At 36.7% G+C, this 134,759-nt stretch overlaps 3 protein-coding genes and 3 long non-coding RNA genes across 8 annotated transcripts; 3 read left to right on the plus strand and 3 right to left on the minus strand.

Moving 5' to 3' along the window:
• Positions 1-36,558: 36,558 nt before the first annotated feature.
• Positions 36,559-62,737, minus strand: LOC105383293 (zwei Ig domain protein zig-8). Its single transcript, XM_038119520.2, has 7 exons — positions 62,412-62,737; positions 47,964-48,051; positions 45,898-46,097; positions 42,605-42,815; positions 41,575-41,702; positions 37,758-37,926; positions 36,559-36,867 (listed from the first exon to the last, which is right to left on the minus strand). The coding sequence occupies exons 2-7, from the start codon at positions 48,034-48,036 to the stop codon at positions 36,740-36,742; spliced, it is 909 nt and encodes a 302-aa protein (XP_037975448.2). The 5' UTR covers positions 48,037-48,051; positions 62,412-62,737; the 3' UTR covers positions 36,559-36,739.
• An 8,641-nt stretch (positions 62,738-71,378) lies between these two features.
• On the minus strand, positions 71,379-76,810 carry LOC119691456 (uncharacterized protein K02A2.6-like). Its single transcript, XM_038108952.2, has 3 exons — positions 76,625-76,810; positions 74,140-75,518; positions 71,379-73,917 (listed from the first exon to the last, which is right to left on the minus strand). Exons 2-3 carry the CDS (start codon positions 75,492-75,494, stop codon positions 71,379-71,381), a joined length of 3,894 nt encoding a protein of 1,297 aa, XP_037964880.2. The 5' UTR covers positions 75,495-75,518; positions 76,625-76,810.
• Positions 76,811-83,234: 6,424 nt separating this feature from the next.
• LOC125489279 lies at positions 83,235-83,916 on the plus strand. Its single transcript, XR_007266855.1, has 2 exons — positions 83,235-83,367; positions 83,590-83,916. It is a non-coding gene; the product is annotated as an uncharacterized LOC125489279 (long non-coding RNA).
• Positions 83,917-87,201: 3,285 nt separating this feature from the next.
• LOC125489242 lies at positions 87,202-98,688 on the minus strand. 3 transcript variants are annotated; one of them, XR_007266833.1, is made up of 3 exons: positions 98,405-98,688; positions 88,122-88,221; positions 87,202-87,781 (listed from the first exon to the last, which is right to left on the minus strand). It is a non-coding gene; the product is annotated as an uncharacterized LOC125489242 (long non-coding RNA). The 3 variants fall into 3 exon arrangements; XR_007266834.1 differs by lacking the exon at positions 98,405-98,688 and adding an exon at positions 88,839-89,881; XR_007266832.1 differs by lacking the exon at positions 98,405-98,688 and adding an exon at positions 88,482-88,523.
• Positions 97,266-99,186, plus strand: LOC125489241. Its single transcript, XR_007266831.1, has 4 exons — positions 97,266-97,578; positions 97,915-98,048; positions 98,480-98,539; positions 98,879-99,186. It is a non-coding gene; the product is annotated as an uncharacterized LOC125489241 (long non-coding RNA).
• Positions 99,187-125,543: 26,357 nt separating this feature from the next.
• On the plus strand, positions 125,544-131,945 carry LOC105383271. Its single transcript, XM_011553302.3, has 3 exons — positions 125,544-125,684; positions 126,968-127,122; positions 131,697-131,945. The coding sequence occupies exons 2-3, from the start codon at positions 126,971-126,973 to the stop codon at positions 131,836-131,838; spliced, it is 294 nt and encodes a 97-aa protein (XP_011551604.2). The 5' UTR covers positions 125,544-125,684; positions 126,968-126,970; the 3' UTR covers positions 131,839-131,945.
• Positions 131,946-134,759: the final 2,814 nt, after the last annotated feature.

The raw sequence follows: 134,759 nt of genomic DNA on the forward strand, positions 1-134,759 counted from the left end.
TATATTTTTATGGAAAAACTGAATAAAATATTTTTTTTACCTTTTTGTAATCAGCAATACTTCTGCCTACCCCAAAGGGAGCACCAACATTGTAGGGGCAAGTGTTAGTTATGTTTAGGTATAATCATTACGGGTATAATATCCTCGTTTGAACTAAGTGTTGGTTTGCATGTGCAGCTAATATTTTTCTAATGTAAATGAACTATTGTTGATGATGCTCACTGTCAGTGTGTACCCGGGCTTGTCGGTTTTTCCATTATCAGCAAAATTTATGTAAGTGGTATTGTTTCATTATTTACAACTTTTGATAAAAACAAAACCTTTTTTTAGAGGTTTTAAAAATAGTTGCTATAAAAAAATGTATGCGCGCAGTGAATTATAATTTCAATAAGTTTTTACACCTAAAATTCCTGAAATTCAACGTATGTTTCCATAAAATCACCATCTTTTGCTAAAAGCATTATGTGCTGTAGATATTTGAAAATGTTTGAACATAATGAAAATAATCATGTAATGTAATGGAAAACTTCTGACGGGCTTTTTGCTGTATTAAAATATGATATTATGCACTCAGTTTCAACAATGTTACGTTGCCGTTGTTATGTATTTTTACGCTAAGTGTAAATAATGTTTTACCCTCGGAATTCTACAGAAAACCATTGACCCATAAAAGTGGAGAAAATACCTGTTACTCTTCTATAGTAGTTTGTGTGAAACAAGTAATCGTTCGTCTCCGGAAATTCCTTATAAATATGTTGCCACTGTTAGATTTTTATGACTGAAAATTAATTATTTATTTTAGCCTACCTGAACCTACCGCAGGGACTGTAGTGGCTGAGAAGAGTTTACACGGTCTAAGTTAGCTAATACTTGGCTTGTGTTAAGTAAAAATATACTGGGTTTCTATATTCTATCTATATTCTATATTCTATATAGCGTTTTGAAGTGATCATAACCGGTAATGTATGTTTTACGAGTATGAAATTATGTTATTGCATTGGTTGTATGTACTTTTATGGTTGGCTTTCATGGGGCAGTTGCTTCCAGCTAAGGAAGTTTTCTTTACTGATTCTGAAAGATTCCAATTATATTTTTAGTTTTATAAGGTCGACCTTGGAGCCTCTTTTAGCGCCGGTATTCAGGGGCCGCGCGAAGCCCCACCTTTGTAAAATTTAATATAAGCTCGTCTTTCACATTCCCATTTAATTATCTCAGCATTATGCCGGCATTAGCCAGCAATTTACATACATGCTACAGTATGCCCTTCTATTCCCTATCTCGTACGCTTTAGAGGTCAAAGTACAACAAAAAGACAAAATATAACCCTGTGGAGATAACATTAAACAAAGATTAAGCGGTAGGATTTAATGTCGTTTAATAAAATGTTTTATGATGCTTGTAATAAGGTCTGATGAGCGTTCATTTTCATCACACAACTATTTTATATTATTATCATAAACGGAAGCTTATTTTCTTGCACTCGTACATAAACTTTAATAATGTACAGTTTAGCTTAGAGTTCTTGAAGTCAGGAAGCCAGAATTAGAACTAAACCAGTTTAGTAAGTTGGAAACACCCGACTAAATCATTGTTAATTTATAGTTTCGGCGAGACTTGAAATTAGTCGGAGGACCGGAATGACAAGAGCGGAACTAAGTAAATTCGATCATAATTTACAAAGACAAGCCGTGCATTCGCCAGATTGTTATTTGTGCAATGAGTTTGTCGTATATTTAGGGAGCTGCGGTACGCCCCGCACACAACGAGCTCATCTGCTCGCAACACAAACAAAACTAATGTTTGGTGTACTCTATGTTCGGGACACGTAATTCCTTGCTGTGTATAAACGACTGTATTTTATACAAAATACGTAGGCACAAGTTTCCGTGTAGAGTAAATAATAATACAAGCGTCTGTAAGCATTAAATATATTTCTTCCCTATTTGAAGTTGGCAGGTAGGTACATAGTAAACTGTGTTATTTTTGGCACTTGGCTACGGGTACGCGGAACCTTAGAAGGCAGTGAATTAAAGCGCTGAATAGAACCACTCCGCTGGGTGCCTTTTTCACACACAAAGCCAGTCGGTTTCTGATTTGACCTAGAAAGCGGGCGGGCGGTGGGGAACTTACAAAAATACGGAACCAAAATAAATAAATTAGTAATCATTCAAGGTTAGGAAAACTTAGCGTTCTCTATTTGAAAATGAAATTAACTGTTTAATTTTATGGTCACTAATGTGTTCAGGTGTGTTTGTTTAGTATAATTATGTATGTTTGTTCCACTGAGATGAGTGGCTGTATAATTTCACAGCAGATAGAGTAAGCAATATTGGAGAGAAGAAGTATATGGATAGCCCATCCAGTGTTGTTTGTTGCCCGTTCTTCATGGTGCTCTATCTTAATACATAGATAATTTAGTAAAAAAACAAAGAAGCTTTCCTCCGGTATTCCTACTTTACTTTGATTGATTTACACCCTTCAGTAAAGTGCACGTAGGCATGTTAACATTCCTCCGGGTTTTACTGTCGATCTGAATCCAAAATACAGGGTTTTTCCTTCTTGGCCTGACCATATTTGATGAGAGCACGTCCAAACCTTTAGTGCTCCCAGTACACTAATTACACTATGTACCTGCGTTTTTGCCAGGAAAATTAAAGTTTTTTTCTTGTATTCTGTTTGGCTCCGTGTCCTTTATTGTTGGCTGTGTCCGTGATTGTGATAAGAATGGTAAAATAAAATAAGGACAGGGACTGAATATGAGCAAGTGTTTTTGTTTTGTGTGCTGCTTTCACTTTTATTTTACCTGATTGCCAAGAACAGCGGTACTTATATCAGTTGAAAATATGCTTCTGCATAAATATCTGTAAATAATTTCGGTAAATACGTTTCTATTGTTGCATACGTGTATCAAATACTAATTGTAATAACGTATCATTATATATTTTCAATAGCCATTTTATTCGTGTATGTGGTCACTTTAGCGTACGAAGTTTCGGAGCTTTCCTGCACTGACCACAACTCTATATCGTTGCATTTAACGTACCGAATGCACGACCGTAGTCATTCTTTCATTTTTTACACAGCTAGAGTGACCCTCGTGGAGTCACGATGATCGTCCTGAGATACGGCACACAATCCCACGTGTCACGCAGAACAAAGCGACCGCTGCCGCGCTCATGAAACTTTCAGAGAGTAAAGTCTGGCCTGCAACAACCCGTAGTACTTACCTTCTAGTACACAGCATAAACGATGTTTACACAGGGTGGATCTCTATCATTCCTCGCCGTTTTTAATCTTAGAACCAATAGAATAGAGGGTACAAGTTTGAAGCCACGACGTGTGTTTTTCATTGCTAGTGACTGCTGGGAGTGTAAAAACGAATAAAATTAAAATTCTTTCAGTTTAATGAAAAGTGAGGCACTACTACTTTTAGGTCTTTTTACGTAAGCTTTACGAAATATTAATCTATTACCTACGCTGATTACACATATAGATAGGAATAAGCTACACATTTGGAATTTTTACTAACTGTTATTTATCAGTTGCATTGTCCAAACACGCAATACGTAACGCAAGCGATTACGAACTATAGAATTATGTCAAAACGTCTGTTGTGAAGTTATTTTTGTGTCATTAGGATAAGAGTAAATAATGTAAGTAATGACTAATTAGCATATTATTTTATAATTTAGGGATTTTAATTTTATGATTAAGTGCCGCTCACATAACAGGATTTTATTTGAGTAATTTTATTAATAACTAGTGTCTTGCAAAGATGTAGGTATAGTATTTGTATTGTAAACCGAAAGAGTTATTCTAAACAACTTTTGTTCTACAACTTTAACTTAGTTCATATGGTATTTAAAAAAAAAACACTAAAATATGGTGGCTGTAACTTGGACCATGGCTGCGGACCCCGGCCCCACACCGCTCGCTAGGTAACGACGCGACGTAAACAGTGCTATTTCATGGAACAGCACTAATAAATCGCATGACACATGCGGCGATTGCGAATTGAAATGAAAATTTGTTTGTGGAAAGCTTTCGAACGCGCTCCCGTCGTGATTAATGCGATTATTAAATATGAACACAGAGGTTTTATATTTGTGCAATCTGTGAAAGTTATTATTGAGTTGGTAGCTCTGCTTACTTTGGATAAGCATAACGCCTGTGTCGACGCAAACGTTGGTAGTTGTGGTCGGAAGCCTAAATGATTATCACTGAGAACAATTTGATGGTAACTACTGTATAAAAATATCCAAGATACAAGTTAAATTACATTCTAGCCACAATTTAACCTAACGAATATTGATGTTTTTCTACAATAGGTGCATCTACTTATTGTTTATTACTATATCTATTGACGTCTGCATATAATTATTTATGAAATTATAGTCTTAAACGAAATCAACGATGTATGCAGTTACGATAGTATAGTTGTATGTGTATCCGTTTGTCAGGGAATACTTTACTTGGCTGGAAATCACGCACTTAAAGTCACGAAGCAATATTGAGTAACAACTACTCAACCAAAACTTAAATGATTGAAGGCAAACTTATGTAAATGTTATAGGAGATAAAACAAACATGTTATGGTTTTATATCATATAGTTACTTATACTACTTAACCTATTCATTATCAATTAATCAAACATAGTAATCTAAATTAATTATGAGTATGTTAATAAACTGCACGACCTTTACAACACGCATAAATTAAATGAATCGATGCCCTTTTAGTACCTACTGTTGAGTGGAAAATATCACATACTAGCTTTTGCCTGCGACTTAACATAGAATTATTTTCTCTATGCTCTCAATTTAGTAATAAATAACAATTACCTAATAGATAAATTGGATAATCATATTTTAGATTTATCCTGTATAAATTCTGCATATTGTTATTTCTTGGGTCTAATCCATAAGCGATGGTTGTTAATTCAATTGAATACTGTGCTTCACTTGCTCATAAGCAACTTCGAAGCAACCCATTTGTATGATAAATGATAATGCACCTGAAGAGATCATATTTAGCCAATGTTAAAAGTGGGTGCAGCAATGCACCTCTACCTACCCCGCAAGGGAGTTCATTAGTACAAGGCGTGAGTGCGTGTTTTTTTTTTTTTTAATTAAAATCTGCGTTTCTTTACAAATTTACAAACATACATAATTTATAGGTACTTACAAATGCTTCCTTTATTAATATCAGTGTGCTCTTAGATATTATTGTAGTAAATGTAATTAGGCCTTGACATTGTTTTGTGTTTGCTATAAACATAAACAATATTGTTTATATGGAAGTTTTCTAATCGGTGTCCGTTTGCATCAAGTACATCTTCTTTGTAAATTATATATTATTATCATAAGGCTAGTCATTACTATTGGATAAGTCAAACAATAATATGTTCTTTAAAATCGTAGGTACCTAAATATGAACACTAGTTTGAATTCCAGCTGACAACAGGAGGCCAAAAAAGTCTAATAAAAGTGGCAAAATTGGGCCTACTGATAGTCTACTTTACATCCGGTCGTAACAAACTTCCACTTAGTTCATTAATAGGAAACAACATGTCTAGTAACAGTTGTCTCCGAGTACCTACAGTTAAGAATTGAAAAACCTCCTTTTTTCGAAGTCGGTTAATACGCCTCACCCGACGCACGCTTTCCCACTTTGCCTCCGGTCTTTATCATCCAGTCGCTACCGAGGTAGTATTTAATTGTTATATTTTAATTAGTCTAAGGGAAGAAGAATTAAATTTAAGGGGGTGTAGTGAAATTTAAGGAGGGCATTAAAAGACCGTTGAACAGCAAAACCGCTTTCTCGTCGGCGCGGGAAATTTGAATGAAATTACAAAATGAAAATCTTATTACCAAGATAATTTATTTTAAAGTCCACTGCCAGTAAAAGGCAAGAATGGTAGGGATGGAGTGATCTAGATTTAACCAGGCAGAATAACGTTTTAATTTTAAGATATTTAATTTAATTTTAATACATCTACGTGGATAAGTATTATACATTGGTCGGCTCGGTTGTCTTGTTTAAATATTATAAATCCGATGTGTTTAAATAATAGTAGGTAGGTAGGTAGATGATTATTATAATATTTATAAGGTTAAACGTTATAGAAGAGAGAACTGTATAGCAACCAATAAACTTTTTGTTTCCATTAGGTAGGTACCATGAGGTTATTCATAGTCTATAATTAAATAGGGATACACATTTATCAAAAATGGGTTACAAAACTCGAACCAAATAAATGAAATAATAATATCTCCCTTCTTATAGGTAATCTAAATAAAACATTTTCGACAAGATGAAAACTGTAGTTGTTATGGAAACTCAGAAACAATAGAAGGTTAAGTATGAGCTGCATGAGGGTCGGCCAATGATCTTATGATGCATGCCACACGGCTAATATGATGTGCGTCACTCACGTTATTGCTTGGTGCTATTTTTAAAACTGAAGAATTCTTCTTAGCTTGTCACTTGTCAGCAACAGTTTGTTACCGTGGTGAGAGCATTACCTAACCAGTCAGTTTGGTTTTCAGTCGCTGACTGGAGGTGTACCGCTCGTTTATATAGCAAATATAGCTGATACCACGACGTCAGTAGATGTTGATGTTGTTGTACCCTTCGGGCGCCCTAAACTGAAGAAGACTCTGTTGAATTTCTTCAGGCGCGTCCAGCGTAAGAATGCTGACTATAGAAATGGGCTTATGACGGCGTTTGGTAGCTTTTTTTATTTATTTATTTTATTGTTTCCCAAAAATACACAATCAATTTTTAAATAGTAAATCTCCCAAACTACAATATAATTTAGCGGGAGAGGACTCGCTAGGTATACATTAAGCAAAATCTTAAGTAGGTATTTAACTTACACTAAATTACTTATTTCTAATGTAGGTATAACATGTCACTAGGTTAGTATTTTTCAAAGTTTACATATTTAAGGTTATTGACAAAAAAAAAAAAATAATTTTTCTTTTACAACTTACGACTGGCTTAGCTCAACTCTAAACTTTCGAAGCCTTCGGAAGTACAAGCAAAACTGAACGAACGTGCTGTGTATTTTTTTCTCAACGACTTCATTCCGCAATGAATGCGGTTTCATATTTGCACGCGCGCACGCGTTACATGTGTTACTCTTTGTTTGACCCACTTCTTTTTTTATTAGTTGGTTTGTAAAAAAAAGTTAGCTGCACAAAGTAACAAACGCTTTCCCAAGCCTGTGAGGTATACCCAAGGTATACCTAAGTGTTCTGTGTGTAAGGAACAGAGTAACCGAAGCCACTGAAGCGTGAAACTTCTATTACAATGTTTTGCTAGAGTTGTGGTGTTGCTTCAGAAATAGTTAGATCCAACTCTTTGAACTGATCAATAATTGTAAAGTGTGCCTAATCATTTCCTCCAATCACAAACCCTAGTCTAGGTTAGTTCAAGTCTAGGTTAATCATATAACGGCAAACAACAGAGTAAAATACATTTTTTTACGTATATAATACTTTTTTACATCAGATACTTTTAATAAATAACAAACAAACGACCTAGTTGTCAGCTTAAATAATAATTATTATAAGTTCGGGAAAATTCACTTCAATTTTCTATTTTAAATGTCAGCAGCAAACTTTCAGTTCTAAAATTCATAATCGTCACAAGTATGAAATGGACTGGAATACTGGTATTATGTTTACAATCAAAACAATCTGGAGCGCATTGAAGGCATTCGAGGCCATATTACAAGGAGAAACGGCTCTAATTGCTTTCTGTATTTTTCATACAATCCTCCTTTCGGAACAATAAGCAGAGTTTGGTAGCGTCTTAATTAAATTACGTAAAAGCATTCCCACTCGTTTACGGCACCCATTATGAAGTTAATTGTTGTCTAAACCTCTATAAGGAGATATAGATAAAATGGTGTTAATTACAGCAATTTGTGAAGATAGCCCTTTTTTGTACGTTTCGTTCTTATTTTCGTCGCTCGGTCACCTTTTAGACGGGTTTTTAGCGCATTTTTTGTTTTATACTGGGTCATTTCTGGGTCACTCGCAAAGACCAGAAGGCTCTTAATACTCTTTAAAAACATTACCCTCCTCCTTCGGCAGTCGGGTAAAAATCATAAATACCTATAATACCTACCTAATCTTTCAAATCATAACTGTCTCATAACCGCGGTAAACAAAAAGTATTGTCGTAGTTTTATAATAATCTTCACTTATTATACATATTGACCCTCATTTGGAGCTAACATCTGCTCTCTAGTAACCCAAACTCTATTATACAGGATGTTGCAAAAAGGGTATACTAAGCCGAAACCTACGCGTGCAGCCAAAAAACAACATTCTCCATGTTAAAAAGTCATATGACCAACAAAGTTTCTATGGAAAATAAATATATTTTTTTTACATTCTGATTTTATTTCCGGGGTAGATATAACATACTGCACACGTAGGTTTCGGCTTAGTATTCCCCACAGAGTACATTATTTATACCTTTTTGCAACACCCTATAAATGGAGATAGGTACTCATCTGGGATTTTCAACACCGGAATTCACGAAAAGAGATGCAGTCTGAAACAATAACCATTCCACTAAACGTACGAATTGGGAACTCGACAAAGTGAGAAGGAAAAGAAGAAGTGCAAAGTATAATTATCTACATACTAATGACAAATTCAGGAGGTGGCAAAGCTCTACAGCAGGTCAGAGTCTAAACATCGCAATAAAAATTATAGGATTCTTTAAAAAAACATTGTTTCTATACAAATGTAACTGAAATAAAAATACCGAACGCGTAATTCAGCATTAAAATAACAACGCAACAATTCATTTTTTAACAAACACGTCTTTATGTAGGTAGCGAGGCGTACGTACGTCAACTGGGTCGAATTGTATTTGTGTCCCGGGGGTGCGGGGGACACAAATAAGGCAGCATTCAGTGCGGATATTAAAAACTGTCAAGCCGACACCGACCACCGGGATCCCTCATGGCTTGTCGCGTTGTAAAATATGTGAAATTTATAATAGGAAATGGTTATTGCATAGGGTTTCTGATTTCTCGACCTGTTTTCGTTCTCGAGCTTCGAGAATTCTCGAGCCCAAATTCTCGAGTCTTCTCGAGTCTCGAGCCTTTCTAAGAAGACCGTTAGAAAAATGCCTGAATTAAAAAAAACACAAAATCTATTTTTTTTACTTTGTTAACTGAATCACAAAGAAAATACTTTACTAATACTCATAATTAGCTGTCTATAATGTGGCAAGTTACTTGGCGACCTTCCTTGCGGGGTGAAAGAAGTGGCGGGGGCGAGGTAGCACGACATGCTACACACGTAGAAAAGTGTGCCCGGATTAATCTCGCGATAGCTTGTAACTATTTCTGACGTAAGTAAAATTTTATTCTATGAGTGTTCCCGTAAATGTCATATTTAGCTTAAAATGTATAGTTTGACAGCATTAAAATTTGGATGTTTACCTTCAGAATATCTACCAATTTGAATTTATTTATGTAAAAGTGTTTTATTTTATAAATCAATTTCCATGTCACTTTCATGTTCACTCTCTGTTTGAACTTGTTCATCGTCGTCGTCATCCTCATCTTCATCATCGTTTTCATTAACTTCAATTATAAATCTAAGACAAAAACCAAAAAACATTATACCTACTTTGAAGTATAATGTACTAGAGTACGCCAGTCATATTAGTTCAGTGTACCTATAATATTTTATGTTTAATTTACATTAAATTATAAATAAACAATAACATACCTGTCCAATACATCGTCAAATACTCTATCAGATTTATAATATTCGTCTTAATTTTTTATGACATGGTCGTCACAATTTCTCCACTTTTCAGGCGAATAATTAGAGAAAAGCAACTCTAAGTCTTTTATCTCTTTATCTAAGTTAGAGTCAATCGACGTTCTTGCGAGCTCGCCTTTCACGTACAGCCACACAAGTTCAATAGGATTTAATTCCAGGTGGTATGGGGGTAGGCGAAGCACGATATGACCATTTTCTTTCAAAATTTCATCAATTTTGTAATTTTTCCCTGTGTTTTGCTCATTAATTACTTTCATTAAACCACATAAATTTTGGTTGCTTTCCTAGTTACAAGAACTGACAACTGACGCAATGTCATATGGACTCTTCGTCTTTGTTGTTTACTTTTTCGTATCTGACTGCGCAGTACCAACCTTTAGCCGCGTATCATGACTGATCCGGTACGCTGTTCTACAAGAAGCCCCTATATTGAGACATTATACGATTTGTTGTTTTTAACGTTATTTTGTTGACGAATTATAGATACCTAATAATAATATTAAAAAGGCCTCACCACTCATCCTAAGACTAATGGTCTCAGGATCAATGATCTCATGTGGGTCGCACTCAAATTATGACAGACTATATAAGACATGTGGCCGCCTCGGCTGCGCGGCCGAGACTGCCGTAACAATGACATGCAGTGCACGCGTTGCCCTTCACCGCTTCCCCTCCCGCTACCCGCTGTCGTCTTGGGTACCTCGTCCCCTCCGCGTCTTTCACCCCGCAAGGAGGGTCGCCAAGCAACTACAAGGTGGGCCAAAAGTAATCACCCTATTGGAAGTTTCTCTCATTTGTGCAAATTGCCGCCAATTTCAAATCAGTTTTGATATTGGTGGACTAGACAAATGCAGAATACAAGTTCAGAAGCCGTGGAGTGATATACTCCCCAAGAACGGGAAATAATTGTGTTTATTCAGTTTCCGGGTCGCCTTTTTTCGTTTTATCTGTCATTTTCCCCTGCAATATCGCCCGATTTAACCGTTTTTTCTGCGGTTTTTTGAAGTCCCGTGTTTATGTGAATAAGCCCGTGTCTCTGGAATCCCTTAAGGACAACATTCGACACGAGTGCGAGAATTTCTTGCCCGAAGTTTTCGTAGAAGTGATGAGAAATGCCATAAAACGAGCCCGGCAATCAATTGGGAAGGCACCCATTTGGCAGATATCATCTTCTCAACTTTACCAATAAAATTGTAAAGGTTCAAATAAACATACCTAATCAAAAAACAGAATCGAAGTTTTTCATTTAGGAAAAAAATGAGAGCCAAACAACATCAAATGACTTCTTTTGGTCCACCTGAACCACCCTGAACTAAGAAACAGTACGTAACTATTACTACGTTATCTGTTAATCATTCATTGGTATTATCAGTACAGTACTTAGTAGCTTAAATGGAGATGAAACATATAGTAAATCATAATACACGCGCATGGTATGCGTGTGTGTTGTTAAGCGGCGCAGGAAAATTCGAATTGAATATTATAAATTTTTATCTCAAAGCTCGAGAAATTCTCGAGTCTTCAGAATTTTTTCTCGTCTCGAACCAAGCCGAATTTCTCGAATCTTCTCGAGCTCGAGAATTCTCGAACAGAAACCCTATTATTGCAGTACCTTGCTTGATAGGTAAGTCAAAAATTACTTCCGGATGGTAAACTACCTATATGTAGGATTATTAGGAGGAAATCCAAAAAGTTCTAGCTTTAAAATAAATATTTCAAAACTAATCGGAAGTGAAATAAAAACTTGATATTTTTTCGATTGGATCTTACACCTGATTATAAACAAACCTAAACTGTACATTGTCGCCTAATATCTCCTTTTGATATTATAATATAATAATGTGTTACCGAAAAATAACAAGATACCTAAGTTTATAAGATTACTTGGAAAATATAAACTACGAACCTCTAAACGGGATTAGGTATATCAATGTCAATCAACCAGAAATTCAAGCATCAAACAGACGTAAAGGTACCTACATGCCCGAGATCAGTCTCCAGGAAATGAAAACGGCACTCGTCTAAATCGTAAACATCCGTATTTGTAACTCCTCTCTCCTGATGTAGTCACAAATGGAATGTTTCCCGTGGAAGTGTGCTTTTTGCATAAATTTGAATGTATGACCCGAGTCGAGCTCCGGGTAACTAACCGTTAAACAGCTGCCCGGCTGCCCGTGATTTGTTATTTTATGTTTTTTTAAGTAGGTACGAAAATACGTAACCTCAGAGTTCAACGTACAAGGACTTACCTGTGGAGATTTCTCCACACTACAGTCCTACAGTTTATGTACCTAGTAAATAAAAGAACACAAAAGAGTTTATGAACTTTGCGTCTCTCCTCAGAATTCTACAATATATACCAACTTTAAACATCGAAGCTTATTATAACAATTCACGAATCGGACCCAAAAACTACTGGGAATATTCTATTTAATGAGGATAATGCGCTTAGGAAGTATCAATCCGAACATCTAAGTATAGGTTCGGTATTCGGTTGCTATTCCACATTCCACCGGCTGTAATGCGATCAAAGCCGGTAATACCAGCCAGCAGGTTGATTCCTGTATTTTTTGTGATTTCTTCGTTCTATTTGATACATACGAATAGAAACGAAATTCTTATGATCCGTTGTTATTGGAAAGGAATGAAAGCCTATGTGTTTTTAACTTATTTGCTAAGAAATAGCATTGTGATACGTATTTAATCTAACCACATAAGAAGTTCCTGATGAGCGTTACGCCCATTTTCAAATTTTTCTAAGTATGCTCTATTCTATTATAGAATAATATAAATTTTAAATATAGGGCCCTAGCTATCGTGAATCATATAATATTCTGCTAAACGCTGTCGTGTCGTTGTAAAACAACTTTTAAATACATAGGTATGTGTCAATATTTATTATACCTTTCTTAACGCCCGTTAAACTTTCATGTGGTTTCACATAAGTATTATGTAAATAAAAAACCTCCGTGATTTCCAAAACCCGGGTATATGATCAACATACAGCCAACGTTTCCCCTTTTTACTGCTGAGCGAGTAAACCAATTTGACGATGCACTTTTGGTCGAAAACACGATTGGGTTTTCAATAAAGCTGACATGCATAGACTTATAGTGTCATGAATCTGAACTTTACAGCTCTGAATCGTCTCAGTAAATCGAGAATAGATACGGAATTGGTCTGTTGGTGTTATCTACGACTTTGCGAATAGGTATTTGTGTCCACGTGGGAAAGGAAATATGAAAGTCAAGGGATTTGGAAAGGGTGAGCCAATCAGATTTGCTATGCTACTTCCATAATCAAGTCTGGGTTTCACGAGAAAGGCCGGCCATATGGAAATGTTAGATAAAGGCAATATTGAGTTTCTTTAAATTAATTGTTGTTGATGCTATACTGAACTAAATAAGTTAGGCGGATAGGATCAGTAGGAAATATATTATATTATACCTACTTTTGTTTACACATTTTAAGTACAATAGGCAAATTATGTTTTCTTTGTCTAGTCAACTATATACGAGTATATTATATAAAGAAAAATTCATGAAAAAACGGAAATTTCTTCTGAGTTCAAAAATAAACACATATTCTTATTTCTTTGCTTCTGGTGTAATTTGGTAAACATAGTAAAAATAAAGTGGCTAACAATGTTTTCAAAATCCCCAGTGGTGAGGGTTATGCGACTGCTCTTTATCTACGAGTATCTATGGAATTGTCTATTGTTGGTTCGTGTACTCCACTCTATAGGATAGGCTAAGGCGTCCGTAGATTGGGGATTACCCGCTGATTTCTCTGACCCTGATAGCATTGTCTTGTTAAGTTTAGGCGCTATCTGTTCCTTGCCATTGTGTGTGCTATGTGTAACATGCTTAGTTTCAAAACAATACAAAACATATTAGGTAGAAATGCGATCAAGTTGTTAGACATATTATTTTCTAGTAATATATAATTATATTTACTTGCTTATTATTATTAATTTATCTTTGTGGATAGGTATTATGTGTAGTGCAACAGTAGAGATAGTAGTAAATATTAAATCCTAACTAATATTATAAATGCGAAAGTAACTGTGTCTGTCTGTCTGTCTGTCTGTCTGTCTGTCTGTCTGTCTGTTACTCTTTCACGCCAAAACTAATGAACGGATTTGAATGAAATTTGGTATACATATGGTCTAGACCCTGGGAAAGAACATAGGCTACTTTTTATCCCGGAATTCCCACGGGAAAACTTTTTATGGCGAAGCGAAGCGCGCGGGAACAGCTAGTATAATATATAGTTAAGCTACGGACTGATATAAATTTTACGACAGACGTTTATAATTCAAACTGGGATCTATAATTAGCATCTACTTTTAGATAATTGATTGGAGATTTCAAAGAAACATCTAAACGTCCTTGGTTCTGTATCAGAATAATACCTAATCGATATTCAGTTACAATGTTAAGTGACTACTTCGGGCATCTATTATTAGTACCTTCTTAGTATGAAGACACTAGATAGTCAAGGGGATTTATAAAGTTTGCATTAACAACATTTAATTTTATTCATCGCCTTGGTCAGAATATTTTATTGCAACCATTTATTTAGCTTGAGGAGTCTCGTTTGTTCTCGGAAACATTTAGAGCAAATATTCAAGTCAAGACTAGGTCATTAGTCGTTTTAATTAACGTTAAAACAAAACACTTGTCAGGTTCCCTAATAAATTTTGTCGAAACATAAAGGGCCCTACACCTTTAAATTAGGTGCATACCAGCAGCAGCTTTCCACTGAAATTTAATGAAATTAGAGATTGAACGGTGATATTACAGTGGTACACAGGTATTAAGTAATTTAACTAGGTAAATTAAGCTCACTACCAAGGCAGGTGCCCTAATTACCTAGTATTAATCATCATGTAATGTAATCAATTTGCTTCGCAGAGGTTGTCGATAATAATAAGAAAATGTTATGGCGAGTCCTTATTCTTATTTGCAGTTATAAGTAAAAAAAATACCATACCTAGTTGTAATTTTTTCCCTTATAACTGCAAATAAGGAGGACTCAGAAGGATATGAAATGATTAGGCATAGTTATAGAATGTGTTATACACGAGCTAATTATAACAAGCTTTGTAGATTCCCTAGCATTCTTTACATTTTTAATTAACATTTCTTAGAATCCATAAGAACTTACAGATCAGTTAAACTGTGAAGGCACAACAAAAATGGCTGAAAAATTAGAATGCTAATTAATTAGGAGCTGGCGCCGCAACATAGAAGTCAAAAGAAACACATTTCGTTCAGTGGCTTCGTTTGATTAATGAGCACCTATTAGTCTTCCGACCACCATGAAAAGAACTGAGATAAAAACGGCAGAGAGCGCGCCATGTCCTCAGGATCTGTGAATTAATTGTTGTTTTGGCGGTCGCGGTGCGATCTCCTGTAGGAAGTATAATAATCAGAAACAAATTAACAATTATTTAAAAAATACATTTAAACAGCAGCGCTTAGAAACCCTAATATTTTTTTAGAACTTACCTAATTATTTTGAGTAATTAGAGGATTTGTTTACATTTGTGTACAGATGGGTCAAAGGTATATAAAGTAGTCGTAAACATTGTCTTAATACATGAAAATGAACATAATTTTTAACTGAAAAATTAATATGGACAAAGCGTAGTCTTGAAAGTCATAAAAATATCAATAATTTATTTTAATTTTATGTGCATTATTATTCATAACGAGATTGTAGAAAGTTTTAGTTATTTACCGTTAAACTTTATCAATTTCTCTCTTTTATGATTTGAACTTTAACTTATAGCAAATGGGATTCCAAATCTATGTTCGGTACATTGCATAACGATTAATCGTGCTAATTTAATAAGTTCGGAGTTGAAGAGTTTTGTTCAGTATACTTTAGTCGTACCCACAGGTTGTTGTAAAATTTAACTGCATGTACCACTTAAATCGCATGCTCTATTCAATGTTTCTACCACAAAATAATATTGTTTCGAAATTTTATTAAGATTGCTGCAATTCTCTCGGGACCCTATATGCGCAGTTCGTGAGAAACCCCTAATTTGATTACAGGAATGATTTCTGTGGGATTGTGCCTTATTTCTTCGCATGTCACGTCTCCGTCGGCAGTGAGCTTTTGTAATTTTTCGTGACGATAGCACAAATTAATTCATGCAAATCAGCCACCGAATTGTCTGAAATGGGCCTAATCTTGTAGCTGGTATGCAAAGATAAGGCCGACCTTTAAGTGAAGAAAATAATTAACTTTGCGCTTGAAAATATGGCCCCAGTTGTACGAACACCGTGCTCGATCCCGAAGCTTTCATTGGCGCCCTATTTCAGCGCGAACGTGAAAATAAATTAATTTCAATTCCCCAAATCAATTTAGATATTATGTCGCTGTGTAAATACCTATATAGACTGATGGCTTGTTTCTTTAAGTTTATCTACTTTATTATGTTATATTAACAAATGCTATAAAATTTTCTTGTTATGATTTTCCACACGGAAAACTTTAAATGAGCCAGTTTGTATAATCACAGTATTACTGGCACCCGCACACTTTTATTTAAACAATTTTATACTATTATTTACCAGACGAAACGATGGATGGCTCACTCTGCGCTCAAAACTCAGCGACGGCTGCAGCAGAAACAAACAATATCAGATGTCGCTAGTATTTTCCTTCCTAGGGGAAGTACAAAGTGTCAGTATCATTTACCGAGCACAGAGTTGGGCTGCAACAAGGAAGTAAATAAAAGACGTTTAACTCGGAGACGACGACACAAAACACGCAGACTATAGAAGGAAAACTCATGTGCATTATATGCACATACAGTATATGTACTATAGTATACTGTAGTACACATTTTTTCCTGTACCGACGGGTGACCGGTATAGTGGCTGCGTGAGGAAAGCCGAGGCGTGTTGTGACGCTCCTTGGGAGAGGCCTATGTCCAGCAGTGGACGATTGCGGGCTGATTATGATATATAATTAATTTTTATGCTGTAGATTCTTGGAGTCCCGCTGCTTAATTTGAACAATAAAACTCATAACAATATACTTATAGTTTAAAAATAAAAGTAGTTATTACTTATAGTACATTTTGGCGTAAATATGTCAAGAAATATGAAGCGGTCTGTACGTTACGACAGTGATACAGTACCTAAACACTGCACCGAATTGCTTCCTTCCGGAATGAAGCTTTAGGTCACGTCCCTCTCAGCGTTATTGTACAAATTATTAGTCTCCGGAACTTTAAAAAGGTTTCCGAACGTTTGCATTTTCGCTACTGAAGTATTCGCGAGTTTCAGACTTTCTTGACATGACCAATTGATTACAGTAGTATTCCGCTAGGCACGGAACTATCCGGAATAACACGATAAATTATTCCAACGACACTGGCGGCTAATTGAAGCGTCACGTCTCAGGAGCCAGTCCAATTTCAACTCCACTAATTTCCAGACCAATCGGAAATGGAAAATTTATGAAAGAAAGAAAATATTTTTAGTTTTGTATACCTAACTAGTTATTTCCGTGTTACCTACATGTTCAAGTTAAATTTAAACTTAAGTTAACCTTAACATAATCAGTTTTCCTTGTCGATTGTATTTTAATCTTAAGTATTGCGATTTTAATTGCCAAAACAAGTTTTCAAGGTGCCTAAGTTAGGTGCCTTTAACGCTTAGGCTTAATTCATTTAATTGCCTTAGAACAAGTCTTACTTTTGTTTACAAAGTTGATTTGATTCAATTTGTAACGAAACAAGTAGGCAGCTCTTATATCTTAAAGACATAATTCAATTTTGATGACAGATTTCATTAGAAAATGTTGTAGCTAAATCCCATTAAGGGAAATCCTTTAAACGGCTAAGAGTGTTTTAGGTTTATGCGTAGGCCCTCAAGCTACTAATTTATTTTGAAGGTTAGGACAGTACGTTGTGCTATATCACCATCAACACAGTATGCAAGTCCGCCCGCTACAGACACAGCTGAAACTTTATAACAAGGCATTCAGCGCGCGGACTCTCAAACTGACCTGAATAATACAATCATGAACTCCTACTCAGATTAGAGTTTAGAATATTCCAGTTCACTTAAACGGTTGACCTGACCAAGTTGCCTAAACGTATTCCTATTGCCGTAACCAATTAGTTGCAAAAGAAACTTGGTTTGCGGCGCTGACATTTTAATCTGAAGGAAATGTAAATCAGGGAAGAAAACAGCGGCTGTATGCATTTGAAATGTTCCATCGGCATGAGTTATTCATGTCCCCCAGGAGTCAGTCAGCATCGAAGTGCGGGGAGGGGGCGCGGGGGCGCGGGCCGCGGGGGGGGGACCAGGTCGCGAACACACGCACGGCCGCATGATTTAGTCAGGAAAAGTGTCGGACTTTGTGAAATGTGGCCCGAGTTGTGGACACTGGCGGAATACTAACGGCCATGTAAATACTGTTTACGCGTTATTTATATCTTCAACTTCACCAGTTAGGTTCCTTGGACGGCAGTTTGCAGGGCTCGGCCCTCGGCAAGTAAGGTACTAAATTATATTTTCGGCAAGTCATTCTTCTAGTTCTTTCGAAGAAACTCCTTAAAAGGTGTTGTCCCTTTTCACGGGCTGTTCTAAAGGAATAACATGTTTTTATAATGTGCTAGTTAACATGGCTAAAAGCGTGCGAGCCGCTTTGGATAAACTTTTACGTGTGGAACAAAAGCGGGACTCCATATTATTAAAAATTATAAAGCGTATTCGAGCCGCCCTCTAGGTGCTGCGAAACTCAATTTTGAAGCTAACAGGTCCGCTCCATGTGCTGATTATGTTACAAAGTTGGTCTTTTGGTGTGAGTTGTAACTTGTTTTACGACTGAATAATGTGTAAAGTAAATTGAAATTTATTCAGAGTCAAACCCTGAGCCGGTGTGTAAGTTTTGACAAGACACGTGAGACGGGGCAGGTATAGTTTCGGAGTAAATTTAGACATACCTATACCTAGCCTCGGTGAGCCTTTCCGAGTTTGGAGATCGGGAGCTGGCTTGATTAACTAAATTTCAAGTTTAATTTAATCCCTATATGTATGGACATAAATACAATAATAATATATAAAATGTACTGTAGACTCCCAAAAAAAAACGTGGATGTAACAGGAGAGTTCTAAAAGATATTTGCTAGGATCGAATGAAAAGTAATTTCAGAAACTGTTTTTTTTCTGAACAAAATGGTTTATTTTATTTTTTAAATTAACAATGCTACGACTATATTATGGTACTATATGAAATAAGTACTTATTTTTGCACTATTGTGTTTCACAGTCGTTTTAACATGAAAATGTGACAATGGCATGGGTACCTAATACAGACACATAATACTTAGCTTTTAAAAAAGCTGTAATTTTAGTTCCATGCTAAGTAGGAAAGGTATAACAATCTCAAAAACCCAGCTTCCGTTTCCGCTTTGAAGCGAAATTATCAAAGCTTTGCCTTTGAGGCTGGCGCGGGTATTGTTTCCAAGTTTCATTTCTCGTTCAAGCGTAATAGCTTTTCGCTTTTTTATGTTCAATGATAGCTACCTCCTGTTTTAAATTTAATTTTTACTGATAAAGTTTAGTGTTTCGTCTGCGTTTTGTTACCAATTACTGATCAGCGTCAAGCAGTTCACTGATGAAATCCTACTCTGTAGAAGTTTTTCCACCTTGTGTTCTATTCTATTCTATTCTCTGTGGGGGTGTAAGTACATGCCACTGGCTCTCTCGAGTGGAAGCTTTGTGCATGTCCCCAAGGTCTAAACTGCCTTCCTAAGCTTGGACCATTTCCCACCCTTGTGTTATAAAGGATGCAATAATAAGAGCCGATTATAAACAGGACTGAACCCAGGCTAATTGCCTTGAAGATGTTTCTGGAAACGACCAAGTTTGTTTACAGAGTAAATCATCATTCATTGATGTCCAATAGTCCCAGGCTTGAAAAAAACTGAACTGATACACTAAACTTGATTCATCTTGAAACCAAATATCTTTCCGATTATTAAAAAAAAGTTTTTTACTTTTATACCTAGGTGTGTAGGTAGTATATGACTATATGCTTATAACAACACAGATAGATCGTATAACACTATTAATTTCTGTAGAGGTTAAAAGTAATAATAGCATCTCCAACTCAATAGAACACATTTTCAGATTGAACTTGCGGAAGCGACAATTTACCCCTTCGGGCATCAATAGGTACTACGAGTGATAAGAGATTATTTGTGCTAAGTGCTTGAGTTAATTTGTCTTCGGGGCTTTTGAGTTCAGGCGCGAAAATGACGAAATACTTTCGCTTTCCGAGAAGAAAAGTATTCCCAAAAGACCTTTTTCTTTTTGTAAAGTTTTAGCAATGTCCAGTAAAGCAAGGTCTGAAGTCTAAAAAACTTGGAATAGTCTCTCTCAATCCATTAAAGCTACTTGTACCGTGCGCGATGCTTACGGTCGCTGATCTTATTTCGCTACATTCCTAGTTAAATTTTAAAAAGTATGTAATATTTGTACAATCATAAAACGTACAGACATCATGTCTCTTTCATTTAGGATAAGGGAAGGGGGTTTTAATGTCTGTCGTGTTTTATGTAATATGGTCGTACTTATAGCTTATACTATTATATTTTATGTTGATAACGTTGGTTAGAGACACGATGATGATGATGTAATGATGCCGGCAAAATTATTATCATCATCATCAGTCAATAATCATCCACTGCTGGACATAGGCCTCTCCTCTCTGAAGGAGCGCCAAAAAGGAGGTCCTCGGCCATCCTCATCCAGCTACTACCGGCGACCTGCTTAACCCTTAACCAGGCCGTGTACCATACAAGACCACATTATTTTGAACTTTAATACATTGAGTTACGAGCTAAAACCAATGAAAATTTTAAAGTAGCCAAGTCTGGTTAAGGGCTATGGACGTCGGTCCAACGGGCAGGAGGGTGTCCCACGCTGCGTGGCAAAATTGTGTAGGTACTTATTATGATTCTTCCTATATGCAGATTTTATTTTTATAAGCATACAAAATAAACAAAATAAATACATTCTTAGAGAAGTCATTTCCTTTAATAATAAAAATACCTGCCGTAAAAAACGCTACTTGACCAAAGTACCAGCTTTAATGTCGATTACTTTTTATCAGGACACTTCTCACGGCAATAATAGTTTTTATGATCGTACAGCCATACATAAAACTGAAGTATGAGATAGAAAGAGACATTATTCACAAGGCACAGTACCGAAAACGACAAATAGCGCGGAGATAAGGCGGGCCTTTTCATGGAATTTATTTTACGTCGCGCCGGTAACATTATCGCTACTAAAGTGAACTTTGAATATTTTGTTAAGAGTTCCCCGTTTCACAAAAGGTGCGATGTAAACTGGTTGTTGTTTTTCAGCAATAAATGTAAAATATTAAAAGTTTTTCAGGTCATTGACTAATTTTACTATTAACTTTTGTCTGATCTTATAGGTATTATATTGTGACACTTATAGACATGTTGGTTACCCGTCGCGTATCTTGGAAGCACTAATATTATTTGGTCTTCACCTTCAAATACAACTAAAATCTAGCAATACATTTATCATTAAATAAAACGTACACGACGTACTATGTACGTACAAATATCGTAATAAACCGTACTCTATTTGGCACGAAGTAGCCGTCGAGACGTCGAGAGGTGCCATGTTTGTCTGACACATATTCCATTCAGAGCCGGCCCTGCCTCACCTGTTTTCGAATAGCAGTAAGGGCTATTTTAAGAGACGTTTTTTAGGTCTTTACATATTTTGACAGAAAAAGCTAATCTTTTTAATCTAGATCAGAATATACCTACCTAGGTTCTTATTATATTTTACAGGAATATAATGCAGAGGTCGTTTTGTGTCATGAAAATTTAGCAAATTGGATATGACGAGTTTAATTTGTGATCATAAACCGCTGAAATGAAAAAATCTACGTCTAGTTTTTTCCTGTATTTACTCATATTTTGTAAATGAAGTTAATAATTAATAATAATTTCAACATTCCAATCTGGTTATTACCTATAACAACATGAAAGATTATCTGTACAATTTATTAACAGAGTGGTAAACATCATAAAGTACGCTTTATTGCATCATTGGTGGAGACCACAACGTGTAGCTTCCACTACACACATTTTAATTTATTTACATAAGTCAGCCATCATTCTCAATTTAATTGTACTCGCAAACTAATTTCTTTATCAGTTGAAATGAATGCGTGGAACACACGAAAGGTTCACAACTCAGGAGACTTACTCTAGCTTAACAAAAACGGACGCACGTGAGTTGTCATGCTAACAGAAAGTTCACAATGAGATAGAGACGGGTTTAGTGCAGCAACGCTCTGAAACTTATTTTTACGTAAGCTAGAGTGAGAGTTTCCCCCCAAAGCTAAATTATTAGAAAACAAGTCTCAAGTGGAGAAATGTTATTTGTTACACGACACTCGTGTTAAATTGTTTTCCAGCTGAAGTTGAGCAATTAAGAAAATTGATTATAATCGCGAGCGAGATAACGGATCAACAAGAATTAGGTGATGTGTGTTTCGTGTTTCATTAGACCCTCTCGTGAAATTGTACACTTTCATCGTTTAAAAAGCAATTTGTCAAAACTATTTATTGGGTAATATTGAAAAAACATACATAAAACATACACTCACGGCTTGTACTAATGTACTCCCTTGCGGGGTAGGCAGAGGTGAATTGCTGCACCCACTTTTCGCCAGAGCGTTATGTTAGTCCCAATGTAATAGGGGGCGGGCCTATTGCCATTTTACGGGCACATCCAAGACTCGGGAACAAATATCTGTGTTTAAACAAATATCTGCCCCAGCCGGGAATCGAACCCGGGACCATCGGCTCAGTAGTCAGGGTCACTAACCACTACGCCATTCGGTCGTAATATTGAAATTAAATAGAAATAAAAATATGTCGTGTTCGTGTAGACAAACTATAATTCAGCCGCCGAGACATTTCGTTTTTGACATTCGAAATACTTTTGATTTTTGATAAATGCAAAGGAAAACCAAGTTTACTTACCAGACATAAGCGAATGTCAAAACACATTCTGCCGCCGGCCGAAGTATAGTATACGCAGTTATTATAATTATAATGTTATCGTTAAAAGCAAACCATAGACTGGCATAAACGAAGGCAGCTTACAATACTGCTTCTGCCACATCCTGTGTCAAACCACCTATAACCGAAAATCTGACTGTAAATGGTTAGTATTCGAAGCAATTGTAGTTCATCTGGTCCACTACAGGCCACAGGGCTCGCAGGCATCGCCTGGCTTCAGAACGCGGCATGGGGTTATGTTAGTTTGACAAAAAACAAACGAACGAGAGCTGTTCATGCAATACTACGCGGTTAATTTGTGGTCAGCACAGCGGCGCACCGAAACTACTTTTTTCAAACATTCATAAATATTATTATGCTCACGACCCACGACTCTAATCCCCGAACGATTAGTCAGAGAGACTTGCAAGCGAGTCACCCACTTTTCGCTGTATATTTGCTCTCACATGAAAGATCGGGTGCCGTATCGCCGTTTTAAAAAGTACAATGCACTTACGGTATACTTTCAGAAATCTAGATGTGTTCCTTCACCGTAAGAGCAAGTAGTATAATTGTACTTAAATTTATTGGTACATACATGCCAGAATTGTTTTTTTCGTAGACTAGACTGACCCCCCTGGGACGTGCCTTTTCGCCGGCAGTTCACACGCACGCCGGTGACCAAGCACTTCTGACTGCGACTGTCTGCGGATTATTTGGGCAAGTTGCGGACTTTTCAAAATATCTGTACTTAGGTATTGTGAATTTAATTCAATGCTATAACCTATGTAGGTAGTGACTGATTTAATCCATTGTAGAGATTTAGTAGAGTAATTTAGAGATATTTTTTTTACGGACATTACGTTGATATTTATGTAAGTACCTACATTACAATAAGTTGAATAAAGCATGAGTTATTCCTAACTGTAGGTTAAGATCAGAATTAAATTATATTTTTTTTACACTTATACACTTTTTTAAATTAGATATTTTTATACATATACCTACCTACCTACAGATCGAGAAGACCAAATAGGTACTTCCATATAAAATATCCCAGAGTCATATTACTATCGTATAGAATACCTACAAGGTACCTACTGTTGCCTGAGTTTGTTAGATTTCGAATGAACGTGTAGAGTGAGAAAGTTTTGTTTCTGTTTCGCCGCTGGTTAACTGTCGGCTTGGTAGCGATTCGTTCTCCTAATTGCGTAGTCCTAAATTTCATGCAACGTTATGGGGAAAATAATGTAACATGTCAACGTAGGTAGGTACAATAGGTACATAAGGTCTTAATACTAGGCTTTTAGGCCTTTAGTACTGCCCGGGACTCCAGCTAGCCGGACGGGCAGGCGGCTTTGAGATTACGTAACCGCAAATTTCCTCAGAGAATTCCGATCATTGATCTTCGGTTTGGCCGACACCTCGAATCTCACTCCCTGATATCTGCAACGATATATTTTTCTCGCTTTGTCTTTTAAAAAATGAGTAGGACGGCACCATCTGGTTCGACTATGGCCTTGTTTTTTGGCAGTGTTGAATGGGTCCGTTAGGGATTTAATTGCTGCGACACAATTTTCACTACACTTAGCTTAATGCGCTGGAGCCTTTGTATCGTTTTTGGCTTTATCTGACTAAGTGGGGAGCGCTTGTAGTTTGTTTTAACCTGATTACGGCAAAGCTTAGCGATGGCCATTTACTCTATTAGGCATTTGCTTATGCAGATCGAGAGACAGCAAGTGGAGAATTAATGGAGTGAGTTGAATAATATAATCAATTTAGGTAGCTATTTTTATGACTTATAAACATAATTATGGCTTGTAGTGAATGTTGTATGAATTTACGATGGTAAATTTAACTTAATTAGGTAGTCAATAAATCGTCACTCGATTCGATTCCTAATCTACTTCATCTAGGTTCATAGCTAATGATACTCAAAATAGTATGTATGTATTGCGAGTTCCAAGGTTCCTATACCTAATGGTAATATTTGATAGAAAATCCCTTGGCAGTTGGCAGCCGCAGCAACATTGTAACTTTACAAAAAGACTACGGGATCGTATCTCGGCGTCGTACATTGTCCGAGGACAAATCGAAACAGGGAATATTAGATCAATCTAATGGAACTGCCGGCTATAACACTCTCGATCGTATTGGACATTGACTGTATGTCAAGTCGCTTCCAGAACGCTCTATTCATCTTGTGTACTACATGTCTGAATGGCTTATGTACCTACCTACATAGTACCCGTACCTTCAGGTTTGAGTGGGATTATTTGTATACCGTGTAATAAAATCTATGTATTGATTTTTAAAAATAATACGTTTAGTAAATTTCCGTCTTCCTTTGAAATTAGGCTTTTTAAGGCGATTTTCTACTTCAGTTTCGAATCAACAGACATGGTCCTGGGTCTCTTCGCGTTAACCTAGGCTTCGGACGTACAGCCGATGGTGCGGGTCAGCGACGGCACGTGTACGTGACAGAGACTTGACGGTGACGCGACAACATTATACAGGCATAACGTTTAAGTATACCGGAACTTTACTGAAAGTGTGTGGACGGCATTAAGGACTAGGTCAAATAATACTTAAGTTTTACTACAGTTTATTCACTAGCATCCCAAATTGAAATGGCCGTTGTAATAGTCGTTTACAATGTCTGCACCCTTATTCGGATTTATAGCGAAAACATTAATTTTACGACTAAGTATAAATGATAAAGTAGGGATGGACGCTAGGAAATGTTCAATAAATGTTTCAATTGAAAATGATAACATTGTTAAATAATTAACTACTTATACAATTTTTAAATTAGCGAACTTGCTATTTATTCTTAAGTAATTGGATATTATTAAATAATCACAAACATTTGGTTTCATTAAACCAATATTTTGAGGGTAATGAATGACAGTTTAAATACATACATTGATACATACATAATATATGCTCACGACTGTAATCGCAGCGAGTCACCCGCTTTTCGCTATACATTTGTACTCAAGTGATAGGTCGCGACTAGTCGCGAGCCGTATCGCCGTTTTCAATGTGGCGAATAAGTGCGCAACCTGACTGTCAGATGTTTTCAAGCTGCCCGAAGGCCTCTGACTATGTTTAACGACTGCTGCCGAAGCAGCAACCGGGACCCACGGCTTAACGTGCCGTCTGAAGCACGGAAGCGTCCACAAAAGCACCACTTGAAATCGGTCACCCATCCAATGGCTGACAGTGGCGTGCCAGTTGTTGCTTAACCTCAGTGATCAGTTACAGTTACTGAAACCAACTCGACTACGGAACTTCTCAATATAAATCTATAATATATAAATGTATAGGTACATTTCCAAATTACACTACCTGAGCTAACACAACCAACCAAAAAGATTGGAATCAATTTTACTCCAAAACACAATCATCACCAGCACACCTCACCAACTATCCTCCTTTTATCAAATTGTGTCCAAAATATTAAATTGTTCTCCTCTAGATAGACTATAAAGCATTCCCTTTGTCTACTGCTCCAAAAAAACAAAAAGAGCAACCTCATGTTAGACAAGCTCCTGAAAATTAACCTGGGGGCATCTGAAAAAATGATTGATTTACGATAACGACGACCCTCGTTGACCGTCCAATTTGACGGGCATTTTTCTGAAGCCACCTCACGTAAGTCATCGCGCCAAGAGTCGACATGATAAATAGTGTAATTTGCAGCCGGATCGCGCCGCCGCAAAAACGAAGCCGCTAATAGAGTGGCAGCTGAAACGGGCCGCACTAAGCGCAGCTGTACTGAATTAGCCTATTACTGTGCTGCATGGATAAAATACACGAAAACTGATATTTCGCATGTAGGGTTAAAGCCACACACTTGTACTGGGTATGGTTTGGGTGCTACTCTTCTACACTTCACTATAAGGTACACTTTTTTGTGTACACTATGGGGTAAATAAACTATTTTAAATAAACAATTAGGAGATATTAGTTATAGAGCTTGAGAGCTAGTTTCTTCATAATATTCGAAGATTTGAACGATTATGTAATATTTCCTATGTGCCTGTTTGTACTATTTTACATGTCTTTTCTTACAAAAGCATTCATGCCGTCCTAATTTTGAAAATTAAAATGTGTTGTTTCGCTGCTAGACGCTGTTTGCGAAGGCAATAAATTCCTCAAAGCCTAACAGCAAAGCTTGGAAAAGCTGCTTCTTCCTCTTTGCTCGAATCCCTTTTTAAATTGCCTTCTTAGTTTCACGGACAATTACATTTAATACCAATATTTTCACCTACATTGAATGCTTCAATGTATATTGTATAGCATTACTTTGTACATAACTATCCGTAAGTGCCAATTTCTCCATAGTCGGTTAGAGCATAACCAGGTATTATTGGTTGACTTTTGGCACATCTATCAAGAATTTAGTATGGAGATGACGTATAATGGATCAACCAATACCTGGTTACGATTTAACCGAATATTGGGAAATTGGAGCTTAATGTAACATTTTAATTGTTACATAAACCATCATAAACTGACTTATTTACCCTTTTACAGACAAGCCTTTTATTAATTGCCATATTACATATTTGGCATGTGCCACAACAAATTCAAATTCAAATTCATACCATTTATTCACACTAATTCACAAACATACACAATACAATACAAAACATAAACATTAAATTTGTACTGGACTAACTACCTACATACATGACATGAACACAGTTAATAAATTGGAACATTATTAAAATATAAATACACATAATTATTTTCACAATTGTGTGGGTAGTTGTAAAATAAATTACTGAATTACTGTAACAGGCGGTTTACAGTAGTTGTGGTTAGTGTGAATGGGCCGGGCGACTCAGCGTTGTTGTCACGGAACAGGGCCCCAAGTCTACTAAATGCATTAGAGTATAATTGTATGTCGATTGTATGTCGACAGCGCAAAATTAAACATTTGGCAGTCTTGTATTTTTTAAGACCATAGTGTCAGCTCGATGGAAGTTGGATGGAAGCCACTCATAATACATTGAACAACACGCTAGTCCACTGACAAGTGCCACACCGATATCGTCTCTCGGGTGACAATTTGCGTAGTCCACTATTTATTGACGTTTCCGTCAGTTGCTTCATTACGGTTTATCTGTCAAAAATTACCATTCTGAGGCCATTGAGCAGATACACCTAATATACACGTATTATTCAGATGTTGTCATAATGGATCGGAATTATAATTTAAATTTGCGGTGGGAAATGCTAATATTAGCAGACAGAGTGGACAGAGGTCGACGGGAGTTGAAGGAGCGGCGTCGAAATCGCGCCTTCATGAGCCGGAATGTCGATCCTCTCGTGAGTTTGCCGGACTCGGAGTTTGTGAGGACATTTCGCCTCAGTAAGCATGTGGTGAAGGAGATTGCCGCGGATTTAACTCCCCTGATAGCCAAAGAACGCAGGAAAGATGGTATATCTATGAAGGTTTGGAGCCGTCTATATTTTGGCAAAAAATTGTTCTGAACTGGATGGTAGAAGACTATCTAATACTTAGGTATACTTATTATACGTTTCAGATACTCATTGCATTATTCTCTTAGCCATATTTTTAACATACTCCGAAAAAAGGAGCAGGTTCTCAATAAAGTTTTAAAATCTTGAATCTTATAAGCTTATTAATTATAAAATAACTATCATCATATCGAGTTACTATCCCGCATTGTTGTGCAGATCCGTTATGTTCGGAAAGAAAAGGAGGACATATGTTACCAAGTAATAAAACTGTTCTAAAACAGTGGCTTGTGAAATAATTATTATCCGACAATCTCGTGTTTGTGAAAATCATTATAACCAATTTCAGAAAGAACATAATGTAAATATGGATTAGACATTTAATAAATACAATAAAAATAAAAGAGTTACACACTGATTTAAATTTTATTTATCCTTTCCGTTTAAACACACTGCTATACAAAAAATATAACACATTAGTAATCCACACAATGAATGCTGGTTGAGTTGTTAGTTGAAACTAAATAATGGTAGTACAGTATACTAAGTATTCTATTATTTGTGAGGGTGTCAGTACCTGCACCTAGCTCACTCGAATGGAGCCTTTGTGCATATCGCCTTAAGGTCTAAACTCCACTCCTAAGCTTGGACCATTTCCTACCACGCTGGTTCTCTGCAGGTTTGTGGGTTCGAAAATCTAGATATGCAGGTTTTATCACGATGTTTTCATTCACCGTAAGAGCGATGGTATGTACGGTGGCCTGCGCCTAAAAGTATACAGGCGGAGATTTTAAAATAGCGATCTCAAGCTCACATGCTGCTCAAGCACATCCACATAAACACCACTGCTACACACATCACACACAACACGTCCCCGGATTTATAACAGATGTAGCTGGTCCCTTCATCATCAGGGATCGCTATTTTAAAAACTCCGCCTGTATACTTTTAGGCGCAGGCCACCGTACACTGTGCATAAATTCCAAAGTAGTTACTCATTGGTGACAATATCTAGATCTGGAGTTTAATTTTTAGTGTTCACACTGCTATACAAAGTTTCTGAAGGCCACTCAACAGTATACACTGAATCATTTTGTTGTATGATGCTGTCCTCTACGTTTCCAACCAAGTTACTGTTACGGTCATAGTCTTGGTGTCTGTAAAAAGAAAAAACATAACTGTTATAAGCAAACAAGCATACATTTGGTAAAAAATAAGTTTGTAAACAGTAAACAAACTAACCTCCGAATTAGGTGCTCTTTGAGACCGCTTATTTATGCGCCTCTTTTCCTTAATTCAGCTTTCAAAGCGTGCACAACTGCACATTCATCGATAAATAATCCATATTTGCGATAATTTCGCGAAGAGATCACTTTTCAACAGGGAAATGAACGAATTCGTCTGTATGTTTTTTTTATCCACAACTAACAGAGAAAACCGAAACAAAACAAAACGATACAATGTTAAAGTTGACATAAGAAACAAAACCATATATATTACCTACTCTGTGTAACAAACAAATCGACACGACAATAGAGTTTTTTTTTGCCTATGGTCTTAATTATACAGCCAGTTTAATATATGAAAAATATATTTTAATGCCATAACACGTCTTTTATTGATTTTAAAAAGCATCGAATCAGATAAAACAGTTATACTTTTAAATAAATAGTGTGAAAAATCTTCAAATTAAGCCCAAGTCGGACGATCCGTGCATGCTGGCTTTACAATTCTAACAAAAGCGGCAACACTGATAATATGCCAAGATGACGTCACGATCACTCTGTGTCAATAGCATTTATATTTTATCGAGACTGGCCGTGAGTCGTAGGGACTACCGTTTTTGGGCCAATCACAATGGAGTCTCTATTGAGTCTCTATAGGATATCTGCATTGATATTTTTTATAACCAATAGCAGACTTGAGGCCCAGAACTGCCCCGTGACGCTGTTATTCTGTCGCTAGCCCGAACCGGAAAACTTATGTACATTTACATTGTGTATGTGCTATTACTATTCTCACCCATATATTAAACATGCACTAATAATGTTGTTGAAATAGTGTAGCAGCAATGCGAACAAAAGTGCTAAAGTGGGAACACAGAAAAGAACTTACATAACAAGCATTTGGGACATAAACTAAAGGTAAGTAAGAAAAACCATTACTATTTTTATCTTTACAATGCAAAATTTGTGATAAGGCAAAGTTGTTTGTTTTAATAATCCATGCTGTCATATGCACTTATGAGGAATACAAAAATCTAAAAATTCAGGTACCAAATTAAATTGATAATTATAAGTATCAATGTAACTTTGTATTCAGAAAAAATACAGTAAGTAATTGAAATACAAGTCCATTCCTCCAATATAACAGGTACAATATAATATAATAAGAATATATTATGTATAAACTGGAATCCGATTGTAATAATTAATAATTATATAAAAAAAAAAATAATAATATATTATATTAAACTAGGGAAAACGTTGTGTTGTTGTGTGCTTTTTGCAATGCTTTCCTGATTAGCTACATACTTACAGACTAGAGTCTCTTTTGCAAATCAAGTAAATAACTAACAACAGGCCACAACAGTCTAGATCACATACTAGATAATAATATGACGACCGAATGGCGCAATGGTTAGTAGCTGACTACTGAGCCGAAGGTCCCGGGTTCGATTCCCGGCTGGGGCAGATATTTGTTTAAAGACAGATATTTGTACTCGGGTCTTGGGTGTTGATATTTATATTTAGTATCTATCTATCTATGTATTTGTGTAGATATATCAGCTATCCGACACCCATAACACAGGTTCTGCCTAGCTTGGGGTCGGATGGCCGTGTGTGAGATGTCCCCACATATTTATTTATTTATTTATTTATGTATCTAGATATGTATCTAGTCCTTGATCAGTTTTTAAATTATTAAATCAAATCAGAGTTTTATAAATTTACAGGGAGAAGAAAAAAATTATAATGTATATGTTTTATCTTTATCATGGTATTTACCTAAATACTTGAGTAATATTTCAGAGAAGAAAAGTAAATCATTCTAACTTTGTTGGTGCTGTTTTATGGCAGTTTCCTCCTTTATCTTTCCTATTGGAGTTCAATAAGCTTGATATTCAATTAAGTATACTCACACCTTGGTCCGAAACAAAGTTTAACTTTGTTTAACAGTTATGATTAAGCAAATTTTGCTACGGTTTAGTTAGATATTGGATCAGATTATGACGTTAGTTATTTTAAACATAAATACGTTTCGATAGTGCTTTGTTTATGATTGGCACCCCCAGATTCGCTACATCTATCTCACTACCTTTTCACGTTAGCATAGGCTTATATCATACTAGTCACTTTAAAATAATGAAATTCCACCCTGATTTACGAATGTGTAAAGTCTATCTTTAACCAAAAATTCTAAGTAATTCTGATATTCTATTAGTGTAATCATATTGCATTATTTCAAGTAAAAGAGAAAATTCATTAAGTACTATTGTGGGCAATAAATAACGTTTCATTTACCACTCTGGTTATTATCAGGAAGATATATTTACTGGGCCGGGTGGTCCCTAAATTATTTAAACTTAAATGGTGTTAGATAATTTGATACGGTTGGCCTGAGGATTCTTCGCCGCAAAGCCTATCTGATAAAGGGTGGCTATTGTTCTAGGAAACCATTCTTGAATATTTTAAGCAGTTTTGTGTTACTGATCCCGGGAACTTTGAATGACAATGATTATTGTTGGAGTTTGTTATTAAATTAATGTTATAACACCTGAATGTAAGTATATACCTACATTTACTATATATACTTAAATGATATAATTAATATAATATACCTAACCTCTGTACTTACACCTTATACAATTGCACTCCCTTGCGGATCTTCAGAGGTGTGAGTGCCCATTAAATTATAATGGAAGATGGGCTTATTGTTTTCCAAGCACAACACAACCAAGACCAGAGAACAATAAGTATGGGCCCCGGCTAGGAATTAACCCGGGACCTTGAAGCTTATTATAGGGGTGTTTTGGTTTAAAAAACCAAATAAATATTGGGAAAAGCTTTGGTCTTTCATTTTGTCGATCACGAAACACAAATAACCTGATTAGGAGAAACTTATTTTTATTTACAGCAATAATAATCAATCTACAAATCTTTAACGGCATCTTTCTGAATTCTTTGCTTTGTTCATGCATTTCATTTGTTGTAATTTTAATGGTCTTTGACATAAGTAATAAATAGTTATTCTTCTAAATCTCATTGAACTCTGTATATAATATTACATGCACTGTTTTATGTACCTGAACTATACTAAGTGGAGCACTCTCCGTTCCATCATTCTTATCAACCAATGGGATCGATGACCGATACAAATGAGAATTATGCGCAGAGCTTACGGGTCTTCAAACTACCAAAATTTAGGCACATAAAACCACGTGAAACAATATGTCTAATTCCGTTCTTAACACTCAAGTTTTGTTGCTGAATCATAGCAATAATAAAAAAAGGGAAACATAAAACATTATTTGATTGAGCGTATTTTGTATTTGACAAGCCCGCAGTTGCGTAATATTGTTCAGCGGGAAATCGTGACGAGCCTTCCAATGTTTTTATGGCGGAGAAAACTTTTAAAGCAGATATAAATGTTATACATAGAGGATAATAAATGTATTATACGAATGTAGGTACGTTACTAGCATGGTCAGTGTCGCTGTTTAAAGGCGCGCCTTTTATAGGGTGTTTATGTAATTGCAACGAATTTTACTCCACCAACCCGCACTAGGCCAGCGTGGTGGACTAGGCCTAAACCCTTCCTTCATTGGAAGACCCGTGCCCCAGCACGTTGTGATGAACGAATTTTATGAAGTAGGTTCTTACCTATTTTGAAGTGACGAAAACAAAGAATTTGGCTCTTTGTGCAACTTGCGAAGTTTGCTTGGTCAGCGCGAATGTCTTGGCACCGTATGTACCTATGTTACATGTTGTGGGTAAAACTCATTAGTCGAATACCTTGGTCATCAGTCACTGTGGCATTGATAGGTAGCATAGGATATTATCATAACTTACAGCTCACCTAATGCTCTCTTCAGTTTTGCGAGCATACACTTCTGAGTTAGTTTTTGTATAATGGCTGAAATGGAGCGTTTCAAAAACACCTATTTACTTCTAAATTTAATGACACAAATTCCTCTACCATAAATGTCTTTAATATTTGAATCCAACTGAGTGTAAGCGAAAATGGAGCTTTAGATAAAATTGCTTCAACTCAGATAATCTGGCGCTCACACGGTATCTTGTAATGAAATCTTGTGAATGTGAACTCTCGCAATATTATGTGTGTTCAAAATTGTCAGGTTTTATGTCGAATATTATTATGTTAGTATAATACCAATATTATTAAACGCAACGTAAACGAAAAGGTGTGCTTAAAAAAATCCTAATACTTATCTGAACATAACTTGTTGGTCTAAATATCATAATTAACGATGACTGTTTCATACTTACTTGCCAGATAATTCCTCTGCACTTTTAGATCTGAACCACAGTAAATTTTCTTAAATGTCTCTACTACGTCTACTCCTCAAAGAGTCGCGAGCCGTTTCGCCATTTTAGAATCAGTAATATGAACAAATCTTCACGTTGAATTATATTCCATAATCTCAAGAGCAATATTAAAATGAAAATGATTTATAGTTTATGACAAAAAAATATAGGCCTCTCGAGTGAAGGGACGTTATTTTGTCACGGCTCCCGAGTAAAAAAATTTAAAGAGATCAAGGAGTAATTTGTATCACTAGCTACAGACGTGTACTTTACTTTATGTTTTTTTACCTACCAGCGACGGTCCAAGTTTTGTGCCGCTCGCCGCCGCACCGGAAGCAGTGCAACCTCCGTTGTTCTCAAAGTTCGACAGATCTAAATCAAAGCCAGCAGTTTTGGTTCTGCCGGAACCGGAAACAAGAACTTGTGAACATCAACACCGACGTCGAATACAGACAAGACTCAAGACCAACATAAAATAGAAATAGACAAATAATATAATGCTTACTACCATTTATTTCTGTTTCATTTTATGTTGCAAAAGCCGATATCTCTAGAATAGATGAATAATAAAATGTTATGTAATTAAACCAATTGGTAACTGCCTGCAGTTTTTATTTAATTAACTTTGTGAAAGTCATACCGGTTTTTAAGCAAAAAAATAACGATTTGTCTTATAGAACAGGAACTCTTCGTGGACAAATTGGACTCGTACACGGTCAGTTACTATTTTAGACATCCCAAAGTTATTTTTTATTAGCTTTATAATGCGATTGACTTATCTTATAAAACTTATAAGTTATAATGAGATTTTAGTTAGGTAGCGGACATGAATTTCCCTTATAAAATTGGCTTACGTAAAGTTACTCCGCATTCAGACCCAGGTTAATGAGATTGGAAGGACGAGACTGGTCCAATACAAAGTTTTGTTTTTCAGGAAATATTTTTGTTTTCAAAGCTTCTCATTTAACTATATTAGCGTGTATCGTCAGAATTCGGAGATACAGTAAGTCTGAAACTCTTGCTATATAATTTTTAATCCTGAAATTAACAAAGGAAGAAAGGAATATGTGAGGTTAAGAAAGAATTAATAAGGGGCGTATAGTCAGTTTTAAAATGAATTAATTAGCTACAACATATTACTACGATCCATGACAAGTGGTGGGAAAATGAAGATAATATATTATACAGAAGGATGTTGCAAAAGTGGTACATTAAGTCGAAAAGGCGTGACTCAGTGAGTCACTCTGAACATTTTGCAACAACCTGTATTAGAATGTACTGAAAACCGTTTTAGCAATTAGGAAACACTCACAGTAATCAAAACCCCAAATTTTATCTAAATTTATGAATATGCAAATAAAACTTTACAGAAGCAAGTTAAAGCTATCGAATTCTATTAAATTTGGAAACGTGAATCGTGATGATTCTTTCAAAAAGTCCGACTGAATCAAATTCAGACATTGCAATGAAATGGGGCAACCATCCGAAATGGAATCGCTGATTGTATTAATTTCTTCACAAAGGTTTTAAGAGAGTTATGCCAGGACCCTTATAAAGGTTTTATTTTATTGGCCGTTTTCAATGAATTGCCTATTCGGATGTCGTTTTGTTTAATTACTTTTAGTCTCTGCGGTTTTAGACTCGTTTCTGAGATAATCAATTCATAAAATTGTGTTATCCTTTGTGTGAATTTAGGCAAGATGGAATAGTTCAATCATCAAACTAAAATTCCGATAATTATATTATACTTAGGCCTCACTTGGCCATATTAACTTACTTACTATGACTTACCAGCAGTGGCACACAATAACACAAAAAAAACAATGGCAAGTACGGTAAGTCCTCCACCTATACCTGTAAAGGGACTCATAATACACTCACGAGCAAGGAAAAAGTTCCAGTGACATAGAATAGAATATATCTTTATTGAACACCACAAATTAAAATATAAAAAAAAGAGAACTTGTAAACTAGGAACAATGAACAATAGGCGACCTTATCGCTTAGACATATGGAGCTACAAAGGCAATGGCAGGTGGAAGTTTTTCATTGATCACGAGTGTATTATTAGTGTAGATTTTTGTTACTCGTAGCATCTAATACGCCATTCTGAATAGGTTTTTACCCGACTGCCGAAGGAGGAGGGTAATGTTTTTACTATTTCATATTATACCTACCTACATTTAGAACGATGCTGTTTAGCTGAATTCGGCCATATTTTATATCCTTTTATTTTTATTTTTTATCCTTGGGATTCCGTTACTACTGACAATTTACAGCGCAGGGATAATAATGATAATATATATTATATACTGATCGCAATAAGGTTTATTTTCCCCCGGAAGGTCACAAATAATCTTGTAAAATAAATTTCATTGTGAGCTCATTAACGAGGCCGTTACGCAACGAAATTTACGTTATTGCGTTAAGAAAATTTTAGAAAAGCTTTCTCATACTTTATCGTAAGCTTGTTTATTTCAGGACGCACGAAGGAATTTTCTTTAGAGTATTTAATTTGAACACAGTAACTGTACACAAATTAGAGAAAATTATCAAATCTAGAATTTGTATTAAAATACGATTGTTGTAAACAAATTATTTATTCGTTGAATTTAATCTCATTACTATGTACATAAATAATCCTTAATCTAGTTTAACAAGAAGGTTAAGTAAGTAGATTTACTAATAAGAAAAACTAAACGGCTGTAATGAATAGATTCTTCCTAATAAATATTTACAGGTTTACAGACAATCAAATAAAGACTTAATGGAATGAGTATGAAGTTATATTTCACGAAGATTGTGGTGAGTTGTTGAAAGTATAACGAAATAAGTATAGTAGTAACAGACTTAGAATTAGGAGTGTAAAGTCTAAGGAGGTTTTAGCACAACCTTGCTGCATGGCCGCCGGGTGCTCCCCTGTGGACAGATAACATTATCATTTATAGTATTGGACTGGTAAATAATGGGCAATGGCCAACCGACTCTGATATCTTTATTAGAATATAAGGTATAAGTTAACAGCGAGTGGTTTTTGTTTTCCCGGTTTAAAATGCTGAGTTGCCCTAAATAGGAAAATATGGCTATAGTAATGGCGCCATAATTCATTACAATGTACGTAAGTATAACAAAACGGGGTTTCAAGCGTATTTTTTAAAATGTTTTTCTGCTAAATTAAAAAAAAACTAAATCTAGGGCCGTGTTATAGTCTTTTACTAGTAACACACATTATAATACACTTTCTATTGTTAGCCCACATCTTGACAAGTCCATTAAGAAACATGAATATTTTTCTCAAGAAGCTGGGACATTTTCTTTTCACTCTAAGAATTGAAATACTTAAGTTGCAGTGGAGGAATAAAAATAAGTTCTGCTCTACAAAACCCGGACATAACTTTTGCGGTAATAAAAATGGTTAACATTTGATTTCCCAGTTTTGTTGAATAATCCAGCATACATATTATTTGAAATAAAAAACTTATTAAATCAAGTGGCCCATTTAAATCGATTATTATTATAGCAAGTTAGCAACCCATTCATCGATTTCAGCACTGACAAGAATAGCTCGCACCAAATACTATTTACCAAGAGCCCTTTTTTTACCGACATTACCCGTATCACAGGCAAAACCCTAGCCCTTATGACCAAAGGACGCGGAGATGACGTGGTCCGAGGTGAAGCTTGTTGCCGTCAACAGACAGAGATGGAGATCCGTTGTGTCTGCCCTTTGCCCCACGGGGGGGTCATAGGACGCCAAGAAGAAGAAGAAGAAGAAGAATGACCAAAAGGCATTCACCATAGTAACTCACCAGAAAGCACGTGCACCCTCGTGGCGGCAATAGGCGCGTTGTTGGGGCCGCACGTGTAGACGCCGGCGTCGGCGCCCCGCGCGCGCTGCACGAGCAGCCGGCTCGTGCTGCGGAGACCCTTCTCAGTTACTAGTGAGATGCCCCCGCGGGCCGAGTCGAAGTTTATCACCTGGGGATAAGGGTTGTTTTTACACTCTCGAGCAATGGAAAAAATCCAGTGACATATTACTGTCGCTTAGCAAACAACACCGCGTAAGTGATTTTTGCCTACTTTACAATAAGATTGGATGGGTCAATGTGCGTAAAAGAGCTGCATCCAATGGCATTCGAATGTCAAAACCGCAGTTTGTCGCCTTGAGCGGTGTAGTTTGCTAAGCGACGATATGGAACATCAACGGCAGGTGGATCTTTTTCATTGCTCACGAGTTAAGTGTTATCTTGCTACTGAATCCAACAGATTGTATGATAACTGGGACAATACATAACCGTTTACAGTTATTTTTAAAACAGATAAACAACACACAATTAAAAAAATAAAAATTATAAGTAATATTTTTTATGTCCAAACTAAATGTGTGTGTAACTCCTGATACAACAAGCAATTGGTAAAAAAGCTGCAATAGCTCTAAGCGCGGCTTAGCCTCTGTAGGGAGAGCAGCGAAGGGTTTGTGCTTAGAAGTACATAATTCGATCCTCTATCAAGTTATTCAGTAAGGCGATTGGTTCTGATCCAGCCACTCTCAATATTCCCTACACTTTATTTCCTTTACTTATATTTATATTTTTTATTTCTCTTCTGTATTGGGTGGCAAAGGGATAAAGGAACTATAGTACTGGCCATAAAGTAAAGTTTCATGAAAATTGCTATAAATCCCTGTAGCGGACTGCAGATGTATATATTGTATATGGGTGAAATGTAAAATACATGTACCGTAACAAAACCTAAAATTTTAAGGGAACTGAGTAATAGTTACGAAACTTCGTACCCAGTTTTGTAACAAAAGTAACGAAACTGCATTTCACCCACATATTACTGCAACTAAATGATTTTAATGTCTATAAAAAGGCACAAGAAGGTGTAACAATAGGTACCGTAACAATACACTCATGTAGGTTTCTACTAACAAAAATCCATTGGATACAATAAAAATATTTTCCCTAGGAAGTGATTGGAGCGGTGCCAATATTTATAATAAGTGGAGGCCAATATTTGCATTCAAACAGTCACCGGGACGCGCTTTGACTGCTTTACTTACTGACGACAGTTATGACGTCACGAGTGTCGAAGTGCGGTAACATGATACTCCGGTGAGTGGAGGGTTCAGGAAAGAGTAGGTTTTTATTCTATACAAAAAGTAGGTATTTATTCTACACCTGCGCAACAGAAAGTTACGGCAACAGGATCTAGTTATCGTCAATTTTATGGTTTTCATTTCTGTGTTATGTAATGATTAGTTTGACACATAATACATTAATAAAAACCGGCCAAGTGCGAGTCGGGCTCGCGCACAAAGGGTTCCGTAGCAAATTACAGTTAAATCAACCTATCTCAAAAACTATAAGAGATACTTTGATCAAACCAAAAATCGTTGAAAGAGTTAATTAGCATGCATCACCTCTATTTTTTTTAGAATTTTATACCCCGTAGTTATAAAAATAGAGGGGGGGGGATATACTTTTTACGACTTTGAGAGCTGATATCTCAAAAACCGTTCACTTTAAGAAAAATGTTTTTTAAAAAACTTTATATCATTTTAAAAGACCTTTCCATTGATACCCCACACGGGTATGTACATCGAAAAAAAAAATTTCATCCCTCAGTTACATGTATGGGGGGCCCCACCCCCAATTCTTTTTTTTACTATTTAGTGTCATATTTTTGTAGCGGTTCATACAACACATATTCCCATCAAATTTCATCACTGTAGTACTTATAGTTTCTGAGTAAATCGGCTGTGACAGACGGACAGACGGACAGACGGACAGACGGACATGACGAAACTATAAGGGTTCCGTTTTTGCCATTTTGGCTACGGAACCCTAAAAATGCGTTTTTTTTTCTTTTGGTATAAAAAATATTAAAATTTGGCAGTGTCACGCGCGATAAACAATGAAATGCGACTTTATCCAATACAAATTATTCAGACACATTTTGCTCAAGTAGATACAAATATTTAATGTTAATCGCCGGAACTGGTTCATAGCAGATTTATTTTACATATTTTATTGCGAATAAAATATTTAAAGTATTGACATGAAGCTGTAACAAGGGCTGAAATTCTGAATACGCGTTTACGCAACGTCAATTCCTTTTATTGCGTTAAAAATTCAATTCAATAGCAAACATTCGCGATGGCACGCCACAGTAAATAAAATTAAATAATCCAGTATGCTTTGCTTTTATCTCGCTGAATATATAAAAATTTGACAAATATATGAAAACTCCTATTAAGGGAAAGCATTGTAAAACTAAAGCTTGCGGGAAAAAGCTAGCATTTAATAAAATCACATGCTCAGAGGGTGAAGGGACATATTGTATCAACAACCTGTACTTATGCGTACTTTTTTGTTACAAATAGACGGCCATCAAGCAATGGGCTCGTCACCCTACAAAATAAGATGCAAACTCAACGCAAGAAAAAAAGCGAGTGCAGCTATGCAACTCTGCCTACCCGCTGAGAAGTACAGTACAGATCAATACGTGTGTGTTTGTTTATCGTTAGCAACGATGTTTGGACAACATTAATGTAAAGAAAACAGGAAGCAAGAATATGATTGTCCTTGTTTGTACTTGAATTTTCTGTTATTGTTATTACTTATTCAGAAATCAAAAATTCAGAACGCAGGTAAAACATTCTTGATGTTCACGGTAAGTTTAATTTTGTCAAAGTAAAAGAAAACAAATAAATTCTCGAAACTCTCGAATACAAGATTATTTGCGAGTGCCTACATTATTGCTTGTGTGTTTTTTCTGTGTTGGTGGCGGAAACATTTCTGTTTGACTTCTGTTTCACATGTGTGTTTATAGGAAGTAATAATTCAAGGGAAGTTAGAATACAGAGAAAAAAAAAAAATATATGAACTCAAACGAGCGATTGGAGCCCTAATCACTAATCTAATCAATCGCAATCAGTTTGAATATTGACAGTTATTAGTTATTACAAATTGAAAACATTATATCTAATTCAATAAGCCATTGATTTTACGCTATTTAACCTATTTACCATCCAATTCAATAGGTATGCAATCACAGTAGCTAGTTGCGATAATTAACGTCGAAAGGTTCGTTTTGGTGGACGCGGCGGCGCGTATGAACACTGGTGCTCCGACTATGCACGCTGCGGCGGCTGTGGGCTTCATCAAAGAGCAACAGTAGCAACTATAGTATACACTGCGTTTAATTATTTAACCCGTAATAATTAACATTTGAACAATAGTTTTTTGTTGTTATTTTTCATCTTTTTCTTATTCCTGTCATGAGTATCTTCACACGCGGATACCGAGCGCGGGCGTAAATACGCATGATAGAAAAAGGGTCCCAAGCGTACACTAGACCGTGTCTGGGTTGACAAGGCAGTTGATACATCAATTGGGGAGGCTCCTTCCAAGCACCCCTGTCGTAGAAGATACTAATCTTCTTCTCTGACCTAAAGCTAAGCAAAATACTAAGAAGAAGTTGAAAAAAAGCTGCATAAAAGCTTTTTTACTCCATTACTTAAGGTGCACTAGCGTACTCGTCACATACCTTTGCCGTTTCGTATTGACCGTATATCACTAGACCGATTTCATTGCTCGTGAGTGTATTTCTTTAAATTACCTGTTCCCCATGGGTCCAGGTGATGGAGGTGGGCGGCTCGGGCGTGTGTCGCACCACGCAGGTCAGGTTGATGGTGGAGCCCGTCTGGATGAACAGCTCCGGCCCGCCCGAGATCGTCGTCTCTGGCTCTGTGGGGTGGGACGTGGTTGGTGAATAGGTGGTGTGGATTTATTATTGCTAAAAGCTTCTATTGCGGATATAAGCCTTACAAGTATCCTCTATGTAAAATAAAGAAATCCGAGGGCGATGTACTTCATAAATTCATGATACATAGTTTAACATAGAATTTAGTTATTTAGGCTTAAATAATACAGTAATACCTATAATATATTTGATAACAAATGAGCTAATAATTTAATAATATGAGCCCTGTAAGACTATATTAGATGAGAAGGTATTCACAGTATTCAGTTATTATTATGCCAATTACTTAAATCATAGAGGAATAGCCAAAATTTAAATGGATTATTCTTAGTGTTGATCATAACATCAATTTATCGACGTATTATGTGTAATCCTAATCGAAATGATTAGTCCAATAACTCATTAGCTAAATCCCGAATCAATGAATGCTGAAAGCTCATCAGCCAATCTAATATTACACGAACGTTAATTTGTCAAAATTTAACAAATGAACGTCCGGCTAAATAAATCCTAGCATTTATGCAGAAACTTGGCAATGGATTAATCCAAAATATGACGTAACATTTTGTTTCTCACTTAATGAATTTATTATATTTGAATTTGAAAATTATTTGTAGGGTTGATGTTGTCGATTGTTTTCCACATAATAATTAACGCAATAATCTTGCCTCTTTTAATTTTCAATTATGTGTTTTTGCACTTGAAAATTCAGGATTAAGTGGCTTGTGGGCGGCGTGGTGGATATCTGGCACTCGTACTGTCATGAACACCGGTGGTGATTGCTCACTCACCGACAATGTTGAGGTAGACCGCGTGGCCTATGGGCGGCGTGGTGGATATCTGGCACTCGTACTGTCATGAACACCGGTGGTGATTGCTCACTCACCGACAATGTTGAGGTAGACCGCGTGGCCTATGGGCGGCGTGGTGGATATCTGGCACTCGTACTGGCCGGAGTCGCGGCGCTGCGGGCTGCGGATGCGCAGCGCCCACTCCTCGCTGCGCGGCTTGTGCTGCGCCTCGAAGCGCTGGTCCGAGGTGTACGTGTAGCGCCCCACCGTCAGCAGGTGGATGTCGCGGTGCCGCACCCATGATACCTGCGACCAATTGTTATTTAAGGGTGGCAAATATACCTGTGTACATATTATTGAAGTACTATTTTATATTTTCATATCAAGGGCATTTATGAATGAATAATAGCGTCGATGCAAAGTTCTGTATTTTATAATCTTATAGAACGTGTAGGTATAGCAGTGTAATATGGTAAGCAAATAGACAAACCTAAATATAGGCAAACCCTTTCTTTCTACTTAGCATTCTTGTGCGAAAAGTCTTACAGTATCTTATGACAAAAGATCGTGAGGGTGGCGAGATAAACTTTAGTGCGACGCTTACACAAAACAGTCTAATCGGATTAAATTACTTTGCCGACAAAGTATACGGCCTTTCATCTAACACCGTATAGGGCAGACCGTAGGCTTTATTATCTTACTTTATCCTACTTACTAAGTATTGGGTAGGTATTTTGCTTTAGAAAACATTTAGACATATTTATGTACAAAAATGTACATACATGCGTCGCAATTTAAGTAACATTGATGATTTAAAGTAGAATTAAAGCAAATATTGCAATGGATACAACCATATTTTATTTTTACACAAAATTACAAAAGCTTTTAAAAATAATGCCATAACTATCTACATAGGAAGTAACGTAACTAAAACGCTCACCGAACCATATAACGTGATTACTGTATAGAACTAAAACAAGGCTGGTAGCATTTTGTTCAGTTTTTGTTGTTTCTCGTAGCACTTCGACAATCGTGTTGACACGCCGCCAACTTTTAACTACTTTTTAAACAACAGCAGTAAAATAAACTGTACAAGTGTACAGACTAGAGTGAGCAAAACCAGAGGGCGAGAAGAGTGCCGTGATAAAATATTGATATTGAGCTTTCTGCAAAACAGCTCAAGTTTATCTATGCGATGTTTTCTAACATAATGTTTACAGTTCGTCGCATGGAACAACTTTAGTCTCTACCGGCTTCACTTAAAAGCGAATATCCAATCTGCTATGAAAACGCTAAGGGGATAAGCTACGTGTTGAACGTAGTTTCAGTAATGTGTGTCTTATAGCACCTGTGACTCTTAACTTGCACGCTGTGACATGAATAAAGTCTATTCCATTTATCCGGATTCATTTAGAATTCTTCAAATTATAGCATGATGGGGCAATTTCGCCGTCTACGTGATATCAATGAAAGAACCGAAGTGCTCACTTTCACAGGGAAAGCGATAGCAATCTCTCGCGCTAATCATAAATATAAAACCGCAAAGTGGCCGTAACGCGAGAGCTTTATGTTCGATTCTAATAATCATCGTAACACTTTATTTGTCTGTGTTTAAGGCTTCCGTAAAATTGCTGATACAATTTTGATATTTAGACTCAAAATTGAAAACAGAAACTTTGAAATTGACCAACGAAAATCAAACGGAAGGTAAAAGTTATGGGGCAAGAGTTAATTTGGGTAGTTTCAAAATGTAATTTGTGCTCGAGCCGGTAAGTTTGTCCGAGGTAAACTAACTTTCCTAGGCCCAACATTCATCATTCATTATTCGGTACGAACCTCCTTGAGGTATCCCAAATGTCAGGAGTACGTCTTTTCCTTGACACGTGAGAAATGGTGGTAACTGCGGATCATCCCTTAACGCGTCTGACAATTTCTTTGTGTGGAGTGTTTGAAGACACACAAGTCCGCGTTGTTCTATGGTTTGAATTGTTTGCGGGTTAGGCATTTATAATAAATAATACGATTATGTGTTTGTCGGCCTGCCATTTTATTATTTACCGTGACATATAAACGGTCACAGTGAGGTCACCACAGAGAATGACCACACAGCGTTAATTAGTAATTAACCACCGAATATTCGGCAGGTGATCCAGTATAATTCAATAAGTTAAAGTGTTATTTAAAGAGTGTTCTTCTTAATCTTACGGCAGATCCGTATAACTGGTTGACCACCAGTTGTACCAACTCGAATCAGTAGCCAAACCTTATATATTTTGTTAAAAAATACCTGTGTCTCAGTAGCAGGTATTGTATATTTTATGAAGAAAAGCGCAATTGTCGCAAGCGCGATGTTGTATTCAGGGTTTCGCAATTAATTATTGTTTGATCGTTAAATGTTTCGATTAAATTGTTTTTTTATTCTTTTTTGTAAGACATTTGCTACTTTTTTAAGTATTCGGTATTCAGCCGAATACTACTTACTATTCGGCCGAATACCGAATACTGAAAAAACTGGCCGAATAGGCCGAATACCGAATAGTTGCCGAATATTCGTGGCATCTCTATTAATTACCGCTGCCTGAGGTCAAAGCAGTGTTCTTTTTTTTAGAATCAAGAAAAACAAATTAAAATAATGTTACACTTATTTAGATTGAAAAAAAGAATGTCGCTGCCCCTCGTCAATCAGACAGACGTAGCTGAGTGTACAAAACAGACGGTTTTTTCCCCCGAAGTTAAAATTGATTACTGGATTTCCGAATCCCTTGTGACTCCATCAAAGTGCGAATCAGGACAGAATTTAATTATAGCATTGATCAAAAGGGAAATATCTATGTTTGATTTTTGGAAGCAGTGGAACTCATTTCCGGGTGTAAATAGTATTTGCTGATGCATGTAAATAAGTAAGAATATATAAAGACTTCATACTATTTGCAATAATAAAGTACTAAAAACTTGATGATGCCTTAACCATGGCGATGCTTTCGTTATAGGTACTACAAATTTGAACGATATATCAGTTTTAAGACGTTATATAAGAACTATACTTTAATCTACAACAACAGTACCTTAAAGCAAGAGGGAAAGCTAGTTACCCACGCTGATCACGGATTTTTTTCCACCCTTCAGCGCTACCAACAGATTGGCGCCGGTAGCTAGCGTTCTCCACCCGCTCTAAAGCGATTCACACACTTGTCCGCGCACCGCCGCGGAGTTGTCTTAGCGATCTGGCTTATATGGCTTTTCATGTGTCAGATAGCAGAACGACTTTCAATCTCCAAAATTAAATTTTCGACATCGATATCCATTTTCTTTAAAATTGCAATTGCAACACGTCCTGGACCGGTGCGGCGGTGCGCGAACAAGTGTGTGAATCGCCTAACAAACTCACAGTTCTATTCTGCAGGTTCTTGACGCGGCACAGCAGGCGCACGGGGTGCCCCACCAGGCCGGTGATGTTGGTGGGCGTGCCCGCGTCGAAGTACGGCGCGTCGGCGCTGGGCGGCCACTCCTGCAGGAACTCCGAGCGGAAGCGGCGCGACGAGATGTCGAGCGTCGTCGCGTCTAGCGGCGCCTCCGTGCCCGAGCCGGCTGCACAAAAATACAATACAATACAGTACACCTTACAATTTGCACCAAGAACAAAAATTACACAAAAAAATAAAAGAGTACAGTACAAATGCCGTTATTTTTAGGATGTTGGTGACAAAAATAGCGTTATTTTTTTAATATTGGGGACAAATAAAGCCCAATGTCCAATGTGGAGATGTCTAAAGCGTTGATGAGAACATATTATTATGTTTTCAGCACGGCTGAATCTACCGGAGCTGTTCGCTCTCCTCTCCGCTCGTGTCGTATCTATATTAGTGGAATGTGGGCCTAAGAAGGCCAACTAGCATTCGACACCATGGTGAATGGATAAACCAGTCACATTTAATAGATAGATTGCTCTTTATTTGTAAGTTGTGATTTAATTAGTTTATAAAATGTGGTCTTATAACTTTAAGCCATCTCTGCCAGACAACCTCTGAATGGATGGAATAAGAAATTGAGATTGAGATAGGTAGGTTGTCAGTCACTGAAATTACAACAAAATCAGTTCAACTTTGAGTCTGCCGTCTTCCACCGAAAGTTTTCTTTCAATATCCTGCTTGACAGAAGCATTTCCAGACCCAGTGGCACGCATAAAGGCAAAAGTTAGAATAATACCTACTAGAATAAAGACAGAAGTTTATGAAAGGAAACTTCTTCAAAATTCCAGCCAAAATGTCACGATTTTATCGCAGCCGTATTGTGGATAGCACCACTTTATATGTTGAACGCTTTAGCCAAGTTACGTTACGGCGCTTATGAAAGTTCTAAGTGGCAACTAAATCTAATAGACTTATCCGTATGGCAATATCAGTAGCTTGTTTATGCCGCCTAATAGCTGGTGGTGTGTTAAAATATCGCCGAGTTTATCGCTTTTGTATAGTTATTACAGCGTAGATAAATTATTATATTCTGAAGTTACCGTAGCAATTTTTATACAACTTTTCAGTCACTATGTGAAAAAGTTTTAAAAAATGACTTTATTCTCTCAGGTGCCATTTAAGGCCATTACAAAGAAACACTTAGCTTACGAAGTTTCTTTCTTCCTTGATAAACAAGCTTGCCAGTTGCGTCGCAAATCTTGGCCATATTTCAGCACCCTCTTTTCAAAGCTTTTACATAATTTTTGCTTTCATCATATTTTTATGGTTGGTAAAATATGAAAAGACAAATGAGTACACAAAAATTTGACGAGATAGATTCATATTCGTATTTATGAATGACAAAATTCTACCTCTCGTAAAACCTCAAATGTTTAATTAAAAGTACATAACTAACAACTTGTTTTTTTATTAATTTTATGAATCTATGAAGCTTTATTATACTCAGTTGACCTTAGAGTCCTTAGACCTAGATCACCTTCGCAAAACATCAGGTACTTGACCGAAAAATAAGAAATAAGTGCCGCTGCCTACAATTTATTCAGTAATATTTTAATAGGTATACATTATTGTAATAATATGTGTACTAGCAGAAGAGAGAGAGCAGTGTTCCGATGTCCAACAGTGTATCTATTAGTGGAGTTATGGCGCCCGCGCTGTGATTTACTCCAATCTCTCCATCGCTCGGGGGACTTTGTAGCTCTATCTATCTAATGAGTGGCATTAAAATAGCTCTGGGATAAAACAAAGAATGTAAATTATGTTTAAATAAGTTGATAAATTGTTGTTATAAGGAGTGCAAAAGGAAAACCAATACAAAATACACCTAAAGATTTTTCTTGTGAAAATGTAACTGCAACAGCACTTCCGCATTCAATTTCCTGTCTACAGCACACACTCACACACAAACACATACATACACACACAAACATAAGTATACAAGCATATTACAGCCGTTATTTAAAGAGCACAATGTGATACGTACCGATGACGAAGAGGAAGCCATGCAGAAGAGATAGGCGCAGGGCGGAGCTGAGGCCGCACGCCGCGCGCTCCATGCCGCTCACTGCCACCTGCCGAGTGCAACCGAGACTACAGTAATGATCACAGAATATTGAGTAATATCTAGTATACGCTCCTTTGTTATTCCCTTTCGAGCTCAAACCTATTGGCTTGAGGGCTGAGTGAATAGATTATCCCGAACGATTTATTTATGAGAAGGACAGGGAGGTTTTACGATAATTGGTTCGTCGGTGATCTTTTTATAGTGATGTGCTCGATGGAAATATTATTCATATCGCGATTTTAAGAGTCTTTATGTAACATCCGGTGTAGATGGAATCCCACTTTGCAGTTTCCGCTAAAAACACTCGTTTTAAAAGCAGACGTATACGTACAAAAACAGTAAAGCAGCCAAAGTATATCCTGACTAAAGTAATGTTGACATTGAAATAAAGTCGTCTGCACGTACGCTAGTACATCTAGTTTTAGTAGCGTTGCCGCCACAGCAGTAAAAATCACTCGACCGGGGAATGAGCCACGTCACGACTCACGACGGAAGACACGGATAGAATTCCTATTAGGGATTTTAATTTGATTGGTTGCTCAGCCTTGAACGAGATGGGCAAAGGGAGTATATTCGGACATTCCGAATTAGCCGTGGGGTTTGGGTATAAAAATGTCAACGAATTTTATATCGACAGTTATTACGGACGCTATAACCACAAGATTATATATTCGATTAGTAGATAGGTATAAATATGATTTAGTTTAAAGAGTTAGTAAAATGTTTCATCGTCATCACCAGCCCATAATAGTCTACTTCTCGACATAGGCATCTCCCAAGCCGTGACGCAAAAAAAAACAGTATCGTATAAACTGGACTGTATATCATGTAATAATGTTATGATTTAATATAAATGAACTGTTAGCTTCGTTAGAAAAATATACAAACGACAAGTAAAATAATGATATTATATATAACAAACGAACTCTGCAATATAAATAAATAACAGTATCCCCGTGGGATGGCCGCATCGGCTCAGCGACTGGATCACGCCGCATGGTGATAAAAACACAAGCCTTTATGGACGTGATATAAAACAAATTGTGTTGTAATGTTCGATTTGTGTACGCGTTTTCGCACATAAGGTAATTTTATTTAAGTATTAAATGTATAAACGACCTATGTAGACTGAGTTGAAACCGAAAAGAGAGGTTCTTAACAAATTATCTTTGTTCTAGCGGTTAACATTAACCCACTGTTTACATCGCTTGAAGTGTTAATTATCTAAAGCATTAAACCTCTGTTTATACGTTAATACAGCACCCACAATTGATACACGTAAAATGCTCGTAGGTATGTTGTAAAAATGTTTACAACCAATTTACTCCATTCCAGTCCTAACGTGGTTCTAATAAGACCTACAAAGGGATGTATCGAACTGAGCTGCCTTTTACTGGAGTCATAAAAGGGCCCGTATTCTTTCCATATGCTCTTTGTAATCAGGAAACCTTCACTTTGTGTCGAGTTTGGGTCAAACGCACAGTACGGTGACTAAATTTTTCGGAAGTAATCTGACTACAGACCAGTGAATTTTATACAAAGGTTTCCGTCTGTATGTTTCTTGCCTAAGTATAATTCTCTTGAGATACGAGTGAGTATACGTGCTGGAATAAAATGATACTTAAATCGAATAAGGTTAGCTTTGTGTATCACAAAGTAAATGTCTAGAAGCGGAAAACTTGATGTTTATTTTCCTTTATAATGCTACGTCGAGACGAATATGACGCCATAATTCTTAAATATGATTGTAGAAGGCAACAGGAATAAAAGAAGGCGTCGAAAAAATGCTTAGATGTGGCGAATGTCTGTTGATTTATTACTGTCATTGCTGCGCAATGTTAGCGCGGGGGGTGAGGGGAGGGGGGTTGTCGCCGGAACCGCTGTAATTGGCTAAGATTTCCACCTGCAAACAACCACATGAGAAGAAACATTGTATCGTATACACCTTGTAGTGGGTTCTAAATGTGTGAGTGAATTATATTATGCCTGTAACAGCATAGTTATTGTAAAAAGCTACAAATCATTTTTATTTGTACACTCGACTCGATCATTACTAATTTTAGCTTTACTTCAAAGAAAATATTCTAAATTTACGACCTATCCTTATTACTGTCCGTGATTTTCATCCTAGAGGGTTACCAAAAATATTGAGGCGGAAATTAAAGTTCGCTTTACCTTTGTTTATTATTAAAATATAACGAAGCGCTGTACCTATAGGAGTTTGATTTCAAATATTTAACTTTAATATTAAATCCTGGTGAATTGTTTAACTTTGTTTTAGAGAAACCTCTTGTTACTGACAAATATCTTAAGATCATAATTTGGATTCCCGGATCAAAGACATAAATTATTGTACCTATTCCACTAACTTTAACAATTTTAAAAATATAATAATGTTTACAAATGACCACAAAAATCTTAGTTTTGGAGGACAAGATACAGGAAATCCCAGATCATTATTATATTGCTGACTGAATAATATTTTTAGTCAACTCAGTACAGTACAGTGCAGTGTGGCCGTAGCGAAGTTGTAGCAAATATTGCTACGAATTTGCTACGCCGTAGTTTCGTAGCGCCGCGTAGCTCGATCGTAGGAACTATCAAAATTGATAAAATAAAATCAATCGTAAATAATTATTATTTTGTATGAAATATAGGTGGATAATAATTTTTTCGTTACAAATTGAGTACATAATTAAACCTTTATATTTAGAAAAACCTAAATCTCTTTTCCTACGACGAAGCTCCAAATTTTTGCGATCAAACAAAATTTCCGTAGGTAAATGTCACAACTTTCCAAACTCTAGCCTTAATTTAAAACTAATTACTAGCGAACGTTTGAGTAATGGACACCATTTGGTTTAGCTTCACAGGATCTATCGAATAACCTTGATGGGGGTCACATCGTGTCCATTACGATAATGTCACTGAAGTTTATTCTTATGTATGTATGTTACAAACATAGAACAAACCCTTAAATTATACCAAAAAAATCTTAGAACTAATAACGTATGAAAGCGAAGCAAAACAAAACTACGGATTCTATTTTTTAAAATTTTATCTAGTTAACGTGACAGTTTATTTTACCTATCAAGATTTTTATGGCGTTTTCGTCCATTTTACTAAGGCATGGAAGACAAAGACAACTAATTTTATTATTCATAAACAGCAGGGAAACATGGGAGTCATTTAACAAGAATCGGTCTCCAATAAAAATAAGTTGACAATTAATTGGTTTTAGAGAAATAAGTTATTATTTGTTGTGATACTACCAATTATGTACAAAAATACCTAAGTACTTAAGTAATTTGTTTTGTATAAAGAGACTCCGATCCCACAGACAAACTGTATATAAACAGTTTTGTGGGAGACATTGTAAAACTATAATTATTATGTGAACCTAATAAATAAATAAGTGTTTCACGCAATAACCAGAAATAACGTTACAATCGTGGGTGCCCACTTATCCCAATACCTTTGACAAAATTGCTAAAGAAAACTTTGTAAGTAGAATTCCAAAAGCATTTTAAAGTTGGAAACTTCAAGTTTCTGAGTTTGAATCCTACGGGAATGTCGGAAGCACTTCGGTCAAATGTAAAGTTAAAGCTTATTCATTATTTTAAAAATAAAACTAAATTTTCTTTTTAATTTACCTATACCAGGATTAATTAAGCATATAATTATAGTTTTTATCACTGTTTGTGTCCAGTTCAGTGCCGTTACCCACATTAAGAGAGCAAGTTTGAAAAATGCTTTCCTTATATTAGGTATTTTAGTATCTTCTAGTTCATAAACCTCTTATATTAAACGTGCAAAGTTTTTCCATCGAGTAATGATGAGCGTAATCATAGTTAAAAGTTATTTAGCTTCCTTTTACGATGCTCATGAAGAAGCAAGTAATGTAATATAGTGTTGGGGTTAATAACTACATAATTAGAGAGATCATTTTATAGGAGGTAATAAAATAAAAAAAATAGTCTTTAGACCAGCCTTGAGTATGATCAGTCACATGAAAAATACAAACCAAAGGAAAATAAGTATTATTATATGTTAAAGTAAAGAACAGATAAAAAGTGATAGGTTCGTTAAATACTTATTATGATCGTTAAGATTGTTGTCGTATTCACAAATATGATACAAGTAATACTAACGGGTTGAAAGCCGAACCGACATACGTAGATAGCTAACTGCCCCAACACCCTACATTCACTCGTAAGATGTCGTCAAACACATCCTTCCGCCAAAATAAACGGGCAATTTTGTCATCTTAAGGGCCTCCTGGGCTTAGTCGAGGCAATGAAACTAGCAGGGGGCACATTGTACACATCATATAGTCAAGGAAACATATATTATGTATGTTCGCAGTTTCTTTTACAGGTTGGGAAACGATTTCGGTACTTCAGGCAGTTATAGCCTACTCATAAAGTTGAACAACTTTACTTTTTATGACGTTTTGGGAGAGTCGAAAAATAATTCGGATTAGTTCATAGTTTCCGTACAAGCGTCGTGAAATAGTTTACGAGCGCACGTCTTGTTAGTATTTGGATTGTTTAGAAACGGTTCCGTGTTCTATGTCTCGATTGGAATGGATTGCTATTGGAATTTTCTAGCTTCTGTGAGTTTAGCAATTAATGTATGTTTATGTACAAGTTTATAAAAAACCCTTCACTACTACGATACATACTGTATAAGAAAGAAAGAAAGAAAATATTTATGAACAACAATAAAATAATAAATTAAAAAAATTAAAAAACCGACTTCAAAAAACCACTAAAATGTAAGAAATAATTTAAGGTTTACACAAATTCTACTCGTATGAGACAGTACAAATATACCTAAGCAGGAACTGTGCTTTTTTGATGTTGGTGCGGTGACAAAGTAATCTGAAGAAATATGGCACCAACACAATAAAAAAAAAGATCCCGACGAATTGAGAACCTCCTCCTTTTTTTGAAGTCGGTTAAAAACAGAAAAAGTATGCAACAAAAAAATAACAATACAGAAAATAATACAAAACAGTACAAACAAACAAGGTTGCTGTCCAGAGCGTCAAATCGGCACCAGCTCCAGCAGTTGCTGTATGAGAAATATCGGTAATAATTAAGTTCATTTTAATTAATTTTGTAAATACTAAAGCAACCACAAAGTTTTCAGTCATACTAAACACGAAATTACATTGTATTGTATGTATAAAGCTGTTAAAATGCTACGTACTCGTATGTACCTACCTACTTTATTACGGCACTTGAGATTTTAAATTTACAGCAGCACCACAATGTGTGAAAGGATTTATTCGCGCGCACGTGAAGCAGTCTTGTCGAATTTCCTGCCCTACAGTAATAATACAACTCGTGGCTGTTCAAGACGTGATAATGACCGCCCGGAAAATTATATTGTTCGGGTCGACCTACTTCTTTCAGGTGTTAACTGCGAGTACGGGAAATGTTTCCTTTTGTTTTCTATAACTTAATGTTGTTGCTACTTGTTAAGGAGGTAAATTGATAATATAGATATTTGTATATTGATATAATCAATGTATAATTATATATAAGTAAAAGTATTATGTATAAGTATAGTCGCTATCCTCGCAATGTGGGGTAAATATAAATTATATTCTTTGATTCGCCTTTAAAACGTACGAAAATCGAGGGGTAAAATTTATGTTAAAACTTTAGTACTTAAAATTTGTTTAATCTTGACTTAATAATTCGTATCAAATCCTACAGTTATTACGTCCGATTCAGACCTACTCAACGATCTCACGAATCTACAGCTCTAGCTATCACGACGGCCATTGTCACCGTATCAAGGACGCGACATCGACCGAGTATCAATACAGCGCGACGCGAACAATGGTAGCGGAGGTGGCAGTTTCACAGCTCATGAGGAATTAGTACGCCCTGTATACAATACAGTCATGTTCACATCGTATGTATATTAGTACGCCAGTACAGTCATGTTTATCGTATGTAGGTACAAACATTAAATATATTACATCGGCCCTTTGGTGTACTTACTATATTAGACGGTCATGTTCTGATGCTTTCAGTGGCGTGCTTTGCGAGAAGCCTACGCCCAGCAGTGGAATGCTATAGGCTGAAGAAAAATTCGGGTGCTACTTATAATAAGCCTATTTTATATGGTAGCTTTTTCGTGTTACGTTTTGCCTTAAAAGGTTTTACCCTAGAAATGTCGATATTGAAAGATTCCTTTACTTGGATTAAATAAGCTTTCTGTAAAATATCATACTTAAATACGCAAATTATCTGCGCGTAGTTTACTAGTACCTATTACAGTTCAATCTCTCACCCAAAACCACTTAACACAAAACGTAGCGGTGCGAGCAACACAACTAGAAATAAAAGACAACCGATGGCGCAGGGAATTGTAAAAGAGCGTCGCTGTTCCAACAGCCCATTGAGCTCCTCCACTGCACTCGACTGCGCTGTGGCCGCTGCTAACAAATAGTCCGTATCCGAGGTCTTTATTCAATTTGGTCCACGGGAAATGCCCATCGTGTTACGTCACGGCGAATCGCCATTTTGAGAATCATCGCGTTTTACTGTGATTTAGGTGTATTGCCTACACCTAGTTTTGTAGGTTGGTCAGTGTTTGAATTTAGAATTGTTGAATTCTGATTTATATTCTACGTTTGCGTATTGGACTAGTTTTTAGAATTTGAAAGTAACTAACTACAATCGTTTTTAAATATATGGGTGTAAGATTGTGGGTGTTGTAATATCCATAGTCTTACTATGTCATCAAAGTGTCATCATCATGATCATCATCACCACTTCAAATAGGTACTGAAAAAGGCTCATGTCATTGTTAGCCCAACCCTTTTTCTTTTGTTATTCCTTCTAGAAAACCTCACTATCACACGTCTAAACATCACAAGGTTTATTTAAATCACGTCACACTCTCCCGAGCTCTACCTTCACATATTTATTATAAACTAAGTATATGCGGGAAGTGTGTTATACAGGGTGTATTCACACGGCGAGTCACGTCGTGCAGAACGGAAACAATGCGATGATCGGCATGCATAGACGTGCCCCGTCATATATAAAGCACTCGGGGCTCCCCCGGGCAGGCTTCTCGCTTGAATATTGCGTTCTCGACGTCATGCTTCGTTGTTGTGAGAGAATCAGCTTTTTGTACACTCGACGGAAGGTGCTGTAAATTTCTTGGTTCAAGTATGTTTCTATTGATTTTAGAAAAGAAACACGGTGTACTTTTTTGTAAACAAAGGCTTTTGTACTCTTCGTCACTTTTGCAACACCATAGGGTGAAGGAGATGTGAAATTGAAAATTCGTAGAAAAAAGACTACTCCCCAAACTAAAAAAACTCTCATAAGACCAACAACTTTCTGTGTAGAAGTCAATTTTCAAAAGTAGTTGTATTATTACATTATTGTTAAGCAATCTTATAGAATTATAGCTACTTATAAAATATTTCAATTGATGATGATGTTTTCAATCAGTATACAAAATATACTTAGAGTCGAGCCAGACTATTTTGTGGTCCCTGTAGCATTCATAACATTGGTTACGCTTTCATCACGTATTCACCTTTGCAGAAAGGAAAAAACTTTGAGTACCTATGTCTTAATTAGATTCGTAATTACTGAGTTTCTTAATATAATATAAAAATATGGGCTGTAGGATCCTTCAGGATTACCTCGCGACTCAAAGCCGACTTTTCATTACTTTGCGTTACTTAAGCAGAAAAAATCGCTTCAGTTGCTCCTAATTTATAATGAGATTATTATAATTTGATTTATTGCCTTTTAGAATCACTTTCATCTGAATATTAAAGCTATCCATTTTTTATTCATAGCTTATAAATCCGACTGTATGAATTTAAAAACTTTGTCTAATATAATTATGAAATATGAAGAATATTATATCTATCTATATGAAGAAAAAAAAACAGATATACCTACTTCTTTCGCCTTACTATACAATTTTTTTACCGGATAACGTAATACTCTGAAACTAATAAATAAATTAACAAGACTATTTGCAATATCTGCAAAATAGATGATATACCTATGAGTCAGTTACATTATGTTTTGAAAAGTGTCATGACAAAATAGACGCATTTTTCCTGAAATAAAAATGACATATTATGTATCTAGCCTATCTGAAACCTAGTTAAACATTGTGAGATATGGCGTTTCGACTTTCTCCGTGTTCGGCATCATAAGGGTCACAGTGACAGTTAAATAAAGTCCATTTTTCTCTCCACCTTTAATTTGCAAGGTGCGGGTGCCTATATAAATAGAGTGAGTCGCCCGCGCGCCTCAGTTGTAATATCACCATGCAGAAATGACTAGGTTTCAGATAGGCTAGATACATAATATGTCATTTTTATTTCAGGAAAAATGCGTCTATTATGTAGTCTGAGCCTATCTGAAACCTAGTTAAACATTGTGAGATGTGTTTTTTATCGCATGGTGGAGAGAAAACCAACTGTGACCCATAAGCTACTGATGAGTATATCAGTAGATAAATATTTGAATCTATAAATTTATAATGCATAGATTTCTAGGTAATAGATATACTAAAAAGAAAGGTATAAGTATACATAAGACTTAAGTACTTCCTTATTATTCCGGACTTGTCAGAAAGTTATGGAAGGTATGTACCTATACATATAGGTAGGTATTTATACATATGGATACACACAGTGCCTCTTCGAAAGCAATACTTATAAGTAATTATTGATCAAAATCTTGTTATTTGTCAAGGCAATATTTTTAACATACACTAGCCGAATGGATGGAACCAGTGAAATACTTTGCAACAATATTTAAAAGCTGTAAAATGTAGAATATCGATCCAGGCCGCTGGGGCTCAGGTCAGCACATGCTGACTAGGGTATGTAATTCTGGACTGACCTCAGAAATGCAGCAGCCGACCCTGGAGCCTCGAGGACCTGCTTAGTCAGCCCTGTACGACGACACGGCCTGCAACACCTGGCGGGGCATCTAGTCCTTGGAACGAGGAGTGGTGCTTGAAGGGAAGATAATTTTACTAAATATCTCAGCCTCATCAGCTACTGGAAAAGATTAGATGAAGGCTGTGACACTGGCGGATAACTAAGTATTCAGTTTTTCAAAACATGATGCAGGTCACTATATTCATATTCTAGATTGACAAGTAACACACAGTCTAATTTTGTATTCTAACTAACTCGGCGGTTAACGAGTTCCTGTGCAGTCCTACTAGGAAGGAAAGTTATTTTATAAGCCTTTGCACCGATTTTGTGGGCTACTATCATTCTGTATCATCGTGTGTGAATATTATGAGCTCTGGCAGCATTCCTTGGTAGATGACATCAATTAATAAAGATTGATTAACACAACAATAACAATTGTAATAGTTGACAAATGAAACCCGGCTAACATGTCTTAGCTGGGTAAGTAAATGATCAGTCATGCCACCAGGATAAGTAAAATGATCAGTACTTCATATGAAAAACATTAACAAGGTCACCTTTAGGTATGTTCGTCAACACTAAGGGCAGGTCTCGGCCAAAAACTTAAGGCTTCGCCTTGTTGCAACTTCAAAGGTACGTAGGTAGGTACCTACTTACATTGTTGTAGGTTCGATTTTGAAACCATTAAGTCAACCTAGATAAAACAAAATAAAATAGCTCGATTAAATAAAGATGGTACGTAAAGATGTTAGTTGTACCTGATCAGACCTGATGCAACGACAGCCAACATAGACTCTCTAATCTGTGGAAGCAACAATCATGGTGGCGGGAACATGGACAGTTGGACGAGCCACCTCGAGCCTGACTTATCAATCAGAACTGACAGTTCGCCAACAGCAGATAGCTTGCGGCTATCTATAGGTAAACATAGGTAGTTAGCTATACCCAAGAAAAAGTCCTTGGACATCAATATGACAGTGGAACGGCGAATAACTGTGACACTCTTTAAAACAAAAAGGCTTGTTGTTGTCCAGCTAAGGAAGGTTACCTACTTCAGAGAGCTGGTATTGCATTCTGAAAGAACTGCGAAGAGTTAATATTATGACTAATAATTTTATTATTACTTATTTAGAAAGTTTTCAGCAAACTCTAATAAATCAAGCAGCTACCATGTCACCGCTGCCCGGTTATAACTCTGTACTAGCTTAGTAGATATATATACCAGTTTTAGCCTTCAGCTAGAGGCTAGAGAGCTCCTAAATGAGATGCGAGTACGAGCATGACACAAGTAATTTTTTTTTTTTTTTTTTTTTTTTTTTTTTACTTGGTAACTAGTTACGTAACTAACTGAAAGATCCATAAAACAGTTGAGGATTACTCAAAATGGAATTGTGAAAACGGCACGTCTGCATCTTAACCAGTCAGTCTAAGTAGTTTCAGCAGATACAGTGTTGAAAAATAGTTATGAAACGTTTGCGCCAGAATCGAATTAAAAATACATTTTCATTAGAGAAGCCGTTTAGGCATGAATAGGTACTTTCACCCTTTGGATTGTGCTCCAAATGATGACCTTCGAAATTCATAGAAATTTAATGACGACTGCCATTGTTTATTATCTAGCCCCGTACATTGAGTAGGGCTGCGGCTACACGTGATGTGATACACAGTACACAGTAGGTATATGCATGTTCCCAGAATAGTGGAAGTTATAATTTTACCAAAAGGTAGTCGTCTCGTGCAAGAGCACCGTTACTCGATTTATTCGATACACAACTAGTAGACAGCTGCTGCGTAGGAGGTTCACGCATTTTTCAACAAAGAGCTCGGATACACACTCACAATCCACTGGGACATAAGGAAGACAGCTAATATGGTGCCACTCAGAAACCGCGATGACACTCCGATCATGATCACCCGACAGTAGGATCATAATAAATTCGGTAACTTGTGAAGCGGTATGGTATAGCAACAGCGACTTTCACGAAATCAGGAATTAGCTCAGTGCTTTTAGGTTGAACACTCGCCGGTGGGATTCACTTTGCTCACAGCCGAGAAAAGAAAAGACTCAAAGCTGGAATCTGCCGATGTGTCATGACACTTAAGATAGTGTCTGGGGGGTCACTTTATATGACGAAAAACGAACTTTCAGTGCACTGCGGCGCGAGCCGCTCTATCTGTTTGTATGTATTAAACGTGCCGATTGCACGACAGCTCTCGTTCGTTCGTTTCTCATCAGTATAGAGTAACGCTCCTGTACTTACCGTGCGTCACCATTCCCATGAGCAGTCCAATGATCTTAAGGCAGTTTAGAACAAAAGCTGCATTAGACAGTTTCTTCAGCAGAGACATTGAAATAAAAAAATGATTGCACAACTATCCCCAGGAGCAGTCTACAGGTCACTTTGGGCAGTTCAGAAGAAAGCTGCTTTAATAGAATACCCTACCTCAGCGGAGGCATCAAATTGAAGTGCTATAACACTTTTAGAAGCGGTGCACGTTACCCGATTTGTCGTCAGCCATGCCGATGCGGCTACGGCGACTGCAGGTGGTTACTCAGGCTTCCTTGGTGTGCCCTTGTATGGCTAACATGACCAACCTTGGCAGTAAACGTTCGTCTGCATATGCCAAAATCACTGATGAATAGCGCACGTTACTCGATACCTTCTAAAAAAGTCACTCATAATGATGGCTGATGATGATGATGACCGTGCTAGCAATAGTGCAGGCGGTTCCGCTGAGCATAAAATCTCTTCCCAGACAGGGGGCGTTTGGATCTGGCAACCAGAACAGGAGTGCCAGGTGTGCGCAGCGATGCAGGTGGGACAACACAGCCGCCAGGGCAGGAGTGCATGGCTGGGTCTATGCAGCGATGCAGGTAGCACAAACCGGTGGCCAGGGCCAGGACCGGGTGTACGCTGCGATGCAGGTGGCACAAAACGGTGGCCAGGGCCAGGACCGGGTGTACAGCCGCCAGGGCAGGAGTGCATGGCTGGGTCTATGCAGCGATGCAGGTACCACAAACCGGTGGCCAGGGCCAGAACCGGGTGTACGCTGCGATGCAGGTGGCACGAGACGGCGGCCAGCGCAGGAGCACAGGGCCGGGTGTATGCTGCGATGCAGGTGCCACAAGACGGCGGCCAGCGCAGGAGCACAGGGCCGGGTGCAGGTTACACGAAACTTCAATTTCACCGAATCGGCCTGCCTACCCTCAGCGGGTAGGTACCGGCGGATCACATTACTCGCCGCACATGCCACAATGTCCCAACATACTGAAACTCGGAGCCACGTGCTTCCTGTAAAAAATCCTATGACGGTCCTGGAAAGCTCCTGTTTGTAAAGCCTTACATAAGCTATAATCAAGTGCATTATTGTAATAGCAAAGTTTTTATCAACTGTTTTCTAAAAATATTAGAAATTGAGGGTAGAAAAATATATTTTTATTATTTTTTCCTGTATAAAATTAACATATGCTTTACTTAAAGCGGTCATTAATGTAAGTATCTAGCTCAAGCGCCACTAGTAGGACCGGATATGTGATCAATCATCACCACGACTATTGAATCGGACCCTACTGCGTGGGATAAAAACCCCAAGCGCCGGAGCATTATGACCAGAGGCTGAGCTTTTAAAAGCAGTAAATAATAGCATTTTACTCACGGCTTATCAACTCAAACCTTCGTTGCGAAATCCTCAGCAATGGCTGCGTGCGCAGCAGCCGGCAGGCCCCGCGCCGCCTGGTCCGCATCACGCTACAGCTCCCGGCAGCGAGGACTCCGCAAATTCAATATTATATTTTTCCCCGTCGGAGCGAAGACGACGAGAACCGTGGCTACATTGAGCCATTTTGCCGAAGTGTTCACTTCAAAAATCAAAAACCAACTGAGGCGCGCGGGCGACTCACTCTATTTATATAGGCACCCGCACCTTGCAAATTAAAGGTGGAGAGAAAAATGGACTTTATTTAACTGTCACTGTGACCCTTATGATGCCGAACACGGAGAAAGTCGAAACGCCATATCTCACAATGTTTAACTAGGTTTCAGATAGGCTCAGACTACATAATATTATGTTTGATTATACACATTGTGATATATTGCGTATTGAAAGCTTTTTGCTGACTTCGAAAAAAGGAGGTTCTCAATTCATCTGTATGTATTTTTATTTATTTGGTCAATATAAGATAATAAGTGTTAGGTTAATCTTTTACGTTATATAAAAGGTAAACTGTATGTAGAGACTGAATAAATAAACCGAATTGGTATATGGATGAGGATAGAGTAGGTATGAAAATCTCTGGTTGAGTTGCGAGACTTGGATTTTTCACAAGTTACGTTTTTGATGGCATCATATTTTAAATATTCGGGTTATCGGTCTGCCATTGCGGTGAGCATCTTGTTATGCAGGTCTCTTTTATTCTGAGTATTCTCAATGAATCAGTCTATCATCGTAGGGTATTGATCTCCGATCAGAGTGCCATAAATACATAAAATTCCAACAAAAACGTCTATAGATAAAAATAAAACAGTAGGCATCGATCTCTTTCCGTTATTGAGTAATTAATAAAAGAATCTAAAAGTGTAATTTAATTTGTTTGATGGAAATAAGGCGTTGACTCGCCTATCCGTTATTAATTAACTGTAAAGTAGTGGGGGTGCCTAATATACATATTTGGATATATAGCATCAGTTTGGTAACATTACCTTTGGTTTTCAGTAACATTGAAACATGCGGAAACAAGTATTACTCGCATAAAAATGAAATTCAGGGTGGAGGCTGCTACACGCGAGTCTGCGTTGTTCCATATTTATAGTTTAGAATGAAATGAAATACCATAACGTATAGGTACTTACCTAATAGTAACTAAGGTAGCTACCCTTCTACATTTCCATAATGAAGATATTCGATTTCATTTGAAGATTTACTTACTACAATATGTCACAGAAAGTTAAATACTTAATAACTTATTTTAAGTGTTTTTCGATAGAGAAAAACTGCATTAATAAACTTAAAACTCACGCCTCCCACCAGCTAATGTGTAAAAAGTACAGATTAGCACTCTTTTTTGCAACATTGTTCCTAAGCACATGTAACCACAGGACTAGAGGAATATTTTCTGAATAAATTCAATCTGCGTCATAGTGATAATGCTGCGGAAACTTATGCACATAATAAATAAAATCCGAGGGAAATGTGGCTAGTCTTAGTATTTTATTTACACTTTGTGTACGAGAGAAATCCATTAGCGTAGTTCAGTCACGCTGACTCAGCATATAAACTAGCATCCACAAAGGACCCCTAATATTTTAGATCATTCATCCCGATGTCACTTACTATGACAGATTGCCAGCCTTGTTTTGGACAACTTTAACATTACCGAGTTTACATTATAGCCAAGTTTCCGGCGTGCCCAGCTCATTACGTACCTTTCACTCATGGTATCCGCTATGCACCAACTTTGAACGGCACCTCTGCAATATCTTCCCGTTTACTAAACAATTTACTGACACATAGTTTCAAGTAGCGAGTAACTTTAACCGGCAATTTGCGGATAATTAAAAGTTTATTCTATGGCACAGTCACGACACTATAAATTGAGTCCAAGTTGAACTGTAACTTTCAGTTGAGTCGGTGTTTTCGGATATAAATCAATTAGTTGTTTTGACAGCGAGTGCGGGGGTGTGCGCGGGGCGCGGGGCGGGGCGGCGGCGGAGCGGTGGTCGCGGGCGCGCGGCGGGCTCGACTGAGCCGCTGCCCGCGCCGCGCACGCGTGCCGAGCACCGCCGCACTCCGCTCGTCAAAACAACCCTACAATTTTCTCATTACCCGCTCTAGCTAAATTGCGAAACCGCAACGAGCATCCTACAAGAAAAACACCTCGAATGGGTTGCCTCGGTAAACGAAATCACAACTGGGCGAAAGAAATGGGTCCTGTTTTCGCGGGGAAAAATTGCACCCGTTTTCACCCGACTTAATCTCATAATCGACCTGAAAATTAGCATAACATTATGTACCGAGGAAATTAAATTTCAGGCCTAGTCGGGCAGATTACTAAATGAGGGCGGGTTTATTATGCGTTGTAAGTGTGGCCAGTGCGGGACACGCTAATTTTATTTATATGGACCCTCTTTTACATTTATGATAATATTACTATTATTATTAATAAAGCAGTTTTGATATGAAATAGTAGTAAAATGCTTGATTTCCACGAGATTCCAAAATTTCATGGAAGTGTTATTTTTATGACCACGGACGGACGTTCCAAAATAAATTTTGTAACCAGATATTATCAAGTATCACCTACACTGAAATTACATAGCTTTATCATTGATAACATTCATTCCTTTAAACTGAACTTTTTATAGGCTGATCAAAGTAAAAATCCGATGCTCTCGTTTAAATAGAATGGAGAGTTCAAACTGAAAATAAAACTAAGAAAAATCTCCACAAGCAAAGCGCATCGCCCGGTGCAACAAAAGGGCAATAGTACATTATATATCTACAGACGGATATAAAGCCAACAAGGTTGCTCTAGATTGACAAATAAACGAACAAAGAAGAGATGTCAATGTAGCAGCAGAAGCGGTAGGCAGCGCTCCGATTTCTCGGAAGCTAGAGTGACCTTTCAGCAACGGCCACCACCGCTGTGCATATTTTAACTCATCTAAAAATATAGTGTGCTTAGGATTGTGGCTCTATTTTTAGGCCCCATTGAAGTAGGGTAACGTAACGTACCTAGGGACATTTTCGACTACCCCAACTTTGAATGAAGCTATCGCAGCGTACAACTAAGATATTAATGTGAAATTTTCTTTATTCGGTAGGATATATAATCTATTATCACTAGTATTTGTGCTAAAGCTTTAGTGTGGCCAGATTTTTTTAAATTAAGATAAAAGTAAAAATGCTTGTTTTGACCCAAGGTACGTTACACGTTTGAACTAGACAGAAGAGAGATGCAGTAAATCAATAAGAACAGAGATATAAGGCGTTATTTAGATGTTTGCATTTTCCATAGTACAAAGCCATAGGAAACAGTGTCCCAAGGTACAAATTTAATCGTGTCCCAAGGTACAAAAAAACAATATTTAACCAAAATTTAAATATCTTTATTTTTAATTAAAAGGAATCTTTCAGATAATTGCCATGTCATAAAATTAAATAACTGAAAAGTTATACGTGACATCCATGTCTTTATTTTGAGCATGCCTCAATGAGATAAAGCAACACAAAAAACTATACAAAAGCTACTTTTGACTCCAAAAAACTTCATATTGTCTTCACCACACACTCGATGCTGGTATGATCACGAGACTCACTAGTTTTGCCAAGCGAGTAAAATACTATGCCTAGGGTAGAATTTTAATGTGTTTATTTAGCCGGTTTTTAAAATACAATCAATGTCCCGAGGTGCAAGCGTCTCAAGGTACGTTACGTTACCCTACATATTATATTGTTTATTTAGGTACTGCAATAAATAATAAACTAGGTTTGGGTAATTGACTGCACTAAACATACGTTTTAAGTTTGTCTAGATTTCGCGCACGAATGACTTTTATTGCAGTCTCAACGGATTAAAAACTTGATTATTTGACTCAAACATCACAATATCTCCTTGCGTTCCCGAGGTAAAGGGTCTTGTTGACAAACATACGGACAACAAAATAATCCTATAGGGCCTCCGTTTTTACCTTTTGAGGGACGAGAATCCAAAAAATAGTAGTTAGCAGTATGAGATATAATATCAGTCTTCAATTTCCGATGCCTCATCAGATGATTCATACAAAATTACATTTAAATAATGCACTCGCGAGCAATGAAAAAGATCCAGTGACATAGCATAGTGACAGACCGCACAAAGCCGACTCTAAATAAGGACAAGGCCAGGAAGAAGAATGGCATGGCAGGTTGACAACTTAATGAATCGAGAAGTTATTCCAACTGCTAATCATATGTATGTAATCGACGATTATTCCATTTAAAAGACACAGTATACAATTAACCCTGCAAATGCAAACGTACAGCATTTTATTATGACGTTAACCCGTAACGAGCGACGTGACGTGGCCTCCGAACACGCGGTCGTGAAAAAAACATAAAAAACAAAAACGCTAAATGGGTTTGCGCACAAAATACTGAATGAATATTTAAAGCTTTAGGAAACATAAGCATTATATTTTATTGCGATACTTCCACAAACGTTTGGTTTTAACACTTTTTAAAGCTTCCAGTCATCAGGAGGCACAGCTATTGTCTAAATTGGTTCTTGAGTGTCACCTTAGGCGTTTAATATAGGGGGCTGATACGGGTAAAGTTTCTTCATAATACGAACAATGTTCAGTGGACCCGCATAACGATGTACGTGACAATGTACAGGGTGTCACCGTGATGCGTTCGCGTGACAACCGAGATTATTGGCACGGTAAATCAGCCAGATTGGACACGTTCTATACACGATATATCACGGGAGCGCGACATTTTTAAGATAGCTACAGCAACAAATGTATGGATTATCTTTTGTGCCTCTATTTCGTATAGATCGCATGTCGCATTAAATATCTGTTTCAGATCCTATAGGTACTAATATTAATATCTGTCTTAAAAATGTTAGTTGTATAAGCTGCTGGTGTTCCAGTTGAAATAAATAAATAAAACCTGAAAGTTTGTAAGTATGTATGGATTAATATTTGTTACTCATACTTAAGGGAAAGCAGCAGAATCAGCTAGTAAATTAACGCCTTAGATTAACACATAGGCAACTTTTTATCCCGGAATTCTCACGGAAAACTTTTTAAGGCAAAGTGAAGATCTCACGGAAAACTTTTTAAGGAAAAGATAGTAAACAAAACATATAATTTAAAAAAAAAACACACAATATGTTAGCAGCTGTAACAAACTCTCAGACTTTCAGGTTTCAATATTGCGTCACTAATATAACTAGGCCGAATTCAATTTTGCGACGGAATCCGGTGTTTCGTTCGTTCTTCCTGAACGTGCGGCCAACCTGCGCCAGTGGAATTATAAATGAATTTTCTGATCTAACAAATGAGCGGGTGACGGCTGTCAGCGACAGTGGCGCCACCGGGCCGCGCGGGCAATGTTTCTATATCTATTCGTATCGTATACACTATGTAAAACCTACCGTGATTCGCAGAAATATTTATTGATGGAAATCGTGTTTGACGTATTGCTACTTCTAAGAATACGTACTTAATAAAATTGTGAAATTGAATTACTTATGATTCATTTTCAAAAAAGCTAACTATCTGAAAAGTGACAAGCTTTGTTTTTCATACGAATACTGTGATTTTTTAAAAGTAAAAAGTCCCTTCGAGCAGGAGTTCGACTTGCACATAGCTGGTTTTGTACATGTAGGTACATAATTATTATATTTAATTCAAGCATAAGCTCTTGGGCTACAGCTTCAATTACTTTTAATAAAGGATCGATCCCGACTCTACAATCATCGTTGAAACAAAAACATATCTGATAATTATCTAAAGAATTCGAAATAACAACAGAAGATTACCTACTTCACAGCTTGGAGTAGGTACTTTGTGTAAGCACTCAAGTAAATAGTTTCAAGCGAAAACTTTTGAGTAATTCCACTTCTTGTTGGAGTTGCCAAGTTTTAACATAATCCCGTGAATTCTTGTGTAACGAGTGTGTGTTGTTAATTAGAAGACGCTAATACTGAAATGGCTTATACTAAATAACTTGACCTGAATATATTTACAATACAGGAAAGAAAAATTACAATAGAATATAACTTTTTTATACTTACACGGCTTACACCACATAAATGAGACTTACAAAATATATAATTGCAGACTAGAAACAATGTAAATAACTTATTATTCTCCAAATTACGGACCGATTTCACCATTGAAAAACATTACCCTCCTCCTTCGGCAGTCGGGTAAAAATAAAGCTTATCCGGGAAAAAGTAGCCTTTTTGCTAGTCTTTAGATTGTAAGCAACATCATACGTAACGACAACATATTCTCGGATAAGTCTAATTCTTCAATGATGAAATCGGGCCAAAATAACTAACTTTCAGTCTCTTAAAAAATCATAGTTTTTATTTACAGAACAGAAGTTGTGAGAGCCATGAACTATAACAGAAACAATTACACGTAGGCGCGCGGGCTAGCTGCTCAACTTAGCGGAACAATACCGACTGATACGTTCGAAGTTGACCTTTTGTGAACGAACAGTAAAGTTTAAAATTTACTCTGAATCATTTTAAACTCAATGTGAATGAAAAATTAACGCATATCCGTAAGAATACATAAAAAACATATTATATATATTTATTTATCTAAATTTTGAAAGCGTATTCAAGTACAACAAACAAACAAAAACGTTATTTATATCTTTATAGTGTCAGAAGAGAATCATTCCTGTTAAAAATTCACTTGTAGGTAAAAGAAAATATACATGAAATATAATATTATTATGTATAATATGCATGAATGATTCATGTATCTGTATTAAAATTCTATTATTGTACATTGTTTCGAATATGTAATCCTTCATGCATGTATAACAGAATCATACTTAACTAAATAATTTTCCAGTCCATTATGTGAAAAAAATTCTCCATAGTCGGTTATCTAACCGACCAAGCATTGGTTGATCAACATACGTCATCACCATATAAAATTCTTGACAGAAGTGTCTAAAGTCAACCACTAATACCTGGTTATGCTCTAACCGACTATGGAGAAATTGGCACTAAGCCCTAGGACAATGCTAAACGTTTCAGCATTTTGGTGTGTAAATGCAAAGGCCACGTGGACAAGACGCGAAACACGATTTCTGAAATTGCATCGCGGCTCACAAAGACTAAAGACGCGTACCTCGGCCAAGGTTTATTTAATTACCTAATTCATGCTATTTATACACAATACAATAAAAAATTAACAAGACATGTTATAAAATCTCACATTACATTAACAAAGTTAATCAAATTAGTAACTAATCAATACAATGGTTAATTAATTTATCTCAGTAACATTAATATAAATTCATACAACATTTATTTTAAACAAGAGTGGGTAGAACATAATAAATTTACTAAAGTCTCGCCGTATACAGAGGCAACGTGGATACTTATTTGTCTAAGGATGAATACATAGGGTCGAGAACTATAAGTTAAACGAGTCCAATGTCTGACTCTCCGATGGTTATTTGTTACAAAAGTTTCGCTGCGGATAGAATAATAAGTATCACTAAATATATTAATCTTATGTACACAAAAGATAAATGTACCTACTCCAATGAGTGAATACGGTCCCTACCCACTACCCAGTAAGAAAAGTTGATAATCATTAATTATTAGGGTTCCGTAGCCAAAATGGCAAAAACGGAACCCTTATAGTTTCGTCATGTCCGTCTGTCCGTCTGTCCGTCTGTCCGTCTGTCACAGCCGATTTACTCGGAAACTATAAGTACTACAGTGATGAAATTTGATGGGAATATGTGTTGTATGAACCGCTACAAAAATATGACACTAAATAGTAAAAAAAAGAATTGGGGGTGGGGCCCCCCATACATGTAACTGAGGGATGAAATTTTTTTTTCGATGTACATACCCGTGTGGGGTATCAATGGAAAGGTCTTTTAAAATGATATAAAGTTTTCTAAAAAACATTTTTCTTAAAGTGAACGGTTTTTGAGATATCAGCTCTCAAAGTCGTAAAAAGTATGTCCCCCCCCCTCTATTTTTATAACTACGGGGTATAAAATTCTAAAAAAAATAGAGGTGATGCATGCTAATTAACTCTTTCAACGATTTTTGGTTTGATCAAAGTATCTCTTATAGTTTTTGAGATAGGTTGATTTAACTGTAATTTTGCTGCTACGGAACCCTTTGTGCGCGAGCCCGACTCGCACTTGGCCGGTTTTTTTGTATTATGTATATTTTCATTGTTTATGTGTTGTAAATAATAAAAACTCTTAGAAAACCATTTTAATGGCACGTTTTTGTTATAAATATATGTATATACCTAAACCAAATCATATTTATTGTCGGTGATATGGTTCGCAACCTATCACGTGAGTACAAATGTGCTGCGAAAAGTGGGTGGCTCGCTTGTGAGCCACAGCCAGCTACCTCTGACTACTCCTACGGGGATTACACTCGTGAGTGCATATGTATATGTCTGGCAAAAACATAGCACTGGAGTTTGGAGTCAAGAAGTATGAATAACGAGATAAAAAACATCTCCTCTTCGCTCATCTCATCTTTGCATCGGTGGAGTGTGGGCCTACTAACTGGTATCTCACTAGCAAGTTACGAAGGCGAGACTATTTCTCACAAAATTCTACCTTCTTGACAAGACACGTACTTTGTCTTCCACTTTACAATATATTTTGCAGTTCCTAGAATATCATGTGACAAGTTTCTGGAAGTCCTTTTATATATACCTAGTTATTTCTAAATCTAGGTTTCCAAGAAAATATCGTAACTACGTATATACTTGTAAGTAAAGCAAACAATCATTTTAATGATATTATAATCATTATAGTATATTATTTCAGATATTATGTTCAAATAACAACACTTTTATTTTAAGGAAGCTCTAAAGTAAAACTTTGTTGATTTACAATCGCCAATATTATATGTATCATGCTTACCTAAAGCTTGATAAATTATTTCGTTTCTGCAAAATAGCTATTTCCTGTATTCGATTACTGAACGATAGATTGGTTCGATAATGCATCCGAATAGCACGTTTTAGTAACACCATCGATCACGGTATCGCCCATACATAAATTATAGGTATTACGCAGGCTTTGCGATTGATCCCTACGAGCAGGAAGCTACAACCTAAAATGTACTCACATAATAATTTTGGTTCTAGAAAATTACCTACGTATTGAATTATTCTACTGATGAGTACCTATGAATTTACCTACTTAGTTATTGAAAGGCTGAAGTGCGCAGGTTATAGTAAATTATTCCCATGACACCTTTCTTATGTTTGGCAATGTTTGACATGGATACCTAAGACCTACATCACATTTTCTAAAAATTCAGTTCAGTTCTACAGTAAGAACTTTTTTTGTTTCTTCAATTATTTGTAGTTCCTGCTATTAATTGCCTTGAAAATAAGTTCCTAGTTGAGATATTCTTTTTAGTATTTTACTGATGGATCTTCACTGGACTTTTAATCCCCGGCACTATTAGCTAGGATTTTTAATCAAGAGTTTTGCTTGCTTTGGAACTTCTGTTCTTTTATTGTACTATTCATTACGGATATATTTATACTTACCTACACTTTATAGCGTGAAGCGTCCGTAGTCGAGCGGGCCTCAGTAATTGTAACTGATCGCTGAGGTTAAGCAACAACTGACACGGTCAGCCATTGGACGGGTGACCAATTTCAAGTGGTGCTTTTCTGGACGCTTCCGTGCTTCGGACGGCACGTTAAACCGTGGGTCCCGGTTGCTGCTTCGGCAGCAGTCGTTAAGCCTAGTCAGAGGCCTTCGGGCGGCTTGAAAACATCTGACAGTCGGGTTGCCCACTTACCTGACAACTCTCTCAGCATAAGCTTGCTTGTGTTGGGGTCCACCAACCCGCACTTGGCCGGCGTGGTGGACTAGGCCTAAACCCTTCCTTCATTGGAAGGAGACCCGTGCCCCAGCAGTGGGGACGTAATGGGTCTTGGTGATGATGATGATGATGATGATGATGACACTTTATAACAATCGACAAGGAATTAAAAAAATAAATGTTATTCTAAGTTTAAAGATGGATAGACTCTACCACCGAATTGGCCAATGATCCGAGTTCTGCATATAGTACCCGGGAGGATCCCAAATTGGGCGATATTTCTCCGGATAGATGCTTCTTTTTCGTTAGTTCGTTCTTTTTTATAATGTCTTCTTGTATGTATGTATAGGTATTTTTTGTAGGTACTTTTCAGGGATATGAATCCATTATAGATGTGCTCAAGTCTGAAATCCCTCAGTACATTTGTACTCAAGTCATAGATAGCAAGCCATATCCCCTTTTGGAATAAGTATAATGCATTTAGGGTACACATAATATCTAGAAACTATCATCTCTTGTAACCTCTGTAATATCTCTAATATTATCACAGTAATCACTATTTATTTGGCTCGCCAACGTATCACCACAACCTTTTACTTTCACCGCCAACCATAGATCTCCCCGACCTGTCAACGGCGAGTCTGTGACGTATACGCTCGAGACATGGATAACACTATGCATAATGCCAATACACTACATCCCTTCCTTGTTTAAATAATCGAATAACAGCAAAACACATCTTAGACATTAAGCTATACCTATTTTAATCAAACTATGTTACCTTCAACCACAGTTATAAATCACCTCAACCGATAAGTAATACAATTTATCTTTATTGGCTGCTTTCATCAGAACCATCCTCTTCTTCTTCTGCTACTTTGTTATGGACTGTCCACTGCCCCTGAACCTTCTTCAAGTGAACTATATTTCTCCTATACGTTTGCCCAGTTTCATCATTCTGAACTTCTAAGTCACCACCAACACATTTCCGTACAGTATGAGAGGTAGGATCGTAATTTAGACTTAATTTGTTCTCTTTAATCATGTTCTTCACATATACTTTATCTCCTGGTTCCAAATCACATTCCTGAGCTCTCCTTTTCCGGTCAGCGTATATCTTCCCTTTTTCTTTCCCTTCTTGGTCTCTATCTTTTACTTCTGTACTATCCTCAGACTTATTTCCCGCATCAGTAACCATTGGAATTTTATCCCTAAATTTCCTTCTGTAGAATAGCTCTGAAGGGGTTTTACCTGTTACTGAATGCGGTGTACTATTGTACATTATCAGGTACTCCAGCAAACTCTCTTTCCAATTTTTTCTTTCAGTTTGGCTTATCTTTAATCGCTTTAGAATGTCACGATTTTGGCGTTCCACTTCGCCATTCTGTTGCGGCCAGTAAGGTATAGTGCTATGTAGGGTTATGTTTCGTTCTTCACAAAATTCTTTGAACTCCAGGCTTGTGAATTGTCTGCCATTGTCAGCGGTTATTGTCAGAGGATGGCCAACCCGACTAAATATTTCTTTGAGATGATTAATAATTTCTGTACTTGTAATTTTTCTACATATTTTAATCTCCTTATATCTGCTGAAGTAATCTACCACCACGAGAATGAACTCATTACTTGGCAAAGGACCCATCAGGTCTATTGCAATATCTACCCAAGGTTCTTCTGGCAGGCATCTTCGCTTAAGAGGATTTGGTGGGTTTGGAGCAGCTACTAAAGTGCAACCTTTGCAGCATTTCACTATTTTCTCGGCATCTTTATCACATCCTGGCCACCACACTTTAGTCCTTAGCCTTGCTTTCATTGCAACAATCCCAGGATGACCTTCATGAGCCGCCTGCAAGACCCGCTCTCGCAATTTTGCTGGGATAACAATCCGTGTTCCTCTTAACAAAATTCCCTCATAAAAGCAAAGTTCATTTTGAAAAATTCTATACAATTTAACTTCCTCGTCCCAATCTCCATTAAAAATACCAGCTTTAACCTTTTTGATTTCCTGATCGTGTCCCGAACTGTCTATAATTTCTTGCATAGATACTGCTTTTGGTCTTGTGAATTCAACAATTTGGTGGACGTGGTTGTCTCGCATTTCTGGCACTGGCCGATCTGGTAAATCACACAACCTTGATAAAGGGTCAGCTATGTTACTCTTACCCGGTTGATACACTACTTTATATCTATAGGATTGCAAGCGCAAGATCCATCTCTCTATCCTGGCACATGGTTTAGACTTAGGACCGAATATGACTTCTAGCGGTTTGTGATCAGTCACCAGTTCAAAGTCCTTTCCATAGAGAAACATATGGAAATGTTCCACGGCCCACACCAAGGCCAAAGCTTCTTTTTCCGTTTGACAGTAACGGCGCTCACAACCCGTCAATGTCTTATGTCCATAAGCTATTATTCTTGCTCCTTTATCATTAATTTGTATTAAAACTGCTCCAAGGGCTACAGGGCTTGCATCTGCAATAACAACCGTTCGATCATTCACGTTGTAGTATCCTAAGGTCGGGATGTGTTGTAGCGCAAACTTTAAATTGTTAAACGCTTCCTGTTGCTGTGTTCCCCATATTTTGCTTATGTCAGAACCTGCGGTGTTTTTATTCCTTAATAGGGTTTTTAGTGGCTCCGTCAGTGTTGCATAATTGGGAATCCATTTGCTGACATAATTTACCAGTCCTAGAAAACTTTGTAGCTCGGCCATAGTTGTCGGTGGCCGAAATTGTTGAATGGTATCAACATATTTCGGCAATGGTCTTACTCCTTCACTAGTCAATTCGTGACCTAAGAAACAAACTTTCGTTACTTTGAAAATGCATTTTTCTTTTCTCAATACTACATTATTTTCTTCTAACGTTTGCATTACTTTTTGAAGTCTGATGTCATGTTCTACTGAGTCTTTTCCAAATGTTAAGATGTCATCAATAAAATTAACCACTCCTTCACATCCCAACAACATCCTTTCCAAAATTTTTTGAAATATTTCGGGTGCGCACGATATACCGAACATCAAGCGTTTATATCTAAATAAGCCTTTGCTGGCTATAAAAGTCGTGATGTGTCGTGAATCTGGGTGTATTTCAATTTGGTGAAATGCATCTTTTATATCTAATTTTGTGAAGTACTTAGCCTGGCGAACTTGCGGTAGTAGTTTGTCCATGGTAGGTAGTGGATGGTTTTCCCGAACAATCGCTTCATTTGCCCGTCTCATGTCGACACAAACTCGAACTTCTCCATTTTCTTTTAAAATGGGTACAATAGGTGAAACCCATTTAGATGAACCTCTTACTTCTTCTATAATATCCCTCTTAACCAATTCGTCTATTTTTTCAGATACCTTTTCTTCCAGGGGTATAGGTATTCTCCTATAAAATAAAAATCAATATACATATTGAAAGAAAGTTTATTTGTTCTGCTTCTAACTTTATTTAAATTTACTTCTTATGGATCAAATTAAGTATATATTAAAAGAAAGTTTACTTATTTTACTTCTTGGTTCATAACAAAACATTTACTAGTTTTTTTTATTTATTTATTAGTACAAATTAAATTGCGAATTAAAATAGTATAAACTTTAATATTTATACCTGTACGGTTGAGAAATTGGTTGAATATTATCATCAATTGGCAGCTCGATCATAATATTTTTAAACTTCGGGAACACTTCTGTGGATACATTATTAATATCATCGATCCCAATTTTCAGTATTCCCAGAGACATAGCTGAATTTTTTCCCAACAGGTTTTTTGTACCATTTTTTATTACATAGAATGTAGCATCTTGAGTCTTGTTTCCCACAATGATATGAGCTTCAAAAGACCCTATTACATCCAATGGTGTGTTGCTGCCGTATGCTACAAGTGTCACGTCTGGGTTAGCTATCTGATTATTAATGCTCACTTGCGAGCTCTTTAGGTTGTTCCAGGTACTTTCAGTTAGCAGGTTGAGTTTGCAACCAGAATCTACTAGCACTTTTGTTTTAACTCCACCAATGCTACAATCAAACTCAACATCATCATCAATGTGGAACACATACATTTTTTCCTGAGGATCACGTTCATTGGATTGTTGGTCAACTTGATTGACCTCACTGGTTCTTGTTGTATTCGGTCTAAAGGTCTTTGATTTATTGTCATTGGAATTATTGTCATTTCCAAATTTCCTCTTTGTCGGGTACTTTGTCCTACAAAATTGTCTAAAATGACCCTTGATACCACATTTAAGGCACTCTTTTGCGCGGGCTGGACAGTTTATGTCAAAAGAATTGTGTGTCTGGTTTCCACATCTGCCACAAGGTGTATTGTGTGTATCTGGTTTCTTATTCCGAAAATTCAAGCGTCTGCTTTCAATTTTGTTTACACTTTGGTTTGTAAATGTGTTTCTGTTGCCGACGAATTCTTCTAATTGCTTGTCTACAGATTCTAAGGTATTGGCCTCCATTATTATTTGGTCCAATGTTATTGCATCGCCAGTCTTAAGGATTTTTTTCCTTAGCTCGATGTTTGAGCATTTTTCTGCTATTTGGTCCATTATGTTCTCGTTATTATCATGAAATTGACATTTCTCTGCTTGTTGCCTCAAGCGTACTACAAATTTCTCAAATTTTTCCCCAGTTTCTTGTTTCATTAAGCGGAAAACATGCCGCTCATAAATTTTACTTTGTTTTGGAGCAAAGTATGCATCTAGTTTCTCGATTGCCACCTTGAACACATCAACATCATTGTCTGGTTCAGCGTTGGCTCCAGGTATGTTGTAATATATTTCTTGAAGATCAAAACCTCCGAAATGCAGGAGCTTCGCTCTCTTTACTTCACTTTTTTCCGTCCCTGAAGCATCTAAGAAAATGTACAGGGCTCTCTTCCAGCGCTGCCATCTTGCTACCACTGAGGTAGCATCTCCATCGCACTCAAAATTCTCTAATGTTAGAGCCGTAGATGACATTTTGTGACATCCGTATTGGGCGTCCTGTAACCAATCAATTGAATGATTCAGATTATATTTTATAATCTGCAAATTTTTATGGAATATTTCAAATACTTCATCATTTGAATGACCCGAATATAACCGCCAGTATATTTTATAATGAATAAATTTTATCAATTCAAAGATCAGTTCAGATCTTTCTTGAATGTGAAATCAATTAAATGATCAGTATGTAACTGCCGTTTTTTTTTTTTTTTTTTTTAAACAATAACTTATTGTTGTCATCAATTTAATGATCAGTTCCTCACTGCTATCTTCCTTATATAAACAATCAATTAAATGATCAGTATGTAACTGCCGTTTTGTTTTGTAAATAATAACTTACTATTGTTATCAATTTAATGATCAGTTTCTCACTGCTATGTTTCATAAAGGAACAATCAATTAAATGATCAGTATATAGGTAACTGCTGTTATCAATTTAATGATCAGTTTCTCACTGCTATGTTCCATAAAGGAACAATCAATTAAATGATCAGTATATAGGTAACTGCTGTTTCACATTTCATAAACCATCAATTTAATGATCAGTATGTAACTGCTGTTTTGTTTTGTAAATAATAATTTACTATTGTTATCAATTTAATGATCAGTTTCTCACTGCTATCTTTCTTACAAGGACAATCAATTAAATGATCAGTACATAACTGCTGTTTTACATTTCATAAACAATCAATTTAATGATCAGTATTTACTGCTGCTAGAATTAATAGACAATTCCATCATAAGTGAATGTACATTTGTACATGTACTTCCATGTTCATGCTTATTTTAAGTGTTTGTTAAGTAAAATATAAATTGAAGCCTATAAAATACCCACAAACAATTCAACCAAACACTAATTGAATGTCCTAGTAAAATTCGAATTAACATAGGAACTTTGAAGTTCCTACTGTTATAGTTTTTAATAATACTGATTCTATCAGCTCATCTTCCTATCTGTTTAAGTTTACAAGCTTTTCCTGGTATTAGTGAAATGTTATTCCCGGTAATTTCACGTTTTTTCATAACCTCAAAAGAAAAAAAATCTTGTTTCGGTAAAATACCTTACTTTTTCTTATAAATGTGTTAAATTATTAATTACTTACAGTTTTCCTCGTCGCCACTTGTAATATCTCTAATATTATCACAGTAATCACTATTTATTTGGCTCGCCAACGTATCACCACAACCTTTTACTTTCACCGCCAACCATAGATCTCCCCGACCTGTCAACGGCGAGTCTGTGACGTATACGCTCGAGACATGGATAACACTATGCATAATGCCAATACACTACAACCTCAATCATCAAAATCATCAATATTCACCTTAATATTGCATCTTAATCTTCGACCTTAGCGCCGGCAGTGGCTGGATGAGGAAGGCCGACGACCGAGTGTTGTGGCGCTCTTTGGGACAGGCATATGACCAACAGGGGATGATTACTGGCTGATGATGATGATGACCTTAATCTTAAACAATGGTAATCAATAGGTATATTTATACAGGTTGCAAAAGTGGTATATTAGGTCCTTACATATGAAATTGGCGTTTTGTCGTACTGGCCACTTTGATCTTAAATATTACCATTATGGTTAGGAATTCCAAATTCAAATTCATACAGCTATTTACTCATGCATTTGTGTTTCAAACCCCCTAATTCATTTGTTTTTTGTTCTTTTGTTTTTTTCTTTGTGTCACTCTGTTTACAAAATGGAAAACTTGAAATATCGCGTTATTTACGAGTATGAGTTCCACCGTGGAACCAGTGCTGCAGAAACGGCTCGAAGGATTAATGATGTGTATGGTGACGGTGTCGCAAAAGAAAACACAGTGCGTTTTTGGTTCCAACGTTTTCGTCCTGGAAATTTCGACCTGCAGAACAAGCCTCGTGGACGGCCGGAGACCAAAGTTGATAATGAAGAATTGAAGGCTATTGTGGAAGCGGATCCATCGCAAACCACGTCCGAGTTAGCTGCAGGCTCCGGTGTTAGTGATAAAACTATTCTAATCCACTTGAAGCAAATTGGGAAGGTGAAAAAGCTTGAAAGGTGGGTACCTCATGAATTGAGTGAAGCAAACCGACAAACGCGCGTCGACTGCTGCGTTACGTTACTCAACCGGCACAATAATGAAGGAATTTTAAATCGAATCATTACCTGAAAAGTGGATCCTCTACGATAATCGGAAGCGCTCATCGCAATGGCTGAACCCTGGCGAACCAGCCAAATCCTGCCCTAAGCGAAAATTGACTAAAAAAAAAGTTGCTTGTAAGTGTTTGGTGGACTAGTGCCGGTGTCGTTCACTACAGCTTTCTTAAATCTGGCCAGACGATTACGGCAGATATCTATTGTCAGCAACTGCAAACCATGATGGAAAAGCTAGCTGCTAAACAACCGAGGCTGGTCAATCGCTCTAGGCCACTGCTGCTTCAGGACAACGCTAGACCACACACTTCACAACAGACGGCTACCAAATTAGAGGAGCTTCAATTAGAATGTCTTAGACATCCACCGTACTCTCCGGACCTTGCTCCAACAGATTACCATTTTTTTCGCAATTTGGATTACTACTTGCAAGGAAAAAAATTCAACTCCGATGGGGCAGTCCAAACCGCCTTCAAAGATTTTATTGATTCCCGCCCGAATGGTTTTTTTAGTAAGGGGATCAATGAACTACCTATGAGATACTTTGATTAATTTAATATATTTCATTAAAAAAAAAAACGACTTTATGTTCCTCCTATAGAAAACGCCAATTTCATATGTAAGGACCTAATACTAAGCCAAAAGGGGGTGACTCAGGGGTCAATCTGAACAACATTAGTTTAGTATACAACTTTTGAAAATCGCGAAAAAAAAACTTGGACTACCTATACTTACCACTTTTGCAACACCATACAATTTTGAAAAGGTTATTACCTTTTCAAAATTATATGTAAGTACCTCTATATTTCCATAATGTGGATAGATTCGAATCACTAGAAGTTTTGTTATCGAACAAAACCACGAACTGGCTAACGACCGCAGCTCGGCGGTGGCGGCTCAAAGTTCGAATTTGTTAGTAACAAATAAACTCACACACATAGACAATTTTTATATTATTTACACACATTAATTCCAGCGGAAAACCCTTTAAATGGTTTGAAGGGCTGTAGCAAAATCTAGTTATGTTAAGGACATAAAATAAATAATAATTATTAAAGAAAGAAGATATTTAAGAATTTAACAATATTTACAAATATCCATAGTTTAAGTATAAATTGCTAATACAAAATTTCAAAATAGCATGAACGTTGAACAATGTCATGGAGCTATAGCGTCGGTGTCGGCATTGCAGCAATCGCTTGAGAACGCGTCTGTACAACAAATTGGAATGCTCTAGAATTTACTAGTTCCCAATCGGATTACCGTCGCACCCCGGAAAGACAGCGCTTGTAGAAGACGGCTAGCTTCGTGAACTGGCTGGTAGTTATTGTTTCTTTGCAACTTAGTATCTATTGGTTGGATTACTGTAGCTACCAGTGGACCAATCTTGAACTGGTTTTGAGAACGATTTTCGCATTTCAAATGTACTGAATTTGACGCTAATTAATTCGTAAATGTTACTCCGTTTTGACTTGGCGATCACTTCACTAAAAGCAAATCTTATTTTAACAGCAATAATCAGATCCAAAAAAAACATTTAAGAATGCTTTTTACTGTGAAATATGTATTTGGAATGACTTTGAGACTACTTAATGACAATTAAAGTCTTCAATCAAAATGAAATACATTTCACATGCAACAGCCGTGATTTTCAAATTAGCCTCCAACCTCACAACTTCATCTGAACCTGAACTGAATAATTGTACAAAACAACACAAGTCTGCCGTCATTTGTATTCAGCAATGTCGATGTGAAAATGTAGGTGGAATATACATTTGTATCGATAATTTCAATACGGGAACATTAATCATATTGGGAGAACGCAATGGCACGAAAAGATCGGAATTAGATTTTTTCGCCGGCACTTCATAATCTTTTATGTATTACTTATTTCAGACTCCAAGTTTGATATTAGGTATCGTTAGTAGATGGTTCAAGAAATAGGGTGGGTAGTAGCTATGTTTTTTTATTTATATTTGGTCAATTTCGTGCGCCTAATTTACACAAGGACGAAACTGAGACTCAATTTGTAAAAGGGATTCAGATTTAAATAGGACTACAAAATAGCAATTTCAAAGCATATTTAACGATGCCACTATTAATTATATACTTACCATTAAGCGATTTCATGAGCAAACTTTCCATAATATTACTTGTGAAGAGATGACGAACGCAGCTTAGCGATGATAGTTCGCTGCGGATATGTCATGATTTTGACGGTCAGCGATCGTCAACAACATTTGCATTCACTAATTTTTATAAGTAGCACCACATAAAATTTTAATCTAAATGACATTTATTTTATCAATAAACTAATAATTATTTAATGTTCTTAAAATTTACATAATTTCTTATTGTTATTGACTATGACGACTGGCGTAGTGGTTTATTTATTAATACTTTTGTTGCAAAATTAACAAAGATCTACTCTATACAATTAGTGCGACGCTCAAAGAATGTTCGGAAAACCTGCTGGGGTTTTAAGGGGGGGCACTTGGTTAGTCGCCCTTACTGCTAAGCCGAAGGTGCCGTTGCCCGGGTACGATCCCCGGCCGGGCAGCTATCTGTGTAAAGATAAATATTCGTACTCGGACTTTTCAGTTAAATATATGTATTGTGTGATATCTACAACCCGCCTGCCAATCGTGGAGATTATTGCAATACCCCTCCAGTCTCGGAGGAGGCTCATGTCCTGCAGTAGATTACTACGTACCTACTGTGCATTATGGATTTGCATGAAATCCTGTTTCTTCAAATCTAATAATAATAATGTCCTCCTAGCCGAATTTCGGCTACGGCGGCCAATCTCAATTGAGATCAGCCATCTACGCAGGAGTAGATTATAGTGCCCAAGTGTGTGCGCAGTACACAGGAGCACTCTCTGTTCCATCACTCTCATAACCCAATGGGACGGATTGACCGACACGACTGGAGAGAGCTAGGCGCAGGACCGACTGCTTTACATGCCCATCCGACAGCATGGATCGTTTTCACTGTTTCGGACAACAGGTGATCAGCCTTCTATGTCCTAACCAAACTTAGAACCACAATTTAGAAACACAAATTGATGGTCCCACCCGGGAATCGAACCCAGGACCTCTGGGTCATGAAGCGAAGCTTCTACCACTAGACCACAGAGGCAGTTAAATCTACTCAGCACTGAACTCTACTCCTGCTCCCTCAGCCCGAGATATCGTTTCGTACAACGTGATACTTAGTATGAATACAAATATCTGAACAAATGGCGGGCCCCGATGTTTGTTCGCTAGTAAATCGTGAGCACGCGTTGGCGGATGTCCGCAAACGTCATTAGCCGCGTCACCCGATAGTGTGCTAATAATGTATCGTAATCTCCATGTCGGATCGCGAGGGGAACTATTGAAATTGTTTACTTAGGTCTGATTTTTCAATGGTCAGATTATAAAATTGTTTTTGTCGCTGTCTATTACAACCATTCAGACGTGACAACATCAGAATAATTCCTCAGATAACTGTTATCTGACTATTGAAAAATCATCCTTTAGGTACTTCTTATTTTCATTCGCCGGGTCCACCACCACACAAAATGATTCAATACAATCCGATTTCTTTAAATACAAAATTATTTCCTCACGCGTCTTTGATAGCATCATATCACCAACCCGCCTGCAAAGCTTGGAGATTATGGCAATAACCCTCCAGTATTGTAAGAGGTTCATGTCTTGCAGTTGCTTATTAGGTACAGGCGAACAGTACCTATTTTGGTAGTTCTTCGTATCTGAGTAAAACGAATCACTGCTTACCAATTTCAGTCTCGGGTATAGATTATTTGCATATGACTTTAAAAGTGGTTATACATACATCATCATCATCAGTCTACCGCAGTCCAATGTTGGGCGTAGGCCTCTCTTAAAACACTCCACTATAGACGCGATCTATAGCTTTCCGCATCCAATAATTACCAGGCACCTTTCGCAAATCGTCACCCCATCTACATACAATACAACGGAAATCCTTAAATCTAGTCTTGGTTTCAGGAGTAGGCGTGCAGAACGCCCCTATTCACTGCAACGTTCGCCATTTGTTACGTGCGACATTATCATTGTCGAGCAGCGGCCTCATATTCGGACGTCATTTGTCTGCGCCAGCCGCGTCGGCCGCCACACACACTTAATGGGACGCCCACACTCAAATAGGACGTATCTATTTGTTTTACTGGTAACTTAAGGGATGGAATGCTAGTGGTGATTTGTGATATTATAGATTAGCCATACACATAAACAACTCAGGAATACGTCGCATTTTATAACTGAAATGGTCTACATGGCGAAAGAATGCATGTTACAGTCTGAGATAGACTACTCTACCTTATTAACATATTATAGTTCATAAAATTTCATTCCATCCATCTACTTGGGGAGTGCTATTTCAATATTATTACAAAACCATTGATTTTATATTATTTTATAACTTCGTTAACTGCGAAGATGTCTCGATCTGGCGGGTTGTAGTGTAGAGATAACTATTATTAATGGAAATAAAACAATTTTGTAATTCCAATGAATTATACAATTTTTACCATGACATGTGCACTATAAGAATTTTCTAGTCCACTATCAGTCTCGTGGTTCTCAGAAAAGTTACAAAATGGCTTTCCATTCCGAGAATCTGCGTTCCTAAAGGGACGGTGATTTCGTAGTGGATGGCTACGCGGAAACTGGTGACGATTAAATCACTGTACGTGTACGTACTACGAAAACGAATCTAGCTTCACTTTGAAAATAGGTACTAATTAGTTCTAAATCTGATTTTACTGGCTGACACTGCCATTTGACTGGTTATTATTATTATGCTACGAAAAATTTGTTTTATTTCATTATATCTATTTATTAAGAGATTGTCGAGAATATAGATTTATTTACACAATAAATCGGTTTCTAATTATATATATTAAATATACCTACTATACAGGGTGTTGCAAAAAGGGTATACTAAGCCGAAACCTACATGTGCAGCATGGTATATCTAAGCCCGAAACTGAAATCAGAATTTGAAAATTCGCGAAAAAAAAAACTCATTTTCCATAGAAACTTTGTTGGTCACGTGACTTTTTACTATGGAAAATAATATATTTTTTTTTGCGAATTTCCAAATTCTGATTTCAGTTTCGGGCTTAGATATACCATGCTGCACATGTAGGTTTCGGCTTAGTATACCAATTTTGAAACACCCTGTATAACAACTGAAGGTCCGAATAAACTTAATTAAATTCTTAGGGTGCGTTGCACCATTTAACTTTAACTATTACAAACGTCACATCGTCTGTCAAAGCATCGGTTAAGCGAAAAATTGGTTGCACCATTCAACTATGGTTAAAATGACGTCATAACTTTAACGATAACCATAACCACGCCATGTTGGCCGGTTACTGTTAAAGTTAAAGTCAGGTAGCTGTCAAACCCGTTGTATAACCTCAAAGTAACAGTATTACGTACAAATATTAATATTCAATAATTCTTATCTTGTCGCTTCTACGTGAAATAGTGCTTGAAACAAGTTCCTCAGAAATTGAGATTGAGGTGGAGTAAGTACGGAACTTACGAAATATGAAGAGAAAGGTGTACTTTCAGAGAACTGATAGATCCGCAGGTTCCAGGTCTCAAAAATGTGGCTCGTGTGTTGGCTTTAAAACTAGAACCTTTCTTACTGCCTCCAACGACGAAGTAAGTGCACCTATTATTATGTTGTAGGTGTAATGATCATCTTCACCACCAAATAAGCGTCCACTTCTAGCCATGGGCTCTTCCAAGGAGCGAAACAACACTGTGCCCTCGGCCTTCCTTATCCAGCCACTACTTTAGCCAGCCCTTACTTGCCGGTCCAGCGCAGCAATCTAATATCAAAGTAACCTACGTAACTCTTTAATTGAATAACCTTGTTTTCAGAAATTTTGCAATCACTCAAATACAGAAATATATCAATGAAAATAAGGACAGAACTAAGAAGAGTGCAGCCCATTATTGTGGCTACGGCATAGCTGCATAATATATTATGTAAACAAAATAGAGACCCTGTGCTGTACCACCAGCTAGGTTTTTTATGATGATTCATCATCTGATGAAGAGGAACCTGTCTATGCAGTTAACAGGAACGATGAGCATAATCGAAGGATGTCAATAAATAATAATTTTAATAGATTACATCGTTAGTTTTTATTTCAACTTGTTAAGAATTAATTATTAAGATAATTAATAATAAAGGCTTCTATTCTATTCTATTCTCTGGGGGTGTAAGTACCTGCACCTGGCTCTCTCGAATGGAACCTTTGTGCATATCCCCAAGGTCTATACTGCCTTCCAAAGCTTGGACCATTTCTCCACCACGCTGGTACACTGCGGGTTGGTGGGTTCACATATCTAGATGTGCTAAATCTAGATATGCAGGTTTCCTCACGATGTTTTCCTCACCGTAAGAGCGATGGTATACATTGTACTTATGTTAAAAGAACTCATTGGTAGGTACATGTCAGCGCCGGGATCGGACCCGCATCTCTGGCGTGAGAAGCGGGCGCTTACACGACTGAGCTACCACCGCTCTTAATAAAGGCTTATTAGAGTCTACTTTGTCGCGGGTTTTATTGATGATAATCTTTTGGTCAATATTTGGAGGAACAACAGACAAAGAATGACGGCTACAATGTACTCTGTGACGGCTTCAGTCCGACAGCTAGATTTGGTATTGCCTTACATAAAAACGTTTCCCACAATAACTTTGGGGATAATTATGTCTCAAACGAATAGCAACCCTAATAACATTAACAATGACCGACGATTTGATGGTGCAACACGTTACAGTAAAATATTAACTGTAACGACTCTGTCATTGCTAAGTTTAACCTTAACTATTACGATAGCCGGGATGTTGATGCAACCCACCCTTAAACAAGATGTTTTGACAAAAGTCAAAATTTAACTGAACATTACTTTACCTAAGCAAATTGCTGTCAGGACTAAGGAGTATCAATACTAAATAATGAATTTAAATTCGAAAATACGTAGGTACGTCTTCGACTAACTATTGCATGACTGGATAACGTTTATCATTAGTCCAAATAGGAGTAGTTTATCTATCTACACAAAGTGCCTTTTCCTGTTAAGGATATCGTCACAAGAAAGGACTAGAGGTATTTACTGTAATGAAACGTGAAGTTTATCAACCACATAAAGATCACATTAGGATAAATGTAGCGGTGTATTTCTTTCCAGTGACTTTATATTTTTTCTGACATCTATTAAGGCGCTCATCTTTCGTGTTTAATAAATCGTTGGTATAACCTACACAAAAAAGGCAAGAGATATCTAATTTGAATAAGAATATTTCAGCTGACGTAAATCAGCATAATACAATCATTATTCATTCAAAATCTCATTTCAGCTCTCATGAAAATATTGATAAAAATATATTTTTCTATTAAGGCAGATATAATGAACAGACCTAATGGTATGGTTTAAAGTGTAAGCTGTTTAATCTCCCTGAAAACAGGCATCAGTGAGCTGTGGGACTGAATCTCATATGTGATTATAGATAGATATATTATAAACATCCTTATAGGTATTATACACGTATTTGCCTATGATATATTTCTAAAGTCGCTCAAAGTTGGTTGTTTTATAGTCAAGAATGGATTCTGTTATATTATAAAAACAAATTTTATTGATCCACGCTCAAGTATCTGTTTTTCATAACTCTACACGTTACTAAGGGTGCTTTTCCACCAGAGATGTGCTATGCAGCTATGCTGCGAAGATGTGATATCTACGCTACGAAAATATGTGACCGTTTCCACCAATACTACGCTAGGTAGCTGTGCGAGAGGTCTGTGAATATAGCAGCAGAAACTAGCAGCAATTTTTGTATGGCCGAATATGTTTTAAAAAAAGGCAATTGTAGCAGAATTCTGTTAGCACTACATGCTAGAGAATATATCAATGAACTTATAGACATATATCACATTTACCAACGTGCTCCGGGAGATTAATTACGTCACAATTACTTTACGGCGTGGCGTGCGCCTTATAAAGTGCAGCTAGCAGCAGTTACCAGTTTTGCTAAACTGCTAGCTGCGTGTCTTAAGGCGCGGGTGTGTGACGATGACGTCATGTCATCCAAAATCGCTGCTGGCTGGCAGCGATTTTAATAACGCCGAAGTAATTGTAATGTAATTAATCTCCGGGAGCACGCTGTTAAATGTTTTGTATGCCCATAAGTTCATTGCAGTGTCCTCTATCATGTAGTGCTAAGCGTATCGTGTAGAATTGGTATTTTTCTTAATAATTATGAAAAAATAGTCGCCCATATAGGAAAATTTTATGTTAATCAAGTTAAAACTTGATAAGAACTAAATCTACCACTCACCGAGTGTATGTAATGGATAGACGATGGTATATAGATCGTAGCAATAACTACTTTACATACGTACATGGTCAAGGGACTTCAAAATAATGAATTAAATTGTAAGTAACTGAAAAATAGTCAGGCTAGGAAAGAATGTCAAGGAGTTTTTCACTGAATCAGTTATCAGTACCGTGGTCTAGTTGGTTAAGAGATCTATACGTTTGTCCTTAACAGTCGTTGGTTCGCGACACACCGCGGATCTTTCTTTTGTTTTATGTTATTAGTGTGAAGCGTTTTTCTTTTTGTATTTTATTTATTTTGATAGTGTAAAGCGTTTTTCTTCTTTTATTTTATTTTGATAGTGTGCAGTGTTTTGGGATGGATGACGTTTAATGTTTTTGATGGATGTTCGACATGTTAAACTGCTCAACATTAAATTTAATTTTGCTAATGGGTGCAGATAGGAAAATATTATGTTTTGTAAATAAAGTTAAACCTTGATAAGAATAAAAATCAGCAAGCTGGGTGTGTACAAACATAATTATATATTAAGTATAACTTATAGGTGACACATCTCATAAAAGCGCCATCTATATACATTTTAATTAACTATCTTGTACTCTTTAATACATATGGTGTGTAAAATGACGCAGACGCAATGATAATTAGCATTAGGCCTAACCTACGTATTTGATTATGAATTGATGACGCATCATGATGCTATGAACTACTAAGTGTATCAATAAACATCATAAATCAACTATACCGAATGACAACTTACTTTGATCCAGTAGCTAGTTAAAATAATTTTATTTATCAGTGTATGTAAATAAAAGTTACCGAGACAAAATGTTTTTATATTGTTCAAATCCACATTAGAAACTACATCAGCATATTAAATTATTTTTATTTTATTGCGATGAGTGTTGTTGCACGCTAGTGACCAACAGATGGCGTTGCTGGTATCGTAAATGGTGTATTTAGAGATATTTACTTCTCGACGAGAGAGACCAATCTTCAAGGGATTTGAGTTGACGTGCAACCCACCCTAAGTGTAGTCAGAGATATAAGGGTGTATTGCATGATGAATCGAAAGCAAACATATACTTGCACATTCCTTCAACATCCCTCAAATTGTAAGTTGTTAAATTAAACACATTTTATACACATTCACTTTATATTTATTTAAACAACAAATTAATCACAGTTTGTTTATTTAAGTCTCTTTCCTAGAATAACCAAATTACCTAAGTATATGTTCTCTAAAGTCAGATATCCACTGCTGACTAAATCATCTTGGAAAACAACAAAGCTTTAATAAAACTAATAATATTAATGATAAAAGCCTTATTTCCCATATAAGTCTTTGAGTATTCTCATAATCATTCAGTAACAATCAAGTTATTACATAATTAGAACTATTCCTCCTTTTTCTCAAGAGCCTAGAAAAAAGTATATAACTTAGGTACCATGTTGATGCATTTAAAGACATATTTTTGTTATATTAAGTAGGATTCATTAATGAATTACGATTAGGAATACTATCTACATTTTTCCACAACTCAAGTCCTGCTTCTATGAATGCCATTCATCTGGCATTGTGGGCCTAATTTACAGCAGTTTGTGTATTTCTTGCTGCAGCTACCATTTCCATGGTGTCCGCCTTCTTGCTATCGCATTGTATCTGCTCGCGCTGCAAAACCATCATGTCTCCTTTGGCTTCAGCCTCTGCGCTGGGAGTTCCTGAAATTTTGAAAGATGTTTAATGGATGTAACTATATAGGTATTCTATAATGTACTTTTTAATTTCTATGAATATTATATAGGGGTATGTATCATCATCATCAGCCAATATTCATCCACTGCTGGACATAGGCCCCTCGTAGAGGGTATGTATAATTTGTATTTTTAATACTCATGGCGCCCTTTTTTGACTGGAGTGGGAGTAGGGCTGCAGCTCTCTTCATTCTCAGTAGAATCTGAATAAGGCAAAAATGAATAAAGTTTTTTGTTATCTATACTAAGGCTTATATCTATCCAGTGCCTATAACACTTTTATTCATTAATAATTATACACACTTACACATAATTTCAATTCCGTCGGGCAAAGCACTATTTGTAGCAACAGCATCAGCATTAGTCACAGTGGCGGTGCGGCATTTTCGTCACCAAGGGGAAGCACCCTGTAATTAAAAGGGTAGCACCAAATTATTACCCTATCATTAATAGTCATAGAAAGCAGCCCGCTTTAACAACTTTCTAAAGGCCCCCATTCATTTTCAAGAGAAATAGGTTATGTGCCTTGTGTATAATGCCATAAATAGCTTTGTCAGTAGTAATTCTAAATCAATTCGACATAAGTAAATAAATTTCATATTAGGTACAATACCTTCTGAGTATTGCAATCTTTATATTCAAACCATCTAGGTATATTGATACTTACTTTGGATCTTCTTCTTCTTTTAGTGCCTCTCCACTACTGGAGGTTGGCAGTCAGCTCTGCATACTCCTCTCTATTCTTCGCCAAGCGCATCAGCTGTTCTACGCTGGCCACTCCCGTCCATTCTCTTACGTTACGGAGCCACGACTTTCTCCTTCTGCCCACACGTCTTTTCCCCTCTACCTTGCCCATCACAATGACCTGAAGAAGTCTGTATCGATCGTGTCTGAGCACATGTCCAAGATAGCTTGTCTTCTTCAGTTTTATGGTCAAGGTGAGTTCTCGGGATCTTCCGACGCGTCGCAGAACTTCTTCGTTCGTCACTTTATGGACCCAACTTATCCTCAACATTTTTCTTACTTTGGATACTTAAAAGAAACTTCTTGAGACTTTTTCAGTTCAAACAGTTCAGACAATTTCGGCTAAAGTTTTCAACAGAAAAAAGAAAATAGTAACTGTCAAAAGTGACAAGACTTACACACATACATGGTTTTTTTCTTCAACGTTGAATAAAAAAGTCGTTCCTCGATACTTGATAAGATTAATATCGATTTTAAATCCCACAAAATAAGTTGTTGGAATAAATTGGTTTATTGAAATTTTCATTTATTTATTATAATATCGATAAAATTCTCGTACCTATTTATCAATAAAAATAAAACCCAATGATTCGTAAAGAACTGCTTTTATAATCATAAAATGCGATAAAATTAATGGTAGATATTGATTTTTTACGCATGGCAATTTTTATGATGAGATTTCATTTCAACGTGCCTATGCCTGCACCCACATTATCTAACTCGGGTGTCAACTATTCTCGAATACTTGCCGTATAAATCTATGATGGATTTCTAACCGTCTTTTGGTATCGGCTAACTCGGTCATGATCACTAAACGAATAATAGGTAACAGCCGGGCCATTATGTAACTCGGGTGTCAAAGATTCGCGATTACTAACCGTATAAATCTATGATGGGTTTCTAACCATTTTTTGGCATCGGCTATCTCGGTCATGATCACTAAACGAATAATAGGTATGAGATTTATCGATACACTAGACTAGAGGTTGAAAAATTTTTATGAAAATATTCTGTGATTTGGTTAACCGACTAAATGACAACTTCATTTCACTTCAAACTACAAGTACTGACATTAGGGCTTTTTAATTTGCCGCATTATTTAGTTAGAAATGGCGAATAAATGTTGAAAATAATAAATGTTGACCGCTGACAGTTATGTGTTGATCATAGTTAATTCACTGCGGATGTGTTGATTTTGTGTGTAGGTAGATAGTTGATAAATATCTTGTCAGTCATAATGAATTGATAAATAAGTATAACACACAATCAATAATTGTGTTATTATTTTATTTCAATGGACAACATTTCATTTTTTACCCTATTTTTTTATTAGCTATTCGGAAAGTTTGTTAAAAATTAGAGGACCTGTATTTTTTTATTTTTCATGTACATTTATTTTTCCATGTTATATTTAACTTTAAACTTTATTATTTTAAAACCGGAAGTGACGTAGGCATTTTAGGCTCAATTTCGATTTTAGTCCTTTGCCTTAGTCTCGAAAAAAAAACATTAATGACACTGACAACTGACAAGTGACATAAACTTTGTTTACGTGCCAACCAACAAATGGGTCATTTTCAAATGACAAAAAAGTGTGCCATTGATATTTCTGATGATAAAAAAATACTTATCATGAAATAATATTTTTACTAAGCATTAAAGTCAAGCATAATTGAATTCATAATATATTACTATTTTAAAATAAATATAATATACCCCAAAATTTTTCAGCTATGTAGGCCGGGGCATGCTCTGGGACATTTTTTATACAGGGTGATTGGTAAGTCAATGTATTCCTTCAAATGGGTTATAGACGAAGGCATTTCCAGTCGATTGAACCCCATAATGCATTATCCGAAAGTCAACCATTTCTGAGTTATTTAAGTTTTAAGTTTTTTTAGGTTTTTGCCAAAATGTATGTTTAAAAGCAAAATATTTAAAAAAACTAACCATTTTTTTAATACTTTTTTTATTGTTTTGCATTGGTGACACCTTAGCCAACTAATTATAATCATTAAATGCGGAATATTCAACTTAATTAAGACAAAGTGCTTCAAAATAGTTGAAACATTAAGAAAATGTAGCGAAAGGTGAAAACAAAAATGCTAAATTAAAAAAGAATTTTATCTGAAAATTTTTCAGGCACTACAGCTTAAAAACATATTCAATTTATAAGCTTTAAAATGACATATTCAAATCTAAAGTCGATTAAGGTAACGATAGAATGCTTTTTCGACAGCACAGCATGTGAAATTGTTTAACCGAAAAATGACATCTCCTATAATACCTACTATTCGGTGAAACTTTTCAGCTAAAACATTTGGCACAGTGTTTGAACACGGTGAAGTTAAAACAATCATTATCGGTCAGTGCTACTGGAAAATCATGTTTTCGGCGAATTAACCGTCGTCGAACAGTAGCTTTGGGGAACCGGGTTGTGAAGAATTAATTTGTTTTACCAAACATTACTGAATAATACTTTCGGCTAACGAGTTATCGGACAACCATTATTTCGGTGAAGCAACATTGTCGTCGATCTGTGCTTTTGAGGATCCGTGTTATCGGAGAACAATAATTAGTAAAAGGTTCAGAGCTCTACAAAGTCCAGTTATAAGACATTTTACCTTAAAACTGGAACAAATCTTGTTCGTTTCCCTACTGAGATTTGTCCGCCTATGCAGTTGTTTTTGGCTATATCTTGGAAATACCTTAATCGATTTTAGATTTGAATATGTCATTTTAAAGCTTATAAATTAACTATGTTTTTAAGCTGTAGTGCCTGAAAATTTTTCAGATAAAATTCTTTTTTAATTTAGCATTTTTGTTTTCACCTTTCTTAACATTTTCTTAATGTTTCAACTATTTTGAAGCACTGTGTCTAAATTAAGTTGAATATTCCGCATTTAATGATTATAGTTAGTTGGCTAAGGTGTCATCGATGCAAAACAATCAAAAAAGTATTAAAAGAATGGTAAATTTTTTAAATATTTTGCTTTTAAACATAAATTTCGGCAAAAACCTAAAAAAAACTTAAAACTTAAATAACTCAGAAATGGTTAACTTTCGGATAGTGCATTATGGGGTTTAATCGACTGGAAATGCCTCCGTCTATAACCCATTTAAAGGAATACATCGACTTAACAGTCACCCTGTATAGCGGGTCATCTCTTAATGCGTACTAACCATTTTATATGATCAATAATAAAAAAAAGTCTAAAAGTGTCAGAACAGAATTTATGAAAATGACCCAAATAAACAACAAAACGTCACGATAAAACGTCAACGTCAATTAAAAATGAAAGTGACAGTTATTTTTTTTTTTTCATCTATATAGGCTTTGAGCAACAAAATGCATCGCACCTAATGAATGACATCATCAGCACTTTTAGACTATTTTATGAATTTCTCCAAAATGATATATCCTAAAAATTCAAAAATATTTTTTTTGTGGCCTTTAAAGCTAAATCTCGAAATGGTTTTCGATTTATAGCCGCTTAGGTTTTTTGAAATGTTGTCCATAGATATTACCTTCACTGTATAGCAAGTACTTACATGTAAACTAAATTATCTAAAAACATATAAGTAGTTGTCTTGATCACGTAGACTAGCTGGATTTCCGACATATAGGTAGGTGACCGGTACCTAAAGGAAGATGAAGGACAACATTTTATTCCGCTCCTATAAGGAGACATAAATCCAGCTATGGACTATGAATATTATGATGAATGATGATAGATTCCATGATGCACTTGGGTACCGAGACTACCGAGATATATTTTTATGAAGTACCACATAAGTGCATAATTAACTAACTACTTACCTATATTAATTTCAAATTCACATATGAATGCATTACCTAAATAGAAAAAAGTTTTATTATGTTCATAATTTTCATAGAAAATTCCCTTAGAATAATAATAGTCTCGCGCTAAGCTAGGAGAAAATCGTTTCAAATTTCACATTACGAATGCACGAGCCACTATATACTTATGAATTCTGGGTTTAGTCTCATAAAATTCACATTTGGACATAATATGAGCAATTTAATTCTTTATTTAAAAGCTACTGTTTACTAGTTGCCCAAGACAAGACAGTTGGGCCACCCAAATTTGTACTTATGATTCCAACTATCCAATACAAAATACCAATCTCGGGTTTCGATGAAATATTCGCATAATATATATAATTTTAACAAGATGGCGGCCGGTGGGGATTGAAGTCTATACCCATGATGACGTCATTATTGGCAACCAACCGGACTTACATAATGCGAATAGTATCAAAATTTGCTTTTTGACAGTCTGCTTACGGTGAAAAGAGTTATCAACGACATACATAATGACCATGCTGATGTACCTACTTTAAAATAAATACTTACGGTTCTATTCTAGTTAAGTAGGTATGTTAATGAAGGAACCTATTAATTTACAGGTAGGTAGGTATGTGAGTACTATTGAAAGTAGGGATGAGCTGAATATTTTTTCACGAAATTGCTGAACTTCGGTACTTACGTAGGTCATATTATAATTAAAACAAAATCAAACATATATTACTTTTCACTCTCTTACTGTCAAATTTCTCGAAATCAAATAGGTAGGAAGCTCAGACCAACTACAAAGTAGGTTGGTAGGTATTTCGGCAAAATATAGCCAAACCAGGAATATAAAAACCCTGTATTAAATGCGCTACATTCGCGTTGAGGACTGCAACACTAAGTATAGTCATACCAATGTGAATTGGCCATGCTCAAATTTATAATTGTCATTTTCTTATTATTTATTTTGAAAAGAGTGTCAGTAGCTCAGTGATTGGATATATCCTATGGGTTCTTTGGAACTTAAGTAACATTATTGTTTACTAACAGTCTTGCGGTGAAAGAAAACATCGTGATGAAGCCCACATTTAGATAACAGTTGTGTAGGTACTCGTTAACGGCAATTTGAAAATAGTGAACTTGTCCTAAAGGCAAAATTGTTTAAATGGTATTAAGCATTCAAAAGACAAAGAGTTAGTGGCTTAATATTTTCCATCTTCACAGGAATTCGAGATAAACTACATCTTAGCCTTGCATGCAGAACTATGTATGTTGTATGTATGTTTTATCCAGGCAATGGGTTTAACTTTCTTATACCCATTGCTTGGATAAAATATGTGTTAGGTATAATCAGTCAAAACTACAGTTATAGCTTACAAATTTGCCAAATTCATTTGCTCTTAGTATACTATATACCTACCAGTCATTTTGACAATAGTATCAGTTATGTTATCAAGTAGAAATAAGTCCAATCCCTCGGACTTTTTCTCCGACAAATACTTGTTTATGTGGTAAATTAGTTTCCTTTCACGGCTATGGATAATTTTAGGCATTTGGAAACACAAAAAACTCACAAAAGCTATAATAAACCCTACGCATTGACAGTACCACAGTTTGACAGCAATAGACAAATGACATTTTGAGTCAATGATACCAGTGCAAGAAAAAAGTTCTATTGCTTTTCCGCAATATGGCGAGGGTTTTTATATTCCTGGTTTGGCTATACATTGTCTGCGCGGCGGCGCGGCGCGGTGGTGGCGGCGGCGGCGGCGGCGCGCGATAGCCACGCAGCCCACGCACACATAGTCAGGCTCACTTACACAACGATAGCGCGGTAACCGAGTTAAAAAGAGACGGCCACAGAGTATGAGCGGGACAAAGCATAATGCCATCAAAACAAAAACATACCTAACTTGTAAAAAATGCCAAGTCTCCCAAACGTAAAAAAGTCGGTTTCTTTTTTCTGTTTCTACCTACTAAAGGGTTCTCCTATTTTAAGTAATGAAAAAACCTTAACTCAACATAAGCTTGTAGTGACCATATTCATAGGTATATAATATATAAGAAATCTTGTGATGCGATTGGTGATCTATTTATTTAACGAACGAAATAAGTCCAAAGTGATATGTTTAGCGACCCCCATTGTACATTGTACCTATACCTACACCAACGCCAAGTTAATTTTAATGATCGACCCGTCATTGTATATCCACATCAAAAGTGCTACGAGTACGAAGGGAAGGATTTGTGGAAGAAACTACAAACTCTTGACATCAGAACCAAGAGGGCCGATGTCCATTTTTGAAACTTTTCAGTAGAGCCAAAATAAACTTTTACCACCGTTAAAACAAACAAAGATGTTTGTTTTGGAGTCGAAATACCTACATTATTTCGCTCGGCTAGTTAATGAAAATACAAAATCGTTTCATTTGAAGACAATATTTATGCAATATTAGCGAAAAAATCTAGTTTTGTATCTTTGAGTATGGATATCAGCCCCATTTTTCGACTATAAATATAAATAGTAACTTAGAGGCTCACGTCAATAAAAGACTTTACGGCTGTATAGATTTTAGACTAAAAGGCAAGGCTTTTGTTAACATCGGACCTTTTGGTCAAGAAAATAAAATTAACTTTAAAAAATGCGTATACCTATTATAACAACAGACTGTATGGTTCGGGGAAAATAGTATTCAAGTTGAATTTTGGCTTGTGTATGTCTACATAGGGGGGCTTGTCGCTCACGTCCGTAGGTACAAACCCTAGTTACCCTACACGTGTCCCCTGGGTGGTGCTAACGAGTGACAACGCCGAATGTCGGGCGGCGGTAAATCGACCCGACCTCCTCTCCTAGCAGAGGCGGCGATCTCCCGCCGTAAAAAAGGAGAATCACCAACACGCCTGCCAAGCGCGGTGATTATGGCAAACACACCTCCTTATGATGGAACAAACAAAGCCCCGGCCCCCAGTCTCCGGCAGCCCCGCTATCCCGGACTCCGGTAGCGGTTACGGTAACGGCGGGGCAGGGGGTGCGAAGAATCTCCGGCAGAGAGTCGGCTACCAGCCCAACCGACCCTTGCACCTGGCAACATATAACGCACGGACACTGAGGGAAGACGTGAAGATAGAGGAGCTGGAAGAGGTAATCAGCAAATTAAAATGGGACATTATAGGGTTATCCGAAGTCCGACGAGAGGGAGAGGATACGGAAATTCTCCAGTCCGGAAACGTGCTGTACCACCGGGAGGGCGACCAACTGTCCCAGGGGGGTGTCGGGTTCATCGTCAACAAGTCCCTCGTCAACAACATCGTTGAAATCGGAAGTGTGTCGACACGGGTTGCGTACCTCATCCTGAGAATATCTAAACGATACTCAATGAAGGTCATACAGGTTTACGCACCCACATCTAAGCACACCGATGATGAGGTCGAACTTGCGTATGAAGACGTATCGTCTGCCCTGCGTAAGTTCACTACTAATTTCACGGTGGTGATGGGAGACTTTAATGCGAAACTCGGAAAACAAGAAGGCGGCGAAAACCTGGCCGTATCAAAACTGGATCACCTGCCGGAATGGCTGGAAAAGTGGTGGGCAACGTGGGCACCGAGATGTTGTCCGCCGCACCTGGCTAAGAAGCTGCAACTCCGAAGTCATTTCGTCTCAGTCAAGTACCTGGGGGTGGCGATCGAGCGCACGCTCACCATGAGTGTGCAAGCGGTCAACTCAGTCTACTAGGCGAAGGCCGCACGGGCTATGCTCTGTCCCATGTTGGCTTCCCGACTCCCCCTGCGCAAGAAGCTGAGGATCTTTAAAACATACATGCGTTTCCGTATTACCTACGCTGCTCCGGCGTGGTACGCACTATGCTCGATGACCAACTGCAAGAAGCTCCAGCTACAGCAGAACCTGACTCTGAGGGCCGTTCGGGGTTGTATGAACTTAACTGAATGTGTTTCGAACCATAAGGTCTGACGTGAAAATTTGACCGCATATAAGTAATATTTAGTTGGACAAAAGGGTACGTTATTGATATGGGACGAACTATTTGCAGGTATTTTTGAACTGTTGTTTACAACCGACCGTATATAAAATAACATTTTTTTCATATTTGTACAGCCATAACGTCTGAAATTATAAAAAGTCCGTATGGTTCCAGTGTACTGTGGATATGCGACCACTTTTAGGAAAATGAAGTTTTGAACAAAAAGAGATAGAGATACGTGTGTTAGACTAAAAGAAAGAAGGATCTTTAAAAAAGTGATTTTCGCAAAAATTTTACATCGGCCCTAATGGTTCTGATGTCGAGAACTATGTTCGACGATTCCGGATTCTCTCGAAGAATAACTTTATTGCGAAACCTGAAATCAATTCGTCTGGACACCAGCGAGTCAATGACGAATTATACAATACAATACAATACTCTTTATTTGCACCAAAATAGATCAACATACAAAATTAAACTTAAAAATAAAAACAGATTAAAAAGGCGGCCTTATTGCTTATAGCAATCTCTACCAGACAACCTTATTTATTAATTATGAATTAGTTACGTGACGCTAATCTAATAATGGAAACGGCGCGGCGTAGAAATTGTCTGGAACAGGTTTTAAAGTGGATGACGAGTGGATTGGATGCCTAATACTAGCGGGTTTGCCAAAAAATACTTCCCTATGATAATGGTAATAGAAAATTCGGGAATCACCATTACGGGTGACGTAGTTACAGAGTACATTATGACGTAGTGAAGACAAAGTTGATAGATCTTGCAGTAAACTACAATAGTACCGAGCTAGGAAGTGCTTTTTTGAGCAGAGAGTAGCACAGTCAACAATATAAGGTTTGCAGCACTGCTAAAAATAAAATTCACAGCTTAAATATAACATTTCGTAAAGTTTTCAAGAACAGGGGTATCAATATTTACAATATAAATAAATACACATGCAATGTCATTACATGATACTGGCAGAAATTGTTGGCACACCCGACAGATTGCCATAAAAATGCCATCATAGCGGCAAGATGGCGGCGAAGCAGATCATCAGTTGGCAGCAAGTGAAGAAAACTAATGCCTTATTATTATGCCTGTATTCTGTGAAGGAAAGCAGTCTCGTCTGCCATTTGGTCACAACGGTGCAAGGAGCAGTGGACCCCTGGATGTAATAAACATGCCGATGTCTGTGGGCCAATGGAGATTGGAGGATCCAGGTATTTCCTAGTTTTTGTTGATGACTATAAATCTTGATATAATGATTATAATATTTCATATTATCCTTTATCAATTAACCATTATTCAGTTTAAACGCTTTCTCATCTCTAATCATCAATTCATCACATTTCAAACTTAGGATTTGCTATCCAGTCAGCCAACAGTGATTATAAACTCACTGTTCTATCATGCATTGTCCCCAACATAACATCTTCAATGCCTCATTTCCGTGTCAATGTACAGGACATCAACATACCATCTCACATTCAGCTTGCCGATGCTTCAGCGAACCTAGAAATATAGATATTTTACTTGGGTGTGACATCATGTTTCAGATCCTACTGCGTGAGAGACTGCCAGTGATACCAGGTCAGCTGTTTCTACACAACACTCAGTTCGGCTACATTGTTGCTGGCACTGCACCATTGAACAGCGAGGGATGTTCATCACTACCAAGTAACTTTTGCAAGTCAGTATCTGAGGCTGTCTCAACAGAGTCTTTAAATAGGAAAATAGATATGTTCTGGGAATGTGAGCAGGTACCTGAAAAAGGGAACTATATTCCTACTGAATTAAATCCAGCTGACTGTCTGTCAAGAGGTGTAGATCCTCACAGTCTACTGAATAATCAATTTCATGAAACTGAATTCAAACATAGTGTAGAATCAGTAAATGTGCTTCAGAACTTACCTGAGTTAAAGTGTGAGGCTGAGAAAACAAATATGATACATGCTTAGAGTATATAGATACATGCAATCGGTTTAATATAACCATAAGCCCATAAGCAGTTTATTTGGTTCTTTATGATTGGCTTTGCAGACATACCATCCCATTGTCAGCTTGCCTTCTTACATCTCTTCTTATATCTTTATTTAATATTTTTTTTCTTCTAAATTTCAGCTTTCCTATTTTTTCGGGAATACCGCCGCTGCCCCCGGGCCATGCCTCTATAATGAGAAGGTAAGTGTAGAAATACATTATTTTAAAACAATAAAGTCATTTAAATGATATTGAAACTGAAGACCAGCATAATGCATAGGAAAGCCAAATAAATAAAATCATGGTGCAGCACATCCTGTATCAGGGCCTCTAGTACGGGTTTTGCAATTTACGTAAACGAATTTTTTTTTGTTTTCGTCTGTCACCTGCATAGATTATCTGTCAAAAGTTTCATGATAGTTTCCGCTAGAGGCGCCACTTTGTATGCGAGAAAACTGAAACTTTTATAGTTTTTAGTTCACACAGCAATGTTATTTATTTGGCACGCCTATTTATTAATGTATCGTTTCTTGCCAACAGATCACCTGGGTGAAGATGACGATGCAACATCGACATGTCGAAGTACCCAGCGAATGTGACGACAAAACTACTAAATGGATTTTGATCAACAGACAACCTGGATAGGCAACTTTTTAAAAATCCTAGAATCACTACCAGAAAACTTTTTAGCTCTAAGTTTTATTTTAACAGTTACTAGAAAATAAAACCGAGAGCATGTTAAATAAAACAAACCAACACCTATCCCAAAAGAAATGGTAGAAACATAATCAACAAAATATATCATACAGGTTACCAGATAAGGCAAGTAATAATGAAAAATAATTTATGTATCTTTTATCATTGCATGTTATTGTTTATTTTAACTCTTTGGACACATGGCGCCATCTGTTGCCGAGTAGCGGTAATAATAGCGACACCTGTTGTCGAGTAGTAGTAACAATGAGTTAGTGCAGTGAGAGTGAAGTGAACGTAACAATTATATTATTTATATATATATTTTAATATTTATAGGTTCTATTTAAGTTTAGGTTTATTAGTAGATCACATTTTATTCTGTTTTATTTAATAAAGTATGCTCTTACTTAAAAGAGCTATGATATAATTCAAGCTATCGATTTTAACTGTTACTTGTATCCATATTCTGATTGATAAATAATAAATTTAGAAATATCATTGTGATTTTAATCATACCTACTTATAACAATATAAAATAATTTAACATGATTGTGTTGATGTAGTTTCTAATGTGGATTTGTATACTTAAAATAAAATAAATTTGTCTTGGCATCTTTTATTTACCTACATATTAAGAACCCAAAATAAGTCTGTAATATAACTGGTTACATTCATTACTGTATGTATTTTTAAAAGTAACCATCATTAAAATAAAAAAAATAAAAAAGATCTTTAGTTGCTTTATTTAGATTCGATCCACAGACCACAGGGATCTAGTTCGAGGCTGTAACCAACTGGGCTGAGGTGCTGATAATTGTTTTAGTGAAAAATTCCTTCACTTTCTTCCCTAGCCGACAACTTACTTAATACATATTTCAGATGCTTACACTTTTCATTATTTTGAAGCCCCTTGACCATATACGTACATAAAGTAGTTATTGCTACGATCTATATACCATCGTCTATCCATTACATACACTCGATGAGTGGTAGATTTAGTTCTTATCAAGTTTTAACTTGATTAACATAACATAATATTTTCCTATATGGGCGACTATTTTTTCATGATTATGAAGAAATAACCCATTGTGGCGGGATACTGTTAGCACTACATGCTAGAGAATACTTCAATGAACTTATAGACATACAACACATTTACTAACGTGCTCCGAGAGATTAATTACGTCACAATTACATTATATAGCGACATAACCGCAAATATGAGCGACAATTTTTTCATGATTTTGAAGAACAAGCAAATCTACCCAAATTCTGTTAGCACTAGATGCTAGAGAATATTTCAATGAACTTATAGACATATATCACATTTACCAACGTGCTCCGAGAGATTAATTACACCACGATAAATTTACGGCTTCTTTGCGCAATTTGCTGTACAATGTATTCAGGCGCTTTCTCTTTGATTGATTATTTTGAAGTCAATTGAGCAAACACAAAGATGACATATACAGATTTATAATGTATTTACCATCGTCTATCCGTTATTTACACACTCATGTGGGTAGATTTAGTTGTAATTTTTTTTTTAATGAGTGACATTAACTTGTAATGTAATTAATCTGCCGGAGCACTCTGAATGGTGTAATAGTAGTTAGTAAGTTAATTGCAGCATCCCCTAGCATGTAGTGATAACAGAATTTTGCTACTTTTTCTTATTTCTTCATAATCATGAATAATATTTGGCCGTATTGAGTGTCCTTATAATTAATAATTTTGACTAATTTCGAGCACACTGTTAAATGTGTAATATGTATATAGGTTCATTGCAGCATCCCCTAGCATGTAGTGATAACAGAATTTTGCTACTTTTTCTTATTTCTTCATGATCATGAAAACAAATTCACTCATACAAAAAATTTGCTTCTGCTGCTATGTTCACGGCGGTCTGTGCGAGGAAGATGCGCTACGAAGATGCGCCGCCGCAAAGTAGCTGTGCGAGAAAGATGCGCATCTCGAGCTATAAAATAACTTTTTGCTTCCACGATGGCATGTCTACTTTCAGTGAAAAACGCGGGCATACTGTAGGTCTGCTCTGCACATACATAGCTTCACCACTCGCGATGGTCCATAGCACATATCCATAGCACGCATCCATAGCACACATCCATAGCACGCATCATTCCATACAAAAAACATATCTTAGTTGAATCCGTTTCCACCAGTGCTAAGCTATGTGCACCAATAATATGATTGGTGGATATCAAACGCATCCATAGCATCGTAGCATAGCACATCTCTGGTGGAAAAGCACCCTAACGCTATCATCAATTTTCCCGGGAAATAAAGAAGCCATTTAGTTTTCTTGCAGCTGCCGCATCCATCAAATTCTGTGCATGAACTCTGGCAATTTGTGCGTACGACGACAAAACTGCTCTATTCCATAGGCGTGAAATAGGGTGAAATATACCAGGGTCCCAGAGTCACGTAGAGGTTTTCCCAGATGTCATTCGTCAAGCTTACCTCGACACATCAGTCTCCCTGAGTGGGTATCAACTTATCCTGTTCCCCACTAAAACAAATTCTCAACGAGATATTATACCTAACACGGGTATGAGACAGGTGGCTATGTGGAAGGCACCGGTTGAAATTTTTTATTTTTGTTTAAATCAATTATGCCATTCAAGTGAACATTGATTGATTGATAAAATGAAATTTTACTACCTAATTAACTATATTATTATGCAATGCATAATTAAATGGTTCGAATGATTTAAACTTTATAGGGTGTTTTTTTTAAGTAGGTATAGCTAGAAAGGTAATTTATCTGTACTTACCTATTATAATATAGTAGTAGTAAGCGAATAGGTAATGTATCCCGTACTTATTCAACTCTGCAAATAAAGCAAAAACTTTTATGTCAAGAAACTAGTAGAAGTAAGCATAAATAAAGTAGACGACACATAAACTTTGTAAGCCCTAGTATGACTAAGGCAAAATATACTTGCGAAGATGAATGGTGAATACACAAAGTGCCTACTACGGTTCAGGAATAAGCAGACCTAAGGTAGAAAGGGACGGGAAGGTCAGTAAAGGTTGCAAGTGGGAAGGGGACAGAGGTTTGCGTGACAATTGACAAGGGTTAATTTTGTCCAGCACAGTGTTGGGATGGAGTAATGAAGAGCGCTTATGAGTTATGAAAGAAGGCCATCTGTTAGAACAATAACGTTTTTGTTTTAATTGTTGGTAGGCTGTTCATTATTGTTGTCTAGTTAATTATACATATTCTATTCAATGATCGAGATAAGGAATACTTTAAGGAAATAGTGGTTTTCTAATTTGTACTTCTGCGAATAACAAAAACAATTTAAATTTAAGGCCAAAAACACGCTTTGCCAATTGTTTTTCTTTTTATTTGTATCCCTTCGCAAGAAAGCTTTAGGCCGCCACTGCCACAGAATTTCCTTTGAGAAACAAGGAAGTTTAGGTACACACAGTTTCTATAAAATTGTGATAAAGAATGTTCATTCCAAATTTTAAGTCACTTGGACAAAGGAATCCCAACCAACTTAACCCATACAAACTTTGGCAAAATACGTGTCTGCTATAGTTTTCCAGTGTGTAAAATACCGTACTAAATATAATTTTGATACATTTACATTGTACATACCTATATCCAATATTGTATATGTCGGTCTTTTTTATAAAGGTATATAAAGACGAATCCGCACTAGGCCATCATGGTGGACTAGGTCTAGAAACCTTCCATCATTGGGAGAAAACCCGAGTCCCAGTAGTAAGGACGTAATGGGATGTGATAATATAGGTATATAACCGCGCCCGCAGCCGCCGCAGCCATCCAGGAATCAGATTAAACTCCAAATGAATTTTAAAGCAATTTTATTATGTACCTACTTACCGAAAAATAGTATTATATATGTATTTCTTCTGTATTACACGCACGCCACACTACATATTTTATTATAACCGAAAACGGTAATTCATGTTGGACATGTCGAAGAATACGGAACCGAATATTTTGTATTTACATAATTTTGCGCCGCTGAATGGATTTTCATGAATATTATATCATATACTGCTCCAGTACGCATGCTGTAGGTCGCATTGATATAGCTCAAACATTACGAATTCATAACAAAATCAGCTGGAATGGGAGCTGAGAATGCCACAAAAATTGTATTGCGTAAAACACGAAGTAATCCTGTTTTTGGTATTATTAAAATTCAATTCATTGCCGGAATTATAAGAATATTTTACATTGTTTCTGGTGATCCCAAAATGAATTAGGTTACAATCATGCAAATCGTATATTTTTGTTATTTTGTGCAAGTGATGGAGCATTTAATTACTTACTTACCTTATTTGTCTACTTTATATGATTTATAATAATGGCCCCCTTTGTAAATAAATGCAAGTGTACTTTATTGTACAAAACAACAGCCAATCAAACCATCATCACGACCGAGATTGTGTTCAGTGACATCGCTTAAAAACTGTTTGTAACTTGAGACTGTTTTAAACTAAAACTTAACCCCCTTATTCATAGAAAAGTTACAATACGTTTTAACTAATAAACTGTTTTGTCCCTCTCTGTCAAATAACAAATTGTTCTTTGTCGGAGAGGGACAAAACAGATTATTAGTTAAAACGTTCTGTAACTTCTCTATGAATAAGGGGGTAAGCATGGAATGCCGGCGTCCATTCATCTTCGCAAGTATATTTTGCCTTAGTCATACTAGGGCTTACAGAGTTAATGTGTCGCCTACATTATTTATGCTTACTTCTACTAGTTTCTTGACATAAAAAACTGTTTGTAACTTGAGACTGTTTTAAACTAAAACTTAAGCATGGAATGCCGGCGTCCATGCTTAGTATGTTTTCCCAATTGAGAAACTGGCCTATCAAACGAACAATAGTAGAGCTGATATCTATAGAACTTGAACTCATCTGCATCAATATTTATCAGGCCTCAATATTAGTGCTACCGGCTCGCGGCAGCTCGTTCTCGATACAGAAACTATATCACGAAAGCTATCAAAGTAGGCTGTAGTCTAAAAATGCAATGAATTTTATAGTGTTCCATTTGGCCCATATGGGATCAAGTTTAAATACTGCAACGCCGCCACCGGCTATTCCCATTGATTTACAAAGATTTACGCTTATTCGATGTTCTCTGTGGAATTTTTATTTCAGTTTTAATTTTAAAATGATATCTGAGGAGGGCGCAAAATCATTCTTGAACTATACAAATTCAAAGTAAAGCAATCGCTTAGTAATCCACAATTATGTATACAATTGAAAACCATATTTTTATAATAAATTTTAAATATAAGTTTTTAGGTTATATTTTGGTTCACGATTGAATCGTCGTATCATGGAAATCATAGCATGAAACATTTAAGCAGTTATGATTCATCTACAATTGCCACAGGAAAACCAAGTGTATCCAACTCTTATCATCATTAATCATAGGATCATAGAGGGTGGCCATTACTGCCTATATGTATGTAACGATAGAATACGAATAGCTCCTGCCACATACATCATATTCCGACCTGTTTTCATTAGTCATATATGAAGATAACCTTGCGTATTGTCAGAGTAAAATACTTAGGATATGGTTGCGAATAAACCTACGCGTTCTATCCTAATAATACTTAAAAATACAATTTCTTATAAAATAAATTTAATTTGTACGCTGTACCTAAGTATGGCTACACATACAGAAACTATCAATTTATATTTAAGACCATTGTATTGTTGTAACAAACCAATGTTAACAAATGATTATTATGTAGGTTTACTTTGTTTTTACTATTATGTACTATTTATACTTTGATTTGATTTACGGAAACAGAAACAACAATCTACTTTTAATCGTACGTAATATGACAATCACAGAACATAACAAAGTCAAGGTAGCTACATTTTTGTGATGAATATTTATGGCTACAAAAAAAGAAAATATATTACGATTGCTTGAAATGAATAAACTTTTTCCCCTGTGGAAATCAGGCGGCAACCTTTTTGTAGTCTAGGTATCTACAACTACGACTTGTGGCTTTAACAACATCCACGTTTTCTTTTATCACTGCAAAGTATTGCGTACCTAAATGCGACTATTGATCACACTCAAACATCTACTACTGTGTATATTTTGCGTCGCCCTTGTTTCACCATGGTTCACGTCACGGTCCTGTTATTTCTCCTCTCTAATGACATCTAACCTTATAATGTTCGACACCAAAACGTTGAGGAGACCAAATTCCTGGTTGTATTAAAAGAAAAACTCGAACTAAAACTCCGCAACCGTACAATCAAAGTTTTTAGTATACTTACCTTGCTTCAGAAAAAAAAACCGTACAGAAAAGTAGAAAATCAACGGTAAAATCTAACCAGGCCCATTTCTTAGTGCAGTGAGTATTCCGCTCACGTCCACATCATCACTTGTAGGTTAGCGAAGCTGCACGAGAGACGTGCACCCATGCTGAGCTGAGGCCTTTTGTAAGAAGAGGCTACACGTTTTGTCTTCGCCAGAGTCACGCGGGGGCGCTCAAAGGCACACGTCTCGAGCCTAAATCAGCCGAGTGCAGTTATTGTAAATTTTTGAAAGCAGCTTCTCCTTTACTGGCTAATTTGATTTGGACTTTTTAGTTGGGTTGTAGGATATACCTACAGTCCTACAATACTCTACAAGAAATGGACTTATTAAGTAAAATAAAAAACATCTTTTCGGTTTAATGCTTATGCATTAATGTAAGCTAATGCATAAAAATTCTCTGTTCATCTAAATCTTAAGGTTCACATATTTATGCGCCTCTAAAATAAATAAAATAGACATCAGATTTTTTGCGGAAACATATAGTTTGTAATACGGGAATTCAATGAGGTACAGTTAAATACACCTGCCATCCTAATAAATTTATGCAGTCAGTTCCAAGAATTCCGAAACTGAATTATTCCCTACTACGCGAACAATACAAATTCATAATAGACTCGACCTACATCTATTTTTAGTGGACCGCCTCCGTAATTAATTACTTGTACAGCTTAACTTACGACAATAACTCATTTGGCTTACATATAATACCTATATAATACATAGGTTGTGAGTATATAAGGACTTCTAAGGACAAAGAAGATGAGCGCTGAGACGGCGGTGGGATAAGCTAGCGGAGTGTAGTAGTAACTAATACTCGTATATTACGAAAATTTTCCCTAAGTAAAGTGGTATTATGCATTATTTTCTCCGTGAGCGAAGTGCATTGGCATGTCAACCTTCATCCCGTGGCGCTATGGGCCCGAGTCATGCCACGTTAGCGCTGCGGCACGTCGTATGATATTGAATACCCTTTTTGGTAGAAGATTATTATCATTACATTATCATAATAATATGAGGTATAAATATTATAATAAGTACCTAAACACTTTAGTTACTTTGCTACCTACATAGGTACTTACCTGTAACTTCTTCGAGTGGTTACAATTTAATTAGGTTACGAAAAATACTTTTAACAAGTATTGTAATGTACGGTTACATAATTTCAACTCTGACCTATTTAATAGTTAACAAAACCACATAGTGTACATAACAAAATAACATAATATAAATAGTAGTTTATATTCATTGCAAGGGTTTCATTTTGTTAATTATTCCCCAATTTTAATTATACAGTGTTTCAAACTTGTTTCAAAGAACCGCACTAATTTCTGAAACCATAAGTTGCGAGTTGCGTGGCGCGACCCATTATTTCAACACCAGCCTATATAGGGCTATATTTTATTTATTACTATAATTATAAAGTAACAGGTAATGTTAATGAAGTGAAAGAAAGTGTTTATTTGTGGGTATTTGTGGGAATATATCGTGCCGTTAAATGTAAATAGAACATAAATAATTAACTCACTGATATATGAACCAATTTAGTGGAGTAGCTAGTTAGCGAGTGCAGTCAGCCATCGCCGGTATTTTTAGGGTTTCGTACCTCAGAAAAAACTATTTTAATGTTATGGTTGCGTCAACAGGTAAAAGATAGATAGGTACGTATAATATTCTTTATTTGTTGCTGCGTTTTGTGGTGGAAGAAGTAGAAGAAATTTTACGAGAAGAATTGCTAAAAGGAGAACCAGAGATTAAAGTTTGATAATGACATGAATGATGATGACGACCCTACGATGAATTACTTATAAAGTCACCGAGCTGCTTTGAACGTCTTGTTGATAATGTTCGCGACAATCGATAGATAGAGAAGATCACTCGCGAAGGTTCTGGAACATTCCATCACTTTCCAGTAGTTTCGATAATGTCCTAGAAAGATTAGTATGGATGTAATAGTCTACAAGAGTCTGGAAGCTTCTAGAACAATAGTTAGGGAATGTTCCACAACGTCCGCGAACTTTCTAGATGCTAAGTTAGGTACTTATAGTTAGTAGATAAGTATGGATTGTTTATACCTACTTAGTAATAATAATAATAAATAGTGTGACCTCGAGTATCACTGGAACTTTCGGGAAGATCGCTCGCCGGCCTATATAAAGCGAGGTGTCCGGCGCACATTAAGTTCAGTTTTAATAGAAAGCTCGAACAGTGAACAACTCCAGAGACACTCGAGGTGAATAGTGAAAATTAATACTGGTGTTTTCTTTTGAAGATAGTACCATCCGGAATTCGTAATAGTTGTGAGTCGTGTCGAAGGGGCTCACATTTATGGTCCTTCGAGCCGGATAGTTATAGTCGAGCCGGCATTCGTATTAGTTCGTGAAGTGACCTTACATTTATGGTCATTCGTGCATCCGGATTGGAAGAAAAGAAGATGCCTGTAACGAGGTCTCAGAAGTCGTACGCAGTGAAGAGGACTACGGACGAGAAATCTGCCGTCTCCACGACGCGGTCTGCAGATGCAACGGAGTACGCATCGGCATTGGGTGCAACCACAGGAGGTACATCAGGTCCACAACCGCCGTCAGAGCCGACGACGGAGACGCTGCACCCTCCATTGTTGCCACCCTCCCCTATAGTCGTTGCCGGTGTCACAACTGCCGTTGCCCCCGCCGCCGCAGTCAGCGCTGCAATAGATAGTGTCGAGTCAACATCGACAAATCAGGGAAGATCACGTCTTCCATGTTCATCGCACTCCACTGCTTCTCGTGCACGGCGAAGAGAATTGGCCCAGGCTCGATTGGAACTTCTCGAGCGACGAAAAGAGGCGGCCATAGCTAAAGCTGAGGCAGCCATGTTTGATGTTGAATTGGCTGCAGCCAAGGTCGCCGTGCTAGAAGATGAATCGGAAGAGGAGCAGATAGAAGAAGAGGATGAAACCATCAAAGTGGCGCGCACATCCGAGTGGGTGCGGAGAAGTACACCCGCACTCTCACCACAAGACGTCGTCGCGTGCCAAGTCCTGCCTGAACCTGCGGGACCAGGATGCTATGCTGCACGAGCAGCTAAGATTGAAGAACAAAGAAGCGCATATCATGCGCCAGAGATGACCACTAGCGTGAAGGCTAATGAACCTGTCATAATGAAGCACGACTATGAGGAGCTCGCTGCTGCCATAGGCTCTGCTGTTGCACGTTCCATGCAGCATACCAGTTCGAGAATAGTGGAACTGCCATACTTTGATGGTGCATCAACAGACTGGTTGCCATTTAAAAGAGCGTTTGAGGAATCTGAGCATCAACTCAGTGAACAGGAGAACCAGGCAAGATTGCGAAGGAGTTTGCGAGGCCTTGCTAAAGAGGCATTGTCTCTTTGTTGGAGCAACAACTGCGCGTGAAGTCATGGAGCTTTTAGAACTTAGATTCGGCCGTCCAGAAGCAATTGCCATGGCTGAATTAAATAAGTTGCGCAGTTTACCGAAGTTATCCGCAAACCCTAGTGATATCTGTGTGTTCGCCTCGAAAATTATGAACGTGACGGCAACTATACGAGCACTTGAAAAGCCTCATCATTTGTATAACGCGGAAGTCGTGCGGGCAGTCGTCGAAAAGATGCCGTCTGCTTTACAGTTTCAATACTACAGGTTCAACAAAGAACAACCGAAAGACCAGCCGAACCTCATCACGTTAACCAACTTCTTCCAGATAATGATCTACATTTGAATAGATAAGTAATAGCTCATGTGATTTACGGAACTTAGAAATCTAAGTACATATTTTATCTATTTAGAAAACGACGTACTTTCCGCAGCCATGTATAATAGCCAACATGCAAATCAAAGCTTTGTAAAAACATTGAAATCCGTCCGTAGGTATTAAGTTAGAAAGTTAGGTAGGTAAGTCTATTTTTTATCAATACGTGCAACCAAAAATGTTCTATACAACAACAATTACTTGCAAACGAACAGGCGTGCACATTCCCAACATACTAACTTTAAAAGCTATTGTCTGTCAACGATTGCCTGCGCTTTATTTTCCGGCGAATCGAATTAAAACGATAATCGGAACAGTGCACAGTGGAACAAACGTGAAACAATTTTGAATCGAGATATTTGGCGCTGGCGTCACGTGCCTGTGACAAATAGCGCTCGGACACGGCCCACTAAATATTCTATACCCGACTCACTTATTACACTATGAACATTGCTAATTTATAGCCCATAATTAAAATCGCTGGGCGAACTTTTCGAAATTACCACACGGAGGTGTGTTGGTGCAGGAGTGAGATTAATTAGTTGTGATGAAAGGTTGCACGTAGTTTTACTGCGCCATTTATGAAATTATAGGTACATTATACCTCCTCAATAACTTTGTGGTACATGTATTTATGGTAAGTGCTAAGTTGCTGTGGTATTTTTTTGTAAAAAGATTTTACACGGCGCTTTCAGGAAATGTGATGTACCTACTATCTCAACCTAAACTTTCCTGTTAGATATTCCTGTTGTAAAACTCATTGTGTTTTTATGTTATTACGATTATTATTATACCTACTTATGTTATGATGACAATACTATCACGCCCTGAGTTTTCCTTCCAAAACGTTCGTTTATTCGTTGTAGCAAAAAATCTCTCCCAGCGCTCCATTTAGAAAATTTAGGAGGTTTTAGGTATACCTAATTATTCATGAAAATTCTTTTCATCTAATATTTTTGAAGACTACAATAAAATCCACGACATTTTCAAATACATTTTTTTAATGAAAATCGGCATGAATATATATTATGCCAAAGAGCAATAATAAATGTAAGAAACAATTCCAAATATATTATAAGATGAATTTCACTTTTTATAACATCTTAGATGTTAAATTTAGCACAAAATATTAAGTTAACAGACGAGTCGACCATTCGCACTTAAATGGAAGTTACTTAAAGTAAAGATCCATTCAAAACCGAAGTTTCCCGTGAGTTTTCATGTAAATTTTTGGTTACTACATTCAATTTCATATGATTATCCTGTAAAAATAACTGATGGTGTCACAATATGAACAAAATACAACTTTTATGAAAAATATGCTTGGCTAAAACAATAAGTAGTTTAATTTATTACTATCCCATGTCAAAGCCAATGCATAATAATAACACAAGTTACTAAACTAAGCTGTTGCTGTATTTAACAACAGTCTCCTTCAGTTCACTGCACTGGAAGTTTGCTCTAGCTTGACAAAAACAGAACGAACGAAATTTGTCATGTAAACGTTACAAGCGGTAGAACGAGACAAAGAAGGTATTGGTTATTGTAGGGCAGTTAGAGCTAGTAGGGCAGTATAAGGGGTAGTAGTAAAGCCGAAAAACGCAGTTTTGGAGATGGCTCCAAAACTGCGTAATTTAAGGCCATCTCTTTGTACTGTTTTTTTTTTTATTTTAAGTAAATTTTATATTACTTACCTACTCGTTATAGTTTCCATTACGGTGCAAATAAACAGTATTATAATTGATGTCGTTGTAGAGTGACCCCTGGAGGCGGGTCATTTCTGAAGCAGTTAGCCGACGTGCGATAAACAACACACTGGAGGCATGAAGCGCACATGCCGTCGCACATTATGTGCGTCACGTGACGCCGCCGGCCGCTGTTAGTCTCACTATAAAGGTGGCAATTGGCGGTCGACGACATGAGGATGCAGCAGACTACGTTGACGTCACGTAAAGTCACTTCCGGTTTCTATGTAACTCATGGGGCGGGACATGTTCATAAAAATACTTACATAGAAAACAATTGTTGTGTCGTTGTTATATATTGTCTGCTGTCTACACATGTCGTCCGCTACCGATTTGCACCTTAATGCTGCATGTTTTTGTTGGTATTTAACTTCGCAACATCTATGAAATGAAAATAAAATGATTAAAATTCTAGGAATCGTTTTAAAACTTTCTGAATATTTGTACAATAAGTTTATATGTATTATGTTTAACAACAGAAATTATACACAATTATTTAATAGAGGAAATAATTCTCAAAAGTTCTTAGTAATAAAGTACACACAGTAAAGAAGCACTACAGAACGATAACAATCATATTTTTCCCTAATTTTCCATTATGCTTGGGTTCTATAAGAATTTTTATATCTTGGGATTCTCACGGTCCCATTCCTTTCGGCTAACTATTCAATTGTGCAACATCCTGTATAATTTACTTGAAGCAATTCTTAAATAGAGGTGACTTGTTTTTCTCTGTACTTAGGTTATCTTTATCACCGTTGTCTTGGAATGAGTGATATTATCTTACATAAGGAATATGTTAGGAAGGAATACGTTTTCCTTCTACATCAATTCCAAGAACTCATTAGTACACACAGTGAAAATCAGTGAAGTCGAATTTAATGCTGCTTTGCATGTAAAGAAGCTTGTTTCTCACATAATGCTGTCATAGTACACTCACGAGCAAGGAAAAACTTTCAGTGAGAAAAGCATCAAATCGGAAACATTTAATAGCGCATCAGAATATTATCAATTAAAAACTTGCGTTATTATATTGTGCTCAAATTTTTTTTTTTTATTGTGGCCATTTGCATTTTTGTAGGTAGAATGTTTTTATTGCTCGCGAGGTTCGTATTCACTCTCATACTCATGTTGAATGTATTATACCAAACTATTATAAAATATTTCATTGTAAACGTATATTAAATAATATTAGGTAGGTAACATGTATAGCGCTACAATTAATCGCAAAGCCCCAATTAGCCAATTTGTTCGCACAGCTTAGTTTAGCCAGATCTATTACCTTCGACGAAATACGAGTATAATAACGAAGCCCTATTTATGAAAGTAGACACTATCATGCTTTTACCTATTGTAAAAGGATTTTCCAATGGAATAACGACACAAAAAGTTGCCAATTTCCCAATTCTCGTTCCTCAAAAGTAGGTACTTTACATTATTATGTTATTCAATTCAATTCAATCATTTATTGATAACTAGCTGTTGCCCGCGAGCTTCGCTTCGCCTTAAAATTATTTTGCCGTGGACGACTCCCGAACTACCTACCCAATAACATGCCATGGTGGTATTAAATTAGATGAAAGTTGACAAATAAGTACGAAGATACTTGACTAAAAATTATTTTCATGACTTCATTGCGCAAAGACTTGTATAGCAATGGCAGAATAGTAATTTATAAATGTTTGATTTCAAGCATCTAACTTATGCAGTTTTGGTTTTTTTCATACTACCTACTTATTTTTTTTCACTTTAACTCCCATTTTTCAAAACAAAACCATAACTTTACTACGGTGTGCAGACATGTTAGATTGATAACATCTAGGTATCTTGCAATATCCTATTGTAACTAAGCTTTACAGCATTTTAACAGCATGCAGATTTCATCACGCACGTGGGATAGCACGCCATTTTCCCGCATCTCGTGTGCATATTCTACGCGTTACAATGAATACTTGTATGAACGCGTGCGGGGAAATCCCGCGTACGTGATCAAATCCGCATGCTGTTAAAAACAGCCTAAGTTAATGCTGAATTTCAACCGCTAACTCCGGTTTTTATGGGAAAATACGGTACCTAAGCTACGTCCCTTCCAAATTTCAAGTGCCTACGCTACGTTTAGCCTGTGCGTGTCAGTCATGGGAATTCCGTATAGAAAATCTCTGTACATTTTTCCTAAAACACCTACGTAATAAGTTTCATGGTTTTATCTTAAAAAATTACGCATAAGAACCAAATGACAATGAATGAAACCTCGTATTGAAAAATACTGTCGTTTATTGTGTTGTTTTCGAGGACCTCAGAAACTTACTGCAAATACATACAAACTATAAGTACATTAGCTAAAATCAAACCATACCGCGATCTATATCCGATCCGACAACGCCATCTAGGAGCGGACATAGCTACTATATAAATAAAACTTCTAAAACTCAACACCCATAAAACTTTCAACCCCTATATTACACCCCCACACTGGGTTTTTATTAATGCTAATTATTATTTTTTTGTGATTATGTAGTGCCTAAATACAAAATATAATGTTATTATCTTCAAAAATGACGAACTTCATACAAAATATGAAACCCTATTTCATCCACTCACACATCGAAGTTTCAAAAACGCTAGAACAAAATGTTTAATTATTGCTCATCAAGTGCTTAAATAAAAAGTTTATTTAAAAAAAGATCTACCCCGGCCGGGAATCGAACCCGGGACCTTCGGCATAGCAGTCAGGGTCACTAACCACTACGCTAGATTTTTATCTTTTAAAATTAAGTATTCGCATACAACTTTTAACCCCCCCTTTTAACCCCTTACAACCTCCGTTTCGCAATAAAAAGTAGCCTATGTTCTTTCTCAGGGTCTAGACCATATGTATACCAAATTTCATTCAAATCCGTTCAGTAGTTTTGGCGTGAAAGAGTAACAGACAGACAGACAGACAGACAGTTCCGGATATAACCAACAGATGGCACTAAAAGCGCAATACAGAGAGCTTGTATGGAACCGAGGCCATTTAATATGAAGATCCTACATCGCGGTATTAAAGTTTTTCAGTTGTCTGAAATAAATACAAAACCTAATATGTTATATTTACTCTATAGTAGGAGAGTCAGACAGTGACTTTCGCATTTATAATATTAGTTAGGATAACTTAAATCATATTACAAGTCATTTACATAAGTAGTACCTATAGGAAATCGGAGTAAGTACCTATAGGTAATGTACCTAAGTAAATAAATACCAATAACAAATACCTATTTTTATTTCAGGTACTAACTTATCCATGAAGTCATGTATAATATAGTCGATTTATGATTTAATCGGAGATTGGATCGGATTCATACTTAGCAACTCAACTAAAACGTAGGTACTTTCAGATCACTGAGAAAACCCCCCCTATATAGTCTTGGATTGTAAAACACTTTTTGTATATTTAGTCAGATTGTGAGTTATTTCCATACTAAATTGACTAATCCCCTGCATTTAAAGCTTATTCAACAGGGCCATTGCCCTTTCGGCTAACAAATTCATTAATTGAAATATTGTAGTTGAATTCTGCACCTTGTGCAGTTCTCTTAAAGCTTATAGTACATACACATTTTGTGATTACCTTTCAAGCTGGGATTTCATTTGTTATTCTAAGTAAATACAGTCATGTAGGTATAGGTGGTATACCTTATGCTACTCAAGCAAGCTTGTAAATAAGTACGTAGTCAATGCACGTAATTTATGAGTACCTCATGTGTTTATACTGCTGTAGACTTCATTAGTAATTGGGCAGTTCTTCTTTTTAACCTACATAACTTAGTCTCCATCAGTTGTGAAGAAAAAATCATGAGTTTTACAAATATTTATTTATATTTCTGCGTGCATTGTACTAAAAACACAACGGCTGTGCACGTTTACAAAAATATAAATTTATATTTTTGTATTTAAAATTACGTTACAGAGTGGTAAATCCGCGTGACAGAGGAGTATTTCATACGAATCTTGGCTGTCTCCCGCCACTTCATCCTGCGCATATTCGATAATGTTACAAAAAATATATATGACAACATAAAATATAAAAAATTATTTAAACTCCAGAAGATATTACCTATTTAGTAAAACAAAATATATATTTTTAAATGATTTCTGAAATATTTAAAAAAATTGTTGAAAATTTGTCTCTTACTACCTAATGTTTTAGTAGTAACATTCTGTCACGTAGGTTGCCATTTAAAATATTTGTTTGAGCCACTCGTCCTTATTGCCATCGATCTGAGTTTAAGGTCTCCTTTTCCCCTTGGTAAGATTTCCCCTTTGAGATCCAGACACCGCGTATCGGCCACCCGCAAAGTGTGACAGGAGGTGCGTGTGTTTATTCGGCGACAGCTTCGTCACGTAGGTAATTGTTAAAACTACTTAATAAATATTTTGTTATTACTAAAAATCCATTCTTTCATATGTTTTCTAAAATGGTATTTTGTTTATTAACGTATCAAAAAAGTTTCATTTTAATCGACGAAGACTATTTCGTTAAAATAAAATAAAAGATTCTGTGACGAAGGTGTAATTTTCTTTGCCTTATCCACGTATTATGTTCTGAAAATCTTGAAAAAATACTTAAACTTCGCGGCCAACCACCTTTTTCGATAGAATAGAAATGTAGCTATCATAAAAATTATAAGAGTTCACCAAAAAGCTAAAGTTATTTTTTTCAAATTCGGGATAATTTTTTATCCATTATGTAGGTTAAAAAGAAGAACTGCCCAATTACAACATACTTTACCATCGATAAAATTCATACAAATCACCAAAAGTATGAACTGTCAAATATACTCTAATTGCTAACGAACGTACATTATAAACACTCTGTACTCCTCAATGTACTCCCTTGCGGGGTAGGCAGAGGTGCATTGCTGCACCCACTTTTCGACAGAGTGTTATGTTAGTCCCAATGTAATAGGGGGCGGGCTTATTGCCATTTAACGGGCACATCCAAGAACCGAGAACAAATATCTGTGTTTAAACAAATATCTGCCCCAGCCGGGAATCGAACCCGGGACCATCGGCTCAGTAGTCAGGGTCACTAACCACCTCGCCATTCGGTCGTCCATATAAACATTTGCACTTAATTAAGTAGCTTGATTAGTTAAATACCCTAAACAAGGAGAGAGTAGAACACAAATAGGATACACGCAGAAGCACCTGATAGGTACCTAAGGGCGCGTAGCCACAAGTTGTTTGCGGTGCCGCCGTCGCGCACGAACCTGTACCGGTGCTCGCCCGTCGCGCGCGCGCTCGACTTGCTCGGCTCCCTGCTCGCCGAAGCACCAGAATGTGATGTATTTGTGGATAGAATGAGTTCGCTGATGAATGTATGTAAAGGAATGTTAGAGAGAAGTATGAAAGTGAGTGCTATATGTTAAATTAATATTGTAACGATTTGGGTTTTGTGTTCCTGTTATGTTACAATGTATGTGTGTAAATAAATAAATAAATAAAGTAGTGAAAGTGGCAACCACGAGGTTTTCAATAAAAACATAACAAGAGCCACTGGAAAATGAAAGATTTATATAGCAGCCGCGACAAGGGTCGACCACTATAAATAATTCATACACTCCATTGAAACTCCTACGGCCTTCGAAAGAGTCCAAACAGCCTTTCAATGATATAAAATCTCTTTTCAGTGTTTTACTTACGTTTTTCTATGTGACGGTTTTCAGGTAACGGGGAGGTGAATGAGTTCTATCTTTTTTGTGGTATGTATTTAGTGGGTTTGGAATATTTTGTATCAAAGTTTTGCCTTTCACGTGAAGTGGTGACTTTTTTCCACATTAATCTGTACCTATGAGTTCATTTGGATTTCTCGTTCATTGCAATAAGGGTTAAGTTGAGTCTACCATCATTACCTATTTATTTTACCGTAATACCTACATGAAATCTTTGAAAGCAGCTTATTTCGATACAAACTTAGCACAACGATTTTGTATGAAAAGAACCTGAAAAAAAGATATAGACCTATTGTCAGTTGAGTGATTTATCGATAAAAGAGATAGTAAAGTGGCCAAAATAAACATTCTCTGTTGGTTTTTAAGCGTAAATCCGATGCCGAGCCGATGGTCCTGAATGTCGAGTAGTGAATAAATTTATTTTGAGTAGGTCGCTAGTAGGCCGCGCGACACTTTTATCTGAGTGAACTTTTTATGCCAGCCTTTTTGATTCGACTGCTATTTTGTGTTATATCCAAAAAGTAATTACATTGGTTTGATGACTACTAGGTAGGTCAGCATAAAACTGTATTTTTCGAATCGGAATAATGTGAATATATATTTTAATATTAATATATTTTTATGTACTTGGGATTGTACAAAGTGATATACTTGCCCCTCCGTGTACTCGGGGGTTAAGCAGCTGCCTCTCTGAAAGTCAGGTGGGCAATTAATTATTGTAATAAAGTATGAAGTCACAAGGGTAGCGGCGGCTGACAAGAGACAGATCGGTTCAGTGACAGGATCCGAGAGTCCGACGTGTTCAGGGTTATGAATGAGCAAAGACAAACGGACCTGAGACGTGACGTACCAAGTACCTCGGCACAGGAAAGGTTCTTAAACAGTATTGCTATTAATGGTTAAAATAATCAGGGTAGGGGGAATTGTTGACGCCGTTTGACAAGTGATTACTAAAGATACAAAAATGCTGAACTGCCGAAGCACCATACAAATTCGCCTTATATTTTCATTGCTTTAAGCTCCCCTATGCCTTATACCAACTAAAGTGTTATGAATAGGTAATTTAAATTTGCAACTTTCAAATAAAAATAATTACACGTCAAATAAATACAAGTACTGTTTAACCTCCCCTTACCTGTGCCTCAGGATGTAAGATAGCGTCTCAGGCGTCAGGTGTAACGAGGTGAAGTCATGCCGAGATGTGCGAGATCCACACGGCGAGTTGCGAGTTGCGAGTTGCGAGATGCCCGCTGCTGGTCGTTTGAATAGTTGCCAGTTGCGGGATCTTTGATGTGAAATTCTGATAAATAAATTATGGTTGTAAAGTAATACGTCTAGAAATGTTTATGTGTTTATGAGTGAAGTGTCATATCACCTGTAAAGATAGAATTCAAAAGCTGGCCCTACTACACGTCCGCGGATGCGTCCGGAGACGTACGCGGATGCATCTGCAGACGAATCTCTGCAAGCGACCACACGTCTGTTGATCGGTCAGTCTTTGTTGAATATCGGCAGATGCTACTCGTAAACATGGGCATCGAAACGGCAGCCGTTGCAGCTATTTATGTGTTTAGTACTTTTAACTACTACTTGAGTTTGCATCGCAGTCGAGTTATCAAGAAGAAGTGGAAAATAAGACGATTCTGGTCTCACTGTCTGAGGCGTCCGCGGACGTGTGGTCACGATGCCGGACGCTCGCGCTTGAACCCTTTGATCTGTGCCAGAAAAACCGACAACGAGAGGATCGGTGGCAGATGCGTCTACAGACGTCAAATACCTACAACAGATGCCCAAATCACCCCCTCTACACGTCCGCGGAGGTCATCAAAAGAAAAGTCTGTTTATTCCTGCCTATTAGAACCCCAACAACTATTGTCTACAACTCCTCATGCATATTGTCTATCAGGAAATCATTCATCTTGAACTGTGTTCTTGACGCACACTCTATTACACTACAACATGGTAAAACTAACTTTAGATATAAAAGGCGTAAGGACATAGTCTTCGATTTAGACACTTGCAGAACTGAGTTTGCAAGAGGTTTCAAACCGGCCATTGGTAAATTTTTATATAATAAATTAAGTCAACTCAACACATTGTATACTCTAAAAAAATTTGAATTAAAAAAATGGACTACCACTTTTCTAATGTCGTTAACATATGCAGAAACAGAAAATTTACTAATCACAATTGCCTAATAATAATCTAAAAATCAAATATGCGTATTTTTATTTTTATTGTAATAATGGTACCGATTCTGAAGGGCGCACTTCCTAATTTTAAAATGAGCCAAAATCTCTAAATTTAACTGACAGCGCTAATTTTTGCTATTCTGAAGGCAACGATTTTAACGGCCAACTAAATTTAGAAGGCTCATTTGACGTCTTTAAAATGAGTGTGGCCATGCACTTCAGGATATTACAATCGAAAATATCGATTAACTTTTTTAACCTTAAAGTACTCCAAATAAATTTAATTATCCTAAATAGTAGTTGAAAATAATTAAAAGAATTAAATACCCTGCATTTATATTGGTTTTCGTGATAATTTCAAATATTTGTGTAATATATTCATAATTCATTATTGCAACTGGTAACTCTGGCTAGAAAATGCTTCTATGGTACTCTATGGACATATCCGAGTGATTTAAAAAAATATAATAGAGTAGAGATGGGGTAAGGTGATAAAATAGTGAGAATAATCGAATATAATCGATTATTTCACTAGAATATTTTAAACAATCGTTTTTCAGTAAAGTATGTAAGTAGGTACTAAGTTCTACATCTATGTGTTATCCACGATATTTAATGTAAGTACTTACTTACTTACTTAAATGTTTAATAGTTGATGATGATGTTACGTTATATACTTAAGTAGATGACTGTGTAAGGGATGATATTCATATAAGAATATGAAAATTATCGAATACTTACAAAAGCACAAATACCTTATCAGTAGGTACTTACTTAAGTATTTCCGATGTGTACGTATTTATATTTACCAAAAACGCATATGATTATAATAAAAGTACCTACCCAGGAATCGATCCAGCATCGATTATTTTTTCATTCTAGCATAGTTCGGAAGCAAGTAACATTGCACTAGGTACATCTCTATGGCGCATGCGCGCTGGACAGCAAGAGAGGCGCGCCGCCGCGCCGGCGCGGCGCCATCACCGACCGCCATGTCCGCCATATTGAATTTTCCGCCGAAGAGTTTGCCGGTATTTTTTAAAGTATTTTTGTTAAGTCTTTACAATACAAAACAAACATCTATTATAAATTATTATGTTTGTGTTTGCAATATGCAATTGTAAAATCGATAAGGTGCTTGTGTGCAAGTTTACGATTTATTTTAGGAAGTTACCAATACGTAAAATCGAAGGAAATATTTTTATCAGTTGGACATCTGGTTATTAACTATCTGGTTACTTATGTTTGTGTTCTAGCGTTTTCGTTTCTAATATTTAAAGTTTTGTGTAAATAGGTACCTATAAGGATAAGCTTATTCTGTCAACTATCCATACAACATACCTATACTTACTTTATTTTTCAGTGACAACAACAAAGAAAATGAAAAATCAACCACACCCATAAACTAAACATGAAACGCTGGATACAATATATTAATTCCTCTCTGGGACAACGATACTAAAACGACCATCAGAGCTCCTAGTTACCTACCTACTTACTAGAAGGATAATGGAAATAAGATACAGAAATGGAATCAAGCAATTGTTTATATTGGTGTCAGAAAAATTACTCAACCAGTGTGTGTTGTGTGTGTTATTCACCCAAATAAAGTTTTACGTCCATAAAATGTATTTCTTCTTTCATAAAAAGTAATAGTATAGTAGTAAGTACCTATATCGTTTCTTAAAGTCAGGCATATTTTTCAGATAAAAGGTAACCTAGGTAGGTATAACTTGTTTTTTCCTGTAAAAAAATAGGTACTTAGTTAAATATTTGAGCTATGTAGAGACCACTTTGAGTAAAATATTCTTACAAGTTGAAAGGGGTAAGTAGAGAGTTAGATAGGTACACAGGTAGGTGTAGGTTAAGGTGTTCCTCATGTATGTAAGTAGAGCCGGTCCGTTTGGAAGAGGTGTTAGGGCTAGTGTAATCCTGAAAAAGATCGGTAGGTGTGTTGATTAATTTTTAGACCTAGAACTATAACTTAAGTGGTTTTAAGCAACCCGGTTCATGCCTACCTTGTCAGTAACACGTTTTTTAGTCATTCAGTCCAAAGATCAGAAATAATAATATGACAAAACAGAGTCACTTTCACGTCGTAGTTTCGCAAAAAATAATAAGTTAGCGTCGTTGCAATTAGCTTTACATGCTTAAACAACACATCAGCTCTAAGTTAAATCCATATTTATGCACCTAAAACAACAATTTCTCATATATTTCACGGTTTTACTTTTAGAAATTTTAGTATAATTTTAACAGGCACCTGTTTAGACCCCTTTTAAATTTAGGAAGAAAGTTGCTAATTTTAAGTTGACAACGCTAAAAATGGCACCTTCAGAATACCAATTCGACCATCTAACCTAAGTTGAATAGTTTTAACGCTGTCAGATTCAAAATTTAAAGTGACGTCTCTAATTTTGGAGATAAATGGTGCCTTCAGAATGCCAAATAAATTTAGAGAGAATGTAAGCGTTTTTTGACAGCGTTAAAATTAGAATGTGCCCTTCAGAATCGATACCAAAATATTATACTTATATTATTCTATTATATTTCGTCCATAAGAAGGCTGCCTATACACCACCATTCTGCGTAACTAACATAACAATACATAAATATACAGGGTTATTGGTAAGTAGACCTGATCCTTTCAGGAGGTGATAGAGGAAGGCATTTCCAGCCGATAATACCCTATAATGCATTATCCGAAACTTAACCATTTCTAAGATATTTAATATTTAAAGATTTTTTGAATTTTTGCCAAAATTTCATGTTTAAATCCGAAAATAAAAAAAACTAGCCATATTTAAATACTTTTTTTGTTTGTTTAGCATTAGTAACATCTTAATAAACTAATTAAAATAATCAAATGTGCAATATTCGACTTAAATTAGACACAATACCTTAAAATGGATAAACATTTTTTAAAAATATTCAAAACCTAAAAACAAATAAGTTAAATTAAAAAAGAATTTCATATAACAATTTTTTGTGCACTTCAGCTTAAAAATATTGTCAACTTATAATCTTTCAAATGAGATATTTCAATATCAAATCGATTTAGGTATCACCAAGATATGGCCAAAACAATCAGAGAAGGCGGACAAAATTCAACAGAAAAACTATCAAAATTAGCGCATTTTAAAGGTAAAAAGTGTGATGGTTTTCAGTCCTGTTCACTTTAGTATGGAAACCCCTGTTGAGTTTTCTCCGCCTTCTCTGATTGTTTTGGCCATATCTTGGTGATACCTAAATCGATTTGATATTGAAATATCTCATTTGAAAGCTTATAAGTTGACAATGTTTTTAAGCTTAAGTGCACAAAAAATTGTTACATGAAATTCTTTTGTAATTTAACTTATTTGTTTTTAAGTTTTGAATTTTTTTTTAAAATGTTTATGTATTTTGAGGTATTGTGTCTAATTTTAGTCGAATATTGCATATTTGATTATTTTAATTAGTTTATTAAGATGTTACTAATGCTAAACAAACAAAAAAAGTATTGAAATATGGCTAGTTTTTTTTATTTTCGGTTTTAAACATGAAATTTTGGCAAAAATTCAAAAAATCTTTAAATATTAAATATCTTAGAAATGGTTAATTTTCGGATAATGCATTACTAGGGTATAATCGACTGGAAATGCCTTCCTCTATCACCTCCTGAAAGGATCAGGTCTACTTGCAAATAACCCTGTATTATAATTTAAGTTTCACGTTAACGAAGTCACACTCACCACCAGGGTCCTTGAGTGCTGAATCGAGGCGCCCTCGTATAAGAGTCTGTTGGGGAAGTCGGTTCAGTCTCGGGCACTTTGAAGTAGAAGCTAAGCGATTGCTTGGATATCGAGATAGTGACGATAAAGGGGACTTGATATAAACAGTGTTGGTTCTTAGACTTAGAGATTTTCGCAATTTCCTTCCTAGCTTGAAATATTTATTACTATTAGTACAAAAAGGAACTTTATTTGACGACTTCACCGGATTATTATGGAATTTATTATGTTAAATGACTCAAACTTAATAATTTTGATACGCTTAGATAAAAAAAAAAAACATAAAGTAATAATGTACAATAAAAAAACATTCCGAATGATTTCAGAACTGCATATAAATATGTTCGCAATACAGATATTCAGACTCCAATATTCCTATTTACAATAATAAAGATGTACCTATACTAGACAGGTAAGTACCTAAAACTACTGGAAAGTACCTAAAATATAGTTTGATGTGATAATTCCGCATAGCCGTCGGTCGCGCAATACAGCAATAATTAGCAATACAGCCTGACGGGCTTTATGTTTATTAGCACGAACAAGATGACATGATTACGTTGTTGTCGGTGGCAGTGTCCGAGTGACGCGGGGGATTACCGGCCAATTATGGAGATGTGACGAGACCGGCCCACCATTGTGATTGTCTATTATTGCGTCGACGCTAATAACTTGTTTATAACTCGGCATCACGCTGTTCCTGTCCCATGGGATAACAAAGACAGCCCTAGAGGTATGGTTTTGGGGTTGATTAGTTTGTCTACGCAATACGGTAAGCATAAAATACCGTTAAAATGTACCGTTGTTTATTTAAATAATAAAATTATGAGCCAACCTAAAGGTCTAATAAAATATAAAAATATGTACGTTATATTTTAACACAGTTTAGTCAAAGATCCAAGTCACCCAATTTTCCAGTGTTACAAAATAGTGCCATTGTAATGTAGGCTTCGGTTATTAAGTACTTGTAATGGGGGCTAACGCGTGTGAATTTGCCGCTAGGGGCGCTGGTGTTGACTCAGGTCAAGTGACATTTTACTTTTCATATAATTTGTTTGGCGGGCTTCGTGATAAATTATATTTTCGTTAATTTCCCTGTTGAAAAGTGATCTCTTTTTGCAAAATTATCGCAAATATGGATTATTTGTCGTTGAAAGCTGAATAATTAAGGAAAAGGGGCGCAAAAATAAGCAGTCTCAAAGAGCAGCTAATTCCGAGGTTAGTTTGTTTACTGTTTACAAACTTATTTTTTACGAAGTGTATGCTTGTTTGCTTAGGTAACAGCTATGTTTTTTCTTTTTACAGACACCAAGACTATGACCGTAACAGTAACTTGGTTGGAAACGTAGAGGACAGCATCATACAACAAAATGATTCAGTGTATACTTACTGTTGAGTGGCCTTCAGAAATTTGTATAGCAGTGTGAACACTAATACTTTGGAATTTATGTACAATGTATACCATCGCTCTTACGGTTAATTAAAACATCGTGATAAAACCTGCACATCTAGATTTTCGAACCCACCAACCTGCAGAGGACCAGCGTGGTAGGAAATGGTCCAAGCTTAGGAGTGGAGTTTAGACCTTAAGGCGATATGCACAAAGGCTCCATTCGAGTGAGCCAGGTGCAGGTACTGACACCCCCACAAATAATAGAATACTTAGTATACTATACTACCATTATTTAGTTTCAACTAACAACTCAACCAGCATTCATTGTGTGGATTACTAATGTGTTATATTTTTTGTATAGCAGTGTGTTTAAACGGAAAGGATAAATAAAAGTTAAATCAGTGTGTAATTCTTTTATTTTTATTGTATTTATTAAATGCCTAATCCTTATTTACATTATGTTCTTTCTGAAATTGGTTATAATGATTTTCACAAACACGAGATTGTCGGATAATAATTATTTCACAAGCCACTGTTTTAGAACAGTTTTATCACTTGTTAACATAAGTCCTCCTTTTCTTTCCGAACATAACGGATCTACACTACATTGCGGCATAGTAACTCGATGTGATGATAGTTATTTTATAATTAATAAGCTTATAAGATTCAAAATTTTAAAACTTTATTTCGCGCCAATTTGATACAGTCTCCTTTGATAAGTTTGACAGCTATGGTACCTCTTGACCTCGGTCGACAGTGGCGCCAACTGGTGAGCAAAAAAACGGTAGTCCCCATTGACCATCAATAGGTGATAATTATGATATCGCTGCTAGTCGCGTGTTTGACATCATTGATCATGCGATTATAACCAATTGTTTGTACTAGTAACGAATTAAGTACATACCTACCCCTCTCGGTATTTCAGCGTATTAGTGAGTGGAGTGTTCTAATACTCGAGAAGCTGCAGACTTCGCTCGTCATAAATATGAAACCAAATTCTAACTTAACAAGTACGTATGTTACGTTTAGCACGTTAGACAGTGAGGTAATACTTGTGGCTTCGCAGCGAATAACCAAGCAGGCGTAGAATTGAAAATAATTACAGAAAATCCACTGATGATTAAATTAAAAGAGAACCTAGAAAGTCTTCAGTGGTTTAATGGTTTGAATTTGGTGCAGTAGATTAAATTTGAATAGCGTCGTCATCATCACAACCCATCACGTCCCCACTGCTGGAGCACGAGTCTGATTCAAATGAAGGAATGGTTTAGGCCTAGTCCACCTAGTCCACGCAGGCCTAGTGCAGGATGGTGAACGTGATTGAAAGTAATGGTAATGCAATCATGACTTTATCAGCCTTGAAGATCATCAGCTCTTTACTAGATGATGAGAGGATCTAAATACCGACCACTGGCTCCTGTCGATTAGAAATTTGGTATTACTTCAACCTTTGTTGCGAAAAGCAAGAAAACGCAACCAGGGGTTTAAAAGGCCAGTAATGGTGCAGCTTAAGATTTTTATGACAAAAAAATCATATATTTTTTTCATTTTATATTTCTCACCTTCACACGGCTCTTCTAGAGTAGTTCTGTATTCTGGGCCGCAGTTGAAGTATCGATCTGCAATCGAGGGGCTTCCCACCGCTGAATGTGGTTCGTTAGCGATGTTCTAGCCCAGTGAGGAGCGGTGCGTGTGCCGCGAGCACACTTCACACTCAAGTGATGTAAGTTTCTCATCTATTTTCGATCCTTTCGTAGTATTTTATAAATATTTTTTTTATTTTGTATTATAATTTTAAGTGTGGTGTGCTGTGGTGGCGGCACGGCCTCGTCCTTTCATTAGTTATCTGTGGGTTCAAATCCTGGCATTTGCATGAATTCTTTTTAATGAAGGAATTTAAAAACAATTTTATTATAAATAGCACATGCTCTGACGGTAAAGGAAAACGTCGTTAGGAAACTGGCACATCTAGATTCTACATCCATCCAAGTGCAACAATGCCATGGCGATACGGCTCGCGACCTATCACGTGAGTACAAAATAATGTACAGATAAGTTACAGCCGTTTTTAAATGGTAAGAGTACTTACATTCTTTATTTATAAAGAATTCATTGGTAGGATTCGAACCCACGGCCTCATGAGTCGAATGAGAGCCGAAACCTTATCCGTTACGCCACCACAACTCCTCGCAGTATAATTCTCACTTAATTTTGGTCCATAGTCATTAATTGCACAACAACCTTCACTCTTAGTGATTAATATATTGGAATTTCCATACAATGCTGAGATCATGTCTGTTATCGACATCGACTTTACAAAGTCCAGCACTAGCTTCAGCAGAACATCTGTGAGATTGTACGTATTGTATTAGATAAAATAATATTTCGTTAGCGCAAAGTAAATGTTATCCAATAAGGTGTTTTGCTAAGACAGTGGAGTTCGTCTTAATTAAGTTAATGTCTACCCAATATCTGAGCCGAATGTGCTAACTAATTTTATCAACATCAAATTGCTCAGTGGAATTTCCTTTAACCGCGACTAATAAAGGTATTTAGTGAGTACGTTTAGTGAATAGGTCGTTTAAGCGGTACAAATTGATTAATCGAATTTAAATTTTCTAACAAACTTGTTAAATGCGTACTTTGCAGTTTAATAAAATTTATAAGCTAATGAAGATAATATTAATTAATCGAGTAAGAGTTTGTTTATTGAATTGTATTAAGTATTTAAGGTTAACTTTAACAACAAAGCAATCAAAGCAAAAAATATGAGTATCATTGCTATGAGTATTTCAAAGAAAGAAGAAAGTATGAAAACGTCTATTCAGTGCACTGCACACACACACCAAATACAAACAGAAAAAAAAGTAAAAAGTACACAAAAAAGAAAAATAAAAACAAGGTGTGCACCAGCTTACTGTCCAAGGCTTAAAATGAAACAGTCCTTATATAATTTGATGGACACATTTATATCATGATTATCCATATTTAACGTTGTCGTTGCAGATTATGAAGAAAGGCAAGCAAGGTCACGGCCTGCGGAAGTCCCGAACTTCGAAGAATACTGACACGAACAAGACAGACAGAGATCAGAAAGCAGCGGACACACCGGCTGAAGCCTTACTAGATGACGATGAAACCGGGTTTGGGGGGTGGCTCAAGTAGGTTTCTAACGTTACGTAACCCTTCATGTGTACTAATTCCATTAACAGACTTAATATACCTAAACGATGTTGCAAAAATGCCGAGGAAGTGAAAGTGACTCAGCCCGTCATTCAAAACAAGTTTTGATCTAAGACAAATTTAAAAAACTTATATTACAGAGTTATTTATTTAAACTTTTGCAACATATGTATAGAATAACGTATGTCTTTATTGGCCACCATAACAACAACAAAGACAAACTAGTTCTATCGAAGGTCCCGGGTTCAAACGGTTTCTATTCACAGTGATGTCCTCCACGACGTATCCGTCGACGGCGACACCGAGGTAGTTCCGGGCGTGTGCTCGGCAGTGGCTGGCGAACCCGAACTTTGTTTTGAATACTCTTCGGCAGGTGTAGCAGAAGAGCTGGCCACTTGAGTTGTATGTGTAGTCGTAGGTGGGCTTTGGGCGAGCTTTCCGATGCTGGCGTTTGGTGTCAAGGTCTTGGAGCCAGGCGTGTTCAAAATTGGCCGTGCCTTTCATGACTGCATTTCGCCATTCGCGTCTGTTCTGGGCCAGTTCCTCCCACGTCTCACGAGATATGTCGCACGATACCAGGTGACGCTTCAGTACGTCCTTGTACCGTAAGTGCTGGCCTCCGACTCTCCGTTTCCCATTCGACAGCTCAGAGTAAAAGACAGACTTTGGCAATCTGGAGTCGTCCATCCGCACCAGGTGGCCACACCATCTTAGCTGTCCTTTCATAAGTAGGCACTCCATGCCGGTCATGTTGGCGCGACGAAGAATCTCCGAGTTAGGCACACGATCCTCCCAGGTGACTCGCAGAACTGATCGTAGGCACCTCATGTGGAACACATCCAGTCGTCTAATATCACCTCTATAAAGGCACCAGGTCTCCGAGGAATAGAGAAGCAGTGGTAATATTATTGCTTTGTAGACGCTTAGTTTTGTTTGGAGCTGTAGGTCATGTGAGTCCCATACTCTTCGATTGAGCCATGATAATATACCAGTGATTCACAGATAATACACCAGTGCCCGGTACTTTGTCTGATATAGTTACTTGGATTCACTAAAGAGTGTATTATCATCATTATTATAATATGCTGTTGTTGTACCTTTAAATAAACATCTGTGACGAAACACCAATACAAGGGAAGGCAATGCACGAGTTTTAGTGGAATATCTACATACGTTTTTATGCGATATTTTTATACACATGAAATACGTTTTTGATATTTATTAACGGTTATATGACTAAGATAGGCCTTGTTTCACAATGTCTAGTTAGTGGCTACCTGTGAGATAAAATACATGCTGTCACTGTCAAAATTTAATAACAGAGAGTGACAGCATGTATTTTATCTCACAGGTAGCCACTAACCAGACATTGTGAAACAGGGCCTAAATGTGTATTTCAATTTAGTAATTGACATAGAGGTGCGTGGGCTCGTAGTTTTCAGTAATTAAAGTACAGAATAAAAATGATCCTATATTTCGTTTTCAGTTGAGTAAGTATTTTTATAATAATGGCGTGTCCATTTAAGTACTACCCATAATATAAAGTACTACATACATCGATTCAGTAAGAGGAATTCCCTATTTGCACCAACTTTTCTTCCTACACGATAAATTATCCGGTTTTTCGGTCGAAAGGGTACAGAGATTTATCATTAGTTTTGAAAGGCCTACGGCGCTATATTATCCATGTTGGTTGTAAACTTGTAACTAGTATAGTATAAAACATGCGTTTTAACATAACTAACATCATACTTTTTCGTCCCGTATGATAAGGTCTTGTTTCGAAATCTCTGCAAATAAGTTAATCTGTGTGAATTTTGGCGATAACATTAAAATAACCATACGAGACTTGTGAAACAGGTGCTAAATGTGCTGTTGAATTAGATATGCTTATTACGAGTAATAAGCCGATTCTGTTAATTAAGGTAAACAGTTCAAATATTAGCAAAACGTGTACCTAGGTACATTTCTACACTTTATTCAGTTCAGTATATAGAACTGCTAAATGGATAAGGCCAGCTCGATTACGCCGTCTGCAATATTTAAATACATTTAACAACGCATCAAAATGTAACCAACTAAAAACGTAAATATTGTGTCCAAATTTTAAATTATATCGGGGCCATTGGTTGTCGGCATTTTGTGCTTTTTTTGATAAGAAAAGCACATGAAATCTTGAGAGCTCTTCAATAAAATCTTTGTATCGAATGATTATGAAACTGAAAAGAAAAGTTATCACGAAAGCCATATACCTATATATGTTATATTTATCTGACACTCGATATCAGAGTTAGATTGAAAGATATTATTTTTGGGGATTAGTTTTATTCACGCATGATTGTAGAAATAATCATATTATTATTAAGTATTTATTGTATTTAATTCAAGAAATTCAGTGGATCTCCACTACTGGAGTTGGCGTTCTACGATCGCTTGCTACCAGCGGCTGCTACACGAGTTGGTTATCGACGTAGATAAACCTCACTATATCGTGATTAGTAGGGCGTGCAAAACCGGTTAACCGGTTTTCTGAAAACCGGTTAACCGGACAATATTTCACGGTTTTTCATAACCGGTTTTGAGAGTTCAAAACCGGAAACCGAAAACCGAGTTTTCACCGGTTTTGATCGTATTTTTATATACTTTTTTAACCGACTTCAAAAAAAGGAGGAGGTTCTCAATTCGTCGGGATCTTTTTTTTTATATATTTTTTTTATGTATGTTCACCGATTACTCCGCCGTTTATGGACCGATTTTGAAAATTCTTTTTTGTTGTATTGCATTGAGCTCCCAGGTGGTCCCATTTTTTTTTCAGAATTTTATCTCACCCCCAAGGGTGGGTAAAGGGGTAAAAACAGGGTATGAATTTCCATTTTGGGCACATGTTAACCGATTCTAATGAAATGAAGAACGTAAATATAGTTCTTATAACAAAAACATATGATGGTGACCTTGAGCTGATCTGATGATGGAAACGGAAGGCAGTCAGGGGAACTCCTCAACAGTATATAGCAACTACTTCGTGTTTAGGCTTGAATGATTCGTATTCATTAGTAGGACTTTTTGGTATCATTTGCACCTTACTTTTGATTGAAAATTATTGCAAATAAACTAAAAACTATAAAATAAAATAATAATTTAAAAAAATAAAAAACCGACTTTAAAAAACCACTAAAATGTAAGAAATAATTTAAGGTTTACACAAATTCTACTCGTATGTGACAGTACAAATATACCTAAGGAGGAACTGTTCTTTTTTGAAGTTGGTGCCATATTTCTTCAGATTACTTTGTCACCGCACCAACATCAAAAAAGAACAGTTCCTCCTTAGGTATATTTGTACTGTCACATACGAGTAGAATTTGTGTAAACCTTAAATTATTTCTTACATTTTAGTGGTTTTTTGAAGTCGGTTTTTTATTTTTTTAAATTATTATTTTTTACATACATTAGAAGCTGAACCCATAAACTCTAAAAATAAAAGAATTTGTATATCATTTGGCACACTGATGGACACTAGATTAATGGTGAAACTCATAAAAAAGCACTAAAATCTAAAATATTGTATGGAAATTGAGTGACGATTTTCTGGTGCACATGCCGGCACTCTGCCTAGGCGCAGTAAAGCAAACACGACGTCAGTGACCGATGTGTGCGTGTGAGTTCACACTTTTTGCTGTATGAAAACTTATTGCTGTGTGAAAAAAAGGTACTCTGGGTGCACATAATTATAACGTTGAAATCTTGCCCAATAAAGCACAACAAGGTGGTCTTCATACTAACTCTAGGTAAAACAGGACTGCATTGACCGTTGTTGAAAATATAATTAGGCCAAGTGCGGGGACTGCATTCGACGTTATGGACTTTTTTCATGAAGTGTTGAGGACTTCAAATCAAATGCAGTCGTGTCCATCAATGAGTTAGGCTTTCTTTCGTTGCGTTGATATGAACAAATCTGTAATACATCAAAAAAACATTCATCATCTTAATGCTACTATAGAGTGGTCGTAAGAATCAGACGATAAATGTTTTTTTTTTTTCAAAATCTGCCTGTATGTTTAAAATATACAATTATTGATGATAACAGAACGATATAAAAACATCATTAAGGTGCCACACACTTTTTGTAGATGTGATAACAGTAAGTACTATGATAATTCTTATTTAACTTTTTTTCCTGTTCACTAAATTATTAATTTGTCATATGGTTGATTAAAAACAGATAATTATATCATAAAAAATGTTTTATTCGTATGTTTTGTGGATATCTCTATCTAAGAATATGGGTCCCTTGTTTAATTAGTACTGTATGACAAAAAATATATAAGTAATATCAAAACCGGTGAAAAACCGGTTAACCGGTTTTGAGGCTGAAAACCGAAAATTCAAAACCGGTTTTGAAAACCTTTCGGTTTTGCACGCCCTAGTGATTAGCCATAAATGCGACGCTGTGATTGGTGGAACGAGTTTATCGACGTCAATAATGAACCCGTGTAGCGGCCGCAGATGGTAAATAATAATCTTCGAACTTACACGCTTGTTATAATTTCAGATCAGCCGACGGCATGGACACAATGAAACTGTTCGTGATCGCCAACAGCATCGTGGTCGTGTCAACACTCGCCCTTCCGCACGTGCAGACCGTGTTTGATATCCTTTACGAAGCAATTTACGGGTCTGACTCGTACTTTTGAACCGTAGATGAAAGACTGCGGATATTGTCACTCGAGTTTAAATATAGTAGCAGGTAATTGTGCGACAAGAACCGATCTAAGCATATATTTACAACTTAACGTTTCATTAACATTTCGTTAAAGAATATTTTAGTGATAGTCATAAGTTGGATTGTAACAAAAGTGTAATATTGTCGAAGGCAATAAAACTCCAATCCAGTCTGTCAAGAAACGCCACATCACTCAATCCTTACCGTCCTCATCAAACCACTACGAGTGACCTTAGTAAGGTCAGTAGATTCCAGAGGGTATCAAACGCTTCGTTTGCCTAGTAGTTTAGGGTACCTAGGTGCTATCATCCACTATGCTAGGCCTAATGTTCCGTCTGATATTTTCCCTCGGCGCCATCGCGTGGTATTCCCTCAGCGTTTGGAACATGATAGCCGATTACTTCAGCAAGGAGTTCAAGAGAGTGCTATTGAATGATACTGGAGATATTGAAATTGAAGACGAACTTTAGCAGGCGTGAATGCTTCCGATAGACTCTTCGAATTTAAGGCGATTCTAAAGAATAAATACTTGTTGAATATGCAGAGTAGTATTAAATGGTTTTCGGTACTTAATGATTTTATTCAAATAAACTTTAATTGATAAATAATTTGTTTCATTTTATGTAAGACTTGTGTATTTACATAATTATTCAAATTGATGTTTACATACTTATATATAATATACCTGTATTATAGTGAATTTAAACAGTTAAATACTATGCTAAACAGTTGAATTCGCAGTTTACTACTGCAAACTGAAAATATATCATCAGCCTATAGCAGTCCACTGCTGGACGTAGGCCTCTCCCAAAGCACCCCACTGGACACTGGATGCAATCTATAGTTTTCCTGGAAAGCTATAAATAGGATACAGATTCTATTAAAAACTGAATTTAATACCCTAGAGGTATTCCATTTATGAAACCATACAACCGTGACCTCCACAACTCACATTGATAACTATCAATTATTATACACAAAATAAAATAGTACTTACACTAACCGATATATAAGTATGTCAATCATGTAACAACAGAGTCCACCAAATATGGTGCAGCAGGTTACATCGCGTCGCGAACTCCAGGAATCAATACCTACGCACTAGGGTTACTCTACCTTGATAAAAAAACTAACAAACGGGAGGTTTCATGAAATGGCTACGTTTAATACAGCGAGATAGAGTCGTGGTTCACACAGCAGTGCTTCAAAACTTGGGTTTACGTAAGCTGCAGTGACCCCCAGGTTTCTTGCCCACGTTGGCTGCGTGCCACCGCCTGCACCCGCGCCGCTGCGCCATTTATTAAAGCTTTAACAGTTACCTAATTACTTCACTAATTTCATTGAAAGCACTGCACTAAAACGTTAAAACAAAATTTTAGGTGCTCCAAACTTTGGCAGCATTGCCGCCCAGACAAAGTGCGAACAGGTTACTGCGATCGTTTCTACTCTCTCTAACTTTAATTAAGTATTTATTAATTGAAAAGTTTAGATTGCACGTAACACACCTACGTTACATAATGTTGCAATTAAACCTAGCGGGGGAGTGGTTGTGTTTGGAATGTTGTCGTATTTCGGTGCATGCAAAGTCATGCGGACAACACTCAAAGGGATAATATCGCGTCCGAGTGGGATACAAGATCGAGCGTCAGTCTATTATCAATTCTACGAATTGGGCTCGAAAAGCAGAATAGAATTCCGGCCATTTCTAAATCAAAATAGAAAGCTGATGGACATATTCACGAGTGTAACTCTGCGGCGTCCACCGCAGGTCCGCTGGCTTTTACAAATCTTTTTCCGCTTCCCACGCTGCCAGCGAAATGAAACTTCGTAAATCGTATGAAATTCCCACATAGCACCGACGATTTATAGGTAAAGAGTTTTCAAATAAAGTTTAGAATAGCTTTGCATGTGTAAAAGTATACCGAGCAACTCAAGTATGATGAGCTCGCGCTGGATACTTTTTTCATACAATGTAAATAATACTTTGAACATACTGTAGTACCTATAAGTATCTCAACTTATATTTAGTAGCTGCACTACCTCGACTTAAACAATGTTTGGTTCGCTCTCCAATAAATTACCAAAGACAAAAACTATCCTCCGCTCACGTGACTCACAGCCATTACTTGACAGTACAAAGGCGGTGGAGCTATCAACAGCATTTAAATTCATCAGCCCCAGCGCCTGGTACGCAAGCTACGCAGCCAGATTTGCATATCAACAATCAAGACCCGTGTGTTGACGGCGGGCGGCTCTGGCCGGCTGCCAGCCACTGAAGACGAAACGCCTGTTTGGCCTACAGAATACTGATTCACTGTTTGCTTTTTACGTAATTAGCTCGCATTTTTTGTTGCAAGATTTTAGTACTGTAGTTTTTGAATTGTTGGCATTATTTATTTTACTCAGACTGTTAACTTTGGTTTTTAATTCTTCTTCTTAGCGGGTCGATAGCGAGTTCTTTTCATGAAATATAAAAACTAAGAGACACATTTTCGTTAGTAATTAACGGAGTCGATCAAATGATAAAACTAATTAAAAGAAATGATAAATGCTATGTGATTCTGAAAGAAATTAACCGTAAACTATGAATCCTAAAGAAATTACCTATATAGCAGTAATTCCATGCACAAATTGGAAAATCTATGAAACCTTGGTCAGTGGGTCAGATTAATTTTCAGCTAATTGCTATAAGATACAACTGACTTGCTCGCTTGGCGTGACTCTGGATAATATGCGGTAAGATTTACAAGCAAACTGCATACAATCAACCGCAAACACACTCGAACAAGTCAACGCCAAATTGCTATTCGGCAATAATCTATAACTGCATGCAAATATCGTCATCAATGTAATCTGAATGAATTATAATATTGGCTCCGGATTCAATTGGAT

The sequence above is a fragment of the Plutella xylostella genome, chromosome 12, assembly GCF_932276165.1.
Source record: "Plutella xylostella chromosome 12, ilPluXylo3.1, whole genome shotgun sequence".
Taxonomy (NCBI): Eukaryota; Metazoa; Arthropoda; class Insecta; order Lepidoptera; family Plutellidae; genus Plutella; species Plutella xylostella.

What these genes read in the sequence shown, in the direction of transcription:
- LOC105383293 (XM_038119520.2), bottom strand. Translation starts at nt 48,036, where the DNA reads ATGGAGCGCGCGGCGTGCGGCCTCAGCTCCGCCCTGCGCCTATCTCTT. An exon ending in GGTCTACCTCAACATTGTCG is followed by an intron (nt 41,703 to 42,604) that starts GTGAGTGAGCAA and finishes CCCACCCCACAG; the next exon opens with AGCCAGAGACGACGATCTCG. An exon ending in CCTGGACCCATGGGGAACAG is followed by an intron (nt 37,927 to 41,574) that starts GTAATTTAAAGA and finishes CCTTATCCCCAG; the next exon opens with GTGATAAACTTCGACTCGGC.
- LOC119691456 (XM_038108952.2), bottom strand. Translation starts at nt 75,494, where the DNA reads ATGTCATCTACGGCTCTAACATTAGAGAATTTTGAGTGCGATGGAGAT. An exon ending in CCAATTTCTCAACCGTACAG is followed by an intron (nt 73,918 to 74,139) that starts GTATAAATATTA and finishes TTTATTTTATAG; the next exon opens with GAGAATACCTATACCCCTGG.
- LOC105383271 (XM_011553302.3), top strand. Translation starts at nt 126,971, where the DNA reads ATGAAGAAAGGCAAGCAAGGTCACGGCCTGCGGAAGTCCCGAACTTCG. An exon ending in GGGTTTGGGGGGTGGCTCAA is followed by an intron (nt 127,123 to 131,696) that starts GTAGGTTTCTAA and finishes TTATAATTTCAG; the next exon opens with ATCAGCCGACGGCATGGACA.